A 126348-nucleotide genomic window follows, 5' to 3' on the forward strand; every position below is an offset into this window, starting at 1 on the left:
TTCTAAGCATAGCTTCCGATTCACTATTATTCATAGAGCCTTCTTCATACCATAGTAAACTTGGTGGCTCCCTCATTTAAACCATCTTGAAAGAAGTCGCATTAAAAATGTATGAAATGAGAAATTATACCAAAATTCTGTGCATGACAAGAACTTATGACATTGTTTTGGGTGAGTGGTTACGTAAGATTCCAAGGAAGGTTACACCTCTCCTGGCCGTCACTTTGAGGGTAATAAGCCGTAGTAAATTTCAACTTTGTATCAGCAAGTCTAAAGCATACACACCAAAATTTACTCAAAACACTCTGTTTCTATCAGAGATGATTGGTGTCTGATACCCGTGTAAACCTACAACCTCATCAACAAATTTCTCTTCTACTATTGTTCTGTATACATGTTTTAAACTCATGAAGTGTGCATATTTACTTAGGCGATCAACCACAACCAAAAACCATCAATACCCTTCAAATTTTGGAAGTTATTCAATGAAATCCATTGAGATTACTAACCAAATTTGTGAAGGGAGCAGCATATGTTGAAGCAAATCTGCATGATTCAAGGTCAAATAGTTGCGAGTCTCGCACGATGTGCAGTCAGAGACGTATTGCTTCACATTCTCTTTCATGTTAAAATAGTTGTTGAATCCACATTAGGTTTTGACTTCTTCTTCAATCTCTTCTGATAATAGCAGCTCCAACTCTTATCTACACTAAACTAACAAGGCAAACAAGACATGGTACTTTTAACTTGAGTAGACTTCAGGCGCACACGTTAACTTTTAACTGGAAAACTGCAGTTACAACATATACCGAAGATCAGAACAGCAAGAAATACCACACTAAGTATGAAAAAGAAAAGAGCTAACTGGCTGTACTTCATTTCCCTTGCTTTTTGTTTGTGCACCACTTCTTTTACTTAGCTAAAGAGCAAGAGCTACAACTTCAACCTTCTTTCTTCATAGGAGGTCCATAAAGTGCAAGAAGCACCTCCTATATGTATCTTCCTCTTTACTAGGGGTGGGCACGAATCAGATATTCCGGTTTTTGGTGGTATTTGTGATCCGATCCGTTTCGTCCGAATAATTAATTACCCGGTCCGATTCGATCCGTAGCCATCAAGATATTCGATGTCACGGATATCCATAATTTGACGGATATCTGATTCGATCCGTCAAAATAAATATTTAAATTTAAAATAAATAAAACATCCAAAATAATATAAAATAAATATTTTACTACCAAAAAAAATTATTTACTTTAAAAAAATTATAATAACTAATATAATAAATTTAGTAAATAAAAATACTGTATACTTTATATATAATTCTTTAAATAAATGTATATACATGAATATAACGGATCATATAGGATATTCGTTCCTAAAAATATTAGTATATGTGATTTGCTTCGTTTTTACGGATATTGCATTTTAGTATTTGCTTTGCTTAGTAGAGTTACGGATATCCGAATTTTTCGTTCAGAACCGTAGTGGGTAATGAATAGAATCAAAATTTACGGATATTTTATCCACCCCTATTTTTACCACACAATAAACCCATAAAATTCCGAGTGGAAGCTAAAGAAAACACACGCAGGGTGTGTATTCACTTAGTTAGCTGCATGGTGTCATGGTTTATTTGTTTGTGTCCTATCCTTTGAGCTTAAGTCTCCCACAGTTGGAATTTGGTTTCCGGAGATTTTTACGGTTCTGCCGGCCTAGTGTTTCACCGTGTATTCTTTAATGTTATCAATGAAAATCTTGAGATGGAAAAAAATAAAAATAAAAATAAACAACAGGCAGCTTAGTCTACGTGGTTGGTGTTGTTAACAAAAGATGGGTCTGGTAACAGAGGATTATATAAATAGCTTTCGTCATCCTCAGTCATAAAGGATCAATCTTTCTTCTCCACACTCTCTCTCTCTCCCTTATCCAAATACGTAAACCATAACTTCCTTCCTTCATCATCTTCGTGGCTTCTGCTCCTCTGCCGCCCAACAATGGCGGTTTTCGGTGGAGCTAATCTTGGCTCTGTTTCCTTCTCCTCTCATCTGCTCAACCAACACTCTTGTTTTCTCTCTTGCCCTCTTAAACTCCTCCCTTCTTCTTCTTCTTCTTCTTCTTCAAATAGAACTTCTCTCCTCTGCGTCGTCAAGTCCTTTTCAGGCTCCGTAACCGCCGGTACAGATACAAGTTCCGATCAATCCCTTCTCCGGGATACCTCCACCGACGCCGGACCCCCTCGGGTGCGTTTTACTGCTTACCCATCTCTTTATTTTGATCGATAAAAAGGTTACCTTTGGAATGGAATTTAGATGCTTGTACTGATGGGTTGGTTTGTTAAATGAAGTAGATGTCTACGGATTGGAAGCTGGCGAAAGCTTATTGCAAGAGTGGTGACACGTTCGAAGGTGAAGTCGAAGGCTTTAATGGTGGAGGCTTGCTTATTCGTTTTCATTCTCTTGTTGGTTTTCTTCCTTATCCCCAGTTAACCCCTTCTCGTTCTTGTAAAGGTACTTCTTTAAGACTCTTGTTCCGTTTATGGGTTTGTGTGTTTCTGTGGAAGAAGAAGCGTTTATGGGTTTGTGTTTTTCTTACAACTGAAGAGCCTCAGAAAAGCATTCATGAGATTGCTAAGACTTTGGTCGGTTCAACACTTCCTGTTAAGGTAAAAAGCCTTCTTTTTTTCATTATTCTAAACTCCATAATGTGTAATGACGAATTTGATTTAGAGGTTAAATGTGTATATATAGGTGGTTCAAGCTGATGAGGAGAACAAAAAGTTGATCTTATCTGAGAAGTTAGCACTATGGCCAAAGTATTCACAAAACGTTAACGTTGGGGATGTATTTACCGGAAGAGTAGGTTCTGTTGAGGACTATGGTGCATTCATCCACTTGCGCTTCGATGATGGTATTGTTAATGTTACCAAATTGCTTTCTTCTTTTCATCTTTTGAGCTGTGACATTGATGGAACTATCTACTGTTGGTAGGTCTTTATCATCTAACTGGACTAGTTCATGTCTCTGAGGTCTCGTGGGATTACGTTCAAGATGTTAGAGATGTGTTACGCGATGGTGATGAGGTTCGGGTTATTGTCACAAATATCGACAAGTTAAGTTTTTCTTCTTCTTTTTATTGGTCACTGAGTTTTTTGTTAGTCATATGTTGTTGTAATCAAAGAGTTGTTCCAATGATGCAGAGAGAAATCAAGGATTACATTATCTATCAAACAACTGGAAGATGATCCTCTTCTTGAGACATTGGACAAAGTGATTTTGAAGGTAAAACACAATGTGAATGTGTTTCTGTCAGTTTGGTTTTATAAGAGATGATTGGATGTAATTACAGGACAGCTCTAGTGGATCTCCTTCGCTAAGCTCGAGCAATGGGGATACAATTGAACCTCTTCCAGGTCTAGAAACTATACTTGAAGAGCTATTGCAAGAAGACGGGTATAGTAGTCAATATCATTTTTATAATTTGGAAAACCAAAAAAAGTTGTTAACTGTTCTCTCTGCATAGCATTGGCTTATAACGGTTGAATCATGACTAGGATGACCAAATTGGCTACTTTTGGATTTAATAGAATACATAGCTATTGCTGGCTGATTCTTTCGTAAACGCATATGATAAAGATGGAGAGTATTAATTGCATAGTTTAGATTCTTTGTTTCAGGTATAACCATCTAAAGATGCAAGAACACTGTAAAATACATCTTGATCAATCTTTCCTCATTATTATTTCTACCTTCTAAATTGCAGAATAGAAGCTGTGAAAATCAACCGGCAAGGATTTGAGAAAAGAGTGGTTTCACAAGACTTACAACTTTGGCTCTCAAATGTGAGTTCTGTTTTGCTTTGATATTCCCCAGAAGCATAAACTATTATTTTGCTATGTTGTGGAAGTTCCCATTCTATAAAATGTTTTTTTACATTCATGCAGACGCCACCTTCTGAAGGAAAGTTTGTTCTTCTTGCACGTGCTGGAAGACAGGTGAAAAAGCTCATAGAAACTATTTTATTTCTAGCATTTGTGGCCCATAGATGGATGGTTCTTTTATTGAAGTGAAAGTAAGTATAAAACTGTTGTTAATTCAACATCTCTCAGGTACAAGAGATACACTTGACAACGTCTCTGGATCAACAAGGAATCAAGAAAGCGTTACAGCGAGTACTAGAACGCGTCCCCTAAGAGACTTTGCTTCTTAGCCCCTAAATCAGCTATATGTTCATCTTGCCCAATAACAGTTTGGGTCATCATAGGCATACTCAAGTGGAGCAGCAGCTACTTAGAGAAATGTAAAGAAGGGCAATGCAAAATTGATTTGTATGTGACACACAACACAACCTATGAAAAATATATATATGTTTGATACTCGATTCACATTATACAAATCCATTTACATACAAATGTATATTCAAATTTGTATTAATAACTAAATACACCACCATCATCATATTCAAGATCTAACCTTCAAGTCAATTATTGACACCCAAAGAAACAGCAGAGTGTTATCTGTAAATTACAGTTTTCCAATCTTTAAACTAGTCTTGTTAATTAGCCAAGAATAATTAAGCATGATAATTAAAACCAATTTGTTTGTATCTCCCTTACACATCTTTCTTGTCTCTGAAATGCACATGTTCTCCCCTCTCACTCCAATGATTAACAGAGGACAGCCTAAGCAGCCTACCCACTTTCACCATCTAATGTTCCCACATTAACATATAAAAAAGATTCTTCTTCTCCTCCTTTTGAACTGTAAAATAATTCACTTTAAAAAAAAAAAAAATTCTTTAGTTAAAAGTCTTATCATTACTTTGCCTCTAACTTTTCTCTTTTGTCATCTTCTCTTAACCTCCTCCTTCCCTCTGTAAGAAAAAGTCACTAGCCTTCTCTTTCCTCATTACTTTACCACTTTGATTGATCAATCATTCATTGCTAGCAGCTCCCTTCTTGTACCTCTGCAAATTTTCCTGAATCAGTTTCCTTTTTGAAGCAAACAAAACCCAAAATTGGTTAGCTGCTTGCTTACATTTTCAAGGGAACACTGATTCTAAACAAAGTTTGGTCCTTTTCCCCAGAAAGAAGCAGCTTTCTGTCTTCTTCTGAAACCAGAATCTAGTTACTTGAGAATTGCCATAGATATTTTCTTGAAACCTCCACTCAAGTTTTGAGATGGAGAATCAAAGGGAAGAAAGCATAAAGTATGTAGCTTTGGGACAGAGCGATGATCCCTTTGGCAACGAAGGAACCATTGGCGATCTCCTCGTCGGCAGATTCTGTAACCCTCAAGAGCCCATCTCACCATATCCCCCTGGGATCCTCCGATTCCCTCCTTATCCGGGTCAATTCGGGTCGCAAGACAGCAACAAGAGCTCGCTGTTGGATCCAGATTTAGATCGAGTTCAGACAGCCAAGCCAAACTCCAGGAAGAGAAAGTTGATCCCTTCTGCTTCTGCTTCTGCTTCTGGAGGTAATGGCAAGGACTCTCCAGCTTCTTCCTCTCTTACCGCTTCCAATTCTAAGGTAATAAAGTGTTTTTTTTTCTTATGGATTCATAAGAGAGTATGAGATAAGTTGTTGAGATGTTGATATTGGGGAGGGTTTGTGATCAGGTGTCAGGAGAGATTGTTGGATCCAAGAGAAGCAAGCAGGATGAAGCTGGAAGCAGTAACAAGGATGATGCAAAGCCTCCTGAGCCACCCAAAGATTACATTCATGTTCGAGCTCGAAGGGGTCAGGCAACTGATAGCCACAGCCTCGCTGAAAGAGTACTAACACCCCCCCGATTTGTTATTTGTGTGTCCATGTTCCTGTTCAACTCTACAATGTTGATGTTTGTGTGTTTGGTTATCAGGCAAGAAGAGAGAAGATCAGCGAGAGGATGACTTTGCTTCAGGATCTGGTTCCTGGTTGCAACCGTATAACTGGGAAAGCCGTTATGCTTGACGAAATCATTAACTACGTGCAGTCCTTGCAGAGACAAGTCGAGGTATAATCCGAGATTTTCGATGAAAATCAGTGTTAAGATCTGAAACATTTGGTCTGTTTGTCTTGCAGTTCTTGTCTATGAAGCTGGCTACTATAAATCCAAGGATGGAGTTTAACCCTAGTGCTGCTTTATCCACAGAGGTAAAAGAATATCTGCTTTTTTTTGGAGCTGGGATGATACAACTTTGCTCTTATAAGTAATGTGTTACATCTGTATGTATTGTATAGATGGTTCAACCGGGAGAGGCACTAACGCAGTCTCTATACTCAATGGCTTGCTCAGAGCAAAGACTTCCATCAGCATACTATTCTCTTGCCAAGAACATGCCTAGATTCTCAGACACTCAATTCCACTCCACCGATGCATTTGTTCAAGCTGAGGTAATTACTAGTTAATGTCATCATAGATTCTGGAGATGTGGACGTGCTCAAATCTTTTTGTGTGTTTTGATTTTCAGACACAGGGATTCTGGGAAAATGATCTTCAGAGCATTGTTCAGATGGGTTTTGGAGATGTTCAGCAACAGAGCAACAACAACAGCTGTAAGAGGATGATTAAGAACCTGAATCTCTAATGAGAAAACCTTACAACCAGAGTCTCTCTTGCTAATAACTTCTTTTATGTTTTCAGGTTCTGAGCCAACACTACAGATGAAGCTTGAGCCATGATTAAGAAGGTGTTTGTTTATTGTATCTCTCTGTACATACAGAAACCAAGTAGTGATGGGTACGGAGTGAAACATGTGGGAACTAATGTTTACTATCGTCTCTTCTTTGCTTGCTTGTGCATCTGTTGATTTCTTCTCAACCCAAAGAAAGAAAAATGAGTCTCCATTTTATTATGTAAAAACGACAAGAATCTTTTCTGGACCATCTCTGTATTATTTTACATCTATGTATTATGTATTGTTGCTGAACTAGTAAGAAACGGTAGTATGCTTGTCTTAATTCTTGTCGTATTATTTGAGAATAGGTGAAATTGTTTTTTTTTTTCACGAATCAGCAAAAGCCGAGTTGCGAGTGTCGATCCAGTATGGCACACACGTGTTAACATATGAGAAAACATGTTTCCTTGTTCGAGCTTGTCTTGCCAGAAAATCTGTTTTGATGTTACTGGATCTATCCTTATAGACCACTTGTCCGTTTTGGTAGGACGCCCATAAAATTTTAAATTCATTGAGTTCAGCTGCAAAAGCTGGTCAGTCATCAAGTGTAGCGATCATTTTGACTAACTTTTGGAAGTCAGTAACAAAATAATTGCAGTACCGCTGGTGGCGAGATAAACATTTCAGATGTTAAAAATGATTAGGATTGAACTTGTTGATTTGGCTGATGATGTAACATTCTCGACCAAAATAATAAAAACAATTTTTATTCCGGACCTTTTTCATATAATAGTGGTTCTCTGGTGTGTATTCGTATTGTTTTATCTCCGAACTCAAATTTATGGATTATGTTACTATGTGATATTTAAAAGATAGAATGGCTAAAATATGAGTTGAATTTTTTTTATATAGTGTTGTTATTTAACTGTAATTTATTTAATATATAGAATGTTTTAGTTTGTTTTTCTTAAACTGTTCACTAACAAAACAATGCAATTTTTAAAGTATGTTAGCTTAAATGCACAGTAATTTTCTATGTGTACTAAGAGAAAATCTCAAACTCAAATTAATGGATTATGTTACTTTGTGATATTTGAAAGATGGGATGACTAAAGATGTGTTGAAGTTTTTTTTTCTGTATATTACTGTGATTTGTTTATTGTAATTTATTTGTTATATAGAATGTTTTAGTTTTCTTTTCTTTTTAAAAATGTTCAATTACCAAATAATGTGATTTAAAAGTATATTAGCTGAATTTTTATTAGTTTATTGATAATTAATATTTTAGTTACACCTAAATGATACAATATACTATTAATTTATCAATTTTAGACTTCATTTTACAACACTTACATATGTAACTGATTTATATATTTTAGTATGTTGTTAATAAAATAGAACGTTTTACTTTGACTTTTAAATTACTTCACAAACAGATCTAAAAATTCATAACTTTTTCCATTCATTAAACTTACAAAGCGATAACAATAATATATATTACTCTTAGTTATGTAGCTGCTTCATAACTGTAGTCGCTGTCTCCGCCTCTGTCCCGATCATGGTCATAGTCATCGTCATAGTCATGATCCTTACCCAAACATCAAAACATTGTTCATCAGCAACACTTGCTTGTTGTTGCAGTGCTTTCAACATCTGCTCCCCTTATGGTACACTGCTGGAGTACGATCACTTAATTCGTAACTTAAATATTTGATCTATAGGTCGGTTGCTACATACAATAGCATTGTATATATTTAAGAACTCTGATCTATATTCATGTTTCTCAAGCCAATAGAAGCTCATGTTTCTCTACCATAGCCGGAGTATGTATATGAGTTTTCAACTGATTCACACGCTGAAACACATCATCCCGAACTTCCGACCCAGCCCGAGACCCTAAATGACTGATTGACGGTCGGAATGCCTAGCAGAGCTGATGAGAACACTGGTGCTGTGACTGCTGTCCTCAGTTATGTCGAGTCCACTAAAACAGTGCATGTTGTTTTGATCTAAATATCAGCCAGCCTTGATATTCTCACTGATTTCTGTGCCATGTTCTGCGTATAGAGACGAAAGGATCAAGTTGCTTATCATTTCATTAATGCAGATAAGCTGGTCGGTTTTACCTTAGCTTCCAGTGACGGGAAGACATTCCAAAACTGTAAGGTTTCATCTCCTGCTCATATTTCAATCGTTTGTCCGTTAGGTGATACTGCAAAGTACAAACCTCGGTATGTGTGACCTGTCAGAGCTGCATTCTTAATCACAAAGAAAGATATAGGTTTAATTAACCACATAATTTGACAAAGGTCAGAGAGAATTATTACTTTGGAGTAAGTTAGGTATTTCTATACTTTTATTTGGTTTTGAGAGAATCCGTGCGTGCTAAACAGCTTCTTACGTTCTTTGACCAAGCTAGATTGCATACCTGTCATATGCAAGAACAAAGAGGGTTATGACATTTCATTATGTAATGTGAAATCATGGCAAAACTAATAAGAAATTTACTTGACTGTAACTATCTATAAAACCTAAATGAGTATTAGTTGTATTTCGAAAACATATGAATCTATCATGAGCCCCACCACATCAGCAAGAAGCTCGTTAACATAAGGATACCAAGCAATGGCTTTAGAAGCACGCACCAAACTAAAAAAAGCTTGGGTTACTTTAAGATTCAAAAACTACTGTGCACATCGTTGTAAAGGATATTCAAACTTTTAAACCAAAATATGTATTCATCCACAGTATAATATGTAATATGCACAAACCAGACGCAAGGATTGAAAATAAATTTGATCATTCATATCACTCATTCATAAGTTTTTTATTTTTTATGTTGTCACTCCAACCACAATGTTGCTCACCTGAAATATATGTGTATTTTGGTCACTTTGAAACGTTAGGGGAAGTGAAAGATCTCTGGTAATTTGTCGGGCAAGAAGACGGAGAGGAAACCTGACAAAGAGAAAACCTAGATATTGGTGTTGCTTTCCATTTTGTTTAAGTCCATCCGCAATCAAAATAATGTTTACAAAGCCCATCCGCAATCAAAGCCTAGTCCATGCAAAGTGAACAAAACACAGATTTGGCTTGCGTGTTGAGAGTGCCACGTGTCCAAAAACGTCCCTTCCTTCCCGATGATGTGGCAGCCTGTGGAGAGAGACAAGACAACTTTATTGTTATAGATTTACCAGTAAAAAGAAGCTAGTTACACAGACTGGTATTTTGGGTTAGGTTTTGAGTAAATCAGACATAAAGAAAATGTATCTATATAGGATTTGATAGACTTTCCGTTCAGATTCGAATCAATTGCCACCGGTTTTGGGTCAGTTCGGTTGCCACCAGTTCGGGGTCAGTTTGGTTATTGATGTTTGGAACCGTTTAGAACCTGAAAAACAGGTTACATTCAGTTTAGGTAACATAGTCCTCGTTCAGACCTGATGACATTATAAATACCAAAAATCAATGAAGTATTCGAAATTGAACCAGAATAACCAACATAAAACTTACTCATTCATCGAAAATGTAATACAAAAACACACAGAATATGAACATAGTTTGTCAAACATACAAATGAGAGTTAAACACACAAAAACTTAAGTCATAACAAAAATGAGAGGGCAAACACAGAAACATAGTTAATTAAAAATAAACAAAATGCTTGATAAAGAAAGTACTTAAACTCTTATCGTCTTGTACACAGAATGACCATGACCAAATCGTTTATATCCAAAACCGAGCTGAAAGGTCCATTTTAGGTCGGATCGAGTCAGGGTATTCGGTTCCAGATAAAAACAACATGTTTGTTAGTGACCATATTAAATGTTATTATCGCTTGGATGAGACTGTCTTGTGTGAATGCTAGTTGATCAGTACTTAGAAGTTAGTACTTAGAAGTTTGATTAAATAGGATGCTGAAAGCCAATTTCAATTTCAACATAATAACAAAAAAAATCTTTTAAAACATGGATATATGCATAAAGAGATTCATTAAAAATATGAAGTACCGGTTATGTAAAAGCCTCCATCCCGTGATTGGACTGATTGTTTATTAATATTTCTATACTATGAAGTCTGAATTTTGAAACTGAAAAGATGAATTTTACATATTAGTGAAGAAAATATTATGTGGGATTTTCATCATGATGCAAAGAGTATAGTCAAACGCAAATATCATAAAAAAGTTTAGGATGGTGGAATCAATCATGAATCTTTGGCAAGTACAATTAATGGCAGTAATATCGTACATATAATATTTTTCATAATTTATAATAACATAGTTAATCATTGTTAAAAAAAGGTTATTGGTTTATGCATTTTAATGGATATAAAAATCTCAAAGAAATCTGATGTTATTTAGCATATAATTTTAAAACCATGTTGAAATCATTTTTTATTATATATGATTTATAAAACTTAAATTAGATAATGTGTTATTAAATATATGATTTATTAATTATAATTTTAATAATTTGTTATTTAATCATATATATTTACTAATATTAATTTTTAATATTATTTTTATTTAATCAAATATATTTACTAATTTGAATTTTAATCATTTTTTATTTAATCATATATATTTACTAATAAATTTGATGGATTTGAAAGAATTTCTTTATTAAATATATAAAGACTAAAATACAAAGAAAAACTCCCAAATTTGTAAATACCAATTAAAATAGACATTCTAGATATAAAAATCAATAAGTTTTCATTAGACTTATAATTTCCATAAGAATCAGCATACCTAAACAAAAAAAGTTTAGACTTTTAAGCGTCGATAATGGATTTGATGCGGTTCACGGCATCGTCAAGCCTCTCTTGAGCACACACCACAACATATTATAACCTATAACCGTAGACTCTCTGTGAGGCCAATAAGCAGCTCCTGCAAGGTGAAGGCTATGCAAAAGGTCGCTCTCCGCTACAGGATATAGTAACCATGATGTCGAATTTTACACCACTCTCCTTAGTGGATTGGTAGCACCCACAATTTATTCTCCACATCAACTCTCACTTCTGTTCCCTATGAGGTGTTCTCCAGAGTTGAAACATACACTCTCTCCTGTTCAGCAGACTGGACATTTAAAAGGCGTTTTTCTCCCTCCCAAAATATAAGGCTCCTGGCCAGGATGGTTATCCGGAGAGTCTACTAATAATTAGGAAGCTATAGGGAATGATATGATTGATGGTGTTCTTGAATTTTTTAAAGGAAAAATTATCTGTCAATGGAATGCAAAGATCCTCACTCTTGTTTTGAAGAAATCTAGTGCTTCAAGGATCACACACTTCCGGCCAGTATCATGTTGTAACTCATATATAAAATTGCCTCAAAAGGTCCTTGCAAACAGGCTTAAGAGTGCGATTCTGACGGTGATCTCTCATGGCCAGTCAGCTTTTATATCGAGAAGAACACTTGTGGAAATTTTCCTATTAGTCACATAACTGGGGCAAGGCTATAAAGGGAAGTCGATACCAAAATGTTGTATGCTAAATTTTGATTTCAAGAAGTATTTTGACAAGTTAAACTGGGATTTTATTATGAATAAGATGGAAGCAATGGAGTTCCCAGAGGGATTCAGAAATCTGATCAGGAAGTGCACCACTACTGTGAGTTACTCGGTGGCAGTTAATGGGAACTTTTCTGTTATTTTCATCGTACTTGTGAGCTGAGACAGGGTAATCCGCTCTCTCCCTACCTCTTTGTGTTGTCTGTCAAAGTCTTTTCTCAGATGCTAAGTGCCACCACGTGTGTGTGGAAGTCTCTATTTGTTATCACACCGACGCTATAGAGCCTGCCAAAACCATTTAGCATTCGCTGATGATATCATGGTCTTCTCAGATGGTGAGAAGAAGTCACTGGTAAGCATCACTGGCAAATTTGGTAATTTCGCAGCATCGTCCAGATTGAGTACGAACAAAGACAAAACATAACTATTCCTGACGGGAATGACCCAAAATGAAACCTTAGACATCTCGAGTCTTGGTTTCAAGTTCGGTTCACTCCATGTTCGGTATCACATATTCTAGTTGATGCACCAGAACCGCTATTGGACAAGATTTCAGGATGCTTCAATTTATGGTCTGCAAAATCGCTCTCTTATGCTGGCTGGTGTCAGATTTTGTCATCAGTAATTTATGAAATGTTTAACTTATGAGCATCTTCTTTTATCCTTCATAAAGGCTGCATTAATAAGATACAATCACTGTGCACTAAATTCATGTGGGGACGACGTATTGATCAACGCTCAACAACAAGAATCTCATGAAAAACAGTTTGTCTTCCTAAAATTGAAGGCGGCTTGGGTCTAAGGGACTTTGGTGTTTGGAGTAAAACATTGTGTATAAAACTGATTTGGATTCTTCTTGCAAAGACTGTTTTTTTTTGGGATGAATAGTTGTAATCTTATCATTTGCATAACATAAATTTCTGGAGCATAACTGAGGACAAGCAAACTTTTTAGACGTTGCGGTCTCTGCTTCGTCTAAGACTACTCGCGGCTTAATTTATTTGTACTAGCTAGAGTAGGAACATATACATCAACAAGCTTTTGGTGGGACCACTTGACTTCTATGGCACCTCTCGTTCTGGCTTTCGGGAAAATTGGACCTCATGATCTGATGAACCAACTTTTGGCTTGGTCCCCGATGTTTGTAATGATGGCTACTGTATTGGGTTCGCTCCAGAGCTGTTGAAGATCTGAAAATGTACCTAACCATGATTCATCTATCTATATGCCACTCTTAACCTTATCTTGTATACTGAAACATCAACAATGAGACTGTCAAAACGTTTTCAACCTCTCATACCTAGGAAGCTATCAGACATTGTGAGCCAATAAAGCAATATACATTCTTGGTTTGGTTCAAGGAAAGAGTAACCCGTCATGCTTTCAATTTCTGTGTTGCTAATCTGGACAGACTTCTAACTAAGTTGAGACTTGTGACCTGGGAATGAATATCTCGACACCTGCATTCTCTACAACTCTGCAACAGAGAACATGGACCATCTTTTTCTTCTCTCATCGACAGGTGAAGAAATTTGGGTCCATGTACTGCAAATACTTGGAGGATCATCATCATATGTTCCATTCGTGGTCAGCTATGCTGTAATGGTTTTCTTTAAAGGGCCCAAGAACTATCACTTTGCTGAAACGTTTAGCGCCTCAAGTGGCAATATACAACATATATATGGTTTAAACACAATCAAAGAATTCACAACAACATGATAATTAACCCCATCTGATCTGATTTTCAAAATGATCGACTGAAGCATCCGTGATGTTATCCTTAGTAAGAGTCACAACTCTAATTTTTGGAAAGCAATGCAGTTGTGGCTTACGAATAAAATGATTGTTCTTTATTGCATTCTTCTATTTCTTGGCTTAGCTTTTATACTCTTATCCAGGTATTACATATGATACAAAAACTAAGCTAGCGAGATATCAAATTCCTAGAAACTTAAAGCCATCAGTACACAAGATCATACTCTGGAGACTAGCCGGCTTAATTGAACAAATTCTCCGGAAGCTTAAACAAAACATAATTAACAAAACTTAAAAGAGAACCCAATAACAAAAATTAGGTTAAATTTATAAGACACCAATATCTATAAGCACATCTTTCCTCATCCAGTAAATCCGCCACAAGAAGCAAACAACAACACACATGCTGATCAAACAGATTTAGAACCGTGAGACAAAAACGGAAGAAATGAGATACGGACAGAGGCAAAAAAATAAATTTTCAGATCTAGATCTATATCTACAATCATATAAGCTTCAAACTTGAATAAGATGCATAAATACTAAAATGAGAATAAAATAAATAAAGTCGACCAACGGTGACTTGGATAGCCGGAACCGTTAGCCGGAAACGCGATTTAGATTAGAATTAAGTTAGAGAAAAGACTGAAGAATTCTTAAAGAGAAAAATAAATGTAGCTCTTTATTAGGCCTACTCTTTATCTTTTTGTAAAATCTATTTCTAGTTTGATCTGCTTATTTTGTAAAATTTTACAAACCATTATCATTTTATATGAAATTCAACTTCTTGGAAAATAAGTTTAGCTTATTTTGACGAAGTAAAATATGAAGAAAAAAACTTGTGTAGAGAGTTTTGGTTTCTTTGGCTTGGTTTAAAACATATTTGACATAAAATAAAGATAATTTACAGGCCGACAGGTGTAGCTTTCAAAGTATTATATTAGTTTTGAAATATCATGGTGTAGACATAGAAGGCATCAAGTTGATCTAAATATTAATAGTTTGTTGTTTTAAATACTAACGCTGCATTTATTTAAGGTAAAACATATTAGAATTCAAAATGCTTATGTATAGGCTTACATCATCCAAAATATTTGGACCCCCGACGAGAAATTACTAAAAATATCATATTAATAGTATCATTTTTCATATTTAAACTAATTATTTTATCTTCGCTTTAACGTAAAGCAAAAAATATTTATAATTCTAGAATTAACTAATATAGATTTAAAGTTTAGAATTGAATGGTCAAACAGAGTTTTTGGAATGTAAAATTTAGGATTCTAATAAATATATAAATAAAATTTAAAAAATATATATTTTTTTAAAAAAATAGTTTCAAAAATATTTTTTATTAATTTTAAATAATTATTTATTATATATATAGAGAACAAAAGTATAAGGAAAAAAATATTTTTGAAAATATCTCTTATTGATGATAACATGAATAATGATATCAAAAAAATAATAAACATGAAAATTTCCCCCAAGTCATCCTCTACGTGATTCCACGAGCCGCGAACAATTTCTTCAAGCTGAGTCGTCTTTCAATGTATAAATAATATTCTCGTTTTTGTACATCTCACTGGATTCTTAATTTCTTATACAAATATCTCCTTTAGTTTGTCTGTTTATAATACATGTGCGTATATTTGCCCTAATTGTAAATTTAGTTTTTTTTTTCTTTTCAGGTAAAACATAAAAATTACTAGTATATATTTTTTTTGTAAATTCATGGATTTCAGACAATTTCTTGAAAATAAATTATCTCTATGCATATCATTATTTTTTGACATAAATTTTTTTAATACATTTTTAAACATAGTTTTTGTTTTTGTTTTTTTTTTGGAAACACTAAAAAACATAGTTTTTGTTTACTCGATAAATATTTTTTACTAATAAACGAATGTTCAGTTCAGATCATGAAAATGGTAGTGGTGTATTCAAAAATATAATACGGCATATTAAAATTTTAAGTTTAATGTATGTAGATTAATATAGAAAAATTCAAAACAAAACATCATTTATTAGCTACACAAAAGGTATTGAAACAATTATAAAGACTAAGACCATCTTCCCTACTTTACTTTATTTTTTTCTCTAAAACAGAGTAAACCTATAGTAGAGTTGGATGTTGCTCCAATGGTACTCTATTTTAAAGTGAAAAATAAAGTGATGAACAAAAAATAAAAAAAATTACTTTATATATAGAGTAAAAAATAGGTTTACACTATTATATAGTAGAAAATATAGTATCATTGAAACTTTTTTACTCTAAATTCTATTTTAGAAGAGAAAATAAAATGAGGTTGGAGATGCCCTAAAGCATACTGAAGATCATAAATTGTCATAAATATTAAAAACATGTTAGTAAATTGTAAATTAAAAATGTTATCTAAATCGAAACATTTTTATGCCACACATATTTTTGTGAATCAAAGAAATTATATACTTTTCTTATAGAAAAATATTTTTTTTAAAAGAAAAATACCGATAATTAAAAAGTGTATTTTACAAAATTTAACTAGTTTTTGTCTAAAAGTACCTGCCCCTGATATGACCTTATCAAATGAGATATGAGTGAGGTATATGCTTATAAAAAATGTGATTCCTCATTATAGTACCTATTACGTCGACGTATAACATTTCAAAAATCTTATAATTTCTTAACTTCAATTTGACAACAGAGATTTATTTGATTATTTTGTCGGTCAATATAATATCTATATCTGTCTCTATATATAGGTCAGTAATATTCAACCTATAGTTCAGGACATCCTCCACCTAAATCCTCAACAGAAGAAAAAAGCTTTAAAAACTGTCTTTAGTCTAGCAAAAATGCATGCATTGGGCCCTCCATTATTCCCAAACTGTGGATGGGTGTCGAGAGGAGAGTATGAGAGCTACAACCTCATCGGAGATAACCATAAAATCGGCACGTTTCTTGATTTTCCGGTACCGAAGACGTATGGAGTGGTTCATCATCAGACCAGCTTAGGGGTTTCTGTTTCGTCAGAGGGAAATGGAATAAATAACAATTCGGTCGTGATCAAGAAGCTAAATCACAATGCTAATGAGCGTAACCGTCGCAAGAAAACCAACTCTTTGTTCTCATCTCTTCGTTCATGTCTTCCAAGCTCAGATGAGCCGGTAATTAAGTAGCTAAAATGTCATCTGAATACATTTCATATCAAAACCAATCACCAATAGTTAGCTTGGTTACTCTATTTGGTACCATTTAAAAGCATCTAATGAACCTTTTCATTTTTTCTGTTTGTTTTATTTTATTGCAGAAGAAGCTAAGTATTCCTCAGACGATTTCGCGGAGCGTGCAGTACATACCGGAGCTGCAAGAGGAAGTTAAGAAGCTGATACAAAAGAAGGAGGACCTCTTGTTGCGAGAATCGGGTCAAAGAGAACGTTACGCTAAGCCAGAACCAAAAGTGGCTGCTAGTTATTTCTCCACCGTTTTTGCGACTAAGCTTAGAGATAACGAAGTAATGATCCAAATCTCATCGTCCAACATTCGTAATTTTTCGATATATAATGTTTTGAGTGGACTAGAAAAAGATGGGTTTGTTCTCGTTGATGTTTCATCTTCGAGTTCTCGAAGAGAACAACTCTTCTGCACCTTGCATCTCCAAGTGGACAAGATTGATAATTACAAGCTAATTTGTGAAGAGCTAAGTCAAAGGATCTTGTACTTGTATGAGGAATGTTGAAACTAGTTTAAATAAGAGAGATTTGTTCTTATTTCGTTTGAACTGTGTCGTCCATTCTATAGATAATATGTCATTCTTGACTAAAGCCTTGTCTACTTCTAGTCGAGTTGCTTTCTGTTTTTTTTTCGGAGCCAGTGATCGATACTAATAGACTGGCCACTACTTTGGTATGACAGCTATGAAATCCAGTTTTTCATATACACTTGGATTTAATTGATGTAAATACTCTTCTGGTGCAAACTTCCTAATCTTTTTTTTTTTGGAAACACTAAATTCCTAATCTATTACTTCTACTTTTTCATATTTATATCTCATTTGTAACAAAAGATATATTTATATATAACAAAAGATATATAAAAAGATTTAACTGAGTTTTGGTGTATTAATGTGAAAAGAAAAAAGTGTGTTCACAAGATTCAGTGAACAATTGACAATTAATAAATGGTCCTGCTATTTAAAGACTTAGTTTAAACAATTAAATAAATGATTAATTGTTGTAGATGGGCTTCCTTTGTTCAACAGATCTCACCATATATTAAGGTCGATCCAAGAAAAAGGCATGCCGACATTTAAAAACAGATCTCCCCTATTTGAATGATTTAGTAAGAGGTAAATTATCAAGTAACCTAAAAAGGTATATAAACAAAGCTCGCCGTTAGAAGAAAGACGCACAAAAATAGCCAAGAAGAATGGTTTTCTTGCTTAGGTCTTATGGATTTCACAGTTCAAAAGGTCAAAAGAATCTTCCCGACCTTCTTTTTTTTTTTTTATCAACAGCATCTTCTCAACCTTCTAACTGAATCCGGAGACTAAGAACACTTTGTAATAGTCGAACTTAAAATCTAAATAGAGTGTCCAATTACATCCACCAGCGAATTCACATTATCCTCAGATAAATCGAATTCTATTGGAGATATATAAGTAGAGAAGAACGCTTAAGACCGATTTCAAACTAAATAAAAAACAAATAAATAGAAAATAACATTACTTTCATAAAATGCTTTTGCAAAAGTTAAAAGTAATACTGAATTTTATGTATTACCGCCTCTTGGATATTATAAAGTCATGCAAGTAATAGACTATATTAATAATATTATTATTATTAAAAAAAAATATTGTATGTAAGCAAAAGTTCTGTGAAACAAATACATTTGCCGGGTTGAGTCTCGGCCTGTAATTGGACATATAAGCTTTCTAGTCGGATACAATTTGTGGTCAGACCAAACTTTAGTTACAAAAACCCCTATCCGATGTTCATCCCATATAAATTATACTCCATGATATAACATGAATACAGAGAGAGAGAAAAAAACGACAATGTTTTTGTTTAAGTTCAACATGTTCTTTTATACAGAACTCAAAGCAAACTATCTACAAACGTGTAGAAGAGTTCAATGATTTTGTGAATATTATGTCATGCTTGGAAATAGGCACCAAAGCTATGTTTCAAACATGTTTTTAGAAGTTTGTTGTCTTGCTCGGAACGGACAAATGGACATCAATTTTTCAGGTAGGTGTCATATTTTCTTTGAAATTGAATAAGATATAGCTTGTTAAAGGTTAATGTGGAGATCCAGAAGAGGAAAGGAATAGTGTTGCTGATGAGAAAGCCGCAAAGAAAATATGGAAGAAGATGTTTAAGACATTCCAAACATCTGTTAATAACTATTCTTTCAAATAATATGAATATAGTATCCTGCACCCTACTGCTTATTCTAAGAAGCAAATGCTAACACCAGATTCAAGCTGCAGAACTATAGCTCAGAGCATCAAGAGAGTGAGAGGTTGAAGAACATGAAAGAAAGTTTGTTACTAATCTTCAACTTAACTGTAAGAATCTGCTACATATTAATCTTATATAGTTAGCTTAATTGTTACTTAACCTGATAACCAGTGTAAACCAGTTAACCAAACTACACATGATAATACGTCTCCCTCAAGTCTTCATCTTCAAAATGTCTTTTCGGGATAAAGATTTGACAACGACATATGTTATAGTAAAGAATGATAAATATCTGGATGATTCGTCTTGGTAAGTATATCAGCCAATTGATTGTTGGTAGAGACATGAAATGTCTTTAGCTTCCGAGCCTTTATTTGACCTCAAATTGTATAACAATTAGTGTCAATATGCTTCTTACGTTCATGAAACACATTGTTCGTGGCTACGGCCTATGTGAATCGCGGCCTTATTATCACATAATAACTTGGCTAAAGTTGTCACTGTAACATGAAGGTCCACGAGTAATTGCTGCAACCAAATGAACTCACAAGTAGCAAGAGCTTAGATACGCTGCTACTGCTCACAACAAATTGTTTCTTTGATTTCCAACAGATCAAAGGAGTTAAAACGTACACACAAAAATCTGTCACAAAGCAGTGAGTGTCTTTGCCAATAGCCTAGTTTGCATCCACAAAAGCATTCAGACAGAGCTCATTGTCCGCAGCATACATCAAGCCTTAACCCGGATTGTTGTTGATATAACGAAGAACCTTATATGCTGCTTGTAATGATTATCAGTAGGAGCATAAAGAAACTGACTCAAATGATACTGTAAAAGTTAAATCAGATCTCGTTATAGTCTAGTAGAACACGATCAATAACCTCTCTATACACTGTTGGATTATTCAAATGTGTGCCAAGATCTTTAGTGAGATGTAAAGTTGGATCCGTATGCATAGAACTTAGTTTACAACCCAACATACCCAAATCTTCCAACAAATTTAGTGCATATTTGTGTTGGCACCCAACATACCCAAATCTTCCAGCAAATTTAGTGCATATTTGTGTTGGCACACTGAAATTCCAGCTGAATTCCTTGATATTTCTAAACCATGAAAGAATCGAGAAGGACTAAAGTCTTTGATCTTGAATTCAGAACGTAAAAGAGCTTGCAATTGGATCAAATTATCATCATCATCACTAAATGCAATCATGATATCATCCACATATACCAAAACAACCACAAAAGATAGAAGAGGAAACTTTAACAAACAACGTATTATCAGCTGGAGATTGGATGAAGTTATATATTTCCCAAAAACACATAAAAGAATGGCTTGTGCCTTTTTCGAGAGGCTTATTTTAAACCATACAAATAATTTCTAAGGCGGCATACTGGATATGGAGGTAAAGCCACACTTTCAAGTAGTGTATATCCTTCTGGTATATATATATCTCCTCATCTAAGTCACCATGCGAAAAAGCATTAGACCCATTCATTTATGTAAGTTTCCATCCTTTTTGATGAAGCTAATCCCAAAAGAAGTTTCATGCTAGTCAATGAGATAAAGTGTTTATGTAATCAAGAATTTCTTGCTGCATAAATCCTTGAGCCACCACACATTATTTATACCTCTCCACAGTACCATCACCATTGTATGTAATAGTGAAAATCTACTTACACTCAACCACATTCTTCCCCAGAGGTAATGATTCCGAAGTTTTATTTTTCTCAAGAGCATCAAATTACACATTTATTGAAGCCTTCAAATTTATCAGATGTAATGGCTTGATGGAAGGACTTAGGCTCAGTTTCAAGAGTATAAGAAAGAATATAAGAGTGAAAAGTTTAAAGTGATCTTAAAACAAAATTGAAGAAATAGAAAATGGTGTTTTACAAGAAGTGGATATTAAAAAAGAACAAGAAATAAGATAATAATGATACTCAGACGGATAACTAGGAGCCTTAGATGTTCATTTGGTATATCGATAGGGACATAACTAACCACATATTCATGTGGAACTTAACTATGTAATGTATGTGATGTATATGTGCAGTGGAAGATGATGAGTCAACATTAGGCAAAGGAGATGATGATGACAAAGGCATAGTCTTAACAAAGTGCAAGGAGCATGAAATAATAAAATGGTATTAGGAAACATATCAACTGCCTCATAAATGTATAGAAATTTTTTGTCCTTGGTAGTTGAGAAATTAACAATGGATTAACAATAAAAAAAATTACAATGAATTTACGACAAATATTGGTTGTTATATAGCACATATGAAACATGTTTTCATCTACCATCTCATATAAACTGTTCGTTAGTCGTTACTTAGTTGTAAAACAATCCATCGTAAAGTTCTCGTACAGTTACATACAGTTACAACGGTTCTGTGATATATGATTTATAAATTTACACATTCATTCATCCTAAATTTAGGACGAAGTTACAATGAAATATTTTCGTTGTATATTTATTTCGACTTTATGACGAACTTTATTTTTGATGTAAGTGCATCTTAAATTCGTCTCTTATTTACGATGACTCATATTCGTCGTAACTAATTGTATAGGGTTTTTTTATCACAAAAGTAACATTAAAAAGTATTTATTAATTAAACAAAATTAAGAGATGTATATTTGTAAAGAAATGTATTCAACCGAGAGTTTGATATTAAAATGATAAATTCATTTTTAACACATGAAATTATAATCTTATCTAAAATCTAATGTTATTGATTTTGTCGTCATGCAATTTTGAAATTCATTGTTATTGAAAATATTTTAAGGTGTGATTTTTAATATTATTCTAGTGATTTTGTAGTGTTTTGGTAGAGCTTTTCGGCTAAAAAATCAATTTTTTTTTTAATTTTTAGATGAGATTCTAGAACAATATTAAAAAAAAAGTTATTAAATTAACCTAAAATCATAAGTAATTAAATCGAATGACTTCAAATCTCTTCACATTCTAGATTGGATACACTCACCCCCCCCCCCCCCCCACCCCCCAATTACCATACATCCTAAACCCTAATTTCACCTCCTAAATATTAAACCCTAAACTCTAATCACTAAATTGTAAATTTAATTTTTTTTATTATTTAATGAATTTTATTTGAAGATTTTTTCTTTGTGCTATCTTTTGTTTTTGTTTTTTCGGTTGTCTTTTTTCTTAATTTGTTGCTCTATTTTACATCGTATCACAGGGATAAGGTGTGGACGTGGTGGTGGGAGAAGAGGAGGAGGTGGCTATGGTGGTTCCCGTGAAGATGTGGACATTCTAGTGGAGGAAGAGGCTGCCATGAAAAATTAGGGGAAATGGGGTCACTTTAGAAAATGTTTTTTTGTTGGTCTAAGCACTTTAGAAAACATTGGGAACTTTTTTTATACATATAGAGAATTTTGGAATATTTTGGACTTGAAATGTATTTGTCTGATGTCTCAATCAGAGAAACATAATTTGCTTACATTGATGATATAAACTTTTTTTTTATTATAACTGATAACAGGTTAAAATATAGATATTAATCATTGTTCATGAATTTCTATTAACTATTATGTGATGTTAAGTGATTATTCCTAAATATTTATATAACATTTTCTTTGATATAGTAGTATGACCGCTGAATCATAATAAAACTATTAAAAAGTTAAATTGGGGATAGATATTACAAAAAAAAAATTGGTTTTAATATGTTTATATAATATTCTTCCACCTGAAAAAAGCTGCGATTTTTGGAATATAGTTTTTTAATATAATAACTTAACTGGTAATAAGTTTTGTATTTAATTTTTTTTAGTCGTATGAAAAATATATAAATATATTTGTAATTTTTTTTGTATTTAAAAATTTTGTACGTAAAATGAAACATCATTTTTTTTAACATCAATTTTATTAAATATTAAGAAGAGTTTACATAGTCATTATGCAGTAGAGATGATACTGATCTATGGATGTAATAATAATATTCAAATAAATTCAATGTATCTATTTTGGCTAACTTGTCTGCCACTCCATTGCCATCTCTGTTTATCCAATTGAATTCGACCTCTTGGATTTTTCCTGCTCCACCATCTTGCTTCTCTAACCCAGTTATATAAACCAAACTGCAATTTCCTTGATTGTAAGTTATCAATCATTTTCTTGTTATCACCTTCGAAGATCACCTTAGTATAGCCTTTTATCCAACATTGTTGCATAGCTACTATTAGTGCATTATATTCCGCTTCCAACAGTGATGAGACTCTATTTCATTTCGCATGCCCTGCTCCTCTATATTCACCATATTCACCACGTATCACCCATCCCATCTTACATTGGGTTATAGTTGAAGTAACATAAATTGTAAAAATTATGAAGCAATTGTAAGACATACTAAATAATATAAATTGTCATAAAAATTGAAATCATATTTAGTTTTATATTGAAAATCTACTCTATTAAAATAGAGTCCTAAATTTATCTACCATAAAAGTTTTCATTTAAGTTTTGGCATGTTTGAAGTTTGTTAGGAAGCTACTTAATTTATGGACCATAACAAGTTAATTACATTATTATTAGTAGATATATCACAAACTTTTATCTCCTATTAAACCAACTACATCTATTAACCCATCATCTACTCTATTAAATGTAAACCAATATAACCATACGATTTAATTTAAATCATGAATCGTGAACCCAACATCTACTCTATTAAATGTAAACCAATATAACCATAGAATTTAATTTAAATCATGAACCAGTGTTATATACAATTACAATAAACCAACTATGTACTCTATCTACTCTATTAAAATAGAGTTCTATTTAAATTTTATCATGGCATATTTTTAATTTGGACTTATTGAGCAGGTTGTGACCAAATATAAAAACAAACTAATATATACAATTTGATGTGGTAACTGGTATATTTATATTAAACCAATTATGGTTTTGATTAATATTTGAATAACAAACCATATTTTTTAATCTGAACCAAACAAATACGGTTTGAATTAACTCGAGAAAAATCAATTGAACTTATTAAAATCTCATCTAATAGATGGATTGGTTATTGTTGCTCCACGTTTTGAAACCTATAGGTTAAGTGATCAATATGGTCAACTTCCATGGATTAATTATGAACTCAAAAATCATGATCTATAAATTGTTTTTGACCAATTAGATTATAATTAACATCGACTTCTTCTTCTTAACCATGTCAAACATTTTATACCCAAATCTCTATTATACACCCAAACACAACATCAACGTGTTATTCCGCGATGGTATATTCCTTAGAAAATATAGCATGCAAAAACACATATTTCAACAATATCATTCTAGATAGTTTTAGATATATTTTTATGTATTCGAAATTCAAAATCTATTTTAAAAATATAGAACATGGCACTGAAAAAATATTTCCCTAATTCTATGCATGTTTAATTTTAATTTACCAGCTTCCATTGATACCAAATATTTGATTTTCGTAACAATATCAAAACAATATATACAATATTTTAAATTTATGCTATAATCCCGGGTTGGAATGAATATTCGGTAATTTTGATAATAGCTTCTATTTTCAAAATTTTGTGGTTCTAAACATCGACACCAAATTAAGACTACTATTATATAATTAATACAAAACAAACATCATATATTATAAATAAAAATTCAAAAAAAAAAATCCGTGCAATCCCACAGACACTATAAATAAAGTATAACTGCAAAATTAGATGAGCCAAACAAAAAACTAAAATAATGAAACTCAAATTCATAAATAACCGAACTATTACTATATTTTTTGAACCAAAATCAAAATCCATAACTGAACCGGAACTAAACCGAAAAATAAAACAATAATTTAACGTGAATCAAAATTTATTAAATATCATCAATCTTCATAAAATTTTAGTTTTAAAACGTAATTTATAAATACAAATATAAGTAATCCCGCACAACAGTGCGGGTCTGAATCTAGTACTATCTTAAATCGAAACAAAATTTGTTGGATAAACATCACTTGTATGACTTTTTCTAAAGAAGAATATTTGTTTTCGAAAACTGATACAACTTGTATTTTTTATCAGTAAGCACCTGCCCCAGATACCAGGCCTACCTTATCAAATGAGATATGCGTGTGGTATACCGTATATGCTTGTGGTATATGCTAACGAAATGAGATTCCTGATTACATGTCGTACGGGTTGTACGGCGTCTTAGAACACTTAAAAATTACTTGTAATATAGTTTGTTACCTTTGATGTGACAACATAGATTTATTTGTTTATTTGGTTGGTTAATACTATCTCTTTATATATGTGTTGCAGGTCAATCATATTCCACATATATTTCAGGACAATACCAACCAAAAAAGCTTCAACAGAAAAAGCTAAAAAAAATTGTCTTTAATCAAGCAAAAATGTGTGCATTGGGCTCTCCATTGTTCCCAAACTTTGGGTGGGAGTCAACGGAAGAGTACGAGAGCTACAACATTGTCGGAGATAACAATAGCAAAGAGTTTCTTGACTTTCAGGTACCGAAGACGTATGGAATGGTTCATCGCCAGACCAGCTTAGGGGTTACTTTTTCGTCGGAGGTAAATGGAATAGACAACAATTCGATCGTTATCAAGAAGCTTATTCACAATGCTAATGAGCGTAACCGTCGCAAGAAAACCAACTCTTTGTTCTCAGCTCTTCGTTCATGTCTTCCAGGCTCTGATGAGCGGGTAAGTAGGTTACTCGATCGGATACGTCATCTTAATATGTTTCATATAAAACAAAATTAGCAATGGGTTGGCTTTTGGATTTTTTACTACGTAAAAGAAAATATATGTTTTTTTTTTTGGAACATAAGAAAATATATGTTATCCCTTCACTTTTCTTTTTGCTTTATATTTTAGCTAAGTAATCCTCAGACGATTTCGCGGAGCATGCAATACATACCGGAGCTGAAAGAGCAAGTGAAGAAGCTAACACAAAAGAAGGAAAACCTCTTGTTGCTAATATCGCGTCAAAGAGAACGTTACGCTATGCCGCAGCCAAAGGTGGTTTGTAGTTATGTCTCCACCGTTTTTGCGACGGAGCTTAGAGACAACGAAGTGATGGTCCACATCTCATCGTCCAAGAATCATAATTTTTCGATATATAATGTACTGAGTGGACTAGAAGAAGATGGGTTTGTTCTCGTGGATGTTTCATCTTCAAATCCTCGCGGAGAACGACTCTTCTATACTTTGCATCTTCAAGTGGACAAGATTGATAATTACAAGCCAATTTGCGAAGAGTTAAGTCAAAGAGTTTTGTTCTTGTATGAGCAATGTGGAAACTCGATTAAATGATATTTGTTCTTGTTTTGAAACTTTTATATAAGGCTGTTGCACTTCCATTTGGTTCACGCGCCCGCAAACGAGCACCATATCGTAGATAATTTAAATTTATTAAATGATGAATTTTAAAGCTAAATTTAGAAAAAATAAATAATTATACATTTCAGCTGACAAAAAAAATTATAGATTTATTTGATAAAACTAAACATTAAAGATTTGATAATATTTATTTGATTAAACTAAAACTTATATATAAGTTAATGTTTAAATAATTAATACAAAAAGTGTTTGGTGTAGCAGTTAGTATGTTCTTATGTGTCCATCAGTGTGAGAGTTCGAACCTCCCAAAAAAATAAATTTTTTGTTTTACAAAATTTATCCAAAATGACGTTGTTTTGATAAATTAATAACGGGTTTGACGGTCAATGTATATAATGATGATTTTGAGAGTTTATCAAATAATTTTTAATTTTACAAAATTTATCCAAAATAACATCGTTTATTAACACCTTTGATGATTATATATATATATATATATATAAGTACGATTTTGAGAGGTCATGTAGTATGGTATGGAATATGCACGATTAGTATTTTTTAAATTTTGTTAATTCAGTATAAAATACACACTACTACAAAATCCAGAAAGAAATAGGCACAACGCGTAAAGTTTAGGTTGAAATAGACCCTTTTACCAGGTATAATGAGATGCAATACAATGCAATGTTGACAAATAATAATTAGAAATGAATATTTTTATTATAAAAACTTAGTTATTGATATTTATTTATTAGTAATATTAAGGATTTTTATAGAAAATAATACTTTCAAGAATTAAAAGATAAAACGCAAAAATAAAATAAAATTGAGGATTAATGTTGGAGCACATCCCCTGAGGGTGGTTCTCCCTCAAAATTTAAGACTAATGTTCTATTTCATTTTGGTGCTGATAGATAAAATTTTCTTAGAAAGACGTCTTTTGGTTTGGGATATGGATGAAAACAAAAAAGTATTAACTGTGAAATGAGTTTATAGGATATTAGAAGTACAATGAGTTTGCAAACTTCAGTTCTGTAATCTCACAGAATCAGATCAGACACACCCAAACAATGTCTTTTTTTTTCCTATACACATTACAGGAAAAAAAAAACAATGTGGAAAAGAAACTAAATGTTGCATCGGTCATACCCCGAGAACCAAGAAGGTTCGGCGAGTGTTGCCAACTCTGCGTCTTTCTCATAGAATGGCTTGAATTCTTCTCTCCATTGCTGATCACTTTCACTCGCTGATGGTTCCACAGGCTCATCATATTTAGCGACATCATCACCATGAAAAGAAGCTTGCAAAGATTCTATATGATTATGTGACTCTGCAATGTGTTGTTCTTGTTGGTTAAGAGTGCTGATTCCAGTTTCTTGTTTTTTCTTCTTCAGTTTATCAATCTGTTTATGTGCTTCTGATGCTTCATACTCTGCATCCCTTGCCCGTTTCTGCGGATACACAAGCCAGAAACATTAGGCTAGAGTTATATGATAATAGTACTGATACTATAATGTTTTAGAACTGTACCTGTGCAATTTTCAATCCTTCTTCCGCTTCCTTAAGTCGAACAAGTAACTCTCCTGCTGCTTCAACAGCTTCAGCTGTATCTCTTAGCTGTGACTGGAGACTCTTGTTCTCATCTCTAAAGTATTGTGCCTCTTTTTCTCTTTGCACTTTCAAAGCTGAGATTTCTGCAGCAAGTGCGTTTATGAATCTGGACTCTGCTCCCTTGACTCCTGCTCTCGCTGCTGCTTTTTTAACATCGTCTATTCCTTCTCGGATCCTCCTGTGCCTTGCAAGCAACTGCATATGTTTTTCTTCCAGGTCTGCGTATTGTTCAATCATCCGTGCATGTCCTTGCATTGCCATCTGCATTGCTTCCGCCAACTCTTCTGCACATCTTTTCTCAGTATCCAGTTCGCGTTTCTGCTTTTCCATCAGCTTCCTATTGGCATCAAGCTCAGTTCTTAATTCCTCAGCTAGAGAGATCCAGTTACTCTCTGCTTCATTCCAACGTAGTCTTTCCTGTTCTGATAATGTCTTCTCAGAACTCTCCTCCATTGACTCAGGAATGGCATTAAGTTGCGGAGCTTGATTGGGGTCACAAGTGTGCGTCAGCTTAAGCAGAGAACCTCTTTTCCGAGATGATGTAAGAGATGAGTCAGTATAACACTGTAGCTGCGCCTTTAAATCATGAATCTCTTCCAATAATACTTCTCTTTCTCCCATTTCACCATAGAAGTTCTTGAAACTTTCAACCTCTTCTTGCGCTCTTTTCAACTCAATCCTCGTCTCCAATACTTCGGGGTGGTTCTCATACATGTCCTTCAGAAGCTGCAGTATTATATATGTAAGGAAAAAGCTCTTCAATAATTTTCTAATTAATGGAAATCCCCGAAATATTACCTTATGCTCATGCATGAGAGATGCGAATTCTTCATCGAGGAAATCATCTTTCGATAACACGCCGTCCATGAGGCTTTCAAGACGAACAATCTTGTCCTCTCTTGTTTGTCCTATAATGGCATTGCACTCTCTCTCATGTTTGTACTGCTGCACCTGTTCAGTTTTCGATAAATGAGAGAGGCTCCCTTTATATGTAGAAGGTAAATAAGCTAACAAAACCAGAACATAAAATAGGATCATACCAGCCGATTAAGCTGTGATATTTCAGAGGCTTGCTTAGTGCAGAACTCTTCCAGAGCCATTTCTCTTCTTATAGACCCTGCTAGAACCTTTTCCACTGCCTATACGGTGCAGAAAATTCCCATTATATCGTTACACTTTATAGAGAAAATGAAAGATTATTAAAGGTTACACTTTATACAAAATGCAGAACGAAAAACAAAAACGATTGTAAAATGAAATTCTTACCTTAGGAACTTGGAAAATGGACTTTTCTGAAACTTCTGAGTTGTCAGCAGGTACTAACTGAAGATTTGAAAGATCACTTGTTTCGTGCGCATCACATTCTGCTATGCATTTGCATTTACTGCACAGTACTTCTTTTGAATTCTCTTCCGCTATTATATTAGCTTCAGGATAAGTTTGCACACCTACATCAGCCTTACTTAAAACTGTTGAAGGTTTGCATTCTAGAGCTCTGTAAGAAAACCCGAATGTTGATCGCCTCTGAGCAGTACTCTGCCGATAAGAGTCAAGAATTCTCATGCCTCTGTGGAGGCTAGCCGCCAATTGGTTGGTTGGCACAGGAAAAGCTCCACTTTTATGTGTAGACATAGCCGAAGAAGGTCCCACAGTTTCTGTAGTTACCTGGTTTGCTCTCTCAATATCTTTTTGTGATGCAGTGGACATTGATGATGTCCTCAAGCTTTTCCTGCTATTTCTAACCTTTGGAGAGACGCTCTCAGTGGGAGTTATTAGTAGAGGAGAACCATTTACTGGATCTATGCTGAGGCAAGGTGACCCAGGATTTTCTGAGAAGTGATTTGTATCATCTGTAGCATCAGCTACTGATGCAATCCCAGAAACAAGAGCTCCTGGAACCAAGTCTTGGCAGGATAGAACGTTCTCCGCTTTGCTAGGTGAATTTTCATTGTTTGTGTCACTAATACAAGAACCGGGGGAATTGGTTATCAAACGAGTCTGTACACTTGAACCATGATCCAGAGTTTGCACGGCTGTTGGGATGCCAGTTTCTGCCACAGTTGACGCACTATCGGTAGTAACTGCCCCGAAGTTCTCAGTTTGGCAGCTTACATCCTCCATGTTAACATCTGCATCCTCGGGAAATTGATTTCCTGTAGATTGGCCATCAGATGATTTAAGGTGGGAGTTGTTGAAATCTTCGTCCTTCAGGGCCACAATTTGTAAGGATGACTTGATTTTCTCTACTCTGCCCATCTCTTGATTGTTCTCCTCGGCAGGTGGAGATGACTGCAAGCCTATTTGAGCACAAAGCCTTTCAACGGCCTCCTCATCTATTTCCATTTCAGTATCCCCATCATCATCTCCATGGGCTAAGAACTTTGGATGACTCAGGCCAAAGCTTCTTAACAAACTCATACTTCTTCGTGAATTCCAGGAAGTGGTATAAGCTGCATTTGGGTTGGTTGGGTTGTTTCCATTGTTCTTCACCCTTTGCAGTTCCTCCTGCATAGTTTACATTAGAAGTTAATTAACATTTGTATAATTATATATATATATATATATATTTTTTTTTACTAGGTGATCAAAAGAATGCATACCCTAAGCTGGCGAATCACTTCCCGCAAGAAGTTTACATCATCCTGCATTACTTCATTGACAACTGCCTTGTTCTGTATCGCCTTTGCACGCTGAGCAAATCTCAAAGTACTGAAAGTTTCACTTCTGCAACTGCAATGTATTATGCAATTTAATTTGCTAGAAAGTGGAGGATAATATAACTTCTGAAAGTGAGATTCAGGTTCTTAATTTACCTCTGCGAGGGAGAAACTGCACAAACCATAGCTAATTTTGCATTTCCACCAAGAGACTCTTGCAGTAGAAATGTCAGCCTGGAATCTCTGTAGGGTATGTGCCTTTGCTTCCCTGTCTGTGAAATTTCTGCGAGAATATTGATCAAATTCCTGCAAGTAAAAACTCGTATAGTTAACATTTAAATACACTCTCAGTTTCAGATTCAGCATAACTTAGAAGTCAGTAGATTCTCAACTAGATACGACCCCCCATTTTCAATTTGTGTTGAAAAGACAGATTCAAATATGCTACACCCATCAAACATTACCCTAAAATGCAATATTAAATGGAACAGAACAATCAACAATGTTATTCTGATCTTACCCAAGTTGAGAAAGTGATCGATTGATATTCCCAGCTTCCTTCAAACGTTCTCCTGCTGCGCCAGTTGATTTTTGTCTTTCGGAACCAGCCAGATCAACAAGATTTATTCTACTTGTTTTGAAGCTGCTTAGACCATCTGCAGCATTCTGTTACATTACAATGCTGTAAGATATCGATTCCCATACTATTATAACAAACAATGAACTAAAATACTGCTAGACTAGTAAACATCTCAGCCTCATTGCCTAGCTTAAAAACCTTAAGTCGTCAATAAATGTGAAGAATTTAATAAAGGAGACAGCCCACCTTGCAGTGGGATTCAACAATACAAGTGAACACACAATGCGACCTTGAACTCTCAGCATTTACACTTGTTGCACCAGTCCGTCTGTTTACCAAGCCCTGCACCAGATTCAAACGTAAACATTACTAGTGGAATACTTAATACAGAGCAACAAAATAGGTCAGACAATGTATATGCAAGACTCTGACATGTAGTCATGTTCTTTTTGACATTATATTTACGTAATACTGTAACAAAGTTAAAGTTCAATAACCAGTCTTTCATAGAAAACACCTCTTTAAAGTTATCAATAGATCACACCTGTAAAACTCCAAGTTAATGTGTACGTTTTGAGCAATCACTCTAGAAAATTTCAGATTCGAAAGTGATTATTTTCCAAAGAGGGACATGAAAATGAGAGGGTACAACAAACCTTAATCAGAAGCTGTGACAAATCCTTTAAGTTTTTCACGTATCCCTTAGTCAAATTGTCAACATAAACACCTAACTTGGCATCTTCTCTAATCTGGTACAAGATTTAATTTAAAAAAAATGAGCACAGATTCTTTTTCCTTAAAAACGTAAATCAAGTTAAAGTTGCAAGTTCTTTTCACCATCAGATTCTTTTGGCTCGGATCAAGAAGATCCGTTATTTGCTCGTTGTATATCTGCAATGGAAGATGGCAAAGAGAAACGTAAGTATCAGGCTCAGAGAAATGAAAACACCAAACACACCAACAACTAAGGTAGCATCCACTCATTGAACCTCTAGAAAAGAACAGCGGCACTGGTAACTGAGCTGCCTATCAGCATGCTTCACTTGCTCCTGCAAACAAAAGAAAACAACTTTTTAACATGCTACCTCTTTGTGCAAGCAAACAACAACAAGCATCACCTCACTGATACGAGCGAAGAGCAGTTCAAACACACGTGGAGTCAAACCTCTTTGGTCACCACTCAAATGCTCTTCAAGCAATCCGTTTGCAGGACCCCACATGGTATAAGTCTTCCCACTACCAGTCTGTTTCAGAAGTTAAAATCACAATCATCTGCAATTCAAGCCTAGAGAAACATTGAAGAACAATAGTTTACCTGTCCATAAGCAAAAACAGAACTGTTAAATCCAGCAAGACAGTTTTCTACAAGAGGGGCTCCAACAAGCTGAAAGATTTCATCCTGCAAAAAGAAGACAATAAAGAATGATAAGGAATTGTACAACAAGCTCACCTCAATCATGAGAACTAAAATGCTTACCTGTGTTGACTCAGGGTCAGCAATCGAGTCGAAAGTGAACGTATGCTCGTTTAAAGTGAGGGAATCGCTGGAGATCTTCTTAACAATCATCTCCTCTTCCTCGCCTTTGCTTGGAGGCTTCACTCTGACTATAACCTACAACAATTGACATTTCAGCCAAACAGAAACGAAAACCTTCTAAAAATAGAAGCTTAAACTAAACTACCTTTACGCCAGAATCGGAAACTCCAGCAGATACTCCGTTGTCCGAGGCAGATTCGGCGCTGAGCTTCCGTTTGAGAGGATTAGCCGACGGCGGACGCGGAGGACGCGGAGGAAGCGGACACTTCATTTTCGCCGGAGACGACTTGTAATCAGGCGGCAGCGAGTTCAGATCTGGAGGCGGAGCGTTCTCTTTGGCGGATCTGGTCTTCCTTTGGGGCTTGGGTTTAGACGAGCTAGGGTTCGGCGATTGCGGCTCTCCGACGTCTCGCAAGACTGCGTTTCTTGGCATCATGAAATGTTTCATTCTCCGATTCGAATCCCCAAAGAAGAGAAGAGAGAGAGAGAGAGAGAGAGAGCCGTTGATGGTGAAGAATTTGAATTTCTAGATTTGTTTCTCACGTGGGTGGGTGGGTGGGTGTATTCATCTCCCTTAATCTCTGTGCTCGCGAGATGAAATCCAACGGTGAAGACAAACCTAGGGAGGGCCCATGTTTTTATATTATTTTTCTCTTCAGATTGATTAGTTGGGCTTACGATATAAAGCCCAATTAATAACAACAATTCCAAAGCCCAATATAAACGTTTTTTTTGTCAACCGATTTCATTAATAAAGCCCAACGGGCCAGTACATTCGGTGGCAGTTACACGAGAACCCAGCTGAGCTATAAAATATTACAAGTCCACCTAAGGCAGTCGTTTGTTGCTTGATGGTTGAAAAGCTCGGATCAGAGCATTTTATGAAAAGTGTCATTCATACTCAAAAGTGGCAAAATCTCGGGCGCCATGAGACTTCCAGCAGGTGCTTTCTGACTGTCGCCTCTTCGCCAATAACTGGGTTCATGCTTTCTGATGGAAGCCTCGATGGTTCCATCTCCGACACCAAATTAGACGTCAACTCTTCTATATATCTCTCTCTTCCTCTTTCTCCAATCTTTTTCTTCCCGTGATGAAGAGCTTGCCCCCCTTCTCTGGTAAACTATGACACAGAGAACTTTGATTCCGCCCCGCTCAAGATCGACAGACGGACTAAGCTAACACGATATTACCCTCATAAGACTGAGGAGATCCATCGACTAGATAAGACAAAATGAGGTTTTGAATAAAAACACTGAGAGCTGTCTCCAGGATCCGATCAAAGATACGTTCGGATCTACAGTGTTAGGTACGTGGGCACGTGCCCCCTACTACTTTATAAATTTACTTAGTTATCTATATTATCATCGAACTTTAGCAGAACGATTGGAAAAGATGCCCCTGTTTAATCTTAGCACTTGCAGGGTTCGAAGCTCCATCTTTGCTTATTTTTCTTTTAGCTGTGTATAATTAATGTGTCGTCTGACACGTTTACTGTACTTTTCTTTAGCTATTATAGCAGCATTTTTCTATATTTTGTTTTATTGCTAATACTACTCTTCTTATATTGTTAGCATATCTTTTCTTTATTTGTTTTTCATAGTTTCTATTACATTTTCACGTTTAGATTTCAATTTGTTTTGAAACAGATTTCAAGGTTTCAATAGTAGACATTCACAACTGTTAGTAAATGAACAATTCTAGTCAATATATAAATAATAAATAATCCATCATTTCAATTTAATATTTAGAGTTTAGTTCTCTGAGGTATAATGACCAATAATATGTACGACATTGACATAATGTTTTATATATACGATAAAATTTGAAGACCCTCTTTTCTATATATTTTCAAATTAATTGTAACGTGTTGTAACTAATAACATATTTTAAAACTATGTAATTTTAAAATTAAAAACGGGTTGAATAAAAATAATGCTATTGTTGTTTTCACAGTTTAAAGTTCCTTATCTTTTACTATTAACAGTTTAAAATATTTAATATTTTTTATATTAATCTAATATTAATATTAATTATGTGCCCCCGTCAAATAATTAGTCTGCGTCCGCCACTGGATATGTACTTTATTGATACTCATTCCCTGAGTAAAGCAAAGAAGAAGAGTGAAGCGTCAGTCATTCGGGATTGAGAACCAGTGCCGGCCTTGAAAATATATAGACCGGAAGCAAGTAAAAACAAATAAGGCCCATTCATAAGTTGTTTGTAAATGATATATATATATATATATATATATATATATATATATATATATCAAAAACTATATATGTATGAAGAAAATAGCACTACTGTCAATCGAATTCGTCACCTTGCGTTCCAAAATAACTATGTTTGCCACTAGACAAGCTAAGAATCTTTGTAAATAATTGGCCGGAATATTTCTTTAAAAAGCGAAGGCCGGAAGCTTGAGCTTCCTCTGCTTCCGGTCAGGGCCGCTACTGTTGAGAACACATCAAAAAGAGATCACCAAACGAAGATTTTATTCCGACAAACGAAAAGTACAAAATCAATCAAGATGGTTGCAAGATATTATCTCATCCTTTTGAAAGATTGATATGCCTTTAAAAAGAATGAGATGAAAAGAGAAATCTCTCACTAGAGATAGGAGAGAGACAACCTTTTGATTTGCTATACGTTTTTACTATTTGTTCTTTTATTTTACTAGCTCGTGTTAAAGTTTGGTAATACTTTCAGAGTTAACGATATTTTTTGCAACTTATTTAAGTGAAATTGCTCAAATATAACAACGTAATATTATAGGAGACATACTTTCGACCTATAGATGATGAAGGCTTCAGAAATGATTTCCTTAACCTAATCAAGCTTTCTGGCCAGAGCTGGTTTCAAGCATAGTAAGATAAAAAAAAGCACAGTGAAATAAATATTTACAAACAACGTCCTCAAAATATTAATTGTTGATACACATATATATCATTCGGCTTTCAAATTATTATGAATATATTAGTTTAGTAATTGTTTCAGATCCCATAAATCTAAGGACCAGTCCGGTTTTTAGCTAACCTAATCATTGGCGATTTAGAAAAATCCTCAACGCTTCAAAAATCTTCTTCACGCTAGTAATTTATACTATATAAAAGTTGAGGTTGTAAGCCACTAAAGACGTTCATGTAGGATTTAAAACTTCCAATCGTATTATAAAAAATCAGCATTCTAATTTATTATTTTCGAAAATGTCAATATTTCAAATATCAAATAAGGTAAAATAATAAAATTTAAAATATTATAAATGTACCAACTTAGTATCTATAGTAAATTTTCGAAACTTAACATAAATAATTATCCAATATAATAATTAATTTTTAATTTTTTATATTTAAAATAAATAGAAATAAATATCAAATAAGCTATCAAATATAGTAACTAATTTAAAATGCAAGACTTTAAAAAAATTATAAACTAATACAAATAAGGCAACACTAACAAAATTAAAAACAATATAAATGTGTTAACTTAATATCTATAATAAATTTTTGAAAATTAACATAAATAATAATCAAATACAATAATTTAATGAGAAATCCCCCCCCCCTTTTAGTTATTTTCACGAAAAATAGATTTGAAGGAGAAAATGACCAAAAAAAGTTTTATAAAGAGTAAATATACATTTATACCCTAGGGTTCACTAATCTAGACCTAGGATTTAGAGTTAAGGGGTGGAATGTCAAAATTTTAAAAACTAAGATTAAAAATTTCAAAATAAAAAGGGTTAATTTTGGTCATTTTCTTTTTTGAGTGCTATTTTGGTGACAAAAACTTAAAATGGCTATTTGAGAGAATTGTCCTTAATTAATTTTTTTTAAAAAATATGTCAAAATAAATAGAAATCAATATCAAATAAGCTAGAGTAACAAAGGTTAAAATATTATAAATATATCAACTTTATATCTATTATAAAGTTTCAACATTTAACATGAAAAAAATAATCATATAGTAATTAATTTAAAAATGCAAGACTTCTTAAGAAATTATAAATTTACAACACATGATTTCCATATAGGATTTAAATCACAACCAGAATTAGACATATCATAATCTTAATTTTTTATTCATAAAAACGTCAATATTTACAGAACTTTTTAATTTAAAATATAACATAAAATGGAAATCGATATTAGATAAGTTAAACTAACATAATAAATATTGACAATTTGAAAAATTACTTAAAAATGATAACATATTATCTATACAATATAAAACTTGCGGCTATAAGGTATTGAGCACGTCCACATAGGATTTAGAAAATTCAGTCAAAATATGACAAATCATCATTCTAATTTATTATTTTTGAAAATGTCAATATTCCAAAAACATTTCTTTCAAAATAAATAGAAACTAATATTAAATCAGGAAAAAGAATAAAATTAAAAACCTTATAAATGTATTAACTTAATATCTGTAATAAAGTTTTAAAACTTAACATAATAATTATCCAATACAATAATTAATTTTAAAATTTTGTTTATTTAACATAAATAGAAATCAATATCAAATAATCTAGAGTAACAAAAGTAAAAATATTATAAATATGTCAACTGTATATCTATTATAAAGGTTCAAAACTTAACATGAAATAGTTTTTGAATATAGTAATTAATTTAAAAATACAAGACTTTTTAAAAAATTATATACTAATATAAATAAGGGGGGATTTGCCAAAAGTGGCTTACAACTTGATTTTGAATATAAAAGTGTACCCCAATTATGATTTTGAATACAAAAGTGACTTAAAACTTAAAACTTGATTTCACAATTATGATTATCATCAGTTGGGTAGAATTTGGGTATGTTGGTCTGATGATGTCGAGATTGTTCCAGCGTCGATAAGTGCACAAATGATATCTTGTTGGGTCAGGATCAAGAGTTCGGGGGAAATAATGCTGGCTTCTTTTGTCTACGCTTTTAATCATGCAAATGACCGGAAAGTTTTATGGAGGGAGATGGAGGCTGTAGCTGCTTCTGCGGTGGGAAATGTGTACCCTTGGATTGTCCAGGGGTATTTTAATGTGATCCTCTCATCTGATGAACACTCACGAGGCACTCATCTAGGAGCAGGTAACAGTGCCATGAGAGATTTCCAGGATGCTGTCAGGTATTGTGGACTTACTGATCTAGCTCAAGTGGGTTCGGTTTTCACATGGATAAACCGTCAGGAGGAGAATCCAATCAGTAAGAAGCTCGACAGAGTTCTGGTAAATAGTCAATGGCTATCTGCCTATCCGGTCTCTTTTACTACGTTTGAAGCTGGAGGAGTATCTGATCATTTAAGGATTTGGACGCAACTTAAACCTGCTGAGCCAACAAACCGGAAGCCGTTCAAATTTCACTCATGTAACTAATCATCCACAGTTTCTAGAAGTTGTTGATCATAAATGGAACTCTCTACCGCAGCTTCATCACTCTAGGTTAGCTTTGAAAATGTTTCATAGCAAGCTCAAGGGGTTAAAAAGTGCTCTTAGAGAGCTGAACAGGACCATGTTTGGGGACCTTCCGACTAGAGTGAAGCAAGCATTGGAGGAACTCTGTTCGAAACAAACGGTGGCTACTGAATTTCCCTCACCTGAAGCGTTTGAAGAAGTTTCGGCAGCTTGGGAACACTGGCCCCATATATCTGGTATCGAAGAGCAGTTCTATTTTCAGAAGTCAAGAGTGCAGTGGCTGGGTCTAGGAGATCGTAATAACTGTTTTTACCACAACGTCTGTCAAGCCCGGACATCAAAGAATGCTATCAGGAGGATAATAGCAGCTGATGGTAGGGTCCTAACGGACTTGCAAGAGATAAAGGGTGAAGCTGCTTTGCATTTCGAAACCTTCCTCAATAGCCAACCGATCAATTTTGATGGGGCCTCTATGGAATATATGCAGGAGGTAGTTGAGTATAGATGCCCTACTGCAATGGCAGCGGAGCTTGTTAGGCATGTTCAGAGTGAGGAAATAAAGCAAGTCTTATTTTCTATGCCGACAAATAAGGCTCCTGGGCCAGATGGGTTTCCGGTGGAGTTTTACAAGGCAGCTTGGCCTGTTGTGGGAAAAGATTTTATTGTGGCGGTTCAGTCATTCTTCTTATATGGACTCATGCCTCGAAGTACAAATGCAACACTCCTATCTTTAATTCCCAAATCAGCAGAGGCTGATCATATGACTGACTATCGGCCTATTTCTTGCTGCAATGTCGTCTACAAAGTTATATCTAAGATTCTTGCCAGGCGTCTCAAGGATACTTTGCCATCAGCTATTGAGAAGAACCAGTGTGCGTTTGTTAAAGGTCGTCTTCTCCTTGAAAATGTTATCCTCGCCACAAAACTAGTGAAGAATTATCACAAGCTGGGCATCTCCACTCGTTCAGCCATTAAACTTGACATATCAAAGGCTTTTGACACAGTGCAATGGTCATTTATCGAAGCTACTCTTAGAGCCATGGGTTATCCGGCTCTTTTTGTTACCTGGATCATGAGATGTGTGGACACTGCTGCCTTCTCAGTCTCGGTTAATGGTGAGTTGGAGGGTTTCTTTTCTAGCTCCCGGGGAATCAGACAAGGCTGCTCTCTTTCTCCGTACCTGTTTGTTATGGTCAGCAATGTCCTATCCAGACTCCTTAATTCTGCGGTCCTTAATAGGCGTATAGTGTTTCACCCACTTTGTATGCCACTTAAGTTGACACATCTCAGCTTCGCTGATGATATTATGGTATTCACAGATGGAACTCCTTCGTCATTAGAAGGTACTATTGAAGTCTTTGACGAGTTTGCTACAATATCAGGTCTATGCATAAACACAGCAAAGTCCATTGTATTTGCAGCTGGGAAAGATAAGCAAATGCTTCAGGACAAGGCGCTCTCTGTTGGTTTCTCGATCTCAGGTTTACCGGTTAAGTATCTTGGCCTGCCTCTTACAACAAAAATAATGTCTAGACACGATTATGAGCCTCTTCTCGCCAAAATTAGAGCGCGGTTTCAGAGTTGGACAAGCAAGTCATTCTCCTTTGCCGGTCGTCTTATGCTAATCAAATCTGTTATTGCCAGTATAACAAATTTCTGGAGCTCCGCTTTCTGCTTACCTAAATCATGTATGGACGAGATTGATAGCATGTGTTCTGCGTTTCTTTGGAGTGGTTCCCCAACTGATACTACTAAAGCAAAAGTTCTTGGAATGAGGTCTGCAGGCCGTTCAAGGAGGGAGGCCTAGGGGTTAGAAGTATCAGCGAGGTACAAATGGTATTATCTCTTAAGCTAATATGGCGTTTGTTTGATGGTAATAGCTCTCTTTGGGTGGATTGGGTGAAAACCCACCTCCTACGTCAAGAGTCTTTCTGGGATATTAAGGATACTGGTTTAGGATCCTGGGTTTGGCGGAAACTACTGCAGTTGGGGGCCACTGCAAAGCAGTTTATCAGAATAGAAGTTCACAGTGGACAGAATGTGAGGTTCTGGACTGATCTATGGCATCAGTTGGGCAGATTGATAGAAGTTGTTGGAGAAATTGGTACCCAAAAGCTTGGTATAGCGAGATCAGCCTTGGTTTGTGATATGAGGAATGAGGGTCACTGGAGGTTCAGGAGGTGTCGTGACAGACATATGAAGGACCTTATTCAGGCAGTCGAAAACCATAAATTCGAAGAAGAACAAGTGGGCCAGGACGTCATTATATGGAGGAGGAATGATACTAATTTTGGTAAAAGCTTCACTACCTTTGAGACATGGAAACAAATCCGTCTTCACAGTCCAGCAGTACCATGGAGTAAGGTGGTTTGGTTTCCGCTGGGTGTTCCAAGGTTTGCTTTCATCACCTGGATCGCTGTAAGGGACAGGTTGTCAACGGGCGATCGCATGCGTGCTTGGGTACTTGTTCAAGGTTGTCTATTTTGTGGGGAACCAAATAAATCAAGGGATCATCTCTTCTTTGCTTGCCCATATACTTATACCTTTTGGATAGAGGTGATTGGTACATTGTTAGGTCGCCCTCCTGAACCGGACTGGGAGAGCACTCTTGTGCATCTAACAACTCATGGGTTTGATCGGCTTGTTTCTATTCTTTTGAGACTTACTTTCCAGACAACAATCTACATGATTTGGAGGGAGAGAAATGACAGGAAACATCTCAAGAAGCCTAGACAAGTAACTCAGCTAGCGAAGTTGATTGGAAAAACAGTGAGGAATCGCATATCATCGGTAAAATATTCGGAGAAGCCAGGCCTGCGAGGATTGATGCAACTCTGGTTTAGCATGCATACTTAGGCTTTAGTTATTTTTGCCTCACATGTACTTAAATATTCTTTTCATTGATGATTAATAAATTTAACATTTCATAAAAAAAAAATGTACCCCAAAATCAATCAAATGCAAAAGTAACCCAAAAGCCTATTGAAATTACAACAGTCTCCTTATGAACAAACAAAAAACATGTATTCAGCCTTCTCTATGATGACTTCTTTGTAAGTCTTCTCGTTCAGTAGATCTTAAAAATAATTTTATAATTTTATAAAAAATATTTTGATGGGAAAAATTGAAATCATGTAATAATAAACATTTCTCAATGATATAATTTAGTTCATCTGAAATGAAATTATTTTCAACGTAGATGAGTGAATGTATATTGGCTCATGAGTCATTGGTTTCAGGTTTGGTAACATATGTTATAGTATTGTATGTATCTTTAGGGCTAGATTCTGAAATCTTACCTTCATTTTTTTTTCCAAATCGACCCATATATGTTTAGAACTATCTAATAACTTGATTTAAACACTTTCTAAGTTTCTTTTAAGTTTAAGAAAGTGTTTTTGCATAAATCGATTTTAGGGTCTGGAAGACTCACATAAGACTTAAAAAGAAGTCTTCTGACACATCCCGTCTAATTTTAGTAGAATTTATGGTTCCCGCCTAAATTTTTTACAAAATTAGGTTTCTCGCCTTAATCAAAAGTCTTCCATAAGTCATCTAGGAATCTTCTAGAGGAAGTATTCTCATGGATTAGATCTTAAAAATAATTAATAAATTTTATGAAAAATATTTTCAAAGGGAATAAATCAAAAATCATGTATTTAATAAACATTTCTAAAAGATGGAAATTTAGTTTTACTGAAATTGAATTATTTTTAACATAAATTAGTGAATGTAGATTGAGTCATGATAGTCTTTGGTTTAGGGTATGGTAACATGTGTTATAGTATTGTTAGTATTTTTAGGGTTAGATTTTGAAATCTCATCTATTTTTTAAAAAATTTGTCCTATATGTGATTAGTGACTATTAATAACTTGATTTAAATACTTTCTAAATATCTTAAAAGTTTAAGAAAGTGTTTTTTTTTTTGCTTAGTTATTTGATTATAGGGTCTGGAAGACTCACATAATACATCCCAAGAAGTCTTCTGACATATCCTGCCTAAATTTTAGTAGAATTTAGGGTTTCCGCCTAAATTTAGAAAAATTTAGATTTCCTGCCTAAATTAAAGTCTTCCAGAAGTCTTCCAGAAGTCTTTTAGGGAAAGTTTTCTCATGTATTAGATCTTAAAAATATTTAATAAACTTAATAAAAAATATTTTGAAAGAGAAAAATAGAAATCATGTATTAATAAACATTTTAAAATGATAGAATTTAGTTTTACTAAATTTGAATTATTTTTAACATAAATGAGTAAATGTAGGATCTAGAAGACTTTCCAAGAAGTCTTCTATTCCTAAGAAGTCTTCTATATCAAATATATTTAACTTAATTGGAATTTTTGTCTCCATATTTAAAGAAAATTTACACATTCTCTTTTTTCCTCTCAAATGACTGCAACAAAAATATAATGTTTCTCACTCTAAAACTCTCCAACCTCTCTCTAATCTCTTTGAACACCAAGACACCAAATTTAAATCCTTTTCTCATTTTTTTCTTATGTCTTCTCACAAATTTATCTTATTTTTGTGATTTTTTATTACATAGTTCTCATCTTTCACTTATTCAAAGGTAGATCTATAAATGTTGGATATGTATTATTGTGTGCTTTATATATTAAATTCTAAAAAGCTATAGATTCAACATATTGTGATTGTTTTGTTTATTATTTAAGCATTAAAATTATATTTTTGTAGTTTATATCTGTTTTGAAACATTTGAATGTTTTTGAATTTGCAGGTTTTTCAGATCTGAGACTGACGTTGAAAGACTTCTCAGAATACTTTCGGAATACTTCTAGACAAGTCTTCTAATGTATTTTATGTTAGAAGACTTCCCACGAAGTCTTCAGAAAGTCTTCTGCCTAAAGTGGTACAAATTTTGGATATGTATTTTTTGTGTTTTATATATTGGATTCTAAAAAGTTATAAATTCAACCTAATGTGACAGTTTCTTGTTTATTATTAAGCATAAAAAATGTTTTGAAGTTTTCTTTGTTTTGAAGTTATTTGAATGTTTTTGAATATGTAAAATTTTAAGATCTAATTCATACTTTGGAGGAATTCTCAGAAGACTTTTGGAAGACTCTCAGAAGACTTCCCAAGAAGTATTCTAATGTATTTTATGCTAGAAAACGTCCCACGAAGTCTTCAGGAAGTCTTCAGGAAGTCTTCCAAAGTTTTCTGCTCAAAGTTATACAAATTGTGGATATGTATTGTGTGTTTTAAATATTAGATTCTAAAAAATTATAGATTCAACCTAATTTGATTGTTTTATTTATTATTTAAGCATAAAAAAATATTTTTGAAGATTTCTATGTTTGAAGCCATTTGAATGCTATTGAATATGCAGATTTTTCAGATATGAGTTAGAGTTTGGAAGATTTCTCAGAAGACTTTTGGAAGACTCTTTGAAACTCTCGGAAGACTCTTGGCAGACTTCTTGAGAAGTCTTCTAATGTATTTTATGCTAGAAGATTTCTCACGAAGTCTTCGGGAAGCCTTCCAAAGTCTTATGCCCAAAGTGGTACAAAGGAATGATGTCAAGTGGAGACCAAGCTTATCTATGTTGAGGGATGATATCTAGTTCCATGTATAATAGTTTTGTTTATGGTCTGTTTTATGATTTGTATGTGCACTATTTTGCTGTGAATTCTTTTGTAAACTTAAAGAAATGTTATTCAAATTTTTTTTATAACAATTCTACCCACTCATAACAAAACACAACAACACAAAAACTTAGTCAAATTTACTAAAACTAAAAGAGAAGACTTCACAAAAAAAACTTAGTCAAATTCACAAAAGATCAAATTTGAATTTTAAATGAAAGTTGAGTTTTTTTTTAAATTTCATGTAAGTTAAAAATTATATCTTATGATCTAAAAAGACACATTAAACACACGACTTGATATTTTTGAAGTTACTTAACTCTTTTGAAAGTTAACACTTATGAGGGAGACTTATAGAAGACTTCTCCGTTTAGCTAGAAACATTATTAAACATCAATGTTTGTAACTTCATAATTATCACCAATTAAGTTATGAATTCGACTCAGTAGTCCCAATATTGACTAATAAACATGAATTAGCAAGAAGATATTAAAAATTCTTTTTAATTTTGGATAAATTTGAAGTTTAATAAATATTTATGTAGAAGACTTCTTTTGAAGTCATCCATGGAAGACTTTAAAAGAAGTCTACTCTGTGTAGACTTCAAAAGAAGTCTTCTGTTTATGTCATTTTTGCAATTGCAAATTCACGAAGAAATATTTCTTAAGAAGTCTACTCTAAAGAAGTTCTTTGTAAATATTTGCTTACTTTTGAAATTGATTTTTTTCGAAATTCCCAGAGAAGACTTCTCGGATAACATGTTACTTTTGAAGTCTTTTGTTTAGGTCATTTTTGAATTTTGTAGAAGTTTTCTCGGATAAATATGTTACTTTTGAATTTGAGCAAAGTTGGTCAGAATTTTGACTTTTTGTAGAAGACTTGTAGGGAAGTCTACCTAGAAAATATTTCAAAAGAAGTTAAACTAACATAATAAATAGTAACAATTTGAGAAATTACTTTAAAATGGTAACTATTGTAGCAGGATGGAAAATCAAAAGCCAAATAGTAATACTAACAAATAAAAATTATATATTTTAAGTATATAGTAAATCCAAAATATCTTATATAAATTAAAATGGAAATTTCATGCAAAATAGTTAAAGTAACAAAAGCATCTAAAAATAAATTTACTCAATCCATAAAATAAAAAATTTCGATATGTGAATTATTGGTGTGACCCATAAATAGTTGTCTAAATTTTGAAGAGTTTCTAACATCCTAAATTAAACGTACTTCGAAAGAAAAAAAGAGGAACTGAAAAAGAGATTAAAAAATGATTGCTTCAGCTTTTCCTTGAAAATGATCTTAGAAAATGTTTTAATAAGAACAAAATTCTGTTTTTCTTTACTTTGTTAAAAAAGAATAAAATTCTTGCTATAGTGATTCACTTATGGGGGAAGCACGTAACATGGAAAGAGTGGGGGTACTTCTGGGCTTTGAGTTGATCAAAAGTACAAAAAAAAATTATTTAGTCATTACCAATCTAAAATTTAATAAATATTATATATCATGTTTGACACAAATTTTTGGCAGGCAACAACAATCGTACCAGCTAATATATGCTTCTATGAGGCGAATGTAAAAGCGGGTGTAGTCTATAAGATTAAGAACTTCTTGGTCATCGAATACAAAGCAAGTTCCATGGTGACTTCTCAAAGGTTCTTAATCCAATTCACTCAGTAAAGAGTTTCCTTACATGTAGAACATGCTGACCATGATACTTTGAGTCAACAATTAAGGATTTGTTCTTATGTTGAGTTTATCGAAGTGGTTTACAAGAACCGGGACCTATATGTTGTCCATATAAAATATACATGATTTTATCATATGATGTTTTAATGATATTACTATTTCATGTAGACGCGCATTGGAATCTGGTTCTCATCAACTATGAGAACTTTCGACTACCTGACTGCTGAAGCTACTGGTATCACCAATGGTGTGATTAATAATAGAATAAACGTTTATTTGAAATTAAAAAAGTAAGCACATCTTTCTTTGTGTCCATAGTTCTTCTAATCTTAGATACACTCTTTATTTGTTGGAATTGTGTGAGCCCATTTTATTTGTTGGAATTGTGTGAGTCCATGTCCAACTCTATATTATCCGATTAGTATGATATTGTCCACTTTGGGCCTAAGAGGCTGACCCGCATGGATTTACTTTTCGGCTTCTTCCAAAAGACCTCGTACTATTAGAGTTGGACATCTTTTTATATATTATACACTCTTTGTCTAATTCTCCAATGTGGAATTTAGTTTGTTATCTCACATTCTCCCTCTCAAACTAAGGATCACATTCATCTTGTGTTCCACAACTGACTTCCAGAATCTTTTGACTTGATCTCCGTCACACACCTCTCATTCCTAACTCATAGGATACCATTAATCTCTCGAAGGGTATATTGGTCTATTGCAGATTTCTCGTCAACCGCTCTGATATCAATTGTTGGAATTACGTGAGCCCATAATTATCTGATTAGTACGATATTGTCCACTTTGGACATAAGAGGCTGACCCGCATAGATTTACTTTTGAACTCCTTCCCGAAAGACCTAATACTATTAGAGTTGAACATCTATTTATATATTAGACATTCCTTATCTAATTCTCTAAAGGGAAACTTAGTTTGTTATCTCACATTATTCATCATCTGGGACTAATTGTTCCTGTTACTCTTTGGGATAATGTTGCTGCCAAAAAAAAAACTCATGAAAAGTGTTGACAAAGCAGCTATTGTGCCTCTCGCTACAACAATGAATCCAAAAACATTCGAAGTTTCTAATCTCAAAACACATAACTATAGTTGCCTACTATTCGTTATGAGAGTATAATATCTCAGTTAAGAAATCATTAAGCCATTACAATGAATACAACTTATTAAGACATACCACCATTTAATTTCTTATTGTATCGTGTAGACATATTCGGTTTGTTCTCCACTGCTTTCACAAGGATTTTTTGTAAGGATATTTAACCACCTAGTGATTTTTTGACATGGTATATACACTCACACGCATCTACGTCACCATACTGCAGTTGTGTTATTTAATATAATAATTATAATTGGTATAAATTTATGTTATGTGTGGATATTCTTAGTGACTTAAAATCATTTGAAACAAAATATAATCATCCTAACCTTCCACCATTTTATCACCAACATTCTATTCAGGGGTGGCAACTAAACACAAGTAACTATTTTAATTTACTATTTTCAAAGATATTGTTTCTTTCAGAATAAACAAAAATCAATATAAAATTTTGTAATTGAAAAATAAAAATACTAAAAGGGGATTAACTTGATATTTGAACAAAATATTAGAAAATTTAAATAAGAATTTCTAAAGAGGAAAAATATGTCTTAAATGAATGATCTTAAAATAAAATCTATATGACTTTAAATACACATAAATTATTGAAGTTAAGTCGACATAACATCAAGAGTGTTTACATTATAATTTAAAACACCAGTAAAAATATGTCAAATAACATTTTAATTTAATAATTATAAAATATCAAAATTTCCAAACAAATATATATCTTTCAAAATATAATGAAAATAAATAACAAAAATATAAACCAACAAAGCAAATATGATTAAAAGAAATTAACTTTATTTGTGTATTAACTTTATAAAAAAAATTGGAAATTCAACATTAGAACTTTACTAACAAAAACAAATAGTTTTAAAGAGTGCAAAGTTTAAAAATGTCAAATATTCAAAGAATGATATATGCAAAAATACAATAGAATCCAATGTAAAAATTAAACTAACAGAGTAAATATTATCTTATAAAAATAACTTGAGATTTATAAATTATTATAATTTTAATATCAAAAGAGTTTAACAGAACAATAACTATGTGCACAAGCTTATTTACGATAAGTACTATATGCTTTTGAGAATGTTCTCATAATTTAAGAACAATAATAAAATATGGCAAATAATAATTATGTCAAACTTATTCAAAAACACCAATTAAAAATGCCAAAAAACTATGCTATTCAAAGTGTTTATTTATCATAGAAATGTTCTTATACCAAATTTAATGAAGCAAACTAGTTAACATGAAAAACATTCTCAGAAAATTATATCAAACATATATATGTCAAAATAATGTTTAAAATACAAAAGATATATATGTCAAAATTATTTATTATAAGTATTTTTTATTTTAAAACTATTGGTATAAATTTAAAAATCATCTAAATTATGATTAGAGTGATTAAATATTAATTAAAAATTATGTAGGGATCCTAATCAATAAAATAAAAAATAAAATTATGAGAACTTCAAAAAATTTAAGAAAAAATCTCAACTTTATAATAGATATGTTGTCTAATATATTTGATATCTTATCGTTATTATTTTAAAACTATGCAAGCAGTTATCAAATTATGTAATAGGTTTCAAATGATCTTACAAATTTCATGTTAACCCCAAAACAAATATATTATTTATAATACCAAAATAATACATATTCAAATAAAAATAAACTATAACCTATTAAAATACATTATAAAATCATGCAAGCTTCACTACCGTAAAATTACTAGATCAAGTAAAATATAAATTTAATAATATAGCTTCTCTATTAGTATCTCAAAAATTCTTAATGTTGGTTAAATTTCATTATATATATTCTAATTTTTATATTATCTAACAACAATTATTTAATTTTAGTTAAGGTTAATCAAAATATTTACAGTAAAATTTCTGAATATACAGAAAATAAATAATAGTCTAGCCAACAACATAATAAATGAAAGGGAAGAAAATTTAATATGCATTCATCAGCATAATATTATGATATCTAACGGTACTAATCAACAAAGTAATAAAAACAAAATTTATAAACTTATAATAGTTAAGAAAAGAAAATATCAAGATTACAATGAAGAGAATTTGTACTCCCTACACACCAAATATCTCCTATTTGCACTCCATACCCTATATCCCTCTAATTTTCTTCCCTCCATCATTACCATTTTCCTTCATTTGTATGGTATCCCATCTTTGTAAGTATATTGAGCTAATTTGCTCCAATGAATATCCGAATTATAATAAATATATAATAACATGTATGTATTGTAAAAAGATAGGTAAAATATACAATAAAATTAGTTATAATAGTATAGACACAATTTATATGCATTGAGCAATCTTTATTATAAATAAAAAGTAAAATTTATATTTTTATGATTGTATTAATACAAACAAATATATATTAAATAGTAATTATTTAAAGCGTAAAATTTATAAAACAAATATAACAATAAATAAGAAAAAAGAACATCATTAAATACATTTTAATAAAAATAAAATTTATACAAATCATCTATTTTATAAATTGTTATAAAATTAAACTAAATTATTATAAAATTAGATAAAATTATTAAAACAGACCGCGAGTATTAAATCTAGTGTCAGAATAAAAGAAGGGGGCACCTTATCTTTGTAACATAACAAAGTTTTTGCATCCCATCTCATAAAAGGTAACAATGGTATGAAAATCTATATGGCACCAAAGTTTTCGCGTCTCATCTTGTAAAAGGTAACAATGGTTGGTACCAAATAAAGAAGAAGAAGGTAACAGTGATCTAATTGGACACCTATATGGCACCAAAGTTATAGCAGATTGGACTAGTCTTATTTTTATATACCAAAAGCCTACTTTATTAAATTGTTCTAAAATTGTTCTTGGTTTTGTAAGATAAAATGTAGCATGTCTGGGCCACATACGTTTTAGTCCATTACAACATATTCAATCTTAACACATGCATATACACATGCTTCTGTTTTTATTTTTCTTTTTCTTTTATTTTTAACATTAAATTTAATATAATCAATCCAAAATAGAAATAACTTTCTGATTACAAATCCGGCTCGAACGAAAACATTATAATATTCTAATATTTTCTAACTAGCTTCGCTCGACCAATCACTCATGGTGCGTTCCACTAGATAGGGTCTAAAATCCTAGAGTATTGGTTATTGTTCTCAACCTTTGACGAGAACCATGAGATGGTAAGATTGACATGGTTTCTCGGATCTCGGGACTTCCCATGTTGTCTCTAGTGTAGCTAGTATTCGATGAATTCACCGAGGCTTGTCACGATCTATGAAGCGTTAGACGAATATGAGAAGAGAATACATAGAAGCACTAACCTAAGGACGGGTGCCCTTACACTGCCTGCATAGACTCAACTTCGTCCCCATATAACCAAATCAGAAAGAGGGACCCAAAGATCACCCAGCCCAAATTGGAATGCAAAAAGTTGTTTTGAGGAAACCGCTGCAACACAAACCGTTAATTTCTCAAAATCTCGCCAATCGCCACAATCGAGAACCAAAAGCGATTAATTTATTATCATCAAATGATAAATCCAGTGACAATGGTACATCGATCCCAATGAAAACAGCGCAAAAACCAATAGGCTTTGTCGACTAAGCTTCAAGGAGGACCAGTTACACATCACCGGGAAGAGGAGAGACAATTGTGAAGGAGAACGCAATACCGCATCAAACAAGCCATGGACAACTTCTTCGACACTGCGACACTGAGCATCTCTGCAAGCCAAACACCAAAACCACCGACACACGCCTGCGGTTGTGTCTAATCTTGAATCCGAGTAATGAGACCACCAAATCTCTCAAGGCGTAGCTGAAAGGTTGCGGGAACGTAAGACGCCGAGGATAACATGATAGACCCACAAACATACTGCCGTTCAGCTTCTGCCAAAAGGAAGCATCCCGACGAATGCACACCGGATCTGAAGCTTGAACCACCCTACCCCCTTCATGTGATGCCCACTCTGCAAGTAGCTTAAGGGGCCACCTGTATAACCCCAAAGAGCTGACTACACCTACACCCACCGCACTGCAAGCCACGTTGAGATTCCAAGAACAAGTCCTAGACCGGCCTGGATCTCCTCGCAAAAGAGACGGTGTCGAAACGAGACTCCATATCCAAGACCACAACAAGATAGAGAGAGTGGCGAAAGTATAGTGAAGTAAAGACCAAAAAAAAGCTTGAGAGAAGAATGTTGCCGGAACGAAACATAAATTCAAAAGAAAGAATTACTTCGAGAAAGAGAGTCACTTCTAGAAAGAGAGTAAAGTAAAAAAAAACTAGACAATAAGTTCTCTCTAAGTAACTAATGTATATTTGACTTTTATGTAGCACAATAATATATGTGATACCGTGCACAACTATCATTTAGTTGCAAAATTATCAAAATTAATAAAACCGTTAGGCAAAGATTAATAAATTAGAGATGTAATCTGGGTGAATAAGTGATTTGGAAGACAAGAAAATCATAGGTTGTGTTGTGGAAAAGATATGAAACGGACAGCTTGTAGGGCTGATACAACCAATTTGAGCTAATTATTAAAGATAAAGTTATAAACAGAAAATCTAGTTGTCTTTTACTCTCTATCACTGTTTAGTGTTCGTTTTTCTTTTGTCGGTTTGTCATTATTGTCATGATTATTATTTTCATTCTTGACCAAATTTACATATACGTGGCTCAGTCTGTATATCAACTCATGTTTGTAAATTACAATTGATATGATTGTCCATAATATAAAGAAATGGAAGTACTATTCTTCTGGATAGTTTTCAGTATCTGAATCGTCAAAAAAGAAATTCGAATAATTAAGGTACTGAAAGCCATTCTGAATACTTTTGATAATTAGGATACTTTTTTGAGAAATTCCAAATAATTTTAGACTTATTTTTTTAATTTTACAGTTTAAATTCTACACAGTAGTTTAGTTACTTTATCTCATATCTTTTTTACTGTACAAATAAGTATATAACTATTCAAACAAAAAATTGGGAATAAAGTAGAAAGCTCAGAAGGGATATATGATATTCGTCCTAAAATGGGCATAACTACTTTTAACCCATTAATTTTGATGTTTTAATTAAGGGATAATTTGCAAAATACCCTATTTAGGATTTGAAATTTGAAAATTGCATTTTCTATTTTACTTTTTGAAAAATACACTTCTTTAATTGTGAATTGACTTTTTTACCCAAGATATTTCAATAATTAATATATTAATTCGAAATTAATATATAAATTCGAAATTAATAAAATAGTATCAAAATTATTTTGTTTAGGATAAACATTATTTTATCATTTATAATAACAAAGATAAATATGTGAATTATAATTTGTTTTGACTTTGTCATGAAGTTTATACAGATTTCCTTTTATTTTATTTTCTTCAACTTATATAAACAAGTCACGTTGTTAAAAGAAAAAGAAAATCACGTTTGTCTCCTACTATCTATTATTTAGTTATATTGAAATTTGGTGTTAGTTGGTTTGACATGGCATCATGATGGGAGGATGAAACTTGCGGATGTTAAATTGACAGAGTTTGAACCGGGAGTGGAGATGGAAAAGGAGGACGAGCTGCCTTTGTCGAAAGTAGCAATTGATGATATCTTCTGATGGAACAGGTTAAGTAGGAAAAATACATTAGCAAATGAACAGTCTCATCATTCAAAATTCAAGTTCTATCTTATCATTCTGCCATTGCTCCTCAGTTACTTCCTAGTCACTTAACACACAAGTTCCACGTTTATGAGGTTCTTGCAGTTGAGAGACTAGTACTAGTCACAATAGTAACAATACTAAATATTGCAGGACTTATCATGTGTCAACATGAAATTGTAGTCCCTGATTGTTACAACATTTATAAACTCCAATATTCACATGATTGTTTTCACACCTCCTTGAAGTCTTGTGTTTTTGTGCGTGAATCTTCTCCACGTCTTCTTCGGTTGTCTCTACAACCGGATAATGCCTCCTTTCACTCATAGGTAAGCATCTGCTTCTTGTGCCAAGTAGCCTTGCTCTGTTTCTTCCAACATGCGGCCTCTCCCGTATAGTCGTCTTTAACAAAAGACTCCACACCACTCTCGTTAATGAGCCAGGGGTTATGCGTTTATCTTCTCTATGGCGGGGAGTTTCAGTTATAAGTGTAACAATCTCTTAGGTTATAGTTTAACTACACCACCGTGCTGTCTTTATGACTACTACTGTCTAGTTTCTACCAAATCTTTGTTTTTAACTTCTTTAAAGGGTAACAAGTGTAGCAGAGACAAACGGTCTTGGACAAAGTAGGAGCTAAAGAAATACAAAACAAAAAGTAGAAGCTAAAGAGTTCTCTCATGGGATCAATCAGATAAGAGTATGGAACTAGAACGTGCAATTTCAGAGTCCATCTACCGCATAAACGACACTTGCGTCGAACTTGAACAGAAGCAGAGTTCTTCAAAAAGTGTAGAACAAATGGAAAACATAACAAATGTTGTGAAAATAATCAACCTTATTACAAAATAAAAACTAAAACAATTACCAAAACTTAGAGTAACCAAAACCAAACATTGCAGAAAAAATGTCTAGAACAAACGTCTAGAACAGAACAAACTTCAAATTCCAAAGTCGCAACTGACACGATTGTGTCCTGAACGATGACATCTTGAGCAAACTTGTTTTCGTGCTTTTTTTTTTGAGCTGTTGCTTGTTCTCCAAAGCATTCATATCTTCTTTTCACAGGTCTTCCAGCACCTCTTTTTACATCTGGAGGAAACCATTTATAAGCCACAACCTGTGGAGGTATTTCGCTTGCTTCCAGCAACTCATCTATGGGTCTTATACTCTCTGAATATGCAGCCCACATGTTTGCCTTTGAGTAGTATTGATGCATAAATAACCCAGGGTTAACACCTCGACTTGTTGCAGCCTTAGCAGCATGCTTACAAGGGATCTTGTCAACATTAAACACATTACATGTGCAAGTCATTTGTTAAAGATCAACCAAGTAATTTCTTGACCCATCAGTAACCTGAAACTCATGTTGATTTATAGACTGAACATCAAAAGTAGACGCCAAATCACACCTTCTATTGAGCTTCTTTTCAACTTTAGGCGTGAGAGAAGATTTGAGCATCGCAGCACTTTTTCGACGGTTGAAAAACCCCCGTGTAAGAAGAATTAGAAATTGAAATCTGATTGATGAATCAACAAACCTCTTAAGCTGAGAGGAAGAATCTGTAAAACTAGAAAGAAAGGAAAAAAAATTCAGAAATTGAATGGATACGAGAAGAAGACGAGACTCGTCTTGAAAAGATATTCCCTATTAAAAAGTATATTAAAAAGATATTCCCTATTCTCTAACGATTTTCTTTTAAAATAAATTTTTTAAAAATTGTTTATTAGAAATTGATAAATATTAAGATTGGGCAATTTGGTAAATTTATATATAGATAAGTGTATTTTTCAAAAACCTTAAACAAAAGTGTATTTTTCAAATTATATTCTTATTGAAGTGCATTTATCCAAATTTTCCCTTTAATTAAAGTTTATCGATCACTGAGAACTAAAAACAGATAAACACGTTAAACAAAAGAAAAGTAAAATAAAAGTGAAATAAAAGATATGCATGAACATAAAATTTCAGTAGTAATGCTAACTAGATCTCGATCCGCGCAACTGCGCGGGTGTTTGTTTTCATTTATTTTTATATAAATATTTTGTTTTTAATTCTAGATTGATAGTATTTTTGACCAGAGGTTAGAAAGCGCGAGAGTATTTTTATTGATAATTTATTAATTCACATTTTATTTTAAGGTATGGACATTTGATTTTCGGTTCAGTACCAATTTTTTTTTTTGGCTTCCGTTTAGTTGTGGTTTTGGTTTTTCAGTCTTTCAGTTCAAAAGATATAAAAACAGTTTGGTTATATTTGGGTTGGTTTTAATTTGGCAATTTTGGTTTTTGGCTTGGTTCAAATAAAAATGTTAGGAACCTGATAAATTTTTGAGTTCAATTTAGTTCTGGTTCGGTTTTTATTTTTAGGATAATTTTGAATAATTTAAATTTGTACCTATGTTTTTAATAAATGTAGATTCTAAAAAATAGTTTTGTACCATTGGTTAAGATCGGAATCTAGAAAATACATTGATTTACAAATATTTAGAATAAATAATTCATGATCATGAAAAAATTCTCAACGGGTATTATTAAAAAAAATTCTTTTTCTTTTGTAAAACAGAAAAAAAAAGTTTTCAGATATTAAAATAAGCAAACATCATCAAAGGTTGTTTAGATATGAACATTTTTGTCTAGAATAAGATCTTGCTGATAACAATTTTTTGATTAAAGATATAGTAGTTGCTTATATAAAAAAAAATTAAAGATATAGTTTGAAATGAAATCTTAAATACGCTTTATATAGACGTACAATCATGAATTTTTGGTTTATTATATGTTTTTGAATTTTTAGTTAAAGAGTTGTTAAATATGACTATAAAAGTAGATAAAATAGGATATAATTTAGGATTTTTATTTTCATAAATATAAACTATATATTTAAAATATAATATGATGATAGAACGACTTAAAATTAACAAACTATATAATATTTGTCTAAAAATTAACATATCTTACACTTTTATATATACAATAATAAATTATCTAAAATGAATAAGCATAAAAATAGTGGTAAAAAGAAATCCAGTTTTGAAATACGGGTCAGAATTTAGTATAAATTAAATACAAAATATTTTTTAAATATATTTTCTCATGAATATATTAATTTGCTTAATAACTAAATGCAAATACAATAAGATAAATATATAATAAGAAGTGGCAAATACATAAGGTTTAAACAATTAATTAATTATAACATGTAAATTATAAAATTATTGTATTTGAAATAGTTATATAAATATTTAAGAATATGATTAACATTAAAAATATATACCACTTATATTCTAAAACAATAATTTATGTATAGAAAAGTGAAAACAAACACCCGTGCGATTGCACGAGTCAAAATCTAGTCTATTCTATTAAAATAACAGTGTGACCCATTGATAAAAGTAGTGTCCAACAATTATTCACTCATAACCTACTTTAAAAAAATAAACCAACTCTTTTATAACCACATCAAAACATATTTCGTATATTGCAACCTCTTCTTTCTTTCCTATTTTCATGGAACCAATGACTCCCTCTTTTTTTGGACAATAAGAACCGTAACTCCATCTAAACATCTTATGTGAACTTATAATTTATGTATTTTATTTTAAAATTATTTTGTTTAATTAATCAGTGAAGATGATGTAAACATTATATTTTATTCTCAGTGTAGAGATTTTAGACGAGGGTGGTTCGTCATGACTTTTTTCTACTCAGTCAAAAACACATAATTTTGAATTCTTTTTGTATAGTGTTAGTTTGTGTAAAATCCTACTTATTCTTAATTGTATGCCATATATTTACTCTAATATGCCATATATTTACTATAGCGATGTATATATTATCCTTGAGGAACAAGAAAATGAAATACTAGAATACCAAAAATAAACATGCCGTCGTCTGGCACTTATCTTAAGCAAAAGTTTAGTTCATAACTCTTTGACTTTAGTTATAACATAAACTAGATTTTGACCCGCACAACTGTGCGGGTGTTTATTTTTATTTTATATACATAAATATTTTTTTACATCATTTATGATATATATATTTATTTAACAAATTAATATATACATTAAAAATCATATTAAATATTATTTTGTATTAATTTATATTCAGTTTTGATCCATCGACCTTCAAAACTAAGTTTCTGTTAGCAATATTTTTACATTTAATTATTTCAGATAATATATTATTATATATACAAAAGTCTAAGATATGTCAATTTTTATACATGTATTATATAGTTTTTGCATGTTAAGTCGTTATATCATCGTATTATATTTATAGCATAAATATTTTATATTTATAAAAACTGTTTTTACAAATTTATCAATTTAATATAATGTTATCATATTTAGTTCAATATAATAATCTCATTTAATATGAACTATTATTATTATAAAATGATAAAAGGGTAATTTTTTATTTTGTAAATGATAACTAAATATGTATATATTAATGCATAATAATAGTTCATTGCTAATTACGAAATTAGATGAAATATTTACATAAAATTTTTAAAAATTAAGATAACGTTATAATATTTTCAAAAGATTTGTTAAAAAAATTATACATATATGTATATATTTATTTATATTTATATTTAAAATAAAAAGATATCATGCATAAATGATTTGTATTATTAACTTTGATGAAATGCATGTTAATTTATATACGTGTATTATATAGTTTTCTAATATTAACACGTGTTACCTACATATTACATTTCGAATATAAATACTTACAAAATAAAATATATAAATTTAACAATTTAATATAATTTAATCATATTTAGCACAATATAATAATCAATAATTTCTCATAAAATGATTGATTATGATTATATAATTGATAAAATTATAGAATTTATATTTTTAATATTATAAAATATATAAATGTATAATATTATTTCATAACTAATTTCGAAATTAATGAAAATATTTACATATAATTTTTGAAAATTAATATCTTGTTAAAATCTTTTAAACAGACTTGTTAGAATATTTAAAATATATATTTATATTTAAAATGAAAAGATATCAAAATATTTTGTGATTAAGTAGTTCAAAGATTCTATATATTATTAGTCTTAATAAAATATATTTAATGAGAAAATTAAAGGATGGTCCAAATTATAAAACAATACATGAAAGAATTCATTACTTCTATTTTAATAGATAATATAGATTATAGTTAGAGATTTTAAGAAAATAGTATACAATTTTTTTTTATAATAAAATCTTAACTAACATTAATTTATAATAATATTAGAGTACTAATCACGAAATTAATCAATGATTATTTTATAATAATATTTAAAATATCTAATAAGATTTTGTAGATTTTTTTCTCAACATATTTTTATAATTAAAAAAATAAGACAATTTTATAGGTGAGTTGTTACATATGTCAATTATTTAAGATGTGATATCTTAATGATGTCATAATGTTAATTAGAATTAAATGAAATATAATTTTCTAGGAATGTCCATTTAAAAAAAATCACACATGAAGTAAAGTTGTAACTTCTGTTTTAATATAATAGATATTTAAAATGAAAAGATATCAAAAGATTTTGTGATTAACGTAGTTCAAATATTCTATATATTATTAGTCTTAATAAAATATATTTAATAAAAAAATTAAAGGATGGTCCAAATTATGAAACAATACATGAAAGAATTCATTACTTCTATTTCAATAGATAATATAGATTATAGTTAGAAATTTTAAGAAAATAGTATACAATTTTTTTTTATAATAAAATCTTAACTAACATTAATTTATAATAATATTAGAGTACTAATCACGAAATTAATCAATGATTATTTTATAATAATATTTAAAATATCTAATAAGATTTTGTAGATTTTTTTCTCAACATATTTTTATAATTAAAAAATAAGACAATTTTATAGGCGAGTTGTTACATGTGTCAATTATTTAAGATGTGATATCTTAATGATGTCATAATGTTAATTAGAATTAAATGAAATATAATTTTCTAGGAAGGTACATTTAAAAAAAATCACACATAAAGAAAAGTTGTGACTTCTGTTTTAATATAATAGATATAGATTATAGTTAGAAATTTTAAGAAAATAGTATACAATTTTTTTTTATAATAAAATCTTAACTAACATTAATTTATAATAATATTATAGTACTAATCACGAAATTAATCAATGATTATTTTATAATAATATTTAAAATATCTAATAAGATTTTGTAGATTTTTTTCTCAACATATTTTTATAATTAAAAAATAAGACAATTTTATAGGTGAGTTGTTACATATGTCAATTATTTAAGATGCGATATCTTAATGATGTCATAATGTTAATTAGAATTAAATGAAATATAATTTTCTAGGAAGGTCCATTTAAAAAAAATTACACATGAAGAGAAGTTGTGACTTCTGTTTTAATATAATAGATAATAAATATGTGGTTTAAAATTGGGGAAATTTTGAAAAATACCCTATTTATCTTCAAATTTTGAAAAATATATTATTTTTTATTATTTTTGAAAACTACATCTTATCTGTTGTGAAAAGACTATTATATCCTAAATAAAAATTGAAGAATATATATAATATTCTATTGTTATGATAAACAAATGATAGAAATATATCTCGCTTATACTGTATAAAAATCCTACCAAAAACATTGAAATATCCATAAAACAAATCAAATTTGGGATTCGCAAGCATTGGAGTTTTGATTTCATCTTGGCCAATAAATTTATGTATAAAACTCACATATAATGAAAAACAATCATTTAACAAATTACAATACTTGAATCATACAATCATTGAAGATCTTTTTTTTGATAAAATTACAATAAATTTGTTTAAAAAAAAATCAAATTTGGGATTCGCAAGCATTGGAGTTTTGATTTCATCTTGGCCAATAAATTTATGTATAAAACTCACATATAATGAAGAACAATCATTTAACAAATTACAATACTTGAATCATACTATCATTGAGGATCTAAAATAATATATCTGAAACAATAATGACTTGATTCAGTAGAGCGTAATCTCACACGACTATTTATATGACTACTGGCTGGGCTCAATATTTCATTTGCTTTGGTTGCTTGATGATACACGTGACTTGGTTCTTAAAAAAAAACATTTTTATGTATTCGGGTGGATCATAGAAAACTTTATGGCATAATATTTGTATAATCTTAGAATACATGATCCTAAAAATGAAATAAATTAAATTTGTTTGATTTCATGCTGCTATTTTTTGTGTCTTTGTTTCGTTTTCTCTTATATGTGCAGCCTGATTAATTGAAAAATTGAAGATAGTGTTAGCATAAGCAAATATTCAACAACAAAATTTAAAATGCCTCCGCCATTACAAAAAGAAGAAAACAAATTGTTAATGTACCAAAGTATTAACGAATAAAGTTAAATAAGATCTTTTGAATGATAGCATGAATGAGGAGGCCTAATCAGACATGATCGGGTACTATTTAATTTAAATAGTGAAGTAACTATCTATAGATATAAGTAGTAGGGATAGTTTAGTATATTAGTCTAAGATAAAGTGTAATTTTCAAAAATCAAAAGTATAAGTGTAGTTTTCAAATTTTATTCTCAGTTCATGCTATTTTTCCAAATTTCCCCTTAAAATTGTTCTGTATAAACTATATGAAAAGGTTTTTTTCTATATATATGAAAAACTTATGAAACAGACATTTATATAGAAGTGGAATAAAATTAAATAAAGAAGATAATGTTAACTAATTTAGAAAATCATCGAACCACATTGGAAAAGTTGAGAAACGATAAGTTAGTGGAGGAGGACAAAAGAAGAGTCAGAATCAAATGAAGAAAGAGCTTAAGAACGTGTTTTCATGCAAATATTCAAAGAGTTCGTGGCGTTAGGCACGTGATTTTGCTTCACTCTTCAACATACAATTGGACCCACTCCATCCATGCGCCAATCCGTTGCAATTACATTAAGCTACTTAGATGAGGTACCCACTGACCCACACTTCACAACGCGAAGATCATCTTCTTGTATACATAAATAGATTTAAAAAAAAAAGAAGTTCATATTACACGAATTTGATTTCCCATTGAGTTAACATTTTTTTTGTCAACCCCATTTGAGTTAACTAATTTCTCTATATAATAATCCTGCATATTTATTATTAAATTTGTATATTAAAATAGTAACATGCCATGTCTTCCTTTTTTTTGATAAAAATAAAAAGTAGTTTTATTTTTTTGCCAGAAATCCAAACATTGTAAATAGTGGCTTCCAGCGTGAATCGAATCCAAATGGCGGTAGATACAGCTGCAACCCCTAAACCATGGGACAAATCAACGTTGGTAAAAAAGTGGTTTCATCTCTTTGCTGGAAATCCAAACATTGTAAATAGTTATTTTCAGAGTGAATTAAACTCAAATAATAGTAGTTATAGCCGCAACCCCTAAAGCATTGGACCAACTCAACGTTGGTATTTCTTTCTTTTTACAGTTTGTTCTATTCAAGACCAGTTCATCAATTTTTGGTACTGCTATCTTAAACATTTCAGTCTCTTTATGGTTGATGTTTACGTTACCACTAACTCTTTCTTTTCGCTGTTCATCTTTTATATATATGATCAATATCTATCTAGCTTTTGGTATGTATTATTGTACATACACCCACCCACACATACAAAACTGTATGGTATTCTAGTCACGTATAAACCATATTCTTCTTATACAATAATAAGTATCTTTTGCAAATAGGTTTCCGACAGAATTTCATGGTGTCTGGACACTTTGTATATATGTGTTGGAGGTTGAGCTCAAGTGTATAAATGCGGGATTGTCCCTTCTTCCTTTATTTAGACGTGCAAGTGTTTGTATAAATGTATGCGTGTGTAAGTATAATTGTGTGAATGTCCAACATATCTGGAATTGATGAGGCGGTTAATTGAAGATATGAAGGAAAACAGTGAGGCAACAAAGAGCAAAGCTTCATATTATCAGAATTTTCATCACTTTGCTTCTGTCTTCTGATAATAACTCATCTTTCCAATCTTGTTCATTTTTTCGAAAGTATTCCCAAAAAAATCTACGAAATATACATTTATCTGTAGTACTTCTATATATATGCATGTACCGCTTGTGTGATTGATAGAGTTCACAGTTGTATACTTATAATAGTTGTTTAATGAATGGCTATAATTATTTGATACACGTATATCACTTTATTTTGGATAGATGAGTAAATATCATCAGAGGATAAGCAATTAGGAATAATAATAATAGAATATTTATTTGCACCATAATAGTTTAATTAAAAGGCAAAGACTTATTGGAGCTGTGATTTGGAGGACTTTTTTTTTTTTTTCGTCTATTGATTTCATTTTATGCTCAAACGAGCAAGGAAGTTAAATTTACAACATGAACAACAAACCACCTATTAAAACATCATATACAACTATTTCAACAAACTGGCTATAGTAAACCCCAAAAAAACCCCAACTAAAGATCAAATAAAACCAGTCTTGATCTTACCAAAAAATCACCTTGCATATCATCACTACGAGGCCAAACCCATAGAGGAAAGGCATTCCTCATACTGAAAGAGATGGAGAAGCCAAAAAGGAGCACCAACAGCTACATAAGACTGAGCATAGCCACCTTTGATCACGCTTTGAGCAATGAGGAAGGCTCCTCTATTGGAAGATCTTTCTTCTTTTTGCAACCTCCACCACTCAAATTTTTCCAACCTCTTCATAATCTCAATATATTGGCATCTGAAGCTTGGCCAAGCCTTTGGTCTTAAGACAACGATCGGGAAGGTCGAATCATCTAAGGCTATTATGATTTTGTTAAGATGGTGGAAATGAAAGGATTCCACCGACCATAAAAGCGCTTGATATTTAGCTTCCTCCAAAGAGCAAATATTGGAAAAAGCACGTCTACTGTGCAGAAGAACCTTTCCTTTGTCATCTCTAATCACCCAAGCTGCTCCACTCCTAGCTTGCACTCTGTTCCACTCAACTCCAATGTTTCCTTTCAACCATCCACGCGGAGGAACTGACCAGGACTTTATAACAACCATCCATGCCTCATGTTCTTCTTTCTCCCTCTGCTGTTCATTCTTTTGAGCCAACAACCAAAATTCTGCTTCTTCCAACACTTTAACCACAAGATCAGAAGCTGATACTTTCTTTGCTTCAAAGATGATACCATTTCTGTATTTCCATAAGTACCATACTATCCAAGGGATTGCATTTCTCACTTCCTCCGAAATATTTTTATTCTTCATCATCACTAACAGAGTGTGAAAGTTAGAGAAATGAGATACCTCATCGAAGCCATTTTGAGGGTGCGGGACATTGGCTAGAGCCCATACTTGTCTTGCAATGGAGCATTGGAATAAAATGTGATTAATGGACTCTCTTTGAGCACCACAATCCTGACAACAAGGGTCCATTTTGATTCCCCTTTTCACAAGAATTTCCCCCACTGGAATTGCATTACTAACAGCTCTCCAAAAGAAAGTTTTAATTTTAGGGGCTGTTTGTAGTTTCCAAATATCAGCTTTCAGATCATTCAGTGAAGGACGAGATTCCGCTTCTCTGATCTCTTCTCTTCTGCACAGGTTGTTGATAAACCAATAGCCCGATTTCACCGAATAGCTGCCATTTTTATTATGCACCCATACCCAATAGTCTTCTTCCCCAAAAGCTGTTTTCATAGACATAATCCTATCGATATCTTCCTGATAAAACAACTCTTGAAGCTTTTCCATATTCCAGCAGTTGTTCTGAAGGTCTATCAGATCACTGACCTTAAGCAACAGGTCGACAAAAATGTTCTTCATGAGGGGAACCCTTCTCTCATTGCCTTCAATCCAGCGATCCACCCAAACTGATACCGTCTCACCATTTCCTATATGCTTTCTTAGACCCTGTCTCAGCAAATCTTTCCCAAACTGAATGCTACGCCAAGCATAAGAAGGTCTTGGACCATTCTTAGCCGATAGAAAGTCTGTACTTTTGAAATACCTGCTTTTAAAAACTCGCGCGAGCAACGAGTCAGGATGGTTTAAGATTCTCCATGCTTGCTTAGCCAAAAGAGCTTGGTTGAAACTCTGAATATCTTTAAACCCAAGACCTCCTTGTTCTTTTGCCAGGCAAAGTTTGGTCCAGCTTAACCAATGCATCTTTCTTTTATGCTCCAAAGAATTCCACCAAAAATCTGCCATGGCCTTGGTGAGATTATCACAAGATGTCTTGGTTAGTTTAAAGCAAGACATGGCGTATACAGGCATTGCCATTGCCACTGCTTTGATAAGGATTTCCTTTCCACCCAGTGATAGGAGTTTAGCGAACCAACCAGAAAGTCTATCCCTAAGTCTGTCATAGATGTAAGCCAATATCTCCGTCTTTGACCCACTGAAGCACTCTGGCAACCCTAGATAGGAACCCGTACCACCCTCTTTTTCAATACATGTGATTTGCTTGATCTCAGCTTTGATATTGTCTTTGACCTTGACTCCAAAAGTGATGGCAGATTTTGCAACATTGATTAACTGCCCAGTAGCACTTTCATAGATTTGCAGAATCTCTATCAGCTTATTTGCCTGCTCCGACGACGCTTTGCAGATGAGTAAACAGTCGTCCGCAAACAACATATGATGAATCATCGGACCTTCCTCTGAGAATTGAATTCCATGAATGCTCCCATTCTCTACTGCCTTGTGCATCAAATGAATCAGACCCTCAGTGCAAAGCACAAAAAGAAACGGCGACACTGGATCTCCCTGCCGTAACCCTCTTTCTGGAAGAATGGGGCCATAAGGAATTTCATTAATCAAAGTAGCATATCTGACCGTTGACACACAAAACATTATCTTCTCAATCCAGTTCTCTTCAAACCCTAATGCTCGAAGCAGAGCACGCAGGTAACCCCATTCAACACGGTCGAAAGCCTTCGACATGTCTGATTTGATTGCCATAAACTCCGACGACATCTGCTCATTGGTTTTCAACGCATGAATTACCTCATGTGCAATGAGGATATTATCCGTTATAAGTCTTTCTTCCACGAAAGCAGACTGCGTTGGAGACACGATATCTGCCATCAATGGCTTCAGCCTAGAAACCATAATCTTTGAGATGATCTTGTATAGAACAGAGCATAGACTGATAGGTCTCAGGTCAGACATGAAGATCGGATCATCAATTTTCGGCAATAAACAGAGATGAGTGAAATTCCAATCAGATGGGAATGTACCGGACGAAAAGAACTCATGAACTTCCAAAGTCACACGACTGCCAATTATCTCCCAATATTTTTGAAAAAAGAGACCCGTCATCCCATCAGGTCCAGGAGAGCTTCCCGGCTTTATTGAGAAAACGGCTTCCTTTACCTCTTCATTGCTCACTTCCTTAGATAAGGACTCATTCATACTAGGCGACACACGACTCGAGAACCCTTCAAACAACTGAGAGAAATCCCCGCCATTGGTAGACTTGAACAGATTTCTAAAGTATTCACTGGCTACTTCACCCTTGGCTTCCTCCGAAAAATGATCTTGGCCATTTTCATCCCTCAGCTTGGTAATTTGCTTTCTAGCTCTATTATACTTGACTGAGGCATGATAATACTTCGTATTCAAGTCACCTTTAGTAGCCCACTTCTCCTTACATCTTTGCTGCCAATAAAATTCTTCCTCTTTATATGCATCGACTAGCTCCGATTTCAGGAAGTTGATACGCACTGTCGACGACACCCGTAGAGATTGTTCCTTTTCAAGAGCACTCTGAATCTGTTTGATTTTTACCCGGGAGTTCATGTTCTCTTTCTTCTTCCATTTACTTAAAGCCCTTCTACAGCTCTTCAATCTATCAGAGACCGAAGCTTCAAATAAAGGATGATTAGTCAACCAAGCCTTCTTTATCTCTTCTCTGACCCCAATCTTGTGCAAGAATCTTCCATCAAATCTAAATTGGCCTCTTTTAACTTCAACTGTGGCGAAAAGCTTGACCATGACAGGTCTATGGTCTGATCCTCTTTTGTCCAAGAACACCTGATTTGATGCAGGAAATAGATGAAACCATTTTTTGTTTCCAAAACATCTGTCCAGCTTAGAATGAATGGACAAGGTTCCCCTATTTCCCCCCCCCCCCCCCCCCCACGTGAAGCTATCTCCAGTGCTCTGCAAATCAACCATTTCACCAATTTCTAACATGTCATTAAACGGTTTAAATGACATATCACTTCTTCTTGGGCCTCCTATCTTCTCCGCATTGTTTCTTATCTCGTTGAAATCCCCGATCATACCCCAAGGTTCCTTCCTGAACACTCCTATCCGAGATAATCTTTCCCACAGCTTAGGTCCGTCACACCGAGCAGGTTCACCATAAACACAAGAAATAAAAAAGCCGAACTTCCCAAACTGAACATGAAAATCCAGCAGATGCTTATCCACATACTTAAAGTCTATATACACTGAGTTTTTCCACATCAGGGCTAGGCCTCCGCTGTACCCAATAGGATTCACAGTCATGATCCTATCGTAGCCTAACCAAGTCTGAATATCTACAAGAGTGTCTCTCTTTTGCTTCGTCTCCATCAAAAATAAAATGTCTGGGAAATGATCTTGTCTCATCTCCCACAGTCTTGGAATCACCAGATCTTGTGCACGGCCCAATCCCTGGCAATTCCAACTCATCATAGTCATTTAGATATTGGATGGTCCCTCAATCGGGACCACCAATGGTTTCTTAAACCTTGCAGAGCTTTGAGATGGCTCGACATCTTGATGTGCCTTCCTTTTCGCATCAGAGACCACACCTTCTCCAACTATCTTCCCTGCATCTTTATCTGCCTTCATAACCGCTTTGCCATTTGTCTTCCTTGTGAAAGTTCCTGGCCTCCTTCTAGCTCTTGTTTTCTTCTGAAGAGTCCCGGATGTACTAGTTTCAAGGAAACCAGTATTAAAACCCGTTGAACCCTCCTGAGAGAAACAAAGTTGAAAAGGCATCGACTTAGACTTTGGTATAGGCAGTTCCGAAACAACCTTTCCAGACTGCAGAACCTTGGAACCCGCAGCAATCGCAGAGGCCATCAACTTCGGAGGATTTGAGGAAGATTTCGATTGATGACTGAAATCATACACAATTCCTTTGCCTTTATCCAGATCTGACGTAATAGTTGGAGTTGGCTCTAGCATAAGCATAGTCCTTCTACCAATCGGATCATTCTCTAGCTCCTCAAGCGATTTCCTCACTCTTTCAACTCTTGCCACCTTTTCTGGACCAGAAGCAACCAATAAGTAAGTCCGCATTCCTTCCAGAACCTCATCCGCAATCTTAAGCTTCCCGGAGATAGGATCCACACCCAAAAGCTTCTGAGGAATGACCCCAAACAAGGGATCAGACTCTGCTAGCGTTTTTATAAGTTCTGAACTTCTATTATCATTCAAAGTAGCAGCCGGCGACTTGTCGGCTAAGGATTGCTGCTTGATGAAGAAAGGACACTGACTCTGATCATGCGTAAGCCTCTGACAAGTATAACATCTTTTCTGCAATCTTTCATAGTCATATAATATTTTAACCTCTTCTCCTCCTGGAATTGTAACTTTCTTGAATCTTCTGAGAGGTCTTGCCACATCAAACTTCACCAGCACCCTTACAAAGTCTCTGAGCTGAGGCTTATCCGGATCAAAAGCTACTTCAACCACCTGACCAGCAAAATCCCCCAGAGACCATAGAGCTTTCTTGGTATAATGGTTGATAGGGATGTTCCTCATTTGAACCCAAACCATAAAGTGTTGAAGATAATCTATCGGAGGTTTTTCAACCCATCTCTCTAACACAATTGGCCATAGATGAAAAGTGTGAACGCCTCTGTTGAGAACGTCTAGAAGATCGTGTTCATACACGAAGATGAACTGAAAGCGTTCTTTAGAAAGGGCCACACCTCTCACTCTGTCATAAAGCTGCCATTTTTTTGGCATCTCTATAATAAGCTCAGACATCTTTTGACAGGACGGATTCAAGAGTCTACCCACCAAGCTTAGAGAGTTTCTTCCTGTAGAGTAGTACTCCGGCGAATCCGGAAGAACGAATGGTTCATCATCTTCATCTTCCAAAGACAGGTGATACAGAGCTTTATCAAGATGCGTCGACATCACCACTTTTACACTCCGTACTGATTAGCAACTTGACCAACCCCTTGATTGATTTTAAGAAGAAGCGTTGATTTGAAATATCTGAGTTTGAAGCTGGATGAACAAACCCTAGAAATTGTAATCGATTTGGTTGGAAACGCGTAGAAATATCTAGAAAAAGGTAACTTTCCTTGGCAGAAAACGTGTTTATTAGAAACTGGGCCCCACTTTGCTATCTTACGCCGAGAGAAAACCAGATGAAAAACTTTTAATATCAGTATTTTGATTTGGAGGACTTTCAATATATATAAATCCAAAGGAGTTTAAAGAAAATTCGGGATTTGAACAAAACCTTAGAAGGTGTTTTTTTTACAGCAAACATTAACAGACTCATGTAGACTCTATAAACCATGGCGGCAACTCTGCATCCATGTGTACGACAAAAGACACTTGTTTCCGAGCACTGTGTGCCAAGCGATTCGCCTTAATGTTTTCCATCCTAGATACATGAACGAAATCTGAGTTGGTGAAGCTTCTTCTCAAAAACTTGACATCTTCCAGGTAGCTTTCAAATGCTGGCCATTCCTCTGGTTCCGAAACCATCTTCACCAATTGAAAACAATCCGTTGCAAACGTAACTCGGAACTGTCTTAAATTCTTCATGCATTCCATTTCCCAAACTAATGCCTCCATCTCCGCATGAAGAGGTGAGAGACATGCCCTTACATTCCTTGCCCCAAACAAACTCTCAAACCCCGATAACGTGCTGAACCAGCCTTGCCCTGAAAATAAATCTTTATCTTCCAAAGAACCATCTGTGAAACACCATCTTCCTGTAGTCCCTGAGGTAGGTCTGATATGTACTTCACGTACCAAACTGAGATTATTGATAACATGTGCCTCAGAAAAGTGTTGATTCCACTTCTGCTATAAGCGTTTTCCTCGGATCAATATCAAGATTACTGAAAACTATTTTATTCCGACCCTTCCAGATGTACCATAATATCCATGCAAACTGATGGTCCTCCATTTTTGGGTTAACTCTCCAAAACATATGGTCCATATTAGCAAAAAGAGAACCAATAGAAAAAATATTTAGGTACAATGGAATCTTAGATAGTAACCACACTTGACGTGTCGGGGGACATTCGAAAAACACATGATTTATTGATTCCTCCGGACCTCCACACCGTGCACAATTTGTATCTCCTTGTATTCCTCTCGATTTTAATATTTTTGTTACTGTTATACAACCTGTCAGCAGCTGCCATAAGAAATGTCTTAACTTCGAAGGACACTTCACTTTCCAGCAGAATGCCTTAAGTATGTCCACATTGGATCCATAAAATTCTGGTGGTTTTTCCTTGTCAGGATATATCCTTTCTACTTGATGCCTTGATTGTACTGTGTATCTCCCATTATTAGTGAAATACCAAACAGTCCTATTTTCCATCTGATTTCTACTCAGAGGAATACTTTCAATCATTTTTGCATCGTGGGATTCCACCAAAACCCTAATTGCATGTAAATTCCATGTTTGGGATTCCTGATTAATGAGTGAATCCACTGTGAGATCCGTGTAACTGTTATGAAAGTCTTTGTTAGCTGGTCTTAGGCGAGTGGATGAGATCCAAGGATCATTCCATACTGAAATAGATGACCATGTTCCAGCCCTTTTGATTAGTCATTTACAAACCAAAGATACAGAGATAATACTCTTCCAGCCATATGACGGGAAATATGAGCGAATCGGTTTCAGGGGTGAAGCATTCTTGTAGTACCTTCCTTTGAAAACTCGAGAGAAAAGAGCATTTGGCTTCTCGATTAGCCGCCACAATTGCTTTTCAAGCATCGCTGTATTAAAATCAGTCAAATCCTTGAAGCCTAGCCTACCATCATCCTTATGTACACATATAATTTATCCCATGATTTCCAATGCATACCTCTTCTGCTTCCTCCTGGACTCCACCAAAACTGAGCTATTGCACTCGTTAGTTTCTTTATTATAGCTTTGGGTAGCCGATACACATACATCAAATTGTTTGGCAGAGCCGTGATCACCGACTTAATAATCACCTCTTTTTTTCCCCTTGGTAAAAAATCTAAAAGTCCAACCATTCACCCCATTATTCAGACGATCTTATACAAAACCAAACACTTGTACCTTAGATCCTCCTAAACTTTCTGGCAAGCCTAAATAAGAGCCCATTCCACCTAGGTTCTGAATCCCCAAAATATCTCTCAACTCCTGACGGCTGGTTTCATCAATCTTATGTCCAAATTGAATTGAGGATTTTTGAAAATTAATTTGTTGCCCTGAAACAGCCTCATAATCCTTTAGTATCCTGAGAATTGTTTGACACTCTTCTTTGTTTGCCTTGCAAAAGAACAGACTATCATCTGCAAATAGCAAATGAGAAATTGCTGGACACACTTTTGCTACCTTCATACCGGTTAATTGTTTCACCCGCTCTGCCATTTTTATATTTGTAATTAATGCCTCAGTACACATAATAAATATATAATGAGATAAGAGATCCCCTTGACGTAATCCCCATTGAAGTATTATAAGGCCTCGTGGCTGCCCATTGAGCAGTACTCTATATTGGACTGAAGATATACATCCTCTCGTTAATTTAACCCAATGAGGATCAAATCCCATTTTGTGAAGGAAAGCCTCGATAAAATTCCACTATATCCGATCATATGTCTTACTCATATCCGTTTTAATTGCCATAAACTTATTTTGATAGGACTTGTTGGTACGCAAACATGAAACATTTCCTGCGCAATAAGAATATTATCCGATACTAACCTTCATGCCACAAAAGCCGATTGTGCTTCCGAAATTAGACGGGGGAGACAACTTTTCAGCCTTTGACACAAAACTTTCGAGATAATCTTATAACCAACGTTACATAGACTTATCGGCCTCAGTTCTGTCATCCTTGTAGGTCTATCTATTTTTGGAATCATACAAATATTAGTTATGTTTAACCATGGGTCCATATCTCATGTGACCAAGAAATTATTCACCAACTCAACCACATCCTTTTTAATGACATTCCAGGAGTGCCGAAAGAAGAGAGTTGTCATTCCAACCACGCCTTGCGCTTTCTCCGGATGCATTATGAATAAAATTGGTCGCACCTCTTCCTTTGTTGCTATTCGCAGTAGAATTTGTAGCATCTGGAGAGAAATTGATGGTCCTATCTCTTCCAAAAAAATATCAAACTCCGTTGGGTTAGTTGAACTAAACAAACCATCAAAGTAATCTACTGCCATCTTTTCCACGCCGTTTTCTTTTGTGACCCAATTACCCGCTTCGTCATGGAGGCCCACTATTTTATTTTGGATCCAACGTTGCTTTGTTAAAGCATGGTAAAACTTAGTATTAAGGTTCCCAGATGAATATCATATATTTCGACTCTTCTGATGCCAATTTTCCTCCTCATCCTTATAGACCTCTTGTAATTTCCTGAAAATTTCAATAATATCCTCTTCTGATCTATTGTTATATGTTTGTACTTCTTCCAGCTCTTGTTGGAGAACAAAACCTTAGAATGTGATTAGCAAGAATTTAGGAGTTTTGAAAACAAATTTATATAAAACTTAAATTAAAATAAAATTACATTTTCTTTTGGTTCAGTGTAAAATCACCATCAGTGTCGTCTACCATTATTTCTTCATTAAAAGTGTTAATTTTTCTAATCTTAATTCTCATGGATTGCTTGTTCTATCTAAAAGTAACTGACTTATTCTAAACATTTAAAATCTTTAGCGTGCTTATCATTGTCTTCCTTCTTCAAACCTTCTTCCCACGTAGTTTCATTAACCTGCAATGTTTCTTCTTGTTTGCCTATTTGGACTAAACGTTTCTCTGATTCTGCAAAAGAAAGCCATATAATTTACAAAAAAGAAGATAGCACACATGTATGGTCTGAGTGTTTGCATCCATAAAGATATCACCAAGCTCAACATATATCTCACAACCCCAATTACATGGTCACTGTCTCCCATTTTTTCTCCATGAAAGCACTTAAATCTCTGCATGGGATATCTTCAGGTTTCTCTCTTCTCTCCTCCGAACTTGCATATTACTCTCAAAACACATTATTATCAGCCGATGTTGCAAGACTCAGCTAGCACAAACAAATCAATTTCATTCACCAAAATACACAAAAATACACAAATCTGATAACAAGAGAAATCGAATCCATGAGAAGCACGTAATCCATTTAGCAAACTCTGTCACGTAATGTAAACCCATATCATGAACCATTGCAACCTACCGGATCGGATTCATAGAATATAAGATGGTCTTTCGTTGTTTGTTCGATTTTTAACTCGTTAATCACTTTAAAAAAAAATCTGAAAGTTTAAACAAAATGAACGAAATATTCATTTTTGGTTTTTGAAATACCATCTCTTTAGGTGGTATTTATCTATGTTGAATTTTAGTTACAAATCAGTTCTTTGATAATCCAGAATAAGGTTTTGAAAATCTAATTAGTGAAATCCCAATTTTCCAATAAGGGAGGATTTAATAGGATTTATATAAAAGACTCGTCCAATAACCTAGGATTTAGAGAAACTTTTACAAATACTAGATCCGATAATGAGGGATTTGGAGAAAAACTGAAACTCCATCAAATCATCAATTAAATAGGCCCCCTTAAATTACATGTTAATAATTAAAACAATGGTACTCCATTGCCAGACCAGTACAAGCACCAATGGCTAATAGCTGCGTGAGGGTGAGGCATCACCACCTACCCATATTATATATTAGTTTATGCGTCGTGTTATGAAACATATACGTATTCAACCAAATGAAAATAAAAGGATGAAAGACACAAGTGCTTAGTTTAAGTTCTTCTTATGTCCCACACATCTACACTTAAGTGAAAGGGATTAGACAAACGCATGATCCAAGACCCGACAATTACTTGAGATATGTTCATTCTTGATTCATATCTAGGGGTGTTAATCAAGACAAGCCAATCCGATCCAATTTCGATTTTGAATTATTATCAAAAAAATCCAATTTCGATTTTGAATTATTATCAAAAAAATCTTACGAGTCCAACCCAATTGTTTTTTTATTATCACAAAATAGATTCAGACGCGCTTTCTGACGATCAATATTTCATTAGAATTTTCAGTGTACTTTACTCCTAAATCATATACGAATGAAAAAAAGGAACAAAGGATAAAAAAATAATTACATGATAGCATTGGTAACAAAAACTGTCGAATTTATTTTCCTTCAAATCTTCGCAGCTAGGGTTTCATTTTATTAGCACTACATTGATATCTTCATGTGTATTCTTGATTTTAGACACAGGCTATTATATACATATATATATATATAATCATACCAAAAAATTACAGTGTCTTCTGAATAAATTAAGATTGATGTGTAGTTTTCTTTTTTTTTTTGAGAAATTGGCTAAGATTGATGTCTAGTTCATGTGGAGTACTTTAGTTATGTTTATATGAGATTTTATGCTTTATTATCTACTCATGATTTAAATTTTATACCCACATACTTAATTATCTCATTGTTTTTGTTTTGTTAGGGACGGGGAAAAAATAAAAAAATAAAAATGCAAAAAAGTTTCAAACTTAGAATTGTCAAATCTGGCAAATTAAAATCGTACAAACATGCATGTAGTAACATGCTCTATATTTGAGCACTACGAAGAACGATATATATGTACAAACACGTAACTGTTCGATTCTTTTAATCATTATCTTTTTTCTCTTTATTCAATAGAAAATGTGATAAGTGAGAGTGATAGGTTAAAGGCAAATCGAGTGAAAGAAGAAGACAAGAGAAGGAAAACAAGTAAACTCAGCTTTGTCTTGTCATCTTCTGCAGTGTGGGATTCCACTCTTTTGTTCTTGTCACCTCTCTGATCTCTCCCTCTATCTCGGTAAACTTAGTTACCATTTTAGCCTCTCTCTATATATTCCACATCTCTCTTTACTTCTCGCTACTCCAAAACTACTTCAATAAATCACGGTCTTAACTTTGGAAACCACCACATAGATCTAGGTTGTGAATAAAGATGAAGATTTCGATAGGACGAGGTGGGTCAGGTCGGATAGCGAAGCTCCGTTGCTGGGATTGGTGTAAGGAACAAAGAACGCGTGTTTATATCATCTGGAGGTGTTTGCTTTTCTTGTTACAGTGGGAAGACTAAAGATCGACAAAGAATAATTAGCAATCTCAAAGATTTATTCCACACTCGGTTTACAAAGTGGAAGAAAAACCAATGGAGTTTTTTTTTGGTCTTCAGGAGAATAAACGTGTATGTCGTTTTATTTGGTTCAGTTTATTTAGTACAACACTTCGTCTATATTTAACGTTAGTTGCGTCAGTTGTATAGTTTAGTCTGTGACGTAAGTTAATCTGAAAATAAGCTAATGCTGATTAGACTGGTAATGTAAGCTAAAGAAGTACTAATGTTTTACTTTATCCACTTTCTAGGATGGCTTTCACTTTATCTACTTTTCTTGTAATATATACACTGAAATTGCTCGTTTAGTTTTGTTCAGGATAAAGTTTCTCTAAGACAAAAACTCGTTTAGTTTTCCACAATGCAAAGCCTTCAGCCTAGCCAAGATAGAATACGTGTGTGACTATTAAATTGCAGTGAAGTTCTTACTTCTGTTGACATGGAAAGATTGATTGGACGTGTGAGGATAAATATATAAGTTCAAATATTATTATCATTGTGTAATGTATTAGAGTTATCGCAAGGATATATCTAACAATTGATTTAATGGCAAATATATGAAAATGAAGAGAGAAAACGTTGACAGGTTCTCACACTAGAAGAGTATTCGTAGAGCAACCTTACAGCATGATTAACCCGGAGATCTTAGGATGGGATTCTTAGCAGAAGTTAAGAAACTGTTTTATAATTTTTAACTAAAAAAACAAAGAACTGGTTCTTAAGTAACGACTTTAAAAACCAGTTCTTAGCTTTTTCAGTTAAAAATTAAAAAAACAGTTTCTTAACTTCCGATAAGAACCCCACTTTAAAAATCCTAAATTAATTATAGTCTTAGGACATCCACATCAATGGTTTCTAACACAGTTTCTTGTGATTAAAATAAAAAAATAAAAAAATAATTAAAAGTGAGAAAAAAAGAAAAGTAAGAGAGAAGCAAGAGAAAGTACCCTTTTAAAGAGCCTCTCACGGAAAGAAATGTTTTATGTAGTCCTACTTACACTAAAAAACAGAGGGAGTATATTTTAATATAAATTTTTATTATTGAGAATTCATACTCATATGATAAACACAAAATTTCTAATATGCGATTTTTCGAATGCAAATTTCAAAATTAAAATATTAAGGTTTCAATATTTTTTCAATAAAAATTTAGAAATTATCATATTTAAATATTTTTATATGTTATATAGTTTAATTTTAAGCTATATTAATATATGATATAAATGTCTAGTAAATAAGACTTAATATTCATACGATTTATGATCATTTGTATCTTGTTATTACCAAAAAAGTTAAACCATTGATCCCAAAATTTTAGTGTGAGATATTTAACGTTTTTTAGTAATTTATAATCTTTTTAAAATTCAAAATATAACATATAAGAAAAAATAATTTTTTTTATTATATGGTTAATGTGATTGTTTAATATCTTTTAATAATATAAAATTAAACAAAAAATAGCTAAGGTACAAAAATTATTATCAAATGTTTATTATTCATTATCATTTTTTGCCATATTATTCATAATCATTAATTGTCATATATACGTTAACCATATTAGGCAATTCTGTAGCTTTAATTTAAGAAAAGTGCGAGAATATTCTTTTGTATACTATTTATTAATTTAATAGTTAGTTTAATAAAGAGTATAATATAAGTTAAGATGGACCAACATATTTCTCTACGAATTTGAAATTTCATTCTCGTAATGACACGTGACATGTAGTAATGTTTATCAATTAATATATAAGGGATACATGATATTATTATTATATACATCATGTACTAATGAGAAGGTACCAGTGATGATGCTATTAGGCATGGAACTTTTATCCGAGATCCGGATTCGATTCCAGATTCGATCCGGATCCGATCCGAAAATCCGGATATCCGGAGGAGCCGAATCCGGATATCCGGAGGAGCCGAATCCGGATCCGGATAGTAAAATGTTGCTTTCGTCAAAGCAAGATTCGGATCCGAATATCTTGATTTTTTAGTCCAGATAGCCGGATCCGTAAGTTGTATTAATAACTCTTTAAAAATAGTAATATCTATATATAAAAACTAACTTTATTTAATATATTTTCATTTTTATAATAGTATATGTAAATTTTATGTAAATTTTTTAATATTATACATAGAAATAACTAAAAACAGTATTTTTTTTTAATTATTTATAATATTTTATATATTAATATTATTTTTATTTATTTTAAGGATCCAAATCCGGATCCGGATATCTGCCGGATATTACAATTTTTAGAAGGATATCCGACATCCGGATATCCGAGAACTCCGAATCCGGATAAGGATAGTAAAATTATGGATCCGCCGGATAAGGATCTGGATCCGAATACCTGAAAATTATCTGGTCATCTGATCCGTTCCAGACCTAGATGCTATGATAGCACCTGCGTTACTTTTTTAGAATCTCTAGCTTCAAAAACAAAAAAAGAATAATAGGAAAGAGATTGAAGAAATAATGAGGGATATCCTTATGGGAGCGGACTCTTGCCTGCAGTTTAGAAACTTCTAAGTAATGTGTTTTGTTAGAGCCATTGTTATTATTAGTTTATATATACTGTATAACTCAATAATTTAAATAAACTATCATAATAATCTTACAAAATTCAGTTTGAGAGATTATCCATTAATGATGTTCTTATCGGTTAATATCTTAAACTAAAAAATATTGTTTGTTTTAATTAAAGTTTTGTTTTATTTTCTTAAAACGTATCCAATTGAGAAAGGACATGTAGTTATATGGAATTCTTAAAAATGTATCAGAATTTTTTGCAGGCGAATTTTTTATCTTCTCTTTCATGTTTTTTATATTTTTAAATTATTTCAATCTGATATATTCTATGCAAAATCCATCACTGAAACTCATCTTAGAGAATTTGCAGTATGAGTGAGTTTCTGTAAGATAATAAATATTAACATCTTATTATATATATTTTTTTTCAACCTTTAAACCACTAAAAAATTTACATGTGGCATGAAGTCTCTTCAAATTTGTTTGTCGGTCTCTTTACAAAGAAAAGGTTCGCAATATTCTGGGCTTGGTCTTTTTATCTTTCAACTTTTTCTATTATACATTAATCTAGAGATACTGGTGGAGAACCACCGATGAATGTGTCCTTAGGCCATCCGCATCAGTCATTTTATAAAGAAGTCTCTCATTTAATAAATTAACTAGATTCTAACCCGCGCTTTTATGCGCGGGATTATTATTTTTATTTATACAAAATTTATCAAATATATAATTTTATACATACTTAATGTTTTCTTAGATGGACTACATTTTTGACTTTGAAGAGAACTTGATGTGTTATACATGTATTCTCTTTTAAAAGTGTCATTTTCGATTTATTATATATGGAGAGATTTATCCTCCTGTTCTTATATTTGTGAACATGAAATAAAGCTTTATTTTTAGAAGCCAAATATATTCATTGTTAGGCTTGTGAAAATTAATTTATTATACAAACTGTAAAAACATATTTATCATAACAATAAAATTATGTTCTAATCCGCGTTACAATGGATAATCATAATTTAATAAATATTATAATTTTGATTTAAATAATACACGCATTGTAAGATTATTATGTATTTTATTGATTTGTAATATTTTTTTATAAATAATATATATATATATATATATGTTTCTTATAATTATAGAGTTAGATTACAAATTATATAAATGTAACTAAATGATAATCTAACATAATTTAACATGTCATGTATCATTTCGAGTGGACATCAACTTAGTCAATTATGTAGGTTTCTTGAATGTAGAAAATATATAAAAACTGAAAACTTGTAATTAATATATAGAAAAAATAAAAAGATAAAATATATGTTTGTCTGTATCATTAAGTTAATATCACGTATGATAGTATTTTTAATGGATTGATTTGACTGTAATTGTTGATCTCATGTGTAGACAATTTTAGGAAAATGTATACAGTATATTAATTCTTCAACATTGCATATCTCAGTGAGTAAACTTACTAAAACGAATAAAATTTTAATCCAGTTGGCAACTCAAATTAAAACCTACCATTCTTAACATACTTTTGTGCACACCAAAACACTTTTTAAAAAACTGAAATATCCTTACAATCTTGCAATTCTTATAATAATTATACTTATTATTTATGCCTACAATATCTATTATTTATAATTTAGTTAATTTAGGAACGATTTTGATGCTGAAATATTGGCAAGATTAATAACAGATAATGATTCACCAAATTAATAGAGTTGAGTATATTTATATGTAGATTAATAAAACTCAATTAGAATAGGTCCAAAACTTAATGAAAACTTTTCTATAGTAGATAAAAATAGGACTCTATTTTAATAGAGTAGATGTAATTGTTGATCTCATGTGTAGACAATTTTAGGAAAATGTATACAGTATATTAATTCTTCAACATTGCATATCTCAGTGAGTAAACTTACTAAAACGAATAAAATTTGAATCCAGTTGGCAACTCAAATTAAAACCTACCATTCTTAACATACTTTTGTGCACACCAAAACACTTTTTAAAAAACTGGAATATCCCTACAATCTTGCAATTCTTATAATAATTCTACTTATTATTTATGCCTACAATATCTATTATTTATAATTTAGTTAATTTAGGAACGATTTTGATGCTGGAATATTGGCAAGATTAATAACAGATAATGGTTTGCCAAATTAATAGAGTTGAGTATATTTATATGTAGATTAATAAAACTCAATTAGAATAGGTCCAAAACTTAATGACAACTTTTCTATAGTAGATAAAAATAGGACTCTATTATAATAGAGTAGATGTAATTGTTGATCTCATGTGTAGACAATTTTAGGAAAATGTATACAGTATATTAATTCTTCAACATTGCATATCTCACTGAGTAAACTTACTAAAACGAATAAAATTTTAATCCAGTTGGCAACTCAAATTAAAACCTACCATTCTTAACATACTTTTGTGCACACCAAAACACTTTTTAAAAAACTGGAATATCCCTACAATCTTGCAATTCTTATAATAATTCTACTTATTATTTATGCCTACAATATCTATTATTTATAATTTAGTTAATTTAGGAACGATTTTGATGCTGAAATATTGGCAAGATTAATAACAGATAATGATTTGCCAAATTAATAGAGTTGAGTATATTTATATGTAGATTAATAAAACTCAATTAGAATAGGTCCAAAACTTAATGACAACTTTTCTATAGTAGATAAAAATAGGACTATATTTTAATGGAGTAGATTAACAATAATAGAAGAAAGAATGAAAATTTGAGAATCGGTCATTTAGGAAAAAACGATTAAAAATGAGAAACCTTCACACCACATGTTTTAGTGTGAATGATCTGATCTATTTAAGATCATTTCATTTTAATACATAACTAAATTATTCAAAGAATACGGATATAAAAATGCTAAGAGGCGATGGTTGAGAAATCGGATGCTCCTAGAGCAACTCTAACAATGAAAAAAAAAAGATTATAAATAAAAAAAATAGATTATAAATAAAAAAATTAAAATAAAATAAAAAAACTGAGAAACAGTCCTCGGCAGAAAACTTCTAAAAACCCCACATGGTACTCAAATGCACATTATTCTTTTCATTCTTTTGATTTTAAAAGTAACCCGTAATTTAATTATTTAAACCAAATATATTTTTAAAAACAATTTATAAACTTAAGAGCACCATCATTAGTTTAGTATCTAAGATAGGGTTTTAAATCAATAAAATTAATATTTTAATAAGTTTTAAATATATATTTAAATTTCAATGTTTAAAAGAAAGTTAAACTTGTCACATATTGACATGTGTTATAATAATTTATAGATTAGGAGCTTACAGAATTTGTTTTTTAGATTTATATACTTTGAAGTATGCTTACGTGGAAAATAGTTACCGTATATGTATTAATTAAATTATATATATACAAATTTATGGTATTTTAATTCGATTATTTGGCCTATAAAAATATGTTCCGTAAAAATAAATATATATTTTAGATGTAAAATGATAAAATCACATTAATATATGTAGAAAAGTTTATTATAAAGTTAATTGTGAATAAAAATAAACTATACAATATATTATGTATATTTATATAAATAAAGTATATTTTAATATAAATATTTATTATTAACACTTCCTACTCATATGATTTTATTAATATTTGCATATTTATTGTAACAAAGATTTAAATATTTAATAAAAAAACATAATGTTAAGATCTCAATACAAATTTGAAAATTAAAAAAATTAAGATCTCAATAATTTTTCAATGCAAATTTTTAAATTAACATATTAAATATATTTTATATAATTTAATTTAAGTGATATTAATATATATAATATGAATATCTATTAATGAGACTTTATATTCATATGCTTTACAATCATTTGTATCTTGGTTGAACAAAAAATAATGTTAAACCAAAGATGACAAAATTTTCAATGTGAGATTTTTACCATTTTTAATAATTTATAGCCATTTTAAAAGTTCAAAATAAAAAAGTATAAGATAAAATCTAAAAATTTTTATTATATGCTTAATGTGATTTTTCTATTTCTTTTAGTAATATATAATTAAACAAAAAAAGGAGAGGATACAAAAATTGTTATCAAATATGTATTATTCATAATCATTAATTGGTATATATATGTTAATCATATTAGCTAATTCTGTAGCTTTTATTTAAGGAAAGAATTGAGAAATTCTTTCGTACACAACTAATCAATTTAATAGTTAGTTTAATGAAAAGTATAATACATATTTATATGGACCAATTTAATTTTCTAAAGATTATAAAAATCATTTTAATGATACGTGGCTATGGAAACATGTTATAATGCTCGGATATTAATTTGTACGGGATTTCAATACTCTATTAGTTCTTATCACTTTTAAGTTTTAAAATGGGCTTTTATGTTAGCAAGAACTTTAGACATTGTTGGTCATGCTCCAATATGAAAATTTAATTGAACTAGTGACTGAGGAAAGCCCACCAGTAGAAACATCGTAGGCAGTGGAAAGTTCAGTCAACAATGAAAATACATGATCGTTAAAGGTATGCCAACTGAACTAGTCTGGTTCAACCCGATACCTAATTCCTTAAATGCTGTAGATATTAGAGTATGGATTAGTCTGGGCCGAAGTAAAGTTGAGCATATATTTTAAAGTCAGGTTCAATCTTAACAGGACTATAAAGTTTTATGTGCTTTTGATTTAAATATCTAATGAAAATAAATATAAAAACAAGCTATTTATCAAATAAATCTACATCAAAATTTCAACAAATTAAATAATTTCAAAACAAACTTTTAACTAAATAAATTTAAATTAACTATATTATCAAATAAATAAAAATAAAACACATTAAGTGGTGGAATATAGGTTGGAATTTTCTTATTTTCAAAGTATTAATTACCGAATACAAATAAAATATAAGATTGTCAAAACATAATTACAGAAAATATAGAAAAGCATCCCAAGCCCTTAAAACATTAAATTCTTAAACAATTTTTATTCAATGAATATTTTCAGAGTTTTGGACTGATCCGAACCTAGTTAGATTAAACCAAAACACATTTATCTCAAATAGTATAATTTGAGCTAGATATTTTTGAGGGTCGAGCTAGACTAGACTTTGTGTTTTTAACCCTAATTAGCATTTCTAGCTTCATTTATAGAGAATCAAAGTTGCATAATCTCATACCATTTATTTTTGACAATTACCATTTATTTTTGACAATCAAACAAAATTGACTAGAAATCGAGTCCCAAGGTTGCCGGTGGCAGTTTCTTATGGCGGTGGCGTCTTGAAAATTGTCAAAACCCTCTTTATGTGAAAAGTGTACTTGAGAAACAAAATTTGTGACTGGGTCAGATACGGACTACGCAAGATTAACACAGATGATATACCAAGGATTTTACCACTTTTAGACTATGGTATATGACCTATTTAGATTATATTATATAGGTTTGGAGTATGTTTTAGAGTGTTTTCAGATTCAAGTACGTTTTGGAAAACTTTGGTGATTATGGAACTTTTGAGGTGCAGAACTGCATAGATGCGTCAGATGTTTAGATATGAATGGAAACCTTCCCACGGTGACATTGAACCCATCTTTTGATACAAGATAGATATTTGAGTTAGCTTTCCAATTCCACCGGTTTGAAGTCAATCAGCATCCTATAGCAGAAGTTATGTTCGTTTTACTGAAGAGTGGTACGTCTGCCTCGCGAGAGAAAGTTGTCGAAGAGATGAAGGAATGTCAATCGACGGTGAACCCTTGGTGTCGATCCCGTCGATTGACAGTGATTACAGAATGCGGACTAAGTATATTTCATGACCGACTTAAGCCCATAAGAAACCATAAATTACCAGAATACCCATGGACGACCTAAAATCATATTTATGTGTTTTCTAGGCCATTGTTGACGGTTACGGTTTATATTCATTGTTCTTAGTTCTAGGTTAGGAGAGAAGAGAGGAAATCCTTCATAGTCCTCTTGGAACTCCATTGGTTTGGTTTTATAATTTATATCTATTCATCTATTCTTTCTATGATATATGTGACAACTATCATGTTTGGGTAGATCCACCTGCTAGGTTTAGGGATTTTCTAGGATTTCTTATAAACTTGGGATTTATAGAAATGCTAGGGTGATTTATTGTATCCTTCACATGATTGTTCTTACTGCTTGTTTCTAGAGTAATTAACTAGAAACCTGATCATAGGATAGTTAGGCGCACACGAGAGCTAGTCTACTACCTGAATAGAATCCTGCTAAGCTAGGTTGTTAGATATACGCGAGAGCTGGTTTAGTTAATATAGTGAACATATCGATTAGGTAGTTAATGCTTGTCTAAGGAAGTGTCGATTGACACCCAGACATTTGTATCGATCGATAACTAGTACACTCGATCCTTGTTCACATGCGAGAGCTGAAACATAGGACTTAGTCATCTGATTAGTAATTGCATGCGAGAGCTAGATTACTTGCTTATTGAAATCGAGTTCTAGAACCAACCTTTAGCATCTTTATATTGAGCTCCAATACATGATTGAAACCCTAAGTCTAGCAACCATCCTTTCATTACAAACAAACTCTTGATTTACTGCTTTATTATTTCCTTCTTTATATATTATTTGACCTAGCATAGTCTGAAGTTTAAGTCTATTGTGTGAGATATCGAGTCTCTGTGGATATGATCCTCAAGTACTACATCGAACCTCTTATTTGAGAGAGTAGGTTGAAGGTTAATTTGATCATATCAACAGAAATGCAAGATTATAATAAAAAATAACATCCAAAGGACTGAGATAGATAATGACCATAATATGTAGGCAGTGAGCCTTAAGCATTTGTTTGAAAAGGACTTTTCAACGGGTTAGTTAGAACCGATTTCCCTAAGAAGTTTAGTAAATATCGTTCGATAAATTGATGAAAATTTACGAATTATAAATATTAGTTACTCTCGGCAGAATTTAATTACAATATGTATATGTTTATGTAGAGACAAATCTAATTTAATTTAATTAAAATATACTATATTAATTTCATATTCTTATATATTATTTTCAATTTTTTATTCTTTTTGATCTTCATGTTTCTATAATTTTGATGTGGTCGATCTTTTTGATTTTTAAAAGCCTTTCTACAAGTTCATATATGTTAACATATGTGAACTTTGACAAATCTTCAAAATATTGGAAATATACTGCACATCCATCTCATCAAATCAAGGTTTATACTTGATTGTAGAGTCAAATTGGCTGTTACACCTGATTGTTTGATCAATTATACACTACCATAAATATTTTTAAATGGTAACTTGGTAAGGGATAAAACTTGAGACTGCAAAGTTCAAATAGTAATTCGTGTTACTATAGAAGAACATTTCACGTACACGAAAAATCAGGTAAAAATAATATTATTCACAAGGACGATAAAACATTATAATGAACGCATAAATCAGTAGTTTCAAGTTTAAAAATCACAAGGAAATATATATATATATAGTAAGACAAAAATTCCAAAAACATAGAATTTCCAACAAGTTCGTTTGTAAACCTTGTTGCAAAAACACCCTAAAACATGTAGACGTAAATATATTTTAAGTCCAAACTTAAAAATAAATAAATGAAAAAGGAAAAGTATATTTTAAAAATATAAATAAATAGATATCTCAAGAAAATTATAAAAAAACAATTCTCATTATAATTGAGATTTTTTCTCTCATATCATGATAAATTAACATGAGTTTTAAAATTTAAATAAATATGAATTAAGTTATCATAAACATATGTTTATATAGAGACTGATCTCACATCATTTAATACAAAATAATATATTAAAAATAATTTATAATTTTATTTCTTAGATATTATTTTAATCTTCCCAAATTCATTATAAATTTTTAATCTCATAGGAGAATATTTTTGAGTAAAATATTGAAGTAATATTTTTTTCAGTTGAGTTAAACTTGAACAAAACCAATCAAATAAAATTTCTATTATTTGATGGAGGTTATTTTTTCCATTTTGTTAATTTTTGGTATAAAATTTTAATTCTCTAGAATAAAAAGTTACTTTCACTTTTTCTCTTTCATTTCTTTTACTCATTTTCTCCAATCTTTATTGAAATTTTTTTTAAATACCATAAGTTAACTACCACCTTTCAAAAATACTAACATTTATTTAAAGGTTTAGTGATTATTGTTCAGGTTTTAGTATTTAGGGAGTGAGACTGAGATTTTAAACCTCTATAAATATTTTTAAAAATTCTTAAACATTTATAACTGATTTATGAAGGTTTACTTTAGTCTTTTCATCACATACTTAAAGTATTTATGTAAATAGTTATCTGTTAATGGTAAATTTAAAAAGTGGTATCAAATTGTAGCAACATTGAAATTCTCCCATCTTTATTCCTCTCAATTACGGAACTTTTACCTATTATACCTTTATCTGACCATAATTTTGAAATGGTTAATCTTTTCGATTTTTCTAAATATTTCAAGCAAATACTATTTTATTTCTATTCTTTTGTATAGACTTTTTTAATTGAGGGTGTATACTATAGACTGAAAAGTTCGGTTACGTTTTAGTTAAGAACACTAATCTGATCCAAAGTTCTTAGTGAAACTTAAGATATCCAATCCCAAGTTTTTAATAAAACTTAATATAGCCTAATTCCCTTATGGTTAAGAAACTGAAATTCAAAAATGATGAATTTACCCCTCATCCCTTTTTATCAGCAGAATACCAATGCCTAGTAGGTTTGAGCATTCGGATACACATTCAGATACACATTCGGGTTCAGGTTGGGTATTTTGGGTTTTCGGATATTTGGTATAATGTGTAGAACCCGTTTGGATAATTTTACATATCACGCCGGGTTCAATTTTTTAGTTCATTTCGGGTATTTTCAGGTATAACCAAAATATTTTATTAAATTTCAATATAAATATTTGAAGTATACACATATTTATAGTGTATATATTGCAGATAAAATAAGTACTTTGCAGGTGCTTAAGAACGTGGAGACATGGAATATCGTAATGGCCAACACGAACACGAGAAGAAGTTACTTAGGATGTACCAACGAGATCTTCTTACATATCTTCATTATTTCTTTATTCATCTTAAGAATTCATATCACACAAACAAACACACGGTTTGATCTCTCTTGCAAGCAGATGCAGAAGAAAAAACAAACATAAAGAGACAAAAAAGTTAGAAGCTTTTCAATTTTTAAGTTCTCTCTCTCTCTCTCTCTCTCTCTCTCCCTCTCTCTCTCTCTCTCTCTCTCTCTCTCATCACTAGGAAAAATTTGCTGCAATCAAATTCTACACAACCAAATCAATCTCAATTTCAACTAGTCTTTGGCTTTGAAATCAACTATTTCAACCGACTGCATAGTCGGCTAAACTAAATGGAGAATGGGAGATGTAGATTTAGGGTTATATATATGTATGTTCGGGTATTTCAGATAACATTTACAGTATCGGATATAACTGATTGGATTCGGTTATCCGGACATGCTCATATCAAAATCCATTTGGGTATTTTACTATTTTGGTTCGGATATTGGTTCGGATATTTTGGGTCAGTTCGAATTTGGGTTCGGGTATCGGATAAATGTCCAAACCTATTGCGTACTGCGATATCACTAGATTAACGTATCTTGTGAAAGAAACTGAGATGATTATATAGACCTTCTGACTTACAACAAAGACAAATAAATGACTCTAAATTTGTGTCTATAAACCAGGCCAACTCAATTTATTATCCTAAAAACTTTCAACAAATTTGACTGATACAAACGCAGATTATTTGTGAATTTAACTAAAGCAACTAAAGGTCTTTATATCCTCCCCTTAATTGGAAATTTTCCTCCTTCTAGTTTAATTTGTGTTAAGCATATTTCCATCTTTTTCCTCTGTTTCTCATCACCGCCTTGGTCACGATGTCTGAGACTTTTTCCAGAGTTGAATAATATTCAAATTTGATAACTCCATCATTCACCAAGTCACGAAGGAAATTATATCTTACATGAATATGCTTACTTCACCCATGTAGCACAAGATTATTTGAGAGTTTGGTGGAGCTGTTGTCATAGTAAGTTGTTGTTCCTTCAACCTTATGCTACACCGATTTCTTCAAATATATTTTGCTGCCACATGATCTGACAAGACCCAAAAGCTGCTGCTAAAAATTTTGCTTCCGTTATTGATAGAATAACAATCGGCTGATTCTTGGATGACCATGAGACAGCCCCTTCTCCCATCATAAACACATTGCCTGCTGTGCTCTTTTGGTCATTAACATCTTCTGCATAATCACTGTCTACATTATACCCAAGTAATCTTGTTTCATCCCCTTTCATGTAACAAATTCTCATTGAAATTGTTCCTTGTACATACCTTAGTATCCTCTTTGCTGCCATCATTTAATTCTCATTTGGTTCTTCTGAGATACCAAATTCACTGGGTACATAAATTTTGGCCTTGTCGAAGTGAGGTACCTCAGAGTTCTTACCAGCTGTTTGAACTGAGTTGAATCCACTGCATCATGGGCTCCCTTCTTTGATAACCTCTGAACATGGACCGTTTGATTCCTCACTGGATTTCGTTTTTCCATATACCAAACCTCACTAAAATATCTTATGCATACTTCCTTTGATTGATGAAGATACTATATTCATCTTTAATGATTTTTACCTCGATAAAATACTTCATTCGCCCAAGATCAGTCATTGCAAATTCTTTCATCATTGACCTCTTGAATACATCACGCATCTCCCTTGAGTTTCCCATGTAGATTATGTCATCTACATAAGTTCTCAAGACTAGGACACCTTCATATTTGATCTTTACAAATGAATTATGCTCACAATAGCACATTTTGAACTTGTTCTTCATAAGTATCCCTCTATCTTGATATACTTGTTGGATCTCCTGAAAATTCTAGTTCATTTTAAACCTCATCAGCACACTCACTTACCATACCTTCTGAGTGATTTTGTTGTCTACATTTTCCTCCTACTTTCATACTTTACTTTCATCAAATTTGACATATCTACTGATTATGATCATCTTTGCTTTTGGATCATATGTGCGGTAGGCCTTTGATTCCTTTTTCACTCCAAGCATCACATATTTTTTCTTTTCTCATCTAACTTTATCCTCCTTTCATATGATACCATTCCGTAAGCTATACACCCAAACGCCCTAAGATGTTTAACTGTGGGATTCAGTTTGCTCCACTTTTCTCCTGGTATGGCATCTCCCAATGGAGATACTGGATTTGGACTCAAGATATGGAATGTGTACTGAGCCGCTTTAGCCCAAAACCTCCTAGGTACTTGAATTTTCATCAGCATACATCTTGTCATATTCATTGTGGTTTTGCTTTTCCTCTCATAAACTCTATTTTGCTGAGAAGTATAGATTGTAGTGAGTTTTCTCCTTATTCCATGTTGTATACAATAGTCCTGAAAAGCTTTAGAATTGTACTCCTCTCATCTATCATATCATAAACACCAAGTTCTCTTTCTGTTGCAGCTCTAAACTCTTTAAACCTTGAATGGCTTCTAATTTCTGAGATAAGAAAAATGTCCAGCACTTCCTACTGAAGACATCTATGAAGTTGATTATGTACCTTTTTCCCACTTTCTGAGGTTGGTGAAATTGGCCCGTAAATGTCAGTGTGCACTAACTCGAATCCTCTGCTTGCTCGCCAACTACTTTTCTTTGGAATTCTTTCACGGTTTTGCTTCCCCATCATGCACATTGTTGTGAATGCAAATAAAGTCTTACTGAAATACCCTTCAAGTTCGAAGTGTTCCACCAGCGATGGGAAGGGAAGATACGTAGCAGAGACTGTCCGGAGATCCTGGAAGCTTTGGTTGTGGGAAGAGCATCCTCAAGATGACTTCGCGATTAAGGGTGTTGGAGAATTGTTTCCAAAGTCTCTCCCTAATGACGATACAAAATATTAGGTTGATATTCCTAATGGTGCTGCAAAGATTAGGTGGTGAATGTCCTAATGGTGAAACAGGGTTAGGTGAATAAATCCTAATGGTGTAACAGGTTAGATGAAGAGTATGGTTGGTGACTACGGCAGTACAAGATGTGTGCCAGGTTTCACTGGAGGTTGGAAACCAAGGGTTTGTGTGGTACTTGGTTTGAGAGAAGGTTTGTTGTGAATGCAAAAAAAGTTCCACATTGGAAATTTAGACAAATAATGTCTAGTATATAATAGAATGTCCAACTCTAATTAGTACGAAGCCTTTTGGGTATGAGTTCAAAACCAAATCTATGAGGGCTTTGCTTGTTCGGTCCAAAGTGGACAATATCGTACTAATCGGACTTTAGCAGAGTTGGACATGGGCTTGAAAAGCCCAACACACACTTCACTTACTGCAATATTTATGGAAACCAAGTTTAATCCATCGACCATTTCCTTCTAAATAGGAGTTTGTATTCCCATATTACTCCAGGGGTCAATCTCATGTACCATAAATCACTTCGATCATCATTGTATACTTGCAAGAAGTTTGATTCAAGGTACTCTTGAAGCTCTTTTATAGTTAAAAATACCATAAATATTATGTTCTTATACATACTAGAATGCATGATCAGTATTTTATGATATTTGTGTCATACCTTGGAATTATCTTCCTCAATGATAATTCTTAGTCTCTTTTGTTGAAGTTTCCCCACACTCAGCAAGTTGTTTTTTAGACCATGATCAAATGAAACAAGCGTAATGGTTTGAACATAACCATTGATTTGAATTCAGAAACTTTCCTTTCCTTCCACTATTAGTTTACGATCATCTCCAAACTTCACATTTTGGCGAAAGTTATCATAAAAATACAAAAACCATTTCTTGGTTCCACCCATGTGATTAGGCAACCAGAATCTAAAAACCATATTTTCTCATCTTCAGATTTCTTCGTGTCAACATGTGCCATCAGCGCTATGTATTCTACTTCTTCCTCAGCCACAAAGTTTGCTGTTTTCTCCCAGCTTGGACATCCGTACTTAAAATGCTTAATTTTATGACATTTGAAACATTCAAAAGTGTATTTGTTGAAGCTACTACTTCCACAGCCTCCAAAGCTTCTTCCATGACCTTGGTAACCTCCTCTTCCTTGGTAGTTTACTCAGTCTCTACCACTTTATGGTATGTAACTCTCCTTCTTAAGTGCATGCTTTTCTCATGTCCTTTTGTTCAGTTTCCCTCATGGCCTAACAAGGAACTTTAAAACTTATCTACTGAGAGTTCTCGCATGTCGTTTGACTCTTCAATTGCACATACAACATATGTAAACACGTCTACCAAGGTTCACATGATCTTCTGCACCATCTTAGTATATGGCATATCTTCACCTGAATTATGCATGTCATTTGCCACCACCATCACCTCTGAGAAGTAATTAGTGATTGTAGCTCCTTATGTCATCTCCAAGAACCCAAAGTTTCTCCTTATACGTTGAAGTTGTGCACTTTGCACCTTTTTATTCCCTTGAAAATTTGTTCTCATTGACTCCAATATCTCCTTAGAAATGTCCTTCTTGGCGATTGCCTTATCAGTGGAGGCGAATAGGTAGTTCTTCACTTTAAGATCTTTGAAATTCAGTTCAGCTAGCTCTCTCCTCTGAACTCTGGTTAGTATCACGTTCCTCTCGGGTTGGTTGAATGAATACAGTTTCAGTTAGATCTCCCCATTCCTTAGATCGCAACAATTTTTTCATGAACATTACCCAATGCTCGTAATATCCATCAAACTTGGGAATAATACTCAAATGTTTTTTTTTTCACTCATTCTTCCTCACCAAGATCTTTGTGCTCTGATACCACTTGAAAAAAACGGAGATAAAAATAACAATGATTGAGAGGTTACAATTTCTCTTATTAAAGCTCAATCTCAATCAAATCTATTATATAGACCTTTTGACTTACAAATAACACAAATGGCTCTAAGTTGTTTGCCTACAAACCAGGTCAACTCAACTTATTCTCTTAAAAACTCTAGAGAAACTTGACTGATACAAACCCAATTTATATATTAATTGAAAAGCATTACAACATTTTTTGGTAGCCACGTGTCATCACTAGGATGATTCTTAGAATCTTTGAAAAATAGGTTGGTCTATCTAAATATATATTATATTTTTTATTAAACTAATTATCGAATTGATTAGTTGTGTACAAAACAATATTTTCCATTCTTTCCTAAATAAAAGCTACATAATTACCTAATACGATTAACATATTTATGAAAATTAATGATTATAAATAGTGAATATTTGATAACAATTTTTGTATCCGCTCTAATTTTTGTTTAATTTGTATATTTAAAAGAAATTAAACAACTACAATAACCATGTAATAAAAAATATATTTTTTCTTATATGTTATATTTTGAATTGTTTTAAACGATTATAAATTACTAAAAATGTTTAAAGTCCCACAGTGAAAATTTTGTGATCAATCGCTTAACCTTTTTTGTCATAACAAAATGCCAATGATTATAAAATTGTATGAATATGAAATCTCATTTAATAGATACTTATGTTAAATAAATAAATAAATATATATATGTCTATTTAAATATATTTTAAATCAAACTATATACAATATAAAATACACAAATATGTTAATTTTGAAATTTTCATTAAAAATGTATTGAGACATTAATATTTTTATTTTGAAATTTGCATTGATAAAATCTCACATTAAAATTTTTTTTGATTAATGTTTAAATTTTTTTGTTACATCAAATATACAAATGTTAATAAAATCATATGAGTAGAAAGTCTCAATAATAAATATTTATATTAGAAGATACTATATATCTATCTCAACGTCATTGAAATTTTATTATATACTATATAAAATAAATAATATAATTGTTTTGTTTTACTTATCAAAAAAAATTTGTCAATAAACAAGAAGTATTATTTTGATTTATTTGATTACTGTAATTTAATTATGTCAATTCTACATAAATGAACATAAAAATATTTAATATGTAAAAATTATTTGTATACATAATTTTATTCCGCATATAGCACAGATTTTAACCTAGTTCAGATTATTTGTGCATTTAACTAAATATATTAAGGATCTTCATCTTGGATGACTTATTTATTAATTGAAGTTTCATCTTGTATCTTGAATTTAGCTTCTTCTTCTTTTTTTCGTGTAACACTACGGTACTTCGGTTCGTATAGTTTTACCGAGTGTGAGAATATTATATTTAGTAAACTTAAGGAAATAGTATTTTCGAAATACTGACTTTTTTTTTTTTTTGAAAATTAATACTGACTTGATATACCAGGTTATTCTTGAGGCTGTTTATGCTAACTTTGAAAATTATTTTGAACGCGTTAGAATACATAGAACTGTTCCGACGCCCTTGGGGTCGATTTAATGATTAATGTGAATATTAAAAAAAATACATAGGACTGTGACATGCATGATAAACAAAAAAAGGTAACATGTACTCGTAAAATTATGATAAGAATTAGATGCCCACGGAATACACACATGCATAAGGACGTAACAGTGTCTCCAAGGCTCCCACAAAAGGAGAAAGATTACAACGTTACATGGAATATTTCATTCTTTGGTATAAATTGTTTTTGAAATAATTATTATCTCTACTTTTTGTATTTTTCTTGCATAGAACTGAAATTTCCAAATTGATAATAAGCTCCATTTGCAAAAATTGATGTTGACCTTTTAAATTCTTCTTGCACGTATGGAAAAGCTAATAATAATAATTAATAACCAGACTCATAAAAGCACAAAATGGGCTTTAAAAAGAAAAAGGCACATCTAAAAGAGACAAAGACATACAAAATCGAAGGCCTACAATTCTGCAACTGTTAGATTCCAGATAGCTGCGAACGTTGGGTCATATATTCATATTCCAATAATTTCATATTAGTTTCTTTTAGGTTTATGATTTTTATTTACTCATAATGTTGTTTTATATGTTCACTATCAAATTTCTTAAATTTTTTAATATATTACTCAGTGATATAAACTATCTAGTGTTATTTAGTTATATAAAATAATATTATAGTGAATAAAAATCAATTTATATAATAAGTCATATACCCACTTAACCTCTAGGTTTAGTAAATACGAACGATATATATCAAAATGAAAATTTTGTTGCAGATTCTTACTCTTGTAATAAAATAAGTTGGTTTGGAACAACAAACCACATTGAAAATAGTGGAAAGAATTTAAAGATAACTAACGCATGGTCCGACAAAAAATTAAAAAAAAACAAATAAAAAGCATGGTCCGATAAGGAATATGTAGAATGCAATACGATTATGAAAAAGATTATAAGGAAGGAATAAAAGAGTAACTCATTCAAGTTAGACCACTAAAATCTGAAAATTAATACCTAGCGCACCACAAAAAGACTGTTTATTTTTTATAAACGCTTTTTGGGAAAGATTCGTCATTTTCTCCAAAATATAATAGCACATTTCTATTTGTGTTACAATACGATAAGTATATATATATATATATAGTCTATTGAGAGGTATATCGGACAAGAAGAGAAGGGAATAAATAAAGAACAGCTTTCGGTATTTGCAAGGCTCGATTTCAACCATTAGTTTGTCATTGTTCATGTTTTAATCCACATAACAATTCCTGTCTCGTTTTTCTTATAGTGGCAACATGGAGCCATCATCGTATAGTCATAACACTATCATCCTTATTTTTCTTATTGTTTATTAGTAGTATTAGTGTTTATTTTTTATCATCCTTATAAACGCTTTTAGGGAAAGATTCGTCATTTTCTCCAAAATATAATAGCACATTTCTATTTGTGTTACAATACGATAAGTATATATATATAGTCTATTGAGATTTGAGAGGTATATCGGACAAGAAGAGAAGGGAATAAATAAAGAACAGCTTTCGGTATTTGCAAGGCTCGATTTCAACCATTAGTTTGTCATTTGTTCATGTTTTAATCCACATAACAATTCCTGTCTCGTTTTTCTTATTGTGGCAACATGGAGCCATCATCGTATAGTCATAACACTACCATCCTTATTTTTCTTATTGTTTATTAGTATCAGTGTTTATAGCTAGAAACCATTTTTATCAATCTTATCAGAATTAATACTGTCCCGTAATACTTTCTGATTTAATTACTGATAGCCGACTATAGTCAAGTCACTAATGCGAATGAGAATCCTTCTAATATTATTTTTAATTAGTGCTTAAAGCTCCTCTCAAATTATTCACCTTACTAAATTTGAGTTTATTATAGATTTTTAACTTAAACTTATTGTCAATATTTTTTTACCATTTCCATATTATTTTATTATTTATCAAATTAACGATGTATATATATTTTTTATTTACCCTTCACTCTTAGGCATAAACATCTGAAGTGTAGCAATTGTAAGAAATATCAATTGAGTCATCTTGAGTGATTTTGATATCATATAAAATGTAGGCTTATCATGATTTCTTAATTCAGATTCAGATTACAATAAACAGTCCGGTCTTTAAACTTTCTATATATTATTTTCTTACTTCCAATTATGGATACGAATATTTTTAAACCAAAACCATTTTTCTCAAATAAAGAAACAAAAATTATAATTTGTATCCCGATCTCACAGTGAAGTCACTTATTGATCCCACTTCGCGAAGATAGAATTCGCAAGCCCTATGGGATTTGATAGACCCTCAGGATGTGAAAATTATAGAAAGTATACCACTAAGCAGAAATCAGATGGTCGATAGAGAAGGATGGCATTTCACAAACAATGAAAAATTTACGGTCAAATCAGGATACCAAGTGGAGCGGATCTATCCGGATAGGGAACGACCATCATTATTGATGGGACCAACAGTTGATGTTTTGAAGGCATTTTGTTGGAAAATTCGGTGTCCACCAAAAATAAAACATTTTCTTTGGCAATTGGTTTCAGGGTGTGTGGCAGTTAAGAAGAATCTGAAGGCGCGAGGGATGCAAGGTGAGATATGTGGTGCAAGATGTGGAGCGGATGAGGAGTCGATTAATCATGTATTTTTTGAATGTCCTCCAGCACTTCAGGTTTGGGCTCTTTCAAAGATCCCAACAAATCCAGCCATTTTCCCAACGAGTTCTCTTTTTATGAATATGAATCATCTTTTTTGGCGGGTTGTCCCACAGATGGAGGATCATCAGTTTGTTTGGATACTATGGTATATTTGGAAAGGAAGAAATAATAAAGTTTTTAGTAATTTGGATATGGATCCTAAGGATACTTTTAAGTTGGCAGAAATGGAATCTACACTCTGGGCAGAGGCACACGTTTTGAATGAACAGAAAATGGGAACACATGTACAAGTTACGTCTCTTCCGTCAATTCCCGGTCGATGGTGTTTTACAGATGGATCATGGAAAGAGGGTGATATTTTCTCTGGTCAGGGTTGGTTCAGTACTTTAGAAGGATTTGAGGGACTGTTGGGAGCAAGGAATGTACGTGCTACTCTAACTCCCTTGCATGCAGAGATGGAGGCGCTACAATGGGCTATGAAATGTATGAGAAACTTACGATAATTTCAGGTTACGTTTGCAACGGATTATTCTCAATTGGTGAATATGGTTTCGGAACCAGAAGAATGACCAGCTTTTGCAAGTTATTTGGAAGATATTAAGAATCTGAAAGAGAGTTTCATACGATCAGAGATTATTCATGTGCCAAGAATGCAAAATACGAAGGCGGATAAACTAGCACGCAGTGTCAGGATACAACCGTCTTTCGTCGTTCATATGGATCAACATCTCCTAATTTAGTTTACAGGTCAATATAAATTTCTAATGTTGTTGACAAAAGAAAAAAAAAACAAAAATTATAAACCAAAGGGAAAAAGGAAAAGAAAGACATCAGATGCTGCCTCCTTGTGACATTTGTTTAGTGCTACTTTCAGTTCATCACCTCCTTCCTTCTCCAAAGATGCCTTATGACTTGACGTCTGTACAATCAAATTTAATACATGGGTCCATGAATAATAAGAAACCAAATAATAATACTGAATTTATAGTATATATAGTTAATGGATACCTCTCATTCACAACTGTACGAACGTCATTTATGATTGATGCAACCTTCTCCACACGCTTTTGCTCTTGTGTACGGAAGATCTTAAACTAACTGCGCGTGCGATTTTCTCCAACTCGCTGATACAGACTCCTTAACTCACTTACAAGCCACGCGCCCTCATACCATTTCTCTTTTATTTCCTTATTCTTTCTTCGAATCTTCCCTTTCCCAACTTAAAGATCCCTCTTGTCACTTTTATACTATAATCGTTCAAGAATTTCATTTACTCTTAAGTCTTAACTGTCTCAAAGTTTGTAGCTACACGCGTGTTAGGTTAAATAGACATCTCAAAATCAGGTTGATTCACATAATATATGAGTATGTAACTTTCAAGTTCTAATGTCAAAGAGTGATTTGGATAGGATGCGAGGCCTTCTCAACTCAAAATTAGCAAGATGTTTCTGTCACTTTGACATTTTTCACAAAGATTAAGAAAATTATGTAATAAACTAATATATTTTTATTTAATGTATAATTAATTAAATGGAAATCATTTAAATAAAAATCTATTGGTTATTTAAAAAGATAAAATGTAAATTTGATGAACAAAGTTACATTAAAATTATAGAATGACACTATTTAAATAAAAACTAAAATGATACATTTATGAAACAGAAAGAGTATTAAATTTACCAAGATATTATTCATTTATATTATATATTTTAATGAAGTTAATGGATGAGTTTTTAGCTGAAATTACACTCCTACATCTATCATGGAAAACATTTGTTTCCCTTCAAAAACGAACTAGATCAAAGAACTGAATTTATTAGAACTTTAGAAATTTTCTAAAACAGATCAAACCTAAGTTTATAGTGTGTAGTTCGGAAAAAAAAATCTAAAATCTAAAATATTCTTAGTATAAATTTGTAGTACAATTACGTTTCAGTTAAATTAAATTATTTTTACTGTTCATAGAAAGGCAATTGTCTTGTGTGTATCTAATGAGTTTCTCAAGAGTTCTCATTTTGAAAACTATGTTCACTCTTTCTCTTCCCTTTTCATTATTCTCTTCTTTTTTAAAATTGTTAAACATTCATGTGAGAAATTTCTAATAGAGGTGGTCTTAGTTTGGACCATTCGAAAACTTATCAGAGCTGATTTCAATTCAGAACCACTGAGATATGTTTGATCCCATTACGGAATTAATCATTTTGTAACATCACAATACACATGGTCCCATTATATTACATTTAGGGTTACTATTGTCAGAACCATTAACACACAATTAGGATTCATATTTGTAATATTAACATGGTTTGTATACTATGCTAGAATTATTGATCTAAACTTGTTTTCTTATCTTTGTTTTGCATTTGCGTTTACAAAATTCTTCAAAGAGATTACCCAAAAAAAAATTCTTCAAAGATGTTTAGAACCACTGAGATATGTTTGATCTTAATATTGACGATACTTCTAAAACGTCACAAAAGGATACAAATTATAATCGAGGAAGGTCATAATATATATGCTTATAGCTTTTTTTTTTTTGCTTCAATGCTTATAGCTTTGTTGTTTACCTTTCCTCAATAAGGCTTCATAATAGTGGCATATATACTAACTGTAAAATCCAAAAAACGTTTTCTTAGCTTCAACCAATTACATGAATGCGTAAATGTAAGGCCAAGAGATACCAAAAACAGCAAAAAGCAAATTAAAATATTGCTTTTATATTAAACGATACACATAAGTTTGATATCGTGGCACAAGGAATGATAACTTTCGGTTATCGTGAGCTCGTAGTCAAATAGGGGTATCAAACAATTAATATAAGCGAATATCAACTATACAAACATTAAAAACAGAAGAAAAAAAAACAGCTTTTCGTTATTTGGTTCCCGAGGTACTATATGTCACACACCTGTACGTTGCAAAAAACCTCCGGCGAATCACCACCACACACACATACGAAAATCTCACTTTTACACTCCAAAAACCATCACACGACCAAAAGACAAAACCTTCTCATACCATATTGTGAGCCCTACTTCCACTTCCTCCGCCGTAAGACGCCGCTCCAATGGAGGTCAAACAGTGCTCAACATCATCATTTTTCATCACTTGGTTATCGCAGAACTTATCAACTATTCTCTTGGTCTGTCTCGCTACTAGATTCTCCCAAGCCTCGTCTGCTTCTTCCTCGGTACGTTTCAAGAACACTTCCGTTGCGTCCACGCGGTGCATAGACAACTTCCACTTCTTGCTCAGACGTTGAATTTTAAGTAACTGTCGACAAGCTAGAATCTCTGTGTTCTCTTTAATCTTTTTAACCGCTGCGTCAAGCATCTTTCTCTGTGTACCACGGTCCACTAGAGATTCGTAGCATAAGTACTCGTGAAGCTCGGGGACACCGATAGCTCGTCGTATCCCGACAGAATAATCAGCTTTCGGATCGTGTACTTCTCTTACTTCCTCGAGTAATCCTGCTTCCATCATGCGATCGACACGTTTTGAGACGAATGAGTTAAGAACCGGTAAGGAAACGTCGACCCAAATAAAACAGCATTGGTACTTGTTTAACAAGAATCCAGACGAATGATTCGCAAGTGCTTCGATGTATGAGTTTGATCCACCGGCTACGATAGGAAGCTTGTTGTTAGCCGAGAGTGTTGAGATTTCTTGTGACGCAAGGCGGCAGAAGTCGGTGGCCGTTAGGTTGCCAGCTTCGGAGTCAAACACTCCGAGCAAGTGGTGAGGCACGCCTCGGCATTCTTGAGGTGTTACTTTATTTGTAAGGACGTCGAGGCCCTTGTAAACTTGGATCTTGTCGGAGTTTATGATCTCTGTCTGAAACCTAGTTGCTAGGTCGATGGCGAGCCGGGACTTACCGGAACCAGTGGCTCCCATCACGAAGACGACTTTTTCTTGGGGACGGAGGAAAGAATTGACGTTGACCATCGAGAGTTTGTTCTTGAAGCTTAAGATTGGTTGTACCTGCTTCATTGCTGAGATTGAGAACTTCATGATGTATTTTGACTTTTGGGTGGGAGAAAAAAATATATGTTTTATTGATTTGTCCTTTTGTAAAAGCACCTCAACGAGTTGTAACAAACTTAAAAGATCTGCTTCGAAAGATCAGACTTGAGAGAGAGAGTGTTAGAACAAATGGTGAAATGTACAAAATGATTTACAGGTTTGTAAGTTTTAAGGTGCACGAGGGCATATATATACACACGTAAACATACCGTGTTTTCTTTGACTCTTAAAACAACGTATTAAAAATAGATTATAGAGGCCCCATCTATAATTCCACCTAGCAATTTTTTTTTTAACGCTGATTTATTATAATATTACAATTATGATATGAGAAAGATTACACAGACGAATCGACAACCGACAATACCACCTGCCTTATGAAGACCTATGCCTAACTGCATCACCTGAGCCGTTCTATGAAGATCCACGCCTGACCAGATTTACTTGCACCATGTTGAAGATCCCTTGTAAGCCTTTCTTCCGTAGTCTGCATAATTGTTTTAATAAATCGCTCTTTCCGAAACTTGAAACCTGGATTTCCTGTAATTTACAAGAAATTACGTAGTCTGGGATTCGAACCCCAGACCTGGATGTAGAAGCCTTTAAACCTTAACCACTAGGCTACGGTGCTTCCAGAAATTGCATAGCAGTTTCTTTTTCTTTTCTATATGATAAATATCTGCTTAGTAGTTTGCAACTAAAATTTAACAAAAATACCGGAAGGAAAAACAAAACATGTTGGAGTAAGCTTGAAATAGCTCGGAGACCAAGCTATCCTAATCCTTAAGAGTTATGGTTTAGGAAAAGGATAAGGAAAAGGATATAAAGAAATAAAGAAATATGTTAAGTTCATAGAGATTGAGAGATTATCTATTCTTATATAAGGAGTTGCAGAATTGTTGCATCCTTTAAAATTTTTAGATTGTTTGAGAGAGCTTAAGGTTTTGAGAGATTTTTCTTAAGATTAATAAGAGAGCAAATTCTTATTAACGTGTTTTTACAATCAATTTGTGAAACTATAAAACACAAAACTAAAAAAGCCCCGTATAGATTTATTGTTGGTTTTTCTGACTATTAAAATACAAGTTCAAGCATGATTGTTTCTAATAAAGTATTTTAGTCTCATATAGTTTGAGAAAAATGTCTAAATTAGAAGTGAACATACAACAATAGTAGAAGCTAAAAGAGAAGAGATAACTCAGAGCAACATTATTGGATATGTTCTCAAAATGAGGTTCTTAAAATATCATTATTTTAATACATTGTAAATTAATAATGAATTTTTGATTAAAATTAAATAATTAGAGAAAATTGTCACAAATACCACATTCATAGTACCACTTTTCATGTTTACACTAATCATTTTACCTTTACTTTTAATGAATGGTAAAAGACACTTATACCCTAGGGTTAACTAATCTAGACTTAGGGTTTAGAGTTGAGGGGTGGGGTAGCATTTTTGGAATGTGAAATTTATGATTCTAATAAATATATAAATAAATACGTAAAAAATATAAAAAAATTTTAAAAATAGTTTCAAACATAATTTTCGATTTTTAAAAAGAAATTTTGAAAAAAAAAGTTCGAATTTGAAAAAGTATAATTCGAAAACTTAAAAAAATTATTTATTTATTTATTTTAAATTATTTAAATAATAATTTATCATATATATAAATAGATAACAAGGGTATATGAGTCTTTTGCCATCTAATGAAGAAGATATTTTTGAAAATGCCTCTTTTGTGATGGTAAAGATGAAAAGTGGTATCCTGAAAATGGTAAACATTAATTTTCTCCAATAATTAGACTAATTGATTGCTGCCAAGTGGAGCAAGAGGTTCACATGAGTCTCTTATAAAATCTAATTTGAAAAATTATTGTTACTTTCTCTCCTAATTTCATGTATCGTCCATAATCCCCTATATATTAATAGGGAAACATTTAAAAAGTTATAACATGTAGTTTGTACTAATTAAAAAATTATCATGTTAAGTTGTCACGTAATTGGAATGCTAATTTTGCTTACATGGCGGCTTGAAAATCAATTGAAAATTTTGTTAGTCCAAAATTAAATTGCTAGAGAATGTTATATTATATAGTATGTCCATTATGGACCATTCATTTATCAAATTAAAATTATTATATATTTTTCCTTAAATAAAACCTACGGAATTACCTAATTTGATTAAAATAGATAAGGCAATTAATGATTTTAAATAATAAATATTTGCTAACAATCTGTATACTCTCTATCATTTTTGTTTAATTATTTATTATTATAATAAATTACACAATTACATTAATCATATAATAAGAATTTAGATTTTTTGTATATGTTTTATTTTGAATATTTCAAAATGAGTATAAACTACTAAAATTGTTAAAAGTTTCACATAAACTTTTGTGATCAAGGTTTAAATATTTTTTCTATAATAAGATACAATGATTATAAAATCATATGAATAAATAATTTTATTTTAATAGGTGTTTATGTTAATATATATATATATTTCATATCGTTTAAATTAAGCTATACATCATATAAAAATACATGTTTATATTTTGATATATGCGTCGAACATATATTGAAAAGTTAATATTTTAATTTTGAAATCTTCATTGTTTTTTTAATGATTATAAATTATTGAAACCACTAAACATTCCACAATAAAAAAACATTGGTGTAAAATTTTGTTACATAAATATGCAAATAATCATAAAATCATATGAGTAAAATCCTCATTTATTAAATAAAAATATTAAAAGTATACTATATATCTATGTTAATATCATTGAAATTTGATTATATATCCTGATATATGCGATAGATAAAATTGATTTTTTAATTTATTTACCCTAAAATGATTACGAATAAACAAGAACAGTCATTTGATTTTTATGCGCACGTCAATTTATTACATAAAGTAACTGATTTCTTAGTTATTTAATATATAATTATTATTTTATTATTATTTCATAATATGCATAAAAACATAAAATAAGTAATGAATATAAATATTTATTATGCACAAGACACGGATCTTAACATAAGTATGTATCTCTTTAATAATTTTAAATCTTAAACATTTTCTAAATCTTAGGCCAAAATAAAATAAAAAAATGAAAATAAACTCAAAAATCAATATTTATATTGAGAAATAACAAAAATAAACCACGCTCACCGCAAGTAATTTGTTTTTCCATCTATATTCATGATGATAAATAAATTTAAGATTTCATCAAAAAAATAACCCAAAAAAAAAGCACACAAAAATGAAAAAAATATTGAAGATAGATAGGATTGACACGTGAACATAAACTTCTCATCACCATAATTTAACCTTTAAATTGCTAAATCATGATATAAAACTGAATTGACATAGTTTCATTGTAACCAAATAGTAGGCCTGAGATTCTTCGGCCTAAACGTTAGGTTCTTATGTGATAAGTGATTTTTTGGCCTAAAATATTTTTAAAAATGAGATTAGCTCATCAGTAAACAAATTATGTAATTAACAAAAAAAATTTTAAAAATTGTTTAAGGGCCAAAAATATTAATTCGATCAAGAATATAAATTTTATTTTTCATACATATTTATTAAATAATTTTCATATAAATTCACTATGCGCTTGGCCGCAAGTAGGCTCGTATGTTCTGATGGCCACACACGAATGATCGAGACAGGATGGTCAGGAAGGGGAGAAAGGCCACAACTGACAAATTTTGAACTCTTGTCAGCGATATGGAATAAAATTGAGAAAATATATAGTACACACAAGTTATGAGGCAGTAAGGCAACTAGGAACAATAATGCACAACACAACACCCCAATTATGCTATCGAAGGAATCATATCAGGTATTATAATATAACTCATTAGATCGAATAAAACTATTCAGTTTTGTAAATTTTTCGCCAACTGACAAGTGAAACTTATTTAAACTTGTGCCCATACTTCACACAATTGAATGAAAAATGTATAGAAGATGGTCATGCCACACCCAATCAGCTGTTCAGGTCGGTTCACATATTGAAAAAGATTAGGTCTTGTCGAGCAGCTGGCCAATATAACTAAGGAAAATATGTTTTTTTGGTCACGAGGGAAGTATGTATAAAATCAAGAGAGTACACTAGTTTAAGACTCTTTCAATGAATTGCTTCTTGTATGTGGGTGAGTTAAATCAAAATTGCATAGCTCTATTCTTCGTCGCAGATGTTTTAACTCTAACTAGATTTTGACCCGCGCTTAAAAGCGCGGGTTTGTTTTCAAAATTAAATATATATTTAAATGAATTTCTACATAATATATAGTGTATAGGTTTGTGTACATTTATCCCAAACCGCAAACTAAACAGTAGCAAACTGAAGAAGAAAAACGAAACCTACATTAAACTGACTTTCATAAATAATCGAGCAAATCCTATATCTCTAGAACCAAAAAACTGAAACCAATCGTGAAACATTGAAATTGTACGAAAAAAAAAATTTATTTTTGAAAATGATTTAACTCCTTTTAATAGGAATACATATGTAGTTTATTGACAAATTAAGATATAAACATTGTTTTCATAATTGATTCGGACCAGTAAACTGGTGGCCGTATATAATATAAACTGGCTTATATTCTTCATGTAATATTCTATCATGATTATACCAACTGATATGTTTCCACAAAATTCAGATTTAAGGAAAACCTATTAATTAAAAATCTAAAAAAACGAAAATCATGCCATTAACCCGTGAACCGACACAGGTTGACCCGATAAAAACTTTGTTAATATTTTTTAAAAAATTGATTATAATTTTCATATATTTTATAATAATATGCAAAACTTAAAAAACTATTTGATTTGTCATCTACACGTAAGATTTGTGTAGATGAGAATGAGGCTTACCAATTATGAATGACAAAATCTTCAATAATTTTAATGATAATGTGAATTCGCAAGCATATTCTCGTTTAAAAATATTGTAAATTATATAATTTAACTCATAGAAGGAGTAAAAATAGGTGAATGATATAGTATATAATGTTATTGAATATTGAGTTATTTATTGTTAGAGATAAATAAGGGAATACCAAAAAAATGTTAATCTAATGGAAGGGTCCAACAACCTTTTATAAGTAGATTTTTTCAGAATGTTTCTCTTTTAATAGTATAGATTTAAAGAAAAACCTGAATACCTCCATTCATTTGTATAAAATATATTTTCTAAGACTGATTAAATATTTGAAGCAATAGAAAATGTTTTGAAAAAAGGACAATGTCAAAAAAATTTAGAGTAAGAGCCCGGTTTTCTATTATTTCTTGCACTTTCTATCTAAGAAATAAAATAATTTTTTCATTGTATTGATCAAGTTTTAGTCATTTTGTAATTTATTAGTTCCTGATCTGACTTCAATAGATAATTATATTTGAAACTAATTTTTTTACAACTTAAACTGTCAGCAAATATTACACACTATTTGAATAAGAAAAAAAAAGTGAATAATATACGTTGTGTGGGCAGCGTGGGTCACTTTCGCCGTCCTAGTCGAATCTTGAACACATGTGTACCTGTACGCGATCAAAATTTTCTTAATTTTTAGTCGATGTTTCTTCGAGCAACTTAAATCGGAACATGCAACTGGTTGTGCGACATCAAAACGAAAAATAACTTGCGACTTGCGACCAATCGCGGATTACATGACAGCAAAGCGAACAACAACATGGTCGCAGGTAGCGCGACAGGTAAATGAATGGCCTATATACCCGTGTGAATATGTCACCATGTTTGTTTTAGTTCCTTTTCTTTTCTTTTCGACCGCACAAATTTGAAGAGGAATTAAAAGAAATTTTGATCTTTATAAAGAAACAAAAGACGGTGTCGTCTTCCGTCATAATTTGGAGGCTTTACGTCATATCGAACGCAAAGCTGTTTTTCCAAGCTAGAGTGGGACACCACAAAAGATTAATCAATCAACGTTTAATAATATATAGATCTTTAAAAACTATTTGGATTGTACTTTTATATATTGTTGTCACACGAGCGGCGACGGTGCGTACCTCATCCTATGGCCTGTATGCAAGAGTAGAGAGGTGATGGCTACTTAGATGACTACAAATCTCAGTCGAAGAGTTTAAAGCTCCAACACCAACAAACTTTAGTATTTTTGCTACAAAAAGAAACATTAGTATTTTTCTTTCAACCTTCCGGCCAACAAACTTCAATTCTCATAAACCAATATATTACCTTGTTTGGCTACTCTTTTTGCTGTAGTGTGCTAACCATTTTTACCATTTGAAAGTAATCAATAAAAAATATTAAGAAAAGTTCATAAACGTAATATAAAGAAAGGAAGGTAATACAATATCCTCAAGGAATAAGATTTTCTTATGTTCTTGCCATCAATTTTTGTTGTGAGGCAGTGAATCTATTTATGAACCAAACAAAACTGAATCCTAAAACGTCTACCATTTTTTTTAACTTTAAAACATGTACCAATTTGAATTGAAGGGAATTCAATTTATATGGTTGGTTAAATCAACCGGATAATTTTTAATTTATCAACTAAAACAAGGATTCTCAAGCTCTCAATGGATATTTTTATTACTAGTTTATTCAATTTTTTCTTTGTTCTATCCGTAGAATGAAATTTGCCTACAATTTGGCTGGACTTGATATATTTGGAAATAAGTGGAAAACGAGAATCTAATCTTTCGTTTAGTGGGTTCTGATGCTTAATTATTCTTATGAAAGTTAAGTTGTTATAGTGTATGTTTTATAACAAATATTAAATACTTTTACATCAAAGTTATATATTATATTCTGGCTAAAGACAAAAACAAGACATAGATTCTCTATATTTCAAAATAATATGTTTTAGAGTTTTCATACATATTAAAAACATTAAATTTTAACTACAAAAATATATTATCCTATATAATTATCTATTTTCTGTACCTTACCAATAAAAATTCAATAATTACAATTATATTTTCAAAATTTACTGTTTATTATTATTACTTAATAAAAATGCATACAAAATATAAAAATCTGCTCACTACAATAACTCATGATCTCTTCCGTTGATGTTTTCCAAAGCTCCAGAATTCCTCCCACAGTTTCACCGCTTATAATCTATGTTTAGACCTTAATTCACACATCATTGTGAAGACACTTAAACCACCAAAGATCCAGCCAATAAAATTCCAACATGAGAAACACTAGAGACTAGCCATATGCCCAAGACATAAGAGAAAGTTTCATGCAAGCCGTGGAGGTTATGCTCGCCTACCCAAACACCCAACTCAGTTTTGAAGTTCACCAACGGCTCTACTAGATTGCCATCTCAAAAAAGACAACCGAACCAGGACAAGAAAAAGAACCATATCCTATACAAGTCAGTCCATATGAAAATACAAATGGATGGCCGATTCTCAAACCAAGGAAAGAAGTTTCCTTGTTCACCATCCTCCCACTTAAGTGAAACTAAGCACTTCACCTAGACATCACATAACAAAACACAATACTTCAAGATGTCTAGGTCAGTCTCGACTCATTCATTGCATGGTCAACTACCAAAAATATTAAGCCCAAGGTAAAGAAACCGTCAAAATTAATATTTGAATTGTTTTGGCTAATCTCTTATGATTTCTTTGTTTACCTTTGTGATTTCCGATACATGTGTAGCCAATTAGCTTCTTAGAATCTAGTTTCTCTTTAATGCTATTTTGCTCGAAATACCCCAAGAAAGACAATACTGATCGAACCATTATATAAGGTTCCTTTACTAACCATGTATTCCTGACCTTTTTATGAAATAAACAAATCAAGTTTTTGCCATTGCAAAACATTATTATCAAGTGTTTTGTGTGTGTGTGTGAAGCACCTAAAGAGCAAACGACTTATCAAGTTTTTGTTCATAGAACCTTGTGGCATCATTCTTTCCACCCATCAACCATCATGGCATCATCCATCCATCGACTTAGGCTTAGGAGTGTTGAACAATCAATAGGTATGATCCCATCTGATTATCCATCACTCACCCACTGGAAAAAAAGGAGAGTATTGTATAACCAATGTTCCATTTCCCATTGATCATCGGCTCTTGGTAAACCAGCTCCTTCATCCATCGACCACAACCCGAAACCTCGACCATCAACAAGTCCGGCTTGGATCTCACTTTGCTTATATCTCTCTCTCTACTTTGTTTTTTTTTAATGATTAAAAGGTTTTGTGCACATAGGTCCATACATTTTCGTATGACGCGCGAACCCACACCATATAATTTAACCTTTTTGAAAAATAGATCATTTCCAACAAAATTTTAAAACCTGTGATCTCCAAAATTCCTACTAGAATAGGATTTAATGTGACGAAAGTAAATATATACCCCAAAATAAATACCAGCTAGCAGGGAAAAAACGACTCAGTATTGTTGAATTTCAAAATCGTCTAATATGTTCGAATGTGATGTAGCTATTAGCATCTTGTCCTGACAATTTTATCTTATCGCGACAAAAGTGTAAGCAAGGTTCACTTTATTTTGTACCAATTTAATTATTTATTCTTCCAGTACATTACATTATTTTTATATGTACTTTTTAATTGGTGGTCTAAGTCAACTCGTGTAGACTTGCTTAAGATATTGCACACTCGACATATATAATGCGACTCCGACACATTTCTTTATTAATGCTAAGTATCATTTCAAAATTAGCTATAACAAATATCATATTAAACTCGTAATGGAGCATAATCATTAGCTTATGAACCGTCAAAGGAGTGGTTCTAGTTACTTAAGGCTGTTTGCTTTAATTAAGATTATCTTCTAATCTGATGGTTTGTCCTCCACCTCAAGAGTGATTATTATGCCCTTTCGTTCGATAAGCCACTTCTTTAAATCCCAATTTTCTTTATAATTCGAAAAGAAGTTTTTGGTCTATTCAACTTTATAGAATACTGGAAAAGAAAATCATAAATTAGGATTCTTCAACTTCGAACGATGAAATTCAAACTCTAAATTAAATATTGAATATCAGAGAAAAATAGATTGTGATGGTCCATATTAAACAAAATAAGAAAAGCGTCGAGAAAACCCATTCGTTAGGCACATAACTATTTTAGCAGAGTAGTAACTTTTCAAGATTTTTCAGTTTAGCAATAATTTACAAATTCTACTCTTAATCGATTTAACTAATCTATTATGAGGGAACTTCGGCTAATCGATTTAACAAAAAAAATCTAATGAAACCAATTGCTTAACTATGATCACAAATGACGTAAAACTATTACTTTGCATAGCATCATATAGTAAAAACATGAGAAACGAAAAAGGGTAAACCAACATCCAGTAAATGCAAAACATGAATCATACTTAATTTGAGTTCAACTTGCAATTGAGAAGCTTAACATTTCGACCCCAAAAAAACTTGCAATTGAGATTGTGAGTCGTAGAGACACAAACATGTTGATAAGTTATGGAGTTTTTTTTGGATTGGCTGCTAAATTTTAATAATTACGAAGGGTTAAGTTATATATAACATTTATCAGAAATTTAGTCTTTTATTTAAATCTTGAAGACGTTTTAGTTAAAAACATAGATTTAATTTTCACCAACAAATATTAACAAAATATCAACTGAAATCATTTAATAAATCGGCAAGAAATGTATAATTGTCAAACCACAAATTAACCTAAAAATATGAAAACATCTTATATTTTTGAACACTAAATATTTCAATTTAATATTTTTTTTAAAACAGAAAATGTAGATTTTAATGGTATATTGTTTTAGAATTTTATCCATCGTCATTATTGTTGCAGTTTGTAAAGTAAATAATTTTTTAACGCTTCAACTTTTATCAAAGTCATTTAAATAAAAACTGTAGGCATTTCAGATCTCTGGTCCATAACCTTTCATATTATTTGAAATTAGTTTAAAAAAAATTCTGATTTAAACAATAACACTTCTTAAAAGAATTTGAAATCAGGATTGAAAAAATAACTCATATATTACCTAAAGGGAGGCAACATTTTGATTTAAGGTGAAAATTGCAATGTGGAAAATAAAATTACTCTTACATAATGAACCAACATAAAAGAAATGTATTCTTCTCATTTTTACTTGTTTGTAAGTATTGGTTGAGATCTAAATCTTTACAATATTAGTATTGGTAGATTTTCACAAAATTAAAAATATAAAAATAAATAAAAGATTACAGAATCATTTTATATTTTTAATCCTAAAATGTTGAGAGACTCTTCAACAAAATATTTTTAATTGATATAAATTTTAAAAATTAAATCTTAATTACATAATTGAAATATCTTGAATATTTATATTAATATTTAGAATATATTTTTAAGAACTCACCAAAATAGGCTCTTAGATTCTGAAATAAAAACATTTTGTATTTCCAAAGTTATATCTTTTTGCATAATATTTTTTTCTCCAGCCATTGTTAGGCTATCCCTACCAGTGTACCTAAAAGAATCAGTAAGAAATGTAGTTATGCGATTGAGGTACTAATTAAAGTTTGTTATAATACATAGATTGATTAATTAAATACAAAAAAAAAACGAGAAAGAATGGATGCAAAAAGCACAAATGATAGTATCATACGTGTAACCACACAATCTAAGCATTATGATTATTAGTTTCTGTGCAAAAAAGTATTCGTCTTATATTTCTATTGGAAGAATCATTAGGAACCTTTTGCAACATCATCTATATTATCTATTCAAAACAACTTGGCCAAAATAATATACTTATCCATATAATATACTTCTTCATTATATTATTTATACAAAAGGCCTATCAGTATTTTAGGTTTTATATCGGAGTTTTGGGGAAACAAAACATGTAGTTTATTAGCTTCCTTGAGGAATAATCAATAAGGTTGTCTCAACATTATGTACTGATGTTTAATTTTGTATCACCCCTCTTTGAATTATTTAAGCTACTATTTACAGTATAAATATATCATGACGAATTTTTATGGCATTGTGAAAAGAAAAACTAAAGTGGAAGTAACATTATATTGCTACTATATTGTTAGGCGATTTTTAGAAAAAAAATATATTGTTAGGCGATGATATTGATAATTGGAACGATAAAGATCCATTATACTGTAATAACATATTACATATCTAAATAAAGATTGCTTAACTTTTGAAGGAAAAAAAAAACTCTGATGAGAATTGTTGGTGATCATGATAATAAACAACTTATGATTGCGCACGTCTTTGCTCATTGTTGCTATGAGCGTGCGGATTAGTCATCATTAACGAGTCAAAAGTTTGAATTTTGATAAATTGCTGAAAATTTGTGACAAACTAAAAGTGATGATGGTGATAGACTGATAGTAACAACATTCTTAATATATGTGTGGAGTATGAAATTTTTCAATGTTCTTAACACTTAGACCAAAAAAATTTCAATGTTTCAAATTTTGCATGAATAAACCAGTAACCAGAATTTAGAAAAGTGAACATATACAGAGTAACAATTTGTACGAGTGAGCACGGATCAAATATCCAAGTTTTTGGAGGTATTCCTGATCCATTATGTTTTGTTTGAAAACTCATTTATCTAATTCGATTTGATCCGTAGCCATACCAAATATCTGCAAAATTTTAGATTTAAAATCGGATATCTGATTCGATCTGTGCAAATAAAATAAAAATTTAAAATATAAATAAAAGTCCAAAATAATATAAAATAATTATATTTTATTATAAAAAAATATTTACTTTTTAAAAATTCTAGTAACTAATATAATAAATTTAATAAATAAAATATTGTAAAAATTATATAAAATATAATATTTATATACATTATATATAAAATTCTTTAACTATGTTTATAATGGATCGAATATATGATTTTAAAAATACTAATATTTATGATTTGCTTTATTTCTTATGGATATTGCATATTAGTGTTTGATTTTATTCATAGAGTTATGGATATCGGTTCAATTCAAAACGAATAACAAATCCAATCAAAATTTACGGATATTTTGGCCAACCCTAACGGTTAGTGTGTAATTTACTATTAAAATTTTAATGTTAAACCAAAGATAATAGCTCATGGGTTTCTAGAAATGAAAATCATCAACATAAACTTTACTTAGACTCTTTCTAACCAATCAGCAGTGAGATTTAAAAGAATAACAACATTTTGATATAAATTTCATTATTTTTTATAATTTAAAAATATAAGATCTATATATATTAGAGCATCATTAGCGATAAGTCTCTTGTATAAAGTCTCTAAACAATATTTAATATACTATTTTAAAATTAGTTTTATCATCCAGTTAATTTTTAATCAGTAAAAATGAGATAAACCAATTAAAACTGAACACGTGGTAGAAAGTCTCTCAACGTTTGGGTGAAAGTTTCTTGTAGTAGGTATGTTTCTTACTTTTTTCTATCATCTCTTTCTTGTTTTTCATTTTTATATTATTATTTGGATGTGAGAAACCCTTTGAAAATCTATAACTGCTGCCCGTCTCAAAGCAACTACAAAAGAGAGTTACCGTTGAGCATTAAAAATATAAGAAAAATTAAAAAGTATGAAAGAGACTAAAATAAAATTCTCAAACTATTTTTTTACCTCATTGGAATTACATTATACATTTGGCAAATTATGAATATATTTTTTTAGATAAGAAAATTAAAATTTAATTAATTATTTGTATTAACTTAAAATAATAATAAAAATTTCTTAAGAATCTTGAAATCATATATGTGTTGATAAGGCAACCTTATATGTGAAGTATCCAAACCGAATATCTCAACCAAAATATATTGTTATTTTAATACGTTTTCATTTAACAGCAAATTTTTATTTTGTTTTTTAAAGCAACACTAATTGAAAGTTGACACATGGCGAGATGAGATTCTAAAAAAGGTAAATTAGTTCGTCTGCGAGAAACAATCTTATTTTGTTTCTCTTTCACGCTTTTTATATTTTTCATTTATTTTGAAACTTTAGATACTCTAATACAACTTTTCAATAAAAGTTCTCTAAAGATGTTTTTAGTTCTTAAAATTTGAGAAACGAAACTCATGGTTCATTGGGCTATATGTCAATGACCGATTCTGCTAATCATATAATTAGCATGACACATCACAGAGATATAGAAATCCAATAAACACGAGGTTCACCGAGAGTTAGAAATCCAATAAACTTCAATTTTCTAATCACTGAAATTTTAAATTTGATTAAGAATCCTTATGAAAGAGATGTTTTATTATATTTTTCACTAAGCTAATTATTTGCGCAACTTTCTATAGATTTTTTTGTATAATTGTTAAATTTTATTACTAAGTTTTTTTTACAGAAGAACATAGATGACAAAGAAACAAAAAATGCACAAATGAACTAAACACATACTAATACTAACCTAAGACCTGATCTAAACTAAGCATTGCTTACTACAAGCAGCGCAACAACCTAGAGGATACAACAAAGTTGGAACAACCACTTGCCACAAAAGAGACAGTGCATTAAGCACGAGAGCTGAATCCAGTAGAATTCGACAATATCCGATGACCAGCTCTAAAGATCAGCTCCTCAACAACAGCTAGCTTGTGAGAGACCTCCTAATCAGCAGCCACCATGGAGAGAACACCCGAGCAAGCACCAATTCAAGCCGAAATCCCTCACAGAACACAAAAAATAAACACGGGTTGAGAAGAGGCTGCTTCGCCTGGTGGTCAGTTTTGACAAACTTTTGAATGGGGTCCCACTTAAAAAATCTTATATATGCATTTGTGTTTTTGGTATAATAACATATAAATATTAATGGTAAACCAAAACTGAATAAAAAATTTAGTTGCTAAAAATGTTTAAAATATATTAAATATGTTTGACATTATATAATTCAGATATAAATGAATAATATACTATAATTATGTTTTTCTAAATAAAAATTTATTTACAAACTTTATAAAAATATTAAATAATTAATAAATAGTTTTTTAATGGGACTCCGAAAATCACAAGACAGCTATGTTGGTGGTGATGAGCACCTGCAACCAAGAAGAATGGAGACCCTCCTATCGAAGACTGCCGAGTGATGTTAAGAGTTTTCAAGGCTCCTAAGACAAATGTTGTAGTATAAAAGATTGTCGAACCAGTTCTGAGGGATATCAAAGCACCGAGAATGCAAGTACTCACTTAATCTAAGTGCAACCAATGATTTAGATGGGTTTTAAGCTATGACTAAAACTAAAAAGCAATAACAGAATGATACTTTCTTGACTAAGGGAAAAGAGAATTCATGGGCATAGGGATTAGACCTTGGGTGATCAAGTATCGAACTAAAGATGGCAAATGATCAATCAAACTATCAACCTTAAGCCTAGACACAATTCTAAGCAAGCTCTATGTCTAGATGAATGCTCATTTGCTAACACATCTCAAACATCAAATGTCTTTGGTTGAATAATATGAAAGCAATCATTACTAACAAGTCTATTAGCTATCTTAGCACCTTTAACAACAAATGTCTTTGGCAAAGTATACTAAAAGCCTAGGAGAGTTGTCTCGGGCATTTCATCGAACACCTTTCAGGTGAGAAATGCCTAAGGATCAACAACTGAGTGGCCAACTCAGAAGATGCATTATGATTACTCTACTAGCAAGGAAATATGAATGATCTACACTAAAACATCCTAGCTCTAACCTAATCACCCTTAATCTCCCTAACCCATGAATTCACAAAGTGATTACTCACTAATCTCCATGATTCCTCTTAAACCCATATTGGATTTCAGATTAATCATGTAGAGAAATAGATAATAAATCAACACAAGAACATAACAATCAAAATCCAAGAGATGAACTTCTCAAGAGAGTTTTTGTGTATTTCTCAATAGATAAAAGATAATCTGCCTCTGGTGGCTTACAAAGTCTTAAAACATAGGTTTTTTAGAAGTGCAAAACGTGCCTTCAAATTGCAAAAAGGTCCCCGAGAAATTGTAATTTTCGGCAGCAAAATAACGCGGAGCGACTTGCAGGTGTCGCTCCAGCAAGTCGCTCCAGAGCCACTTTTAATGTCTCCGACGGCACAAACGCGAGCGACCTTGGTGTGTCACTCCAGCAGGTCGCTCTGAACATCGGGAGCGACTTCAGCACGTCGCTCTGGAAGGTCGCTCCAGGGTCAAATATGTGTGTCTCCGGATGTGAAAACGCGAGCGACTTCGTGCAGTCGCTCTGGATGAGTCGCTCCGGGATGTGGTGCACAGCGACCTCATGTAGTCGCTCCGAGAAGTCGCTCCAGGCAGTGCTCGTCCAAAGACCACTCTAATCACCTCCTTTGAGCTCCAAATGCACCCAAATGTCTCCAGAAACTCTATGTGGTACTCAAATACCTGATAGAGACATATGTATGCAAAATGCAACCTAAACATGTCTAAATCCTAAACTATATGATGAAAATGTTTATGAATGAATGGATAAAACAATGTAAATATGCAAGATATCAACTCCCCCAAACTTGTTCTTTTACTTGTCCACAAGTGAACTTTCTAGAACTCATAGGGAGAGAGGTTGAAGGAGGGAGCACATAGCCAAAAGAAACACAACTAGCACACTCTCTTATTACACTCTAGCTTCTCTAGGCCTATCTTAACTCTTTTTGTTCTTACACTCATCATCAAGCATCCACACATTCAAATCAACCAACTCTCACATTCATTAAGCACAAAACATCAGGTGAATTCTTGCAAATGGTCAGTTGGTCCAAGTCATTTGGTTGGGTAAGGAAGGCTTTTATTCAAGTGATTCAAGAGGTTCAAAACATATGATCTTTAAGGTGGTTTACTCTCAAAACAAGTAGCCTTGACATTGCACATAATATATCTAAGAAAGGGACCAACTCATGCATACAATGCTCAATCTCCATTGTTCTACCCTTTTCCCAAACATACAAATCACACAATCATTTCCCAATGTCAAACCCAACTCACATCTCTCACCAAAAGATCCTAAGAACTTTAACTCCTTCTCTTTGAAATCTACAAGGGATTTTTCACAACCTCAAAACATTTCTTAGCTCCTAACAACTTTGCTAGCCCCCTTTTTCTTTTCTTTTTCTTTTTTTTTTCTTTTCTCTTTTTTTTCGTTTTTCTTTTTCCTTTTTTTTTTTTAGGCTGGGGGCCAAGACTTTTCAAAACTTGAGCTAGAGGCTTCTATACTGGTCCCAATAAAACAATTCACTTAAGCACAAAGAATCTATTCTTTTCCTTTTTCATTTCTCCCAAATCATAATCACAACACTCACCCCCACCTATAGCTAGACAATAGAGTGCCCAATCTAGCAAGAATGAAGATCAAGCATTGTCGTTCCCGATACTCTCAACATTATGCACATGTAAGACTTTCCGAAAAAGGCCTCACTCATCAAACAATGAAAGCTTAAAAGGAGGAAAAGGTTTTGGGAGTGGTCTACCACTAGAGTTTGTCAAAAAAGATTGGTATAAAAGATGTGACAACTCAAGTGTGTATAGCCATGACTCAGTACACAAGGGACCATGAGCAAGAAGCATTAAGTTCGTTCAGTTCAAATAAGGTCGTAGTTGGCTTCAAAGACTGAGTTTCAGCAATCAACAAGTTTCAGGAAGAATTTTCAAGGCTCGAAACATACAAGTCTTTTTGAGAGGTGCAAAAGCTACTCAGGTGCAACGTAGTGTTCTTTACAAGGCATTCAAAATCATTGCTCCTAATGCAAGTGAATGCAACCTATATGCTCTAGACTCTCCTAAAAATGCAAATGATGCAAACTAAATAATTGATTTTTTTTTTATCTATGCAAATAGGTATGCTATGCATGACTCAATGAAACAACATCAAAGCAAATATGATCAAATACTTGGTACCTCCCCCAAACTTGAGTTACACAGTCTCTGTGTTGTCAAGTAGAGAGAGAGATACCGAAAAGAAGACTAATATGCAAAAATAAAATGGTATATACAGGGGAGTGTGGTGGGTTACCTTCTATGGGGAATGAGTAGAGGGAGATGCTCCCTCCTCGTCGTCTCAGGTGGTAACTCTTCAAGGTGCTCATCAGCAGGAGTGGCCATCTCTTCAATGTAGAAGGCTTGCCCGAACACAGTTGGTTTCCTCATTTTCCCTTTGATGTCAAAGTGGAGGATGTTCTCTTTACCCAAATGGAGATCAATCGTGCCTTCCTTCACATTAACAATAGCTCCTGCTGTAGCTAAGAATGGCCTTCCTAGAATCAATGGGTCTTGAGCCTCCTCACCCATCTCAAGCACCACAAAATCTGTAGGTATCTCATACCTTCCAATCTTCACAGGGAGGTCCTCTAAGATGCCCACAGGATACTTCACTGAACGATCAGCTAACACCAGAGAGAGTCTACACTTCTTGTACTGAGTGAATCCAAGCTTCTTTGCAACAGACAAAGGCATCAAGCTGACACTAGCTCCCAAATCGCAGAGACTTTTCTCAAATACCATAGGTCCAAGAGCACAAGGTAGTGTGAAGCTTCCTGGATCCTCTAACTTCTCTGGAACATCAAGCCTCTGGATGATGGCACTGCACTCATGGGTAAGAATCATCATGCCTTCCATCTCCTTCTTCTTTTCAGCTACAACATCTTTCAAGAACTTGCTGTATTGAGGAATCAACATAAAAGCATCGATGATGGGCATTGCAACCTGAGCTTCACTCATTTGCTTCTCAAACAGAGCCTTGTACTTCTCTAGCAGCTGCTTCTTGAATCTACCAGGGAATGGAAGTTTGGGTTCATAGGGGGGAGGAACAAAAGAACTCTCACTTGCTGGAGTACCAACTTCATAATCTTTTACTGTCTTCTTCTCTTCTCCAACCTTTCCTTTACCTTTGGCTTCCACTATCTTCTCCAAGATCTCGTCATTGATCTTCTCATCAACAATCACCACTTCATCATCTATGTTGATGGCAACCCCCTCACTTAGTTTCTCAGCATCCTTGGTGAGGGTTCTAGGAGGTAACTGCTTACCACTCCTAAGGGTGATAGCCTTGGCCTCCTTGGAGTTTTGGTCAGACTTTCCAGGTAGAGATCCTTGCTGGCGATTCTGGTGAGTGTTCAAGGAAGCAAACTGATTCTCTAAATTCCTGACTGTAGAAGCAAGGTCTGAGAATTTGTTGTTGAGCTCATTGTAACTCCCATCAATCTTGGTATGAAGGTTCTTCAACTCATAACCAACATGCTTCTCACTTCTAGTCTGAGACTCCAAGATTTGTTTCAGTAAGGTATCAGTGCTGCTCTCTTGAGGAGCAGAGGAACCAGACAAGGGGTTTTGCTGAGGCTGATAGCTGCCTTGCTGGTTGTTTCTAGGCGGATAACCACTCTGTTGGTTGTTGGGATAGGATTTCTGTTGGTAGTTGTTGTACTGAAAATTTGGCTCCTTTTTGTACCAGCTAACATTGTTGTTGATGAAACACAACTCCTCTTGACCTTCTAAACCCTCAACCTCATTGACAGCAAGTGGATCTTCCTGCTTGGAGTTACCAACAAACTTCAGCTGCTCTTGGGTTGCTTTTTCAGCAATGAGTAGGTCGATCTTGTCTTCCAAAGCTTTGATCTCTTTCCTCGTCTGCTTATCATCTGTTCTACTGCCTCTGTCGTGGTCTCCACTGTAGACTGCATCACTCTTTACCATGTTGTCAACCAGCTCTTCTGCATCCTCCTCAGTTCTCCCCAAGAAGAACTCATTGCTAGCTGTATCCAGTCTGGCTCTGTACTTAGGAAGAGCACCACGGTAGAATGTGCTCAGCAAGCTCTCCTTAAAAAGCCATGGTGTGGACATTGAGCTTGGTAGCCCTTGAATCTCTCCCAGGCTTCACTGAAGCCTTCCAAGTTCTTCTGTTGAAAGCTGGAAATCTCGTTTCTCAGCTTAGCAGTTCTTGAAGTATAGAAGAACTTCTCCAAGAATGCTTTCTTGCAGTCATCCCAAGTGGTGATGGAGTCGCTGGGTAGAGACTTCTCCCACTGACGTGCCTTATCCCCCAAAGAGAAAGGGAATAGCTTGAGCTTTAAGGCATCTTCGGACACACCATTGGTTTTTGACAACCCGCAGTAGCTGTCGAACCTGTCCAAGTGATCAAATGGATCCTCTAGAGCCAAGCCATGATACTTGTTGTTCTCGATCACGATGATGAGTCCTGATTTGATCTCAAAGTTGTTGGCTGCCACAGCGGGTGCTCGGATTCCCAATCTATGACCATGAATGTTGGGGCGGTCATAAGTGCCAATGGGTCGAACTGCTCGCTGTTGGTTTGGTGGAACGTTGTTAGCTCCATTGGCGGCAGCATCATCCTGAGGTATGTCTCCCATATCAGTATCCAATCTCTGCAAGTGAGCCTGTTGCTCTTCTTCTCTTCTCTTTCTAGCACACTCTCTTTCTAAAGCTCTAATGTCTGCAGCTCTTGGAACTAGGTTTGATGGACCCCTGCTCCTCAAGTTCTTACACCTGTAGAGTAAAGGGAGGTGAAGAAAGAGAATCAGTAACAAAAGAAAATAAAAATGACTTAGTCTCAAGCAAGTGACTAAATCTCAATGTTTAAATCTACTCAGAATTTGGCAACGGCGCCAATTTGATGTTAAGAGTTTTCAAGGCTCCTAAGACAAATGTTGTAGTATAAAAGATTGTCGAACCAGTTCTGAGGGATATCAAAGCACCGAGAATGCAAGTACTCACTTAATCTAAGTGCAACCAATGATTTAGATGGGTTTTAAGCTATGACTAAAACTAAAAAGCAATAACAGAATGATACTTTCTTGACTAAGGGAAAAGAGAATCATGGGCATAGGGATTAGACCTTGGGTGATCAAGTATCGAACTAAGGATGGCAAATGATCAATCAAACTATCAACCTTAAGCCTAGACACAATTCTAAGCAAGCTCTATGTCTAGATGAATGCTCATTTGCTAACACATCTCAAACATCAAATGTCTTTGGTTGAATAATATGAAAGCAATCATTACTAACAAGTCTATTAGCTATCTTAGCACCTTTAACAACAAATGTCTTTGGCAAAGTATACTAAAAGCCTAGGAGAGTTGTCTCGGGCATTTCATCGAACACCTTTCGGGTGAGAAATGCCTAAGGATCAACAACTGAGTGGCCAACTCAGAAGATGCATTATGATTACTCTACTAGCAAGGAAATATGAATGATCTACACTAAAACATCCTAGCTCTAACCTAATCACCCTTAATCTCCCTAACCCATGAATTCACAAAGTGATTACTCACTAATCTCCATGATTCCTCTTAAACCCATATTGGATTTCAGATTAATCATGTAGAGAAATAGATAAGAAATCAACACAAGAACATAACAATCAAAATCCAAGAGATGAACTTCTCAAGAGAGTTTTTGTGTATTTCTCAATAGATAAAAGATAATCTGCCTCTGGTGGCTTACAAAGTCTTAAAACATAGGTTTCTTAGAAGTGCAAAACGTGCCTTCAAATTGCAAAAAGGTCCCCGAGAAATTGTAATTTTCGGCAGCAAAATAACGCGGAGCGACTTGCAGGTGTCGCTCCAGCAAGTCGCTCCAGAGCCACTTTTAGTGTCTCCGACGGCACAAACGCGAGCGACCTTGGTGTGTCACTCCAGCAGGTCGCTCTGAACATCGGGAGCGACTTCAGCACGTCGCTCTGGAAGGTCGCTCCAGGGTCAAATATGTGTGTCTCCGGATGTGAAAACGCGAGCGACTTCGTGCAGTCGCTCTGGATGAGTCGCTCCGGGATGTGGTGCACAGCGACCTCATGTAGTCGCTCCGAGAAGTCGCTCCAGGCAGTGCTCGTCCAAAGACCACTCTAATCACCTCCTTTGAGCTCCAAATGCACCCAAATATCTCCAGAAACTCCATGTGGTACTCAAATACCTGATAGAGACATATGTATGCAAAATGCAACCTAAACATGTCTAAATCCTAATCTATATGATGAAAATGTTTATGAATGAATGGATAAAACAATGTAAATATGCAAGATATCACCGAGCAGCAAGCTCTGTTATTGGGATGGAGGAGATCCAAGGACGCCGTCACGGAATGAAATTGAGCTTCATTGACCACATTATTCTCCTCGAAAAACACCCACGCTATTCTCCTCTTAGAACAAGAGGAAGATTCTTCGCGGGTTGAGATGGAGAGACTCGGTGACAGAACGAGATCTACAAAAAAGTGAGAACGGGTAACCAAAACCCGACAACCGGAGAGGCCAACCTCCTTTGTGGGCTCACCGCCAGACATATCCGCAAGCCAAACCGAACAAAGACCAAAGCAGATAACACCAAACCGACAACACCAAAGCTATGACAGCTCCACGTGCCTTCGAAACCGCGACCTACACGCACCGCCGAGATACATATCCTGACACCGCCAAGAAGCTCAACACGACGCACGCCATGGTGTAGTCAAACACTGAGGTCCAGCTTGAGGGAAGGCAGCTCCTTGACGAGACACCAAGATGAAGGAGTGAATACCAACCACCTACCACACCGACAGAGACCCATCATAAAGATCCAAGCCGGGTGAGTTTGATATGTAACTCACGCGCCTACACCTCTGGACAAAAGACAGATTGACGAAGAGATCTGAAAATTTCAATCCGCTTGAGAACCACCCTAAACGCCGACTGCATCCATGTCTTCCACGCCTCACCATAACTCCAGCAAACTGCCGTCAAAAGGATCCTTCTCTGATGCCCGGGTCTAGAGAACTAAAATCGAGCAGTCTGACCAGAGGATATATCGGAGAGGAATCGACGTAGCGGGAAAGGCAAAGAAAAAAATAGAGGAGGAGTAAGAGCCATTCCGGCGACAGCGAACCACCGAAGTTGAAAGAGACGCGATTTCACGATTTAGATCTAGAGAAGTTTTAAAGAGAGAAAAAAAAAAGAGGAGAGAGGCTTTTTTCTGAACAGGGGGTGTCCGCGCGTTGATAATTATTTTTCTTGAAAAAATGTTTTTATTTTATTTTTGTGTGCCATTTTGCCATTTTGATGCCATTTTTATTAAAGGTGGTATAGTACACTATCAATAAATGTTACAATTAGGAATTCACTAAATTGGTCGTTTTGTAAAGTTGATATTATTAGATTGAAATCATATTTAAATAATTATATTTTTTAAAATAAGTCAAATGTAAATATAATGCAAACCGAAGAATGAATGGTTAATAATATAATATAACAAATGGTTTTTTAGTATTTGTTTCCTCCAAAACCTACTAATTATTGGTTACAATATCACAATACCAATGTTTTCTATTTTATGTCAATCAGTTTACTTAGTAAATTCACTCTAGAATAAAATAAATATATAATTTGTAAATAAAATAATAAAAAATAGTAAAATAATGAAATAATAAAAATTTATGTTATTATTAGTTGTGAATAAATTAAATATTTAAAAAATATTTTTATTAATTTATTTACTTATTATTTATCTTGAATTTTAGGGAACAATAAAATTGATTATTAAATTCATATAATAATAGTTAATGCGAAAAGGATTAGATAGTCCACAATTATTTTATTTTATTGTTATTAAGAGTATGACTTTTTGGATAATGTAATTTTGTGGTCGTTTTTATTTGTTAAGAACATTATTTAGTGTTTTTAGTGTGTTATATAGTAGTAGGTGATAGGTTAACATATTTTGTGTTTTTTTTTCCAGTAATGTGTTGTTGTTTGTATAGTACTTGTTAGTAGTAAATTGAGCATATAATGTAAAAGCATATTGAACTTCAGTAACTTCCATTTAGGCTTTGTCGATTTTAAGATTAATGGTTTCAGCGTAAAAATTGTATTTTATTTTTTTCATATTTTTGAACATTATAACTTTTAAGATGTTTTTTTTCTCTCCCCATATTTTGACCTTGAGCCGTCACCTCTCTGTTTTTCGTATATCTTTCTAGTGTGCGGTGCTTCTCACCATCACCGAAAAAGACTCACCTCATGTTCTTATTCTTCTTCACCTTCTTCGTCGGTGAGATTATACGAAATTTGTTGTAGATCGAATTTATGAGTTCCCAGTTGTGTGGTTGTTTCACAACGTTGTAGGTTTTTCCGATCAATATTGGTTGCTCCTCTTCTTCCTTAGATTTCGGTTGATGTTAGAACTGCATCTCCTTGGGTTGGGTCAGATTTTAGTCGTTTTTGATGTTGTCTTCCTCGTCGTTGGCTTACCGTCAATAGTCCTTGTTTGTTTTGGATTTCAAGATCTAGTTTTTGGGGATATAACTTATATGCTCTTTTTCATAGCTCGAGGACAGCTCCACAGTTTGCTGATTTTGTTTTGTCTCCCAATCCCTCTATGTTTTCTCATCTCGTTGAAGTTTTCATCACTGCTCGCATCTTTTGTAGGTTTCCCTTTCACCATGCTTACCACTCTAGGTTTGGATAATGTTTTCATTCGTGTGTATGCTATGTGAGCTTTGAAGGTTATTTATGCTCTCAAGCTTATTCTCTGATGTCACGGTGGTTGGTTTCTATTATCCCTCCCTCAGGTTGTTTCTCTTCATCCCATGTTTCTTTTGGTATAGGTGTGTGGAGTTAGTCTTTTGGAGCTTTGGTCCCTTCTATCAGAGCTTTGTGTTTCTTCACTTGCATGTGCGCCTTGTCTGTTCTTATTTAGTTTGTGAGGTGTTTCTTACCTTTTTGCTAGTAGTTGTGCTTCTGGTACTTTAGACATATATCTTTCCGCTTCTTGGTGACGTTGGCCTTCCGATTATTACTCCCTCTCTGATCCGCTTTTTTGGTTCTTTACGTTGGTGCTTGATCACGCTTATATTTGTTCGGGAGATTGCTTTGTTTCAGATTTTATCTTTTTATCTTTTTTTAATTTTTACTTGTTCTGGCCAAGACACTTCAATGAGGTAAGTTAGTCTTCGTGTTTGATCTCCTTTCAGCTTTAGACCTCTATTGAATTAGTGTTACTATGAAATTTTGTTTTCCGAGTGATAATGGAGGTTTTATATTTAAATTTTGTGTTGTATTCTAGTTTCTTATTTTTAGTTTGGTTATTTTATAACTTTAATAGTAAAATAAATATATAATTTATAAAAGAAATAATAGAAAATAGTAAAAATAATAAAATGATGAAAGTTTATGCTATTTTTAGTTAGGAATAAAGTAAATATTTAAAATATATTTATATTATTTTACTTATTTTTCAAATTTTAATGACCAATAAAATAGATTCTCAAACTATAATGATACTTAATGTGAGAATGATTAGATAGTGCACAATTAGAAAGTGATGAGACAAATTATAATAATTTAAAAGAAAAAAGATCTAAAATACAAAAAGAAAAAACATGTGGACACATGTTAACAAACCTCTCTTCCACATGTCATAAGAAGAGAACAAAGTCTATTATATATATATATATATATATATATATATATATAGATTTACATTACGATTCTGTATGGTGACCATTTTGGAAACAAGGAGAACGAATAGGAAAAGAACGTAGAAGAACAAAATTGCAGGAATGAAAAGAAATAGTTGTTTCATCCCATATTTAACAAGAAACTAATTTAATCTTTATTTCTCTATAAAAAAGGAGTGGTAGGGAATAAAAAGAAAAAATTATTCCTTATGAATAGTGACTTTTTAAAGGAATATTAGGAAATGCATTTGTTCCTCGTCGTTCTTTGGTCACCATTCATACCTTACATGTTCAAACATACGTGTGTCTTGTCGTTGGCTAGAAGTTTATAAACAGGTAGAAATTATCATTTTTTGACATTAGAAAATGAGATGGAAGTCAAATTGTTTTCAAGTGACCACCGATTGTTCGTGTACGGTGCATGCATTAAGTCGAAACTTGTAATACGAATAGACTTGTCTTTCTACGTATACGCGTATAGGGAATAACAATGTTCCAAACAGCGTATTTAATACATTAGGGACTAGAGAAGGTGTTTGTCGCAATACTAGTTTATTATTATACATAAAATAGAATAGAATATATATCTATATTATTAAAATTAAAATACCTTTTGATATTGTTTGAAAAACTTATATACTAAATTAAATGAAAGTTGTTTAGAAACAAAGATAGCAGATTAAATATTTTTTTATTTACATATTTAGTCACTATATTTCTTTCTCATTTACAGATTCTATCGTTTGGAAACTTGGATAGCAGATTAATGAGAATTGTTTGGAAACACGGATAGCAGATTAAATATTTTTTTTTTATTTACAGATTTAGCCATTATATTTCTTTCTTATTTACAAATCGGCCACTTTACCTAAAATCAAAAATTTAAATTAATTAATTACAATAAATTGTTATTTTTTTTTGCTGAAAATAAAAACACAAACTATAATATATAGTATATATTAATCTGCTACAATACAATTTTCAAGAAAATCAAATATCATAAAATTAATAATAGATAAAAACCTACTGTAAAAATTAAATCATTTTTAAATACATAAACAAAAAAATCAATAGGTTAATATATGAAAATATTACAATTACATCAAATTGCATCAAGTTATAAGATTATAAATATAATATTACGTACATATAAAAAATTATTATCAAACATCTATATTATAATATAATATATTCTACACTAAATATATTTTACAAAACATAAAAATATAAATGAACATTTTATAAAATCAATGGTTTATAAATTTACGTTGAACGCAAATTAAATCCAACATCCGCGTGTGGGGGTACGGGTCTAGATCTAGTATATCTATATTAATTAATGAGTAAATATTCTAAACTTTTAAGTGTGGATAGGATAGGGATTAGTTTCTGTCATTACAAAAATGGCTAAACATATTCTCTGTTTGTGTAGGTACATATAATTAATTACTTACGAGGCTCTCATAAGTCGATGCAAATTATAATACTTAATCAGGATAATTGCATTGTTTTACATTTTTAAGAATATCTCATGTAATTTTCTTTGTTTGTTCAGAAAAAAAGTGTGTTTATCATTCCTTATAACACGTAGTTTATTGAGGATTATTTTCAGTTGTGTGAATTCTCATTTCTTTCCCATCCATTTTAAATTTGAATATAAGACTAAAATGGGACAAATATTGATTTTTATTAATATTTTTTCTAATGAATATATATAATTTCATTTTCAAATTCATATTTTAACAAATTATGTCCTAAATTACCATTTACCAACCGCTAGATAAAAACAATCCAGTTTTTCTCCATTTGCAGCTCTAAACAAAAGCCTTGCTTCTGATTATTATATAACAAGAAGCAAGACTGAGGAGGCGTTCTAAGCAAATCGAAAACTGTTTCATCCGGCAGTCTAAACGAAAAGCCTTACTGAGTAAAGAGAACCTCATCCAAAGATTATCCTCAACGTGTAAGCAACAACGCTCATCTAACAAGTTTAGATCAAACACTAAGATGGGACCACACTAATAACAGAACTAATATTCTCAAAAACACTCTACCAACACTATGATATTGGTTTGTTTAATCGTTTTACTTGCTAAATTTTGTACTTTTCTTATGTATTTGAGTTTTGTTTGAAATCATGGTTCAGTTCAATGTTGTTTGGTTTCAAATGCGTCATATAAAACTTTTTAGAGAAACGGTGCTTAGGGGTAGGTTTAAATTAGGGGTGTTCAATCCGGATATCGGTTCGGTTTCGGTTCGGTTTTTTTCGGTTTTTGGTATTTCGGTTAGTAAAATATAACTACCATTCTAAATCCATATTTACTTCGGTTCGGTTCGGTTTATATACTGTCGGTTTTTGGTTTATTCGGTTTTATACCAAAAAACATAATTATTTTGTTTGAGATCATATTATATGAATTTTAGAGTCATATTGTCAATACAGTCATTTATTAAAAATATATTACATGTTCAAATAAATGAACAAAATAGTAAAAATGCCTCTACCATCAAATAAAATAATCAAATCTATAACTAAAATCAAAGCTTGAAATTTTGAAAATAAAAATATGAAACAAAATAGAAACATGAAAGAAAAGTTTTTCCACTCTTTCATATTTAGTGTTCATTAAAGTTATACTTTTTCAATTGAAAATTTCCATTAATTATTGTCTATCAAATTTATAATCTTCATATTAATTTAGTGAAGACTAAAATAAATAAAAAATATCAAAAAAGACTTAGAAAATAAGATGTATGAATTGCGATGTATTGTTATTTAGTTATAGTTAAAACGTTTTACAAATTAAAGTTTTTTATTACTATAAAATTATGGTAATAGTTATTAACACAAATTTAACTTAATGTAACAAATAGATTTTCATGTATTGTTATAAAATAGATACATATTTACATGTTTCTACTTTTAATCGGTTTTGTTCGGTTTATTCGGTTTAATCGGTTATATACCAAACCATATCCAAATCCTACGGTTTTTATAAAATTATATCCATTCGGTTTATATGGTATATACCAAAACCAAACCATATTGTCTATTTCGGTTCGGTTCGGTTCGGTACGGTTTGGTTTTACCATATTGAACAGCCCTAGTTTAAATTTAAAAGAAGGTATATATAAGCCTAGTGCGGAAGATGGAGACATTTAACTGAATAAAAGCTTTGTTAGGTTTTGAACTCGAATACGGATCAGTCAATATCATTTAAAAGTTGGTAGGTAAAAAGAACATACAAACTAATCATCATTTTAACATTTTGGACTTTCCCTCCTACTCTAT

The 126348-nt window shown here is 32.5% G+C and overlaps 7 protein-coding genes and 1 non-coding gene across 9 annotated transcripts; 6 read left to right on the plus strand and 2 right to left on the minus strand.

The window, feature by feature from the left end:
* Positions 1-1860: 1860 nt before the first annotated feature.
* Positions 1861-4417, plus strand: LOC103828714 (30S ribosomal protein S1 homolog B). Its single transcript, XM_009104342.3, has 10 exons — positions 1861-2243; positions 2351-2510; positions 2604-2665; positions 2751-2910; positions 2991-3111; positions 3200-3281; positions 3349-3452; positions 3763-3841; positions 3944-3994; positions 4109-4417. Exons 1-10 carry the CDS (start codon positions 1998-2000, stop codon positions 4190-4192), a joined length of 1149 nt encoding a protein of 382 aa, XP_009102590.1. The 5' UTR covers positions 1861-1997; the 3' UTR covers positions 4193-4417.
* Positions 4418-4699: 282 nt separating this feature from the next.
* LOC103828715 (transcription factor bHLH77) lies at positions 4700-6943 on the plus strand. Of its 2 annotated transcripts, none has more exons than XM_009104344.3 (7): positions 4700-5530; positions 5620-5775; positions 5862-5990; positions 6065-6136; positions 6224-6376; positions 6454-6538; positions 6627-6943. In XM_009104344.3, exons 1-7 carry the CDS (start codon positions 5180-5182, stop codon positions 6662-6664), a joined length of 984 nt encoding a protein of 327 aa, XP_009102592.1. In that variant the 5' UTR covers positions 4700-5179; the 3' UTR covers positions 6665-6943. The 2 variants fall into 2 exon arrangements, with proteins under 2 accessions (XP_009102592.1, XP_009102591.1); XM_009104343.3 differs by having other exon boundaries at positions 5862-5996; positions 6627-6838.
* Positions 6944-7226: 283 nt separating this feature from the next.
* Positions 7227-18534, plus strand: LOC103828716 (transcription factor ORG3). Its single transcript, XM_009104345.2, has 2 exons — positions 7227-17021; positions 17165-18534. Exons 1-2 carry the CDS (start codon positions 16710-16712, stop codon positions 17591-17593), a joined length of 741 nt encoding a protein of 246 aa, XP_009102593.2. The 5' UTR covers positions 7227-16709; the 3' UTR covers positions 17594-18534.
* A 3798-nt stretch (positions 18535-22332) lies between these two features.
* Positions 22333-27794, plus strand: LOC103828717 (transcription factor ORG3). Its single transcript, XM_009104346.3, has 2 exons — positions 22333-26040; positions 26215-27794. Exons 1-2 carry the CDS (start codon positions 25732-25734, stop codon positions 26650-26652), a joined length of 747 nt encoding a protein of 248 aa, XP_009102594.1. The 5' UTR covers positions 22333-25731; the 3' UTR covers positions 26653-27794.
* On the minus strand, positions 27635-33729 carry LOC103828718 (kinesin-like protein KIN-12B). The gene is made up of 16 exons (XM_009104347.3): positions 33210-33729; positions 33005-33139; positions 32843-32926; positions 32646-32771; positions 32517-32576; positions 32365-32418; positions 32184-32276; positions 31774-31869; positions 31468-31613; positions 31104-31253; positions 30891-31020; positions 29557-30795; positions 29331-29429; positions 29089-29241; positions 28210-29016; positions 27635-28130 (listed from the first exon to the last, which is right to left on the minus strand). Exons 1-16 carry the CDS (start codon positions 33510-33512, stop codon positions 27807-27809), a joined length of 3999 nt encoding a protein of 1332 aa, XP_009102595.1. The 5' UTR covers positions 33513-33729; the 3' UTR covers positions 27635-27806.
* A 36004-nt stretch (positions 33730-69733) lies between these two features.
* Positions 69734-81917, plus strand: LOC108869054. The gene has a single exon (XM_033275324.1). It carries the CDS (start codon positions 73803-73805, stop codon positions 73935-73937), a length of 135 nt encoding a protein of 44 aa, XP_033131215.1. The 5' UTR covers positions 69734-73802; the 3' UTR covers positions 73938-81917.
* Positions 81918-90936: 9019 nt separating this feature from the next.
* On the minus strand, positions 90937-100890 carry LOC103828720 (adenylate isopentenyltransferase 7, mitochondrial). Its single transcript, XM_033275323.1, has one exon. The coding sequence runs from the start codon at positions 98624-98626 to the stop codon at positions 97628-97630; it is 999 nt and encodes a 332-aa protein (XP_033131214.1). The 5' UTR covers positions 98627-100890; the 3' UTR covers positions 90937-97627.
* Positions 100891-117436: 16546 nt separating this feature from the next.
* Positions 117437-117543, plus strand: LOC117127058. Its single transcript, XR_004449816.1, has one exon. It is a non-coding gene; the product is annotated as a small nucleolar RNA R71 (small nucleolar RNA).
* The last annotated feature ends 8805 nt before the right edge of the window (positions 117544-126348 follow it).

The sequence above is a fragment of the Brassica rapa genome, chromosome A07, assembly GCF_000309985.2.
Source record: "Brassica rapa cultivar Chiifu-401-42 chromosome A07, CAAS_Brap_v3.01, whole genome shotgun sequence".
Taxonomy (NCBI): domain Eukaryota; kingdom Viridiplantae; phylum Streptophyta; class Magnoliopsida; order Brassicales; family Brassicaceae; genus Brassica; species Brassica rapa.

Bases quoted from the DNA above. Each gene is read 5' to 3' on its own strand.
- LOC103828714 (XM_009104342.3), top strand. From the start codon at position 1,998: ATGGCGGTTTTCGGTGGAGCTAATCTTGGCTCTGTTTCCTTCTCCTCT. The intron at 2,666-2,750 runs GTAAAAAGCCTT...GTGTATATATAG, and splicing joins GTTCAACACTTCCTGTTAAG to GTGGTTCAAGCTGATGAGGA. The intron at 3,112-3,199 runs GTTAAGTTTTTC...CCAATGATGCAG, and splicing joins ATTGTCACAAATATCGACAA to AGAGAAATCAAGGATTACAT.
- LOC103828715 (XM_009104343.3), top strand. From the start codon at position 5,180: ATGGAGAATCAAAGGGAAGAAAGCATAAAGTATGTAGCTTTGGGACAG. The intron at 5,776-5,861 runs GTACTAACACCC...TTTGGTTATCAG, and splicing joins GCCACAGCCTCGCTGAAAGA to GCAAGAAGAGAGAAGATCAG. The intron at 5,997-6,064 runs GTATAATCCGAG...TTTGTCTTGCAG, and splicing joins CCTTGCAGAGACAAGTCGAG to TTCTTGTCTATGAAGCTGGC.
- LOC103828716 (XM_009104345.2), top strand. From the start codon at position 16,710: ATGCATGCATTGGGCCCTCCATTATTCCCAAACTGTGGATGGGTGTCG. The intron at 17,022-17,164 runs GTAATTAAGTAG...ATTTTATTGCAG, and splicing joins TTCCAAGCTCAGATGAGCCG to AAGAAGCTAAGTATTCCTCA.
- LOC103828717 (XM_009104346.3), top strand. From the start codon at position 25,732: ATGTGTGCATTGGGCTCTCCATTGTTCCCAAACTTTGGGTGGGAGTCA. The intron at 26,041-26,214 runs GTAAGTAGGTTA...TTTATATTTTAG, and splicing joins TTCCAGGCTCTGATGAGCGG to CTAAGTAATCCTCAGACGAT.
- LOC103828718 (XM_009104347.3), bottom strand. From the start codon at position 33,512: ATGAAACATTTCATGATGCCAAGAAACGCAGTCTTGCGAGACGTCGGA. The intron at 30,796-30,890 runs GTATGCATTCTT...TAAACTATGCAG, and splicing joins AAGTGATTCGCCAGCTTAGG to GAGGAACTGCAAAGGGTGAA. The intron at 29,242-29,330 runs GTATGATCCTAT...AAAACTGAACAG, and splicing joins TATCACAGCTTAATCGGCTG to GTGCAGCAGTACAAACATGA.
- LOC108869054 (XM_033275324.1), top strand. From the start codon at position 73,803: ATGAAGATTTCGATAGGACGAGGTGGGTCAGGTCGGATAGCGAAGCTC.
- LOC103828720 (XM_033275323.1), bottom strand. From the start codon at position 98,626: ATGAAGTTCTCAATCTCAGCAATGAAGCAGGTACAACCAATCTTAAGC.